The sequence below is a fragment of the Ochotona curzoniae genome, unplaced genomic scaffold (assembly GCF_017591425.1).
Source record: "Ochotona curzoniae isolate NIBS_2020 unplaced genomic scaffold, NIBS_Ocur_1.0 contig_3190, whole genome shotgun sequence".
Taxonomy (NCBI): Eukaryota; Metazoa; Chordata; class Mammalia; order Lagomorpha; family Ochotonidae; genus Ochotona; species Ochotona curzoniae.
Genome location: NW_024465751.1, coordinates 19,229,034 through 19,373,212, shown reverse-complemented (window position 1 = coordinate 19,373,212; position 144,179 = coordinate 19,229,034).

The following is a 144,179-nucleotide window of genomic DNA, read 5'->3' as shown; positions in this document are numbered from 1 at the left end:
ATAGGCATGTATGAGAACTTCCCCTGTATCTCAGATTGGGAAAGTGGGACTGGAAAGATTTTTGCTGACAATGGTATTATGTTGCTGAGTACTACTAACGATAGGTTTATATGGTCCAAAGTATAGAACATTGATGAAAATATTTTTTTTGGAGGACAATGGTGAAACTTAATCTGATTTTCATATCTACCTTGGGGTAAACAAGTATGTTTGCTCTGATTGTGTTCTGGAAAGTGATCCAAATTAAGCATTATGATCACTTGGAAAAACAAGCAGAGGCAAATATTTTGATCACATCTCATTTTCAAAAGCTCGTGAATTATCAGATGTTTTGTAAGGCATTGACTACTGATTTCAGTCAGTGATTTTTAAAACACACATTAGTGAGCTTTGCACGAACCTATGAAACTCATTTTTCTTTAATTAAGAGAATGTGCATTTTAATCAATAGCACAAATCAGTCACCTATTCTACACTTCAGAATTAATGACATAATGCTTTAAGTAGTGGTTTATGCCATGCTCATCTTTATTTGATAGCTGCCATGCTGTTCCACTGGGATTAAGTCCAAGGTTAGGATAACTAGAAGAACAAAAATGTATTACCTTACCTTTTTCATCAGCGGGATTTTTGACTAATTTTTGAGAATTAAATGAATCAATGCATGTTTAAAGAAGCAGTAGAACATAACTTGAAATACAAGAAACAATAAAAATTAAACAGAAGCAATATTTTTAAAATCTTTTTTTGGATACAAAAGCAAAATGCAACCCAAGAAAATTACACACCCATTGAAATTGCAAAATTGTTGCATTTCAAAATATACCTTAAAATTAGAAGAAAAGGATTTATTAGGAGAAAATATTTACAAAACAAAGGGGCTTTAATGCTGTAGATAAAGCTTTCATCAGAAACAATGCATGAATGACTAATAAACATCTGAGAATAATTTCAGCACCTTTTGTTGTAAAGGATGTGTAATTTGAATCCTCAATCGTTTACTGCCTCATACCCATCAGAATATCCCTGATTGAAGACACTTGACCAAACTTGTGGTGGCTCGGGCGTAGTCACACATTGTTGTTGGGAATGTAAAGCAGCCCAACCACTTTAGAGAATTTTTTTTTCAACGTTAATAAAAGCAAATATCCACTGAAACTCTGTACCTAGGTGTTTGTAGCAACATTCTTCATAACAACAGAAACCTGGGATTAGCATGAATGCTAATCAACTGCTAACTGGAAACAATATAATCTTCACATAATGAAACACAAACCCCTAATGAAATGGAAAAGACTCCTATGGGGTACAGCATAGGTGAACCGAGCTATGTGAAATAATCCATCTAAGAGATTACATGTTGTACTTGTCTACTTATACGCAGTGTCCCCAAAGGCAAGTTTATAGTATCTAAAAGTAGGTTAGTGGTTTTCTCTGTCTGGTTGTAGAATAGGGATTAATTGTAAAAGGGCATGAGAGATACTACCGAGGAGATAAACACATCCTAGAACTGAGCCATAGTACTGGCTGTGGCATTAAAATAAAGACTGTCAAAATCAATTTAGATGCTTGAGATGGATAGATATTATGAAATATATGAAGGCATTTGCTTTGTAGTAAATTCCTCTTTTTGGATGGATTCAAAATTGTTTCTCATGCCTGTTCGAATCCGATGAATGTGGTTACATTTAAATGCACTGGTTGGTCATATCTATTCCGAAAAACTAAAATCCCAGTACTAATTTTTGAAATACTGGCATGATGTCAGAAGTAGAAAATCCCATCCCTGACCATATGTGACAGTTTTAGTTGAAATACATACACACTAAAAATATTGTCTAACATTACCTTCAGGCTGTGTGTATGAGGTATACTTGAGACATAAATGAATTCTATGCTTAGAATTAGGATCCACTCCTAAAATATTCTTTATTGTGGATATGCAAATATTCCAATCTGAAAATAAAACTAAAATATGAGGCTTTTTTGGTTCCAAATATTTCAGTATAAAATACTCAACCAGTAGTTTTTATGAATTTTTAATGACTTAATAGTGCTTTTGAGCTCTGATCAAATCATCCTACTTATTGATGAAGACCATCATTAGAGAAAATCAGGTGCTTCAAATTTCTCTAAGAGCTTAGGCTTAAATTTACATGTGTATGTGTTTATAAATATTCAAATTATCACATCTTTAAATAAAGGTACCTGAAAATTTCGAGAAAGATTAGGTTCTTGAGTTGTTACCTTTAGGTACTTCTAAAATAAATTACATTAAAATGATCCCATTAGAGGAACCATTGAGGACCTTAAGAGTATTGTTTGTGTTCACTTATCACTTGCCTTCAACTAGGGAAAGAGATCATTTCTTAATAGAAGGAAATTTGGAACAATTTATTTTACTACATACTGTACTAAAAGTCATGTTTCAGAAGGTTCTGAGAAACTTGAAACACCATGTATCTCATTGACTTTGTCTTTCAGTGCAATGAGTGACAATAGTAGCATTTTGGTACTGCATAATATTTTATACTGCTATAGACTGTACAGATATCAACTTGAGTATTATTTCTGAAGAGTAAATAACAGTGTTCAGTTGTCCAAATGACTTCTCTTGACTCCAGAAAAACAAATCTCCCTCACAATTTTAATGATTTTCATGAAGACAAATTGCGCAGAATATGTTTTGCGGGTGAGAAAAGAAACAAAATGGCAATAAAATCATTCAATTTACATCAAAGAAAAAGTGAGGCAAAAATATTGAATAACATACTTTTTTGGGGGGAAAATGTCTTGAAAGAGATGTCTCCTCTTTTCAGAAATATCCTCTTTACGTTTTTGGTGTGTGGTTTTGTGATTTGGTGGTATCCAAGTTTGACTTACTGTCAAGCTGCCAGTAATTACTGGGTTATTAAAAGTTTCACTTGCTCTTTGGGTTAGGGGGTTTCAGAAGAAGATTCAGTTGCAGGAGAGGGGTATATTGAGACACTAAATCTGGGAAACATGTGACTGAATGGCTTCATAGCTTTTGAAAAGTACATAAAGCATTCTTTAAATTCTCTTATTATGACAGATCTGCTGACATCCTTCAGGGCCCCTCATGCCAGAATCCAACAGCCCGGAACCCTCCTACAGCATCTGCCAGGAATCACGTCAAATTCTATCCAGAGAATGGGGAAACATATGAGTAGTATACTTCTGTAGCCAAGAGACAAAATACACTAAGGGCATAAATATAAATTTAGGAAATGCCTGAAGGGAAATACTCCTGTGCATCTCCTTAGGTATAGAAGAAGAATAGTATAAGATGATTTTATTGTTAGTAGCATTTCATCAATAAAGAAAGAAAGGAAAACCTTAGATTTAAGCAGACTAGCCACAGTTCATTTTAATTGAAAGAAAAAAATATCAAATCAACATAAAAGTAGTAGATCACAAAGAAAGTGAGTGATTGCATTGGTGTAAACCAGGTTTTGGAAGTGTTTTTTTTTTTTTTTTTCTTGCATTAAACCTGCATGTGCCATACTGTGTCTAACTGAAATCAAAAATAATTCCTGATGTATGCCCAAGTTGGTAAAGGTCAAAGACCTTGAGAAACTGATTTTAAATGGAAAATGTACATATTGTTTTATTCACTATTTATGCAGAGATGTTAGTGTTTCTTTAATTTTCAAAATTATAAAGATATGTCGTGCATGCATTAGTTTCCTATTGGACTATCAAACTATCTTATTGAGCTTCTGCTTTTCTTCTTTTTAGGAAATGTTTATGCCCCAATTACTTGATACTTGGAGCAAAACTTAACGAATATAGATTATTACTGAAATTAAAGAATATAAAATGTATTTTGCAAAAATTGAAACAATAAGTATCCATGATAGGTTGTGCTTTAATTCTGATGGTAATAACCAGCAGTCTTATCACAAGTCTCCTAAATGGTATCTTTTCAGCCAGGTTTAGTCTATAGATGAGATGAGTTTAACATGTGATGTTTGCTTTACCAAAGGTGCTTAGAGAACGAGGACTACCCTATATCACAGGTGGTGTCGAATTTATTTTGGTTTACGTGAGTCAACAGCCTCATTCCAATATGGTTCAAATGCCCATTTTCCCATCTATCTTCCCATTTTCTGCCAGTATGGATAAAAAACAAGGAACTAACGATGATCAAGAGATGGGAAAAATGGCAGTGAGTTCAGCATGCTATTTTCAAGATATACTTAACAGTTTCCGTTGGAATCCATCTTTGATTTGGAAGTAGAGATGTATAGTGCATTATATCTTCACATCTTGATATGATCGTTTCTGTTACACAGCTACTATATGTTCCATTAAATGAAAAGCCATAAAACAAAATCAACAACAGGAAGAAATGTAGAAAATTTACAACACCGTGAAGTTAAATAACATGCTACTGAATACTCAGTGTGTCACTTAAGAAATGAAAAAGGAAATAAAAAACCTTTTGAAACAAATGATGCTACTGTGTGACCTATGAGTTAGTGAGGTAATATTGTCCACACCTACAATGACAGGATACACGTAAATAGCAAAACGATGCAGTTATGATTGTTTATGAAGGACTATGCTATTGTAATAATATAGATGTAATCAGTAGGTGGGAAGTTTGGGGAAAGACAAGGGGAAATCCTGGAGCCTATGGAACTGTATCATAAAATTTAAAAATACATTATTTTTTTACACAATTGAGATAGGCCTGGACTTGCTATTGCTATTAGAGAAGGCATTTTGCAACTATTCCTTGTGGGCCTCATGTGATTTTTCTACTAGCTTCTACATGATTTTTCTATCACATACATTGCTTTGCTTGGTAAAGGACTGGGGTGTTTCTGAGATACGGTTGTACCTCAGCCTTCTCACATTCGGTTGAAGCTTTCTTGTAAGGTGTTCAGCCTCAGCTGTCAGAAACATACACACTCATGTTTCTGAGGTCCTATTAAATTCAGTTCATTTTGGTAGTGTTGGAGGCCATTACCACCATTATTCATTGATCTGCTTCTCCAGTGTTTTGTCTGAGCAACTTTTCTTCAGAGAAAATGGCTTTTTAAATTTTCTATTTTCAATCCTTTGTAGTGTGCCTATTGTATTTTACAAACATTTATTGAATTATTTTGATATGTAGTAAGAGGGACTTGTTTCTATATAATCACGGTCTGTTAACCTCTTTGTTCCTGTTGTCTTAATCTTGTCTGGAGTAAGAATGGGCATCAAAAAGCATTTGTTCAATACAGAGCGTCAGGTCAAAAATTAATTTGCCATCATAGGTTCCTCACGAATTAGAATACAACAGAGAGAGGTAATTATCTGTTAAATCAAGTTAATGAAAAATCAAGTATTTTTTTTTTCAGAATTTTGAGTTGAATGCTTCTAAGACTATGCTTTCATGTGAAATAGAAATTTATTGCTTTCACTCCATCCCAATGTTAGTGAGACAAAGCAGCGGCTCTAACTTTACCATCATAACAAATTATATTGTTGATCTAACAAGTTTTTATTGTTTCAGCAAGTATTTTTCAGTTATAGGATAGAAGTAGGTGATGACTTTTGTTTGATAGAACTCTAATGTAAAGAGTTATTTTCTCCCTCACTCTCCCCCACTTTCTCTCGCTCTTCTCTCCTTCTCTTCCTTTCTTGCTCCCTTCATTTCCTTCCCACTTCCCCTATCCCTTCTCCAACCTCTTACCCAACCTCTAAGCTTTCTTCCCTTCCCTTCCACTCTCTTTCTCTTTCTTTGCTTTTCTCTTTCTTTTTCCCTTTTATTATCTTTTCCCCCATTTTACCATTCATTAAATATTTATGTGGCAAGAAAAATGTCCTCAAGACAGCTGATAAATGAAGACAGGGAATATATAATCCATAAGACAGTGCTAGAAGTTAATTTTATTATCTCTGCTTTACAGGCATATAAACTCGGCGCAGATACATTTAGTAAACTTGAATTCATGGATAGTTGAGACAGAATCTTGATTAATGTCAGGCTTTATTTGCTTCTTAACTCACGTGCTCTTGAGTTTATTAGATTCACAATTCCCCGTGAAGACATGTAGGATTGATTTAAATTTCCCTCAAAGAGGGTGCTATCTAGTTTATATAGTCAACAATATTTCCTAGTTGGCAGCTTGGCATTTTCTTATCCTTACAGAAAATGTTATATATTTAATCTACAGAATTAACAGTTGCAGCTAGAATTTGAGTTCATTTCGGGCAGATACTACATTTGCACAAATACTTCTGAGTACATTCAGTTACGTATATGCTCTCCTATGTGCTATTGTCTGAGCAATTTGCTCTTTATTAATGCATAACAGTTCCCTCTAGCTCCAGAATGTGCTGTGTAAAATGAGAAGAAAATGTATGAAAGCCTCAACTAGTATTATTAATTTCAGAGATGAATTTAGCAGGAGAAAATGGCCTAAACTAATGGGTAGCACTTGTAGATTTGAGGATTGTTCATTAGCTTTCAAAAAATACAGGTATTTCTTGGACTGTATTTTACAAATAAATAGTTGTCAATTTGATTTAAGAACTTAATGTGTATGAGTGAACAGTTCTGAACTTGCATATTTCATGAATTACTGTAGGAGCACTGCTAACCTAGTGTGCTCATTTTAGGCATATGGGCTTTGATTTCAGTTGTCATGGGAATCACTTGCTTACATGTAAAACCTAAAGGAATTGCTGCTTTTTAGACCTTATAACAACAAAGAATGTGTTTGTAATGATTCAACTGACTAAATGTCTCCTAGGTATTTTTTGGCTGATTAATGTTAATATTCAAAGATATAGCTGATAAAATCTACAGGTCCCAGTTAACAAATAGATTGTTCGAATTCTTAGGTGATGAATTAACACTGTTTTAGATGAAAACATGAGAAAGCTGTACCTACATGAAGGAAAGTATAAAATATTGATGAGTACCAATAAAGATAGAAACTAATGACCTGAAATAGTCAACATTTTTTTCTTCCTTCTATCACCTAAACATTTTGGAAGATCTGCTTTTTAAGATTTTATTTGTGTTTGTTCTTACATTTCCTATAAATGAGATTAACCTTTTTTTTTTTTTTTTTGTTCTATGTGGTAGTATGATAGCAGCCGATAGTCTTGAGGTTCCAAAAATGATTTTCAAAAGTTCACAGAACTCCACAGTAGAAACACACTGTGCATGGATTTCAAGACTGTTTGTTCCAGATAAAGCTAACTTGGAAGCTCATTTTTCAACATGCTTTTTGGAGTAACCTCATATGTTTTTTCTTTATCTGTTTCAGTTCCAAATTTTAGGGAAGATATTATTGGCTGGATTTCATCACATCCCCATGCTTATACGTATCATCCTTGCCTGAGAGTTGAACTGTAAATATTAATTTTGTTACTGCACACATTGACCTGGGTCCAGGACACCTGCAGGCGGACGCTGGGGTGAAGACCTTTATTTTCCCAGATGTATGCAGAACAAGCATGTGTATCCATGTGTTACAACCAGGACTGACTCAACGCATTTCTCTTTTCTGAAACATTAATTTCCAGGCTTTTAACACTTTGCTTTGTGATAACGACCTTAAAAAATATGTTCTGTTAAGAAATGATTTATTTTACTTTTCTGTTGTACCACCCACACCCTGCTTCTTCTAGGACACTCACTCACATCTTATCCTATCATAACTGCTGCTATCTGAGATTTCCGGGGTTTATGCTTCCTTGTTGCAAACCCCAATCATTCACTCTCTTTCCCTTCCTGAAGTGTTTCAGTGTGGAATTAACATTTGCGTGTCTCTTAATCTGCTTTGCCACGTACTTGTGTTCTTTCTACTCAAACAGCATGATCTAAGTAAAATGCTTACATGCTGCCTTGAGATCGTTTTCCTGCAGGATCTGATTTATTCTCTTTCCGGAAACCGATTCTTTGTTTCCATGGTCTTAGAACTATCAGCAGTGGCTTTAGCAGGTGTGTGGCTGGTGGTTGCTTAGTGTCTGCCAGGTGCAATTGTAGCCAGCTGTAGTAAGAAGAGTCTGAAACAGATAGAGCTGGTAAATGGCAGCTGTATCATAAAAGATACATGGATATTTGTGCATATGTGTATGTGAAGCAGCGTGTGTATATACATATATATGTATGTAAATATATAGAGATGCATATATATATGTGAGATGACTTTAAAAGAGTAATGAAAATGTGTATTTTTAAACTCCATTTTTCCATTTTAAAGTACAATAGAATAAATGAATATATGTATGCGTATTTGTTGTGCTTACATACGTACATTAGCTTACTGCATATCAAATCAGTTGTACTAGAAGCATTTCCCAGATATCCTTCTCTATATGTGATAGGACAGACACCTGTCTACCATTTTACAAAGGCACACACTTTAGACTTTTCTGTTAAGTCATTAATCTAAGTGGCAGAGTTTGATTATGTAGTAACTGGACTTACTTTCCCCGAAGAAGGATGTTCTGACAGACCTGTTTGCTGTGTTCTGGATCAGTGCTCGCAGGGAACAAGTTTCTGGCCGTCCCTCTTCTCCCACTGGAACGACATCAACTGCTAGATAAATCTGTCAGTGGAAATTACTGTAGTTTCACAGAAACCTCGGAAAGTTTCTCTCATGAATATAGAACACCTTTAGTAGAGGCTTAAATCTCTATTTCTTAATAGTAATAGGAATTTTTTGAGAATAAGGATGCTTTGTAAATTGTGGGCCTTTAAAGTGGCAGCCCTCCATGAAGCTCTCATCCAGAAGCTATGCTGAAGCTGCGACACTAAACTTTCCTTTTTACAAAAGTCAGGACAAATCAAAATGTTTGCATTTTAATCCCCAAATGAGGCCTTCAATTTTACGTGAGCATTCTGGCTTATATAAGATAATTTTGTAAAAAAAAAAGAAATGCTTTTGTTTGGCAGCATTTATGTAATCAATTCCTGAAAGAGCTATCATTTTCATAATCTGTTCTACTCTGAATCTAACAAGGGTAAAAGTGAGTTAGAATTTCCGTTATAATTATGTGGATCAATAATTAGTTTAACATCATGTTCAGAAAAGAAATGCAAAGGCTTCCTTAGAGTGATAATGGACATAATTCATATGGAGGATAATCCTGCTAATAACCAAAGGAAAATACGAAGTGAAACATTGGCAGTAAAATGCTAGTAATTACCTGTTTTATGATCCAAGCAGTTCCTTTCTCTGATCACAGGAGAGCACTGTTCATCTACGGAACATTTTGTTTAAATGGAACAAACGAAACCTTTGTGATCCAGAAGAGGTTTGATGTGGCACATTATATAGCCCCTATGATCGAATCACAGCTGTAAAAAAGAAACAATCTTTTCATAGAAAAATGAATATGTGTGCGTGATTTGTAAGCTGTCGGTGTGCTGGTCTTGAAATCATTTGGCAGAGCTGCACATAAAAGAATCTTTCTCATATAGACACTGTTCTCTAAAAGCCCCAATAATGTGCCACATTCTTTTCCCATCAGAAAAAAAAAATTAAAATGTTATCGCATCATATTCTGTAGTTTGTTTCATTTAAGCACTAATCTCAGCTAAGGCTACACTCGTAAGACCATAAGTATTCAGCAAAGATGAGCATCTTTTTACAAGCTGTGAATCATCTCAGTGGGTGTAACATCTGGAAGATAACATCAAGATAGCAATTCAGATTTATTTGTTTGTTTTTGTGTTGAGATGTGTTTATTTGAAAGGCAGAGCTACAGAGAAGGGGGGAGAGTCTGGTGAGGGCGAAAGGCAGGAGAGAGCCTCTCCTGTCTGCTGCTTTACTTTTGAACTTGCTGAACAGCCAAGTTGAAGCTGGGCACCTGCAACTCCAGCAAGGTCTCCCATGTGAATGGCAGAGGCCCAGGAACTTGGTCCATTTCCGCTGCTTTGCCAGGAGCTATAGGAGGGAGCTAGCTTTTGCTTATACAGATTTTTGTGGTTGCAGGCAGCAGTCCAGCCCACAACGCCATTCCCGATAATCAGTTATTGCCAAGAATCATGAGATTTAGCAAAGATATATTTATTTCTCGTGTGGACAATTTGAAGAAATTTTATACTTCTCATAAGTCATGGATGAGGAGTATTACCCTTAAATCTCATTTATAACAATTATACAAATAAGTAATAGTGTGTCTAATGAATTTAATTTGTAGATAGCAAATAAATAGGGTTTACTTTGGATCTTACATTTGCCCTATCATTTTATTTGAAAGACAAAGCGACAGAAAAGGAGAGTGACAGAGAGAAATCTTTCATCTACTATTTCATTCCTCAAATGTCTGTGGTGTCTAGGGTAGGCCAGGCCAGGCTGACACCAGAAGCTTAGAACTCATCTGAGACTCTTCCCATATGAGCTACAAGGACCAAAGTACTTGAACTTTACCTGCTGCCTCTCAGTGTGCATTAGCAAGAAGTTGGATGTGAAGCAGAGGACCTGGATCGAAGCTCAGGCATTTTACTACCCAATAGGGACATCCAAGGCAGTGTCTTCATTGTTGTACCACATGCCTGCCCATGAACTTAGTGTGAATATCACTGATGATTAATTTCTATGTATGGCTTTCTTTAAGTACCATCATCACATTATGAACTTATTTTGGTTTTCAAAGGACAGTATGAATGTGTTCCATAAAATATGTAAAAGCTTTGACCCTTGTAAGTAGATTCCTTTATACTTATATTTTTCCATTTCAATTTTGTGCTTATTTCCAAAAGCACAGGGATAGAGATCTGTTAACAATCCAATATGGGATGAGCTACAGAGTAAAATATACTTTAGTTAACGCATATCATTATCCGTGAATTTTTTTAAAGAAAGAGCCCCCAAAGGGTAGTTGGCTGCTAATTTTAGATTCTGAGTTCTCTGAAATTGTTTTTTTTTATTTAAATAATGATTTTTCCATTATATCTTATGTGTGTCATATTTGCAATGTTAGTTAATTTCTTTTTTCTTTTTTTTTTTAAGATTTATTTATTTTTACTGCAAAGTCAGATATACAGAGAGGAGGAGAAACAGAAAGAGGAAGATCTTCTGTCCAATGATCTACTCCCCAAGTGACCAAAAAGGGCGGAGCTGAGCTGATCTAAAGCCAGGAGCCAGGAAATTCTTCTGCGTCTCCCACGCGGGTACAGGATGCCAAGGCTTTGGGCTGTGCTCCACTGCTTTCCCAGGCCACAAGCAGGAAGTGGAGCTGCTGGGATTAGAACCAGCACTCATATAGGATCCTCGAGTGCATTCAACGCGGAAATGTTAGCCACTAGGGCACCATGCCAGGCTCTCTTTTTTTCCTTGATTGCCAAATGTCAGATGTACTTACAATGTCATGCTGATCAGCAATCTGCAACTGCTTAATGAATATAGTGTTTCAGAACCCAGGAATTGAAAAGCTCATGAAACAAATTTAAAAATACAGAGATATTATCTTATTAAGCGATTCTTAATCAAGCATTTTGATTCTTATTGAATCAATAGCAAGGATGAAAATTGAAAAGAATGCTGTTAGAAAAGATACACCCAAATCAGATTTCTGAAATGGTCCAAGTTGCCTACTTGCTGCCATGATGGTATGTTAGTCGAAGGAAGCCTGAATCTTCAGCACACTGACTCCAAGCCCCAGACACGTTCCACCGTGCTCCCCGTCCTCTTTGCCATGGTCTTCTGACTTGAAGCTGGGAGAGTACATTTGGTGCTTGAGTCTTAGACATCTGTGTGAAGGCTTTATGCCTGAGAACTTCAAAATGCGTTTCTAGCATTTTCAGGTTCTGGGGTGTGCACAAAGGTTCATTAACTGTAATTTTTTGGAAACTACAAATTATACTAATAGTGACTAAAAACAATGATATATACTCACAGCTATTTCACCTTGTTATCCAGTCATCAAAGAATGATGTTGTTTCTTATGGTCATATAAACTTGAGATAATAATATAAGAATATTATTAAATGAAATCTCTCCTCTAGGGACTATCTGGGTTGTTAACTCTAAATCATGTGCATAATACTATCATGCTGATTAGGACTTTAAAATAATAAGAATGCATTTTAACCTTTTAAAACCATCTGTAGTCAAAGATTGTTTCACCTATAACGTTAAGAAAAAAAGACCCAAAGAAACTCACAACCTTCAAACTTGAAGAAAAATGAAAAACTACTATTAGATTATACTGATTATCACAAAACTGGGATTATGATACCATAAAAAGGTGTATATTAAAAGCACACTTGTGTAATATGTTCCAAGTCTTGCCAAAAAAATGAAGATGGACTTTTTTTGATATTCACTGAGTTGAGTCGGTTAAACAGGCTCCAACTCTTAAAATATAAATGGAGTTAGTTTTCCTTTGAAGTTTTCCACTGATGCTTAGATGTAGGCTGTGCATCTACTCCCAAAGCCCTTTTCACCACCAGTCTCAGGCTCTCTGCACAGAAAGTGTAGCGAGGAGGAAAACAAGAGAGTTTTGCAATTCTCAGTCTTGTTGAGCTCCTGCTCTTGACGGACAAATAGGAGCTCACCAAGTCCCATTTATGCAATCATATTTAATCTACAGAAAGATAAGAGCTCTTACCACCATCAAACATTGCTCTTCCATATTTGCATTTGACTGCTAAACAACAACAAAAAACAAGAGTTTTTCATGTTCTCTATCCATGTAATTGAAATCACATAGATGTCTATTTAACTTTTTGAGTTCCAAAGCACTTTCCTCATTAAACCCTACACCTGTGAACTGTGTCTAATTTGTCTTCGCATTGGCTCACAACAAAAAAGCACAAACTGTCTTTGTGATGGCAAGTGGATTTCTTAAACCTGTTCTCGAACTCTCCCTTCCTCTTTGCCTGACTGCCTCTCTTCTCCTCTTCCCTGCTTTCTTCCTTCTTTCATCGCCTTTATATAGCTCACTTACGGTTGTGAGGCATTCTGTGGAATAGCGGAACAATTTCTGAAATTACGGTTGTGGGAAAACTTAGACAAATTGCTTTATATTCTCTGATGCTCATTGTTTTCATCTATAATACATAATAAGAATAATACATAATAATAAATATATATAAATAATATAATACATAATAAATCTGTTTTTAAAGATTTCATGTGAATTTCCTGACAGGTAATAGTTACCTCAAAATGGATGGTTATTGTACTATTATTTTTCAGTACTTATAATATTTACATTCGTGTTATAGGTGGTCAAAGATAAGTAGGAATTTCTTGTGTAATCTTCTTGAAAAATATAGAAGTGCTTGTAGAGCATTCACAGTTGATGATACATTGGCACTGACCTTGCAGGCTTATTCAAGGTGAAACTAGGGCACAGTGGAGGTTTGTGTTGTCTTTGGTAGCTTTGTATATTTTACTTAGGAATGCAACATACCAGATCTCCTGCGTTAACCTTTTAGGTGAATCATGCACTTATTTCCAGAATGCTTTTCAGAGATGGGAAGAAAATAGCCTTCTAATCAGAGAACAATGCTTTTACAAATCTTTGCTGCAACTGTCATACTGGTCAACTGATATTTGGTAATTCTTAAATATCATAGAATATGTGTTTTCTGAGCATGGTATAGAGATGAACATCCACCTTCTTCATCTGAGAGGGATGGCAGCAATTTGAAGCATGAAGTGTATAACTGGAACAGTGATTTCAGATAACAGGGTTTCTATTTTAGATTCCTTTCTCAATAATGAATTTGACCTCTTGGAGTCTCTCAGGAAATGTTTAGTTAAGCTGCTTTAGAAAAGCTACATTTTATAGACTGAACTGAATGGTTAACGTAGATCAATTGTGCATTCACAGTACAGCTTTAAATTCTCACACAGGCTTTCATTGCAGAATTGCATTTTTAGGAAACAGGGAGCAAGCACATGATGCTACCTTCAAGAAAGCTGCAGAAGGTGCTGTTGTGTAACAAAAATTCTTCAATATGTACCATTCATGTTGGCTTTCCACTATTAAGAAGAATATCTCATCCATTCAGAAGTAATATTTCTTTAAGATTAAATAGGACTCATATGAAAGAAAATTAAGATAAATTGCTCTTAACATTTATTGGTGTTTCTTTATAGCTCATTCATGTGGAAGAGATATATCAAGAAATGGTAAAGAACATGTGAAGAGTATCCTAACACCATTTCACGTATATCCTAAGTATTTGCTAAGTGTTGTAAGACAACAGATATACTGTTTCATGTATTTTCATGTTGTGAACAGATACACACCATAGAAATCTTTCATTTGTTCATGAGGAGCTTGAACGTTCATTAACAACAGTACTTGCTGTTTTAACATCTGATTTATGATGATTTTGGAATTAGTTTGCTCTTCCAGACTGGGATTTTGGGAATTGTATTTTCCATATTTGTTTCTAGAATCATTCCTTTATTGGGTTTCATTTAAACTCATGTGCATTTGCTGATGTACACGGGAAAAAGCACGGTTCTCTAAGTCTTCAAAGCATGGAATAAATATAAGAAGTGTCTTTTTAATTTCATGATGTATAATGATTTTTTGAATAACTCACTCCTCTAGCAAACTATTCTTAGGAAAGCAAAAAAAAACCTAGGCAAATCCACAAGAAAAGACAGAATTTTTAAAAAACATATATTTTTAAAATTTCAATTGGAAGGCAAGTCACAGAGAGCAGAGACGGAGGGAGAGGATCTTCTGCTTCTTGATTCAGTCCCCAGATAGTCACAATGACCAGAACAGAGCTGAATTTTTTTTATATTAGCTTGGTAACTAATCTTCACTGCCCTTAACAGTTGAAAGCAAATAAAAGATATTTAAGGCATAAAAATTTGTCATGAGAATGTAAGGTATTTGTTATTTTTTAACTGTTGTTTTGATACAATCTAGTTGGTGCTCTCCCGTCCCTTCTGCCAAGTTCACTCTCTTCCCCTTTGTTCTCCCCTCTAGTTCCACAATGTGTGTCTTTGGAGAATTTTCCCAAGTCCATCATGTTGCTGCTGGAGTGTCTCCCAATCATGTAGGAGACTGTCATTTCATTGTGAGTTCATTCTTGTATCTTAGGGCCCCAATGGAGGTATAATTAATATTTGTTATTTTTAAATAGTTCATTCTGTACTTAATATTTAAGCACTATCCCAGATTAGGGATAAGTGGGAACTGTAGTAACAGTGTTTGTTGCCTTGTAGAATGGTCCTTTGGATGACCATGGGTTGACTAAATTCTTTTGCTTTTTTTGTTTGCAGTTTTAAAGAATGATTATGGAGTGTGCATGGAATCAAATAGCCATGAAAAACATATTAGCTGTCTGAAACAGCCCCAACTTTGTTCCTATGTATCCTGGAAAATACTCATGTGGAAATGTGGTTTGTCTACTTGTTACTTGTTGAATGTCATAGTTAATGATGAAATAAGTCTTTAATATAGAATGGAATGAATTTGTGAGAGGAAGGGAACTGAAGGAAGGATGGAGAAAAGGAGTGAACTACATCTTAGAATTGTACTTTTGAAATACATGAAAATTGGTCTCTTTGATATTAATAAGAATCAAATGCAAACAGGAGATGCCCAGAACAGCTAAAGGTTTGTCACTGTTTTCTCTTGAGGAAGCCTATAATTTAAGCATTTCCTATGAGTCATGTGCATGATATTTAATCCAGGGTGAATTGCCTTTTGAGGTTCCTTGGCTATAGTGCAAGTGGAGCCAGGGTAGTTAAAATTCTACTGATCCTGCTAAGTATTTTGAGCTCTAGGAGACTGGCTCAAATTGAATCCTGGACTTCTTTGTCTGTCTCTCCAAGTAATGACTACCTCCAAGCATAAATCTGAAACTTTGCTGTATATGAATGTGCTCTGTCTCACAGTATTCAGACAAGCTGGTAGCCAGTGCTCAGTGAACCAGATCCACAAACTCTATCTTCAAGTTCCTGTAATCCTGGGGTCAAAGCTAAATTTTTCTTTGTTTAATTTTCATCCATATTTATTTTAATCAAAAACTTAACCTTACTTACTATAAAAAATTCTGGACAAATACGTCAGGAGGTTTAAAATCTATTTTTTTTTTTTACTTAGTTGTCTTGACATTTTGTAGAAGAAGAAATGTGGTATCAGAGAAATCTCTCTGGGGAACAATGCCAGTGCTTATGCCTTTCCCACTGAAATAGATAGCCTGTTGTAACACAAAGAATAACAAGTAGTGAATGCTGCCAAAAATCTCTAGTTAGTAACATGGAGAGCTCCTTGGAAAGATACTAACTTCTCTGCAAAGGTGTGCATTTCCACACTTATATCGATGTTTATGTACGTGTGTGAATTCATGCATGCATAGGCATATGATGTTGCATGTGTGTGTATACATTAATACCAACATGTATGTACATATCTTGAATGTAATATAGTAGAATGCTTGCAGATTCATGCACAGTTTTTAGATGGAATGGTATTAGCAAAGAATCCACTGTGGAATTATCTGATGACTTCAACAGAGGTTGGGTCATATTTTGTTCTTTAACTAAACAACTGTCGCCAAGTAGACAGCTTATACATTTACCACTCTTGATTGGAGTTCTCAATGTTTTTACAGATATCTGCTTAGATACAAGCTGTTGTAACACTGTTAAATTTTTCATTTTACACCGACTTTTAGGTATTTCACAGACATTTAGTAAAATCCTCAAAATTCTATATTGACATGGTTGTAATTATAAAGTATGAATTAATGTTCATATCATTTGAATGATGGTTATGGTACCACTGATGTAGCAATTTTTGGACCCACTTCTGAAATCAAGAATAATTAGTTATAGAAGCCATATTTTTCTTATTACCACAGTATACGCCAATTATATGATAACTTTAATGAGATTATTTGGTCAAATTGGTTTTTTTTCTATGGGAACTGCATGCAAAGAGAAACAATGAACAGTTAACTGTTTTCTAAGAATAAAGTACTAGCATGCTGTACAATACATATTATTAAAAGAAAAAGAGCTCTGGTAGCTACTGTATATTTCCTAGGGATGAATAAATTTGTGCATTAAAAAATATTTATTGACTACTTGACCAAGAAGTAATACTGACAATTAAGTAGTCTCCAAAGAGCTTCCATTTGCTTTATTTCTTCCCTAATTTCAACTGTTTGAAAGTTGCACAAGACTATGTGTGCTGATTTACATAAAGGAGTTGCTATAGAAACCTTTGAGCATGATGCTAGCGACAACCAGCTAACTGTAACCTTTATCTTTATGAGAGCAATATCCCTTACAGGTTGTGAGAGTTGTGTGTCATTCATGTCCTCAAGGCATTTGCTGTATTATGAAGGTAGAATAGTTTAACCTTTAAATTAGTCTCTTATGAGAGATTTCTGTTTTTTGAGAAAATAAAAAAATTATGACTTCATCTTTATTTAGACTTTTTGAAAATACAACAGAAAGGCATTAATGTTTTAATGTTCCTTGGGAACTTAGCATATCTATAGTTTTTCTGTTTTCTGGCTTCCTCACTTGCATTTATTGAACACTGCCTTATTTTCTTTTCAATATCTTTATCATAAAAATAATGTAGAAAATTACATTACTGAACCTTGAGACAAAACATGTGAATATTCCCTTGTCCACATATCATTTTGTGTTTTATAATGATAATTTTTCATGTTAATGTGGTATTAGCACAGAGAGCAGATTCAGTGTCTTTTGCAGATACAATTCTCAGAATAGTAATTCTTTTTTTCTTCCCATCCTTCTCCACCCTCACCATCTCTTTCTGTTCCCTACCTTCCTTTTTTTCCTCTCCCCCTTCCCTCCTAAGTTTTTAATTTCTTAGATAACATATAACTATAGTAATAATTGATATCTTTTTCAGAGAGAAGGAAGACAGAGAAGTTAGGAATAGGAGAGACAGTGTATGACAAACCTATACCTAGCATCACATGGAGTAAGTTAACAGAGATTTCCATCACCGTGGAGTCACCCTACTGGCAACGTACTGCTGCACAGAGAGGGCAGACAAGTTTCCCTTGTCTAAGCCACTATTGTTTTAGTTCTCTTTCAAGTAGTCCAACTTATACCTTAACTTATGCATCCACATTAAGGCAAAAGACAACACTGTTGTTAGTAAACTATCCTCTCTATCTCATTCACCAGTTATCGTCTTTCTGAAGTGAATACACACACACAAATACACACGTGATTTTAAGCTTTCATTAGTCACACAATTCAGAAGCTAGAATTTTCTTATCTATTGTCATCATTCAGATTAAATGACAAACTTGAAAAAAAAAACCAATGGTCTTGTTACTAAAATACAAATTACAACCTCGCAATATAGATGTTTTATGTTCTTAATAAAAATGTTAATGTTAATAACATAAATAAGTATATTACAATCGTAAATTTTATTGTTGATGCGCAGAACCATTATCTCTGTTGCTTATACAAAGTTTTATCACGAGAACAGAGAATGCATTAATCAGCATGTTTTTATACTAGCTTTCTAAGTTATTTTCCGCTAACAGAATAAAAATAGCAAGATTAGAATTAAAATCCTTTAATTCTTAGTTCATGGTCTTTTATAATTAGAGAAAGAAATTTGCTTTGGGGGATATTTAGTTTTTTTCTACAGTTCTTAAATTCTGATGACTTTGCATGTTTATAGCTTTTATCAAATAATTTTTTTGAATTTAGTATTTTTAGGATCAATTAATAGATTATCATAACTCTCATTAGGACACGTTAAGTTTTTTTTTTTAAAGGTTTGTGCTGCAATTTAACTAAATTTTACTCATTCATCAAGTGCCCATGGAATACTAATAGTCTGATTCCTACAAATAAACATACATTTTTCAAGAATCATGGAACTACTTCCAAATTCTCCATTCTATATAAGAAATAACTTTAACAGATGGGAATAGCATAATTTGTCTCTTGTATTCTTGCCCAGTATTTTCAGCCAGTTTCCTTCTGACTCTTTAGATTTCAGAAATATCACAGTACTTATTCCTTAAAGATAAAATATTCTTCATGCTTTCACATCTTTGCACATGAACAGCACTCTCCATGTAACAGGGGTTCTAGGATCTCTGTATTCACGGTTTCCCCTGTTCTTGCAGGACTTCAATTTCCTCCTTGTCTCCACTTCTTCTTTTATCTATCTCTGTAGTCATTCTCACCAGTTTGTGTCATCTGTCTGCAGTAAATTTAAATTATATGACAATGATAGAATGAATCTTCCCTTTGCTGGCCACGAAAGCTAGGGCTGGGTTAAGGCAAAGCAGGAGCATAGAATTGCATCTGGGATTCACACAAGGGCGGCAGCGGCCTGAGCACGTAGGTTGTATCTACTGCTGCTGTAGAAGGCATGTAAGTGGGGATCCAGATTAGGGCAGTATTGAGATGGGATGTGAGAGTTACAGCCAGCAGTTTACCACACCAACCCCTTAGATTAATCACACCCCTACTATGGATTCACTTCTCCCTGGTAGCAACGTAAATCACGACAATGGAAATACACACAAAAAATGGGAAGCAAACATAATTTTGGTAACAAATAGTTTTATATATTATCAAAATAAGTGATCAAAAGTTCTGAATAATTGAGCTTTAGTTTGTAGTTACTAACCCAACATTATTAAGCAGATCCAATTAATTTTATATACTTAAAATTTTAATTTTCTTCCAGTCACATGTTCCAAGATAAATGAAGCTCCTTTAATGTTCACAAAAACAATTTTGATGACAATTGCTTAGCAAAACATCAGTGTTCTATATAACACAAATAGTAAATTTTATGCAAAATTATAATTGAATTATATATTACTGACAACTGATTCCCTTTGCTTCATTTTTTTAGATTTAATTATTTATTCATTTGTTCATTTATTGCAAAGTCAGATACACAGAAAGGAGAAGACAGAGAGGAAGATCTTCCATCTGATGGTTCACTTCCCAAGTGACTGCAATGGTGGGAGCTGCCTCTATCTGAAGTCAGGAGCCAGGAACTTCCTCTAAGTCTTCCATGTAGGGTCCCAAGGCTTTGGGCTGTCCTCAACTGCTTTCCCAGGCCACAAGCAGGGAGCTGGTTGGGAGGCAAGGCTGCCAGGATTAGTACTGACACCCATTTGGGATCCTGGTGTGTTCAAGACGAGGACATTAGCTGCTAGGCCACTGTGCTGGGCCCTTTTTAAAAGATTTTTGAATTTTATTGAAAAGACTGATTTACAAGAGAGGAGAAACAGAGAGAAAGATCCTCCATCTGCTTGTTCACTCCCCAAGTGGTTGCAAAGGCTGAAAGTGAGCCAAAATGAAGTCATATAGATTAACTGGGTAGTCCATGTGTGGGTGCTGGGTCCCAAAGCTTGGGCCTTCCTGTACTGCTTTCCCAGACCACAGGCTGGGAACTGAATGGGAAGTGGAGCAGCCAGAACATGAGCCAGAGCCTATGTAGGATCCCAGTGCATGCAAGGTGAGACTTTAGCCACTGGGCTATTGTGCTAGGCCTTACTTCTTATTTTTTTACAAAGATTACTTATCACAAGGATTGAAAAGTTCACTCATAGTTACTTCTCAGCCTTTTGGCTAAGATAAAGTTGTAGGTGCACTCACTAGACATTAAGTAAAGTGGAATATTTCCATTTACATGAGCACATTTTTTTTAATTTTTATAAAATTTTATTTTGACATTCTTTACATAGTTAATTAGGGTAAGAAGGTTCAAGGGCTACAGGAAAGTGGATAATACTAGTATGTTTTCCATATTGTTACCTTCATGTTTAAAGGGGGAGTATTTAAGGGAGAAGGCCCACCCAATTTCCCACCCTCCCCAGGTCCCGGATGTAGGGCATGCTCTGAGGTTCTTGCTCAAGTGGTTTTGATATTGCAACAGTTATGAATCGCTGTCAATCTTGCCACTCCAAGCACTATGAGGGCTTTGAAAAATCCACTGATTGACATAGTCCATCATAGCTGAGATGGTTGGTTGACTGTTCTGTCTTCTCTCTTTTCTTGGTTAGGGTTCTGAGTCCAGCATTTAGATTAGGAAGATCTCCAAAGAAACTTCTTGTGTGTGCTAACAAGTACAGGGCCTGAGCACATTTAAAATTTACCCAATACTATGTCAATTAATTCCATAATGTTGTATATTGATACTGAGGTTTTGTTGGGGCTTTTAACTGACCGGATCTTTACTCTGTTAGCCCTATCTTCAGACTAGAGAAGGTCTCCCCAAGAGGCCACTGAACTTTTCTGGACAATAAGACGCTGGACTTTATGCTAGATATGTGTTTGCAAGGAACAAATCTCAACTGAACTTGAACTGTGGTTATGCATCAAGGTGGAGGAATCCACCATGGGGGGAGGGGTATGGGAGGGGTGGGGGGAATCCCCAGTGCCTATAAAACTGTATCACATAATACAATGTTAACAACAATAAAAAAAAAAAAGTAAACACACTCTACTGTAGGACACTCATGAACTGTATGCTGTGCTACTAATGGAAGACGGACAATGACTCATTTCCAGGGTTAAAGATTTGTCCTCTTGCACTGAAGAAAAACTTATTGTGGCGTCATTCTAATGTCACAAGTAATCAAAATCATTTCTAAGTTTGAGGGAGGTCAAATGCGGTTTGTAGTGGGCAAACTACATTTGCTGAATCGAGCTTCTTAATCTAATTAGTTTAAAGGCTCTGTGCATACCTTATGACCTTTGGAACCATTATCTCTCCAGAAAGTTTTTGTTCCCCTAGACCTTTGTGAACTTTCTTCAGCATCTGACGAATTTAATAAATAAATCTACTCCAGTTTCATTTTTTTTAAATAAAAGTTTTAACAAAAATTTATTACTTAGGTTAAGGTGACAGCTAAACTGAAAAGCACCAGGCATTATGAAAATATCAAAATAACTCTAAAATTCATCATACAATGAAAAAACAGAAAAAGGAAAAGAACAAAAATTAAAATAAATTATTTCCAGTTTTTCTAAGCTTTGGAATTTCTTTAGTGCCAGGTTGATTTTTATAGAACCTGGACTTGCAACTATAAATAAAGCAGATATCAAATATATTATTTGAAATTTTTTTCAGTGCTTTCAGCCAGTGCTTCATGATTCATTCTAAAAGAGCTGTGAATTTATACTTTAGGCAGAATCATGTGATTTTTTTTTATAAAACAACTTTTTTTTAACTTTAAGAAGAATATTCCACGATAATTTGGAACTGTTGACATGTGTAATTTGTGAAGTAAAATCTCTGGTATTACGGCAGCATCACAGGAACTCCTCAAATAAGGAAATGATGTCATCGTATTTGGTTGGAATTGAGTGTATGTATGTGTATGTGCTCTACCTGCTCGGCGACCAGAAAAGTCCATCCAAACAGTAAATACGTTATCACGTGGCACATGTAGCTGTCATCCAGTGATTGAGTTATACATGTCAGTAGGCTTGGGAGTCAGAGTTTTGGTGTAACGGGTTAGGTGTCCACCTGTAATACAGTATCCCATTTCTGCACCAGCTTGAGTTCTGGCTATTGTACACTTCTTATGTAGCCCCTTGCTAAAGCATCTGAGGAAAGCTGTGGAAGATAGCCCAAGTGCTTAGGCTTCTGGATTTATGTAAGAGATCATGGTGACGTTTCCTGGCCCCAGGCTTTGACCTGGCCCAGCCATGAGTGTTGTGGCTATTTGGGAAATGAACCAATGGGTGGGAGATCTCTCTCCCTCTCGCTGTATGTTTGTGTCTCCCTCTGTGTAACTCTGCCTTTCAAATACATCTAACTCTCTCACTCTCTGTCTCTCTCTCTCTCTCTCCCTCTCTCTTTCTCTCTCTCACTCAAATATCTTGAAAACTAGAGCTGTTTAACAAGGCAAAGAAGTTGATATTAAAAGTAACCATACCATAGCCAGGAGGATATTGTATAAAAGGGAATGTGCCATTTCTCTTTCAGCTGTCCTACATGGCCTGCTTCTTAGCTGCTCTTGCAGGAGAAAGAAACCGGACCACAAAGCTGGAGAATTAGTCAGAGATGTCAGCCATCAGCAGGTGCTAGTGGAGAGGTTTCACAGTCACAATGAAATAATTACCCCAAAAATCCTTGTGCTTCTCCAGGACCTCTGGAGATAACCAGTGCGGAGTGGGTTAGGGCTATACCATGAAAATGAATAGTTACCCGCTTCTTAGCAACACGGAGTTAACTTCATCACTATCCATTGTGGGCTTTTACTAGCCTGCCAGTTATATTTCTCATGTTTTTAAAAGCCAGCAATAACTTGTTGCTGTTTTGGTTCTTGCTTTATGGAGTTAGATAAGCTGCAGATAAAAAGGAGTGGAGCAGAGATGTTGAAATGAAAAACCTTCAGGCTATGTTGTTTATCTTTGATCCTTTATCAAAGATAACGCAAAATGTTTACATAAGCAAAATGTTGCAAAAAGATGGAGAAACTGCTTGTATTTTGGGATAACAATTTGTACTTTGGTTTTTGGAGACAAATAGAAAAAAAGGAAATAAGACTACCTCAACCTAAAGAGCTTCTTCATGGCAACGGAATCATGTTTATGAAACAGTGGTTATTAAGTGGGATTTTGTAGGAGTTTAATATTCAAAGTTCATAAGAAATACTGAATAAGAAAAGCAAATAACCTGATTTTTAGAAAAGGTAAATGGCTTGAGTAGATATTTAAAAAATATACATAGATGAGTAAGGAAGAGATGTTAACATTTTCACCATTTTAATAACCAAAGCTACTCCAGACACTTCTCGTTATACACATTGGAATGCATATTATCAAAAATAAGCTAAATAAAAATGTTTGCAAGCACATACTATCTCTAATGTGAATGTGTGGAAAAATGTAAGTCCTAAACATCAATGCTAGAAATATAGGCTAATCATTTAGACAGTTTGGAGATGTATAAGGAAATTGATGTTGGATTCAGCCATTTCTTCTACTACCATGCCCACATAAAATACTCACCTGATAAAGACCTTTGTGTTAGCATATTAATTAAAACTTCAGATGCAACAGCCAACATATGGATATCCAAATGACTATTGATACACAAAGTAATGTAGAAATTACAGTATGTACACACAGTGGAATGTTATTCACTTTTCAGTAATGAGAGCTCATCATTTGCCACAACATGGATGAACCTGGAAAATGTAATGCTTGATAAAAGTAAGCCATATTTAGAGAGATCTCACTTACGTGTGAAATATTTTTTGAAAAAATTAAGTTAGTAAAAATAAAGTGAAACAGTGTTTATAGACTGGAGGAGAAATTAGAAATGTGGGTCACATAAGTATTCTTTTTGTGGTGATAATTCACCTATACTCTTAGCATTTTTAAAAAATGCAAAACATAACTGTAATTACCAAGTTAACAATAGATCTCTGGACTGTGTTCCTCTTATTTCATTGAATGTGGTTACTAGCTTCTATATTGGGTATTGAAAGACTTAAGACTTGGAGATGAATGAAGATAACATTTAATGGAATAGAAAGTTTATGACCAAAATCAGTAGTAGGAGTGAGAATGGCATTGGTGGATCAATTCAAGAGATATTTAAATAGCCAGGTATTGGGGTACAGTACGTAAGTTACTGCTTTGGACACCTGGTTAAATTACCTACTATTCGACACTTCCGATCCACTTTTCTACTACTGAGTCCGGAGGGTGGAAATGATGGCCAAGTGCTTAGTCTCCTGCCACCCATGTGGCAGATCTGGATGGGCTCACTGGTTACGTCATGGCTATTTTAGTATTTGAAGAATGAACTGGCCAGCAGAATAACCATTCTGTTTCATTCAAATAACCAACCCATCTTTTTTTTAAGATTTATTTGATATTATTACAAAGTCAGACATACAGAGAGGAGGAGAGACAGAGAGAAAGATGTTCCATCCAATGATTCACTCCCCAAGTGACCACAACGACCAGTGCTGCACCGATCCGAAGCCAGGAACCAGGAGCCTTTTCTGGGTCTCCCACACGGGTGCAGGGTCCCAAGGCTTTGGGCTGTCCTCGACTGCTTTCCCGGGCCACAGGCAGGGAGCTGGAAGGGAAGCGGGGCTGCCGGGATTAGAACTGGCACCCATATGGGATCTCGGGCATGCAAGGCGAGGACCTTAACCACTTGTGCCACCGCGCTGGGCCCACAAAGAACACTTCTTAAAGAAGATCGGCAAAACAAAATTTTAGTTAGACTAGCAAAGAAAAACTAAGTGAAATTAGAGATGAAAAAGAAAACATCCGAGGAAACTAGTAAGGTGTTCTCTTCTTGCTGGATGGATCCTTTGATCATGATGTGTCCTTCCTCATCTCTTTTAATATTTTTTGTTTTCATGTCAAAGTCAGCATTATGTGACATATGAATGACTACTCAAGCTCATTTTTTTTCTTTTCTATTAGGTGGAATTTTTTTCATCCTTTCACTTTCAGTTTCTGCACATCTTTATTGGTGAGATTTATCTCCTGTTGGAAACAGATAGGTTTTGCTTTTTGATCCAGTCTAATCTATGATGCTTTATTGATGTGTTTAAGTCATTTACATTCATAGTTAATATCGATAGGTAATAATTTGGTCTGTTCATTATTGCAATGGGTTGTCCATTGTTATTAGTTTTCTGCTGTTATTTTACTGGGATGTTCTTCACATTTTCCTTTGGTTTGGGTGGGTGCTATTCCTCTTCTCTGTCAAGAGAACATCTGTAAGTATCATTTGTAGAGCAGGTCTGGAAGAGGCTAATTCTTTGAATTTTTCTTTGCTGTGGAAGAATTTTATTTCACTTTCAAAGTCAAAGTAAAGGTTTGCTGGTTAAGTTATTCTCAGATGATAAATTTTTCCTTTTAGAATCTGGAATGAGAACACCATTCTGTTCTGGCTGCAGAGTTTTCTGTGAGAAGTCAGCTTTGAGTCTGATTGGGGGTTCTCTATTCGTCAACTGATTCTTTCATGTGCATATATTTGTGCAACCTTTTTAAAGATCTGTGCCCCTCTTGTACTTTGTTTTTCAATTCTTTCTCCAAATTATAGAACTTTTCCTTTATTATTTAATTGAGTACATTTTAAAAAAAGATTTATTTTTATTACAAAGTCAGATATACAGAGAGGAAGATCTCCATCTGATGATTCACTCCCCAAGTGAGCGCATCGGCCGGTACCACACAGATCCAAAGCCAGGAGGCAGGAACTTCCTCCAGGTCTCCCGCATGGGTGCAGGATCCCAAAGCTTTGGGATCCTTGACTGGATGGCATTGGAGCATCCTTGACTGATTTCTCAGGCCACAATCAGGTAGCTGGATGGGAAGTGGAGCTGCCAGAATTAGAACTGGTGCCCATATGGGATCCTGGAGTGCGTTCAAGGCGAGGAGTTTAGCCTCTAGGCCACACCGCCGGGCCCCTATTGAATACATTTTTAAACCCAGTTTCTCTTTCTGTGCCTGCTGGAACTCCCATAAGTTTTATAGTCAGGTTTTAATAGCTTCCCTCATTGAGTACTTTTCTTAGCTTAACTCAGTTCTTGTTCTGGATTTTTGATTGTTTCTCCATTTTGGTATAAATGTCTACCAATTCTGAGATTTTTTCTTTTCTTCTTCCTTGCTCTTTCTATAATTGAGGTTTTCCACTGAATTAGTATTGCTCCATTGTTTTTAATTTCTGTTATATCAGTTTTCATTTGATTCATTGCTACTATTTCCTGTATATCATATTTCTTAAATTCATTGAATTCCTGAATCTGTTTCTGATCTTTGAAAAAAAAAATGGTTTAAAGTTCTTTACCACCATTTTCTTGATATCTTTCTCAGTTAACTTTGAGGTTGACAAAGGCTTTTGCTCATTTAGGGGGAGGCCTGAGTAACATTCTCTATGCCTCTGTCTCTTCTTTTGCTCTTGGTCATTGCTGTTCTGTTTAGCAGATTCCCCTCCTTGCGGCCTGTTTCTAAGTTGTGTAGCCCACTGGTTAACAGGTTGATTTTACTGGTTTCATTCAGTACCCAGGTCTTCATTTGTGTTACGTGTGCCAATCTCTCCAGTAGGTTTCAGGCCAGGTCCTTTTGCTAGATTTGCACCATTGTCTCCATAGCCCCAGATCCTGGCTCACCACTTTCTACCCTCTGTGATCTTTGCTGTGGCTGCATTTTTGAGTGTATTGCCTTTCTTCCACTCCCATCTTGTGTAGTGCCTAGGACTGTGGAGACACCAGCTGTCCTAAATTACTGGGCTGTGAGCAGTTTTGGTCTTGCTGTATCCTGCTTGATATTTGGTCTGAATGCCAGTTGGACCTATTTTGGATAGAATCCATAGGATGCCAAATCAACACTATTGTCTCTGTGAGCATTGCAGTGCATTGAGCCAGAAGTGATTTTTCTTCAGGCTCAGTGCCTGTGCAGTCACCACTGTTCCTTCAGTCCCATATCTTTTTCATAATTACAAAAATTGTGACTGATGTGGCACTGGTGGAGATCTGGGCCATGCAATCCACCAAGTTGGGCTCTGCCACTCTACTTCAGCTGATGGTTGAGTTACACAAATCAGTAGGATGGGTAGTTCTAAACCTGTCTACCTACTGGGCTTCTGATGAGCTCCCCTTCCGTCCTGGGCACTGGTGGAGCTCTGATCCCTAATCACCAGACACCACTAGGGTATCTGGTCACAGCTCTGCTTGTTCTGTTGCTATCCCATGCCACCTGGTCTCTAGCTGTCCCTCTGATGTTGGCCTGTCCTATCCAAGTCCCAGGATCACGGCCTCTCTGTTTCATGCTAATGATTCTCTGTCTGCTTAAATATGTCCTTATCCTATTCCACCGTCATGATTCGCAGGGAAATTCTTGAAGAAGAAATTTTATAAGACACTAAGGATCAAAAATTCAGTGAAATAAAATGAATACTAGAATAGGAAAATCAGATTTGGTAATGATAATATTGGCTATATTGAGAACAGATATTTCCATGCTTCTAATTTTCATATCTATATATACTTAGAAAGTACATGAGTCGATATTATGGAGTCCGTGGTCTATATGAAATGATAAGATAAATGTACTAATTAGCCTGTCACATTTCACCTTCTCAACAAATCAAAATTACCATAGTGTTCATGCTTGGTGAGGTCAAATGACCTGCAATTAACTCACCGTGCTACGATAGGACCTAATTTTTTCCTTCTCAAAATATTTTGCTTTCCCTTTTGTGTTCCTCAATTTCCTGTCAAGATTCAGTCTCACAATTATCATTCTCTGTTATCACAAAATTTTATATCTGGTGCCTGAAAAAAATTCTGATAACATGAGAGAAGCTAGGGGGGAATAAGATCAGTAATACAGAGCTGAGCAGCAAAGGTTAAGGAAAATACATTTCTCAAGAATCATGCATCAGGGCTACTTATTCACTGCTCCAAGTTTAGAATGCAGTATGCAAGGCTGCACTTTTCAGCTTTACTCAGGTCACCATGGTCTGCTAGTGCTTCCCTTTTGAATAATGCATGTTTGGCCCAGAAAATAACCTTATCTGATGCTTAACATCTTTCATGTAGAAAAGTTTATAGCATTCAAGTCCAACTGAAGAACTTTTTAATAAATACTTTTCATTCTTTTTATGAATTGATATTTTAAAAACATGCATTGTAAAGGTGCAATTTTAGTAAATGAATGTGGAGATGCAAACTAAGTCAATTTCTTAGATACATTGTCCCAACTTTTGAGTTAAAGCACGCAATTTGGTGATACAATTTTTCAAAATGTATAGGTAAATTTTTTAGGGGATGTGAACTTTTTGTTCCTGCTGCTAAAAAATCAAAGCTTCCTGCCAGCTAAGGCCACTTCTACAGTAGGCTTTCAATGTCAAGACATTGATCAATGTTTCAATTAAATCACTCATTTAATTTGAAAGTGACCTTAAAGTAAAGAGCATATTAGGTATGACAGCCTGAACTACATGAACAATCATTTCAAGCTCCATAATTATGAAGTACATATCCTTATGCTACTGAATAAATATTGTGACATGAAAACATGGAATAATGTGTGAAGCCCATATCCAGATTCTGAAACCTAACCGTATTTCTTTTGTGTAGCCTTAAGTGCTATCTGCTTTCAAAGGTCTCCTTTTTCTCTAACTAGACTTAATTTTTTTCATTGCTCTGAACAGTAAACATTGGGAGAATTTTCTATTTATTTTATGAAATTAAGCATATTTTCCTTGAGGTAAAAGGTGGATGTCTAGTACTTTTGTGCACTCCCAAAGATTAAAGACACATGAAGGTATAATTATGTTTTGCTCATTAAGGGGAGTGCTATGACACCTAATTTCTATCTCAAACAATCATTGGTGCTCGATAAAGGATTCTATTTTGAAATAAAGGTGTGCATGTTTTTGGGGGGGAAGGAAGATAGGATTGATAAACAGGGAAAACTGCATCTCTCCTTCCATAGAATTGTGTATATTCCTTAATTCTGTGTTGTGCTACCACCTACCACTTTCCCTCTTCACAGAAACACACTCCTGGTGTGAATTACATTGCTCTTGAAAAACAATGCCTTATCTTTTTGTCTTTGCAGTGTTATTCTTAGTGGTTGGGATACTTTGACATCTATGTGGGAACATGTGCAGGCATGTAGGAGATGAATGAAACAGAAACTTTTATAAAAATAGGTAAATATATAGTGCTGACTTCATTTAAACACAGACACAAACCTAAGTGCTAACAGACACAATATAATTTGATTTTCACAACAATCTTATGACTTAGCTACTGCTTTAATTTCTTTTGGATAAATAAAAATAATGAGAGCAAAAATATTTTATTAATATGCCCAAAATCATACAGGCTGAAGTGGCAACACGCAAGCTAGCGCCTGTGTTAGAGACCAATCCTGGCAGAAGGCTTGTACTCAAAACAGGCTGCCTCCCTTGATGGTTAAGAAGCCTATTGAAGAAGACAAAACCTCTTAGTCATGTAGACAGTCATTCTGCTCTTTTGTTTCCTTTTCAGAGTTACAGTGTCAAACACGAAGTCATTCAAGTGTCATGGAATTAACAAAAATATATACATATATATTTAAGATTTATTTATTTTTATTGGAAAGTTACATTTACAGAGAGAAGGAGAGACAGAGGGGACCATCTTCCATCTGCTGATTCACTTCCCAAAAGACTGCAACAGCTGAAACTGAGCCAATCCAAAGCCAGGATCCAGGAGCTTCTTTTGGGTCTCCCACGCAGGTGCAAGATTCCAAAGCTTTGGGTTGTCTTTGATTGCTTTCCAAGGCCACAAGCAGGGAGTTGGATGAGAAGCGGCGCCACTTGGTTTAGAACCGGTGCCCATATAGGATCCCGGGGTTTGAAAGGGAAGGACTTTAGCCAGTAGTAGTCTACCACGTCGGGCCAAAATATCTTTCATAAGGTATGTCTACTTATTTATTGCTTCATCAGTAAGCAAACAATGAGGATATGCTTGTATAAAAAATAACAACTAACTATGCCCGCATAAGTATGTTCAGGCTATTTACTTATCGATCTATTGTGCAATGGAAATTTCTTTACAAAATTTTCAATAAAAGACCTATACATATAGAAGCCTTTTGCTTTGTTCTTAAAGCCGCCCTTCTCCCCCGTCCCCTCCACACCTTTGGCATTGTTTTTTTGCTTTTTCTGTGGTAAAAGTAGTTATTTTTCCCAGTGTTCTTGGGAGGTTGTTAGACAGCTAATACTCCATTCTTGGATTCCTCTAGGGACTAAAGATGGTGAAACTTACAACTCAAAATTAGATGATGAAGGGCACATTTTCTGCTTAGAGTTAGTTGTGCTTGTGGTTTTTCTTGATTGGTTGACAATGCCATGTTTTTATGACACATTTGTGCTTTTAAACAATTCTTGAGGGATAATTTACAATAAATCTACACATAGTGTGTGCATTTAATGTTTGTAACACGCAATACCTGTGTAGTTTTCCAATTTATTTAAATACTGCTTTTTCAAATGTGTATCTGTTTTTCAAAAATATTACATCAGTATGTGACACTTTTTGTATTTGTGTGTTAAGGGCATAATTTTTTTGGCTAATATTCCATAAGTGAATTCTTGGTAGTATTGGAGAATCTACATTTCATCGTCATTGAAGGTCTTAATATTAAAACATACCAAGGATAGAGCTTAATATATTCTGTAAGAAACCAAAATATCTTAGTGTAATTATAAATTTTACTTAAGTGATAGATGCAGACATGAGATGGTGTATACTATTAAAGAAAACTAATCTTGCTATTTTAAAGGCATCAATTTCCAGCTTTCTGTTTATTTTTATGCAGCTTCATTTAATGTTTTTAGTTAAACATGTACTTTTTTTTCATATTTTCCTTGGATTACCCAAAACACTTGAATATGGAACATTTGTTCATTTCATGGAGTACAGTGCAGTATTTTAACAAATGCACGCAATAGTTATGATAGAACTAGGCAATTAGGTTTTTATCTTTTTTATCACTTCTCTGTGTTTATAACTTACAGAATTTTAATCTGTAAAGTGCACTTTAACATCATACTCCTTTTCTCCTAATAATGTTAATGACATTATATATAGATGCTAATTTGTGTTTTGTAGTTGAGACATGTCTAAATCACTCCTCCACACCACCTGGCTTACTAGTTTAACTTGTTCATTATATGTAGATTTTATCTTAATAGCTTTCCTGGAAGGCACAATCTGTAGTTAGTTTTTTTTTTCAGTTGAAAATTAATAATATAGCACATCAGAGACATTAGTTACCTTTCAATTATTGCAATTATTTACTCTTATATTTAATTTTCCTTAATTATTTTCTTTATTTGCCATGTAATTAATATTTACAGACCCTCAAAGGATCATGACTCTTTTTTATTAGAAAATATGTTTAGAGACCAATTTCTTCCATTTTTCTAATCAAAGTGTCCACATTCCTTAATGAAGAATGCTATCTTGTTCCCAGCTTTTCATCTCACGCCAGCTCCTGTGTTTTTTCCATTTGTGTCTGAGTCTTGAATAGATTCCCATCACATTTCCCGTGAATATACCTTGGATCTCTGTCTTTGCCTACGTTGTTCAGGCTTCCTAAAATACTTTGACTCTTCCTGTTAGCTCATTATCTCTTACTTATTCTTAAAGCTCAGATCAAGTGATATTATATGAAGAAATATATCATTTCCTTAGAGTTAATCCTCACTCTTCTGGTAACATTATATGTTTTGCTAGCTTCACTTTTACAAATTAATTCCTAATACACATGGGGTTTACTTAAGTAAGGATCATGTCATTTCTTCACCTTTAAATATTTGGGAATAATACAATATTTCATATACTACATGTCACAATAATAAAATTTTTCATTTATTATTTAATCTATATCCTAGGAAATATATTATGCCAGGAAGTAGGTGTTTTTACCTCCCATAATTTACTAGTGCACAAAAACTTTTAGAGAAGCAGAGTATTCTTCCTGAACTCATTTGGTAGTGAATGATACACAAATTGAGCTCTTCTAAATTCATCATCTAACAAGAAATAACAGGTAACTTGTGGGTATTTCTTGACAAGATGTGGTATATGAAAATATGTAAATTGTAGATAGGTGTCAAGAACAGTAACTCTAAGATTAATCAGTGAAAATTACAAAGTTCTGGTTTATTTTGATATAAATCTATTAACATGAATATTTTGTATTCCAAGAAATTATTCATGATTCAAATTGAAATGCAAAGTGAATATCACTGAGGTTGGTTCTCAAGGCACAATGAACATCTTTGACATGTGACAGAATTGACTTGGCTGTCACTCTGCACTCAAGATGCGTCTGACCTTTGTGCACTGTAGTGGCCAAGGCCATCTCAAGAATTACACCCGCATTTTCCACCAACTGAGCAGGCATTTGACATCCACTATTCTAATTTCATGTATGAATCTCAAGACAGGCACTTCCCAACCTGATTTTACAATTAAAAATTACAATTTTGCTCCATTCAAGGAAATTTGAAATTAGGGATCATGATTTCCCTAAGAAGCTTTCTATCTTTTCTTCTTGCCTTTTAGTGATATTAACAGAAGATGGAAAGGACCACAAAATCTGTTTTCTGAAGAGTGAGCTATGGTTTTTATCCTCACCCTCCATTAATTGGTAGCAATAGGAGCAGTTTTTAAAGGAATTTCTAATTGTGTTTTTTATTAAATATTTTACCTTTTAACAGTTTGAGCAGCGTGCTATATTTGCACATTTAATGGGTTGTAGTGCAATATGTCAGCACACAGACAAGGTGCAAAAAATATGAAACCAAGTACACTAGCGTTTCCATCTCTTTTTCCTTTTCTTTGTGTTTGGACTTTATCAATTATTATAGTTTCTTATACAACATTTAATTAAAGATTGTGAGCTGTTGTTGTCAAACTAAGATGTGGAACAGAAGAATTTTATTTGAAATGTTTGTTACCTCTTAAGGTGACACAGGCACTTCTATCTCTAGTGCCTTAATCCATTTCAACCATTTGTAACCATTATTCCAAGCCTATATAGACCCTTTTTATAAAATACATTCACTTGGATTGAAAATAAACAGCCCAAAGATCATTGTGAATAAAACTACCAGCCACCCATATTTTAATCATTTGCTGCAAAGAATGAAGTTATTGCAGTTGTCAGCGAGGGCAGTTGTTACTATTATTGCCATTAAACATTTTTTTTTTTAATTTTGTTTGGAGAGACAGGGAAACAGAGGAAGAGAGATCTCCTATTATCTGGCGTACTTTCTCATTACACACAAAAATCTGGACTGCCCACATACAAAGCTGGTAGTCAGAATTCAAACTGGATCTTCCATTTGGGTTGCAGGAATGCGAAGACTTGAGCCATCTCTTCTGCCTCCTAGAGTTTTCATTGGCAGCAAGCTAGACCTGGGAGCTGGAACCAGGCTTCAAATTGAGGCATTGCGATATAGGACAAGGGCATCTTAAACAGTGTCTTAAATTTCCAGATCAAATGCTTGCCCATAACTTGACAACTATTGATCTAGATATAGTCTCACAATTGTATCCATTATAATACTGCATATTTTGTCAGGACGTGGCATATTAACAAAAATCAATTAAAAATTGTGATTCAGAGGGGATTCCTAATATAGTAAGCAACCAATTAGCTAAATAGAATGAGTCCATTTTATCTAAGAAATAAATAGCTGACATTTTATTTATAAACTAAAATGATAGTTGTGTATGGAGCTATTAAACCTATTAAGATGTATAATAATCTGAAAAGGAATATTTGAATATTAATCTCTGAGAATTTTACTAACCATGTTTTATTTCTTAAACATTTTATTGTAGCAGTATACAGACAATGGAATGCATATGAGTACAGAAAAATAATTTTTTTGTCCTCTGACCACATTCATAAACAGCACCCAAATTGAAGGTATCTTTAACATTGGATTGAGACTACTTCTCTTTTAGAATTGTTACAAAGAATAAAATAATGAAAAGACTTCCCCTTTGCTTTCAGTCCTTAGTGCACTGGTGCCTCTAAGACATGTGATACATGTTTGTACCAGTTATTCTGAAACAATCAGCATTTAGATGAAAGCTGTTAATGCTGAGGTTTTATTTTTGCAGCCTTGGAAATAAGCTGAGTGTATAGTTTTGATTTCTAATAGAACATCGTTGCTATGCTAGGACTTGTGTCAGTGAATTACCCTAGTTTCAACTATTTGGACTCAAACTGAATTAAACCACGGGCTTTCCTGGCTCCCCAGCTCTCTGAACATAACATGTGATTACTTGAACTCCATAAACACATGGGTCAATTAATTATAATAGATTTCCTTCCTTCTCTCTCTCTCTCTCTCTCTCTCTCTCTCTCCCTAGCGTATTTTTGCTGTTTCCTGGAGCATGCTGAGATTTGTAGCTTGTGAAGGAGGCTTGTGATGATGGCCCTGCTAAATATTGGATTTGGTGGTACAGGAAGCAGTGCACGGAGCTTCCCTTTTCCTTCTCTGTCCTTTCTCTGTTATTCTGGAATATATCACTGCATTTATTTTATTTCATTTTTAGCAGCAAGTTTATTGGGGAAAACTCACAACAAAAATATAGTTTACTTTTGTTCCATCACATAGCTGGAAGATGAACTATTGTACAGTTAATACTAGAACCTTGAAACTGAGATGCAATATATTAGTTAAAATTTGAGTGGATTAATCTCTTTCTCAGTCTCTGTGACATTATTTTAAAATAAAAAGTTAAAAGATATAATAGTGAATATGTACCAAGACTATTATTCAGGTTAGCAATGTATGCAATTGTTATCATATATAGAATATTATATTTAATCCTTATAGTATAGATTTTGGCTAGAAATTGCTACTGCTTTTTTTTTTTTACAAACAAAGGGAATGAACTTTTGAGCAGCTCAATATTTCCTGAGAAGCCTATAGTTAAAGAAAACAACCAAAAAAACATTTTAATTTATCCTATATTTGTGAGGAAATAAATATCTTAGCTAAATGTAGAATACAAGGACACATATCAGCTTTGCTGCTCATAAATCTGTCATTCTGTCAATCAGATGGGCAGTCTTGCCAATGGCCAATTTGATGCATAGGCATTTCAGTCATTGTGGGAGGGGTTGAGACAATGCTAAGCCTACAGCAGTGTTATTTAATGAAATTGATTTCTAAAATGCTGTCATACAGATTTATAATGGGATATAGCATTTTTCATAATGACATTTATGCTCAGAAAGTGGTAGTGAGGATTTCTTACAAATTATGATCTAACACTGCTCATATATTAATGAAATATTTCATTAAAATATATCATGGGGCCTGGCAAGATACCCTAGTGGCTAAACCCTGGCCTTCCATTAGCTGGAATCCCATATGGGCACCAGTTTGTGTCCTGGCTGCTGCACTTGCCAGCCAGCTCCCTGGTTGTGTCCTGGCAAAACAATTGAGGATGGCCCAAAGGCTTGGGACTCTGCACCTGCGTGGGAGGCACTCAAGAAGCTCCTTGCTTTGGATTTGCTTAGCTCTGGATGTTGTGGCCACTGGGAGAGTGAGCTAGTGAATGGAGGAACCCTCTCTCTGTCTTTCTCTCTGTGGATGTGCCTTTCCAAGGAAAATATATAAATCTTTATTTTATACATATATATACATATATATGCATCTAGATATAATTTCTTTAGAGACTGTTGAGTGCAGGAGTTTCAAAACTTTTAAAAAATGATTCATTTATTTATTTAAATTGGAAAGGCAGACATCTAGAGAGGAGGAGAAACAGAAAGGAAGATCTTCCATCTGATGATTCACTCCCCAAGTGGCAGCAACGGCTGAAGCTGCGCTGAGCAGAAGCCCGGAGCAAGGAGCCAGGAGTTTCTTTCAGGTCTCCGATGCAGGTACAAGGTCCCAAGCTATAGGGCTGTCCTCATCTGCTTTCCCACGCCACGTGCAGGGAGCTGGATAGGAAGTGGAGTGCCATGATTAGAACCGGTGCCCAAATGGGGCTTTGGCACATGCAAAGCAAGGACTTTAGCCATTATGCTATCACACTGGGCCCCAATTCAAAAAGTTTTAGAAGAAATTTTGAATATGGGAGGCTGTAAAATGATTCCTAATTTGAAGAATCAGTGAGTATGTAGACACCATTGTACCATTAGGTGTGTTAAAATGGAATGATTGCTATTGGTTTGTGTGAGAAATTTATTACTGGATATATACACAAGAACTATTTCATGGATGAAATAGCTGTTCTTGAATAAAATATCCCAACATGCATGAAAAAACAATACCTCTCATATGTATTGCCTGAAGCTGGATTCAACAGCTAAATTAGGTACAGAAGGTTTTCCAATTTTCTTATTTCTAGGATCTTAATTGGATGTGACATGATGTATGTGGAGTGATGAGTTTGATTGGTACTTAAGATCCACCATAAACATATCGATTTTGCAAAGCTGTATCATCCTTTAGCACGATGAAGAACGACTTAGTGATGAAGGCAGGTCTGGAATGGCAGAGCAGGGACATCATTCCTCCACACCGAGATACTCAAACATGATCTGTTTTGGTACTTACATTACTCCTAAGTCATAGCTGTAATCACCTTCATTTTAAATTGGGTGAAAATGAAACAAAAATGGTATATGGCCATGGCTACTTTAATAATCAAAATAGTGCTTGAGGTTCTTCACTGAGAAATAGAGAGATTGAAGCTCAAGCCTCGTGTCAGGGCACACTTGACAACATCTGGAGTTCTGACATTCTTTTTTCTCTTTATATAACGATCCTTTGGTATAGTGCGGCAGCTTCAGCACCTGCTGTCACATCTGAATTCTATCTTTTTGCTTTGAATATTTATTTAATTTATGTGAAAGGTAGCATTACAAAGGGAGAGGCAGAGAGAAATGCACTCCATCTGTTGGTTCACTCCCCAAGTAGCTGCAAAGTCCAGGGACAGGGCAGGCCAAACCCAGGAGCCAATAGCATTTTCTGGTATCTTACATGATTGCAGTCATACTGCACTGCTCTCCCAGGCCAGTAACAAGGAGCTAGGTTTGAAGGGGAGCAGGCTGTACTCTAATTGTAGGAGATGCTGTTTCTGTAGGTGACAGCTTCATCTGCTCTCCCACAGTGCCCACACCATGAATTCTATCAATAGAAAGTGCAAATAGGAAATGCAGAACATTCTACTCCTTTAAGGTTCTTTTAAGAACCGAATTAGACATTCAGTACACTTGATATTTGGTACACAATTCATTATTCAAAGTATAGAAACAATCTTGTCTAATTACAAGAGAAGGGTACTTGGGGAGGAGGAAGACCCCAGTGCCTAGTGAATTATGTCATAAAACAAAGTTTTTAAAAAGTTTATAAACATTTGAGGGCTTTCAAATGTTAAAAAAAGAAAATACAATTCCTTTAAAAAGTTGCAAGTGTTCTCATACATTTCTGAATCACTTCATATGGGAGAAATATTTGTAACACATTTTTTAGTCACTTCAAATTCTGCCTGGAGATGACCCTTTGGAAGTGGGTGTGATTATTTGTAAAATACTAAGGATTTAGAATTTAAGATAAGAGTTTCATTTAATATATTCTTTTCTTCAGTTTGCAACATTCTCTCTATGTGGTCTGAAAAACTTCGATTTATTTTTCCAAAAGTAGTTTTATTCTTTAAGTCATTCGTCAAATACCACAGGTACTTATTTGTTTTTTAGATTGATTGATTGATGATTGATTGATTGTTGGAAAATCAGATATACAGAAACAAGAAGAGACAGAGAAGAAGATCTTCTGTCTGATGATTCACTCTCCAAATGGCCACAATGGCTGGAGCTGAGGCAATCCAAAGACAGGAGCCAGGAGCTCTTTCCAGATCTCCTATGTGGGTACAGGGTCCTAAAACCTTGGGCCATCCTCAACTGCTTCCCAGGCGACAGTCAGGGAGCTGGATAGAAAGTGGGGCCACTGGGACTCAAACCATCACCCATATGGGACCCTGGGCATGCAAGGCAAGGACTTTAGTCAGTAGCCTACTATCCTGGGTCCCAGAGGTAGCTTCTTGTAAGGTGCAGAGATAGGTACTTAGGATATTATGAATAGTGCCTGGTAGTCAATTATTCAATTGGCTCAATTACTAAATCCTCACCTTGTAAGAGTTGGGATCACATATGAGAATTTCTTCAGGCTGCCCCACTTCCCATCCAACTCTCTGCTTAAGGCTTGGGAAACCAGCAGAGGACAGCCCAAAGCCTTGGGACCTAGTACCACATGGGAGATACAGGAGAGGTTCCAGGCTGCTGGCTTCAATCAGCTCAGCTCCAGCCATTGTGGCCACTTGGGGAGTGAACCGGTAGAAGGAAGATCTTTCTTTCTGTCCCTCCTTCTCTCCTCTCGGTAAATGGAACTGCTTTTCTAAGAAAAATAAATAAATCTTTTTCTTTTTTTAAGGATATTATGAATAATAATTGGGATTTCTACTCCTGGCAGGTTTAATTTCTAGTTGGGAAGAAAGACAGTAATTGTGATTTCTATTAAAATATTATTATAATAAATCATATGGTAAAAACATGTAATACATGTATTAACTAACATATTTTAGTATGTAAGTATGTAACTTATCTGAAATTATTGTTAGTATATGGTCTTTTGAACTTCAAAGTTTAGCAGAATTAGATGATTTTGAAGATATGTGAGATATCTTGGAGATGGAACACAAATCTAAAGGAAAAATTTATTTATGGTCATAGTTGTTCTACATAAGCTATATTTTTATATAATCTTAGTGTATTCTTTATATTGTTGAAGACTCAATCACTGCTTTTGATCCTTCTTATAATTATCTGCATTTATCACTAGTTTTATTCATAATATTTATTTAATTGTGATTTTACATAATAAACTTTCATTCTGAAATTTTTATTACTTTTTTCATGTGCACAGTTGTATATTTAGCAAATATTCTGTGACTACTGACAAAAGACTGTTGCTCACATTTAAATGAAATTGCATTTGATTACGTTCTATATTCTATCTATTAAAATTTTACTAGCATACTCAAAAACAACCATTATCAGTAAAGTCAATTTTTTTCCAATTTGGAGCTATCCAGTAGAAATGATATCTTTAACAAGCATTTTTTGTAAGCACTAGAATTACTGTCAAAGACTATTGTCAGTAATATTCAGAGCTGTACTTCAGTATGACAACTATGAATGTGTTTTTTGTTGTGCGTTGTGTATTTTATTGGTGTTTTTACATCTTAAATGCATTTTCCTTACCTGCCACTTGCAGTTTCCATGGTTACATGCTCATTCCATTTCTTTTTCTGTCTTTAAGAGCCCACACTGTTACACATGGAAACGGAAGCATAGAACCAGCAACTTAACCCTAAGGCTGCTTCTTTAGCGTTTCAACAAATCTTAATATATACTTAACTTTGTATCAGTGAATTTATTAACCTTATTAAATAACAGGCACTTGTACAGAAAGCTAGGAATTTTTCTCTTCATGTCTTCTTCACTCTGGAGTAAATGCTGTGACTGTGGCAGGGCCTTTATTCATGATCCAAGTTTTCAGTGTCTTTTTGTCAGGGAAAGAAATTCTTCTAAAATACTGAGATTTCTATAATTCTCCCACTTTCGAGTAAAAACTTAACATGATTGCTGTGTTAAATGCATTCTAACTTTGACCACCAATGTTCCCACGAATTTGGAATTAATATGCGGTAAACAACATCCTTGCTTTTGGGGTTAAAACAAATGGATGTACCGTAGATCTTGTGTAATCAAGGCTTGTAAATTACAACAAATGTGAGCTGGATTAGTACTAAACAATCACACTCAACAAGATGGTGATCAATGAGTGTTGTGAGCATTACAGGAAGCTCAAGAGAAGTACTGGGCTGGAAATATCCATTATAATTATACAAAAGCTTCTAGTTGCTGGATGGAACAGACTTATACTCGCTGTTATCAATACTTCCTGTTGTTCCTGATGTAAGTACAGTGGAGATCTGGAGAAAAGTACATTATGTTAATCATCTATGATGTTTACCAATGGGAAGTCATAGAAGCTGTTGGATCAAACCCACTGCCTATTGCCTTCATGCTTATTAATTATTCTATTTCTGGATGATTTGTTTATTTTTATTTGAACAACAGGTTTAGGGAGATAGGAGAGTGAAGAGAGATTTTTCTTCTGCTATTTCACTTCTCCAATGGCTACATTGACAGGAGTTGCACTGATCTGAACCCAGGAGCTAGAATGTTCCTCTGAATCTCAATAAGGGTGTAACGGACTAAGGACATGGGTCATCTTCAGCTTTTTCACAGCAGTGTCAGCATGGAAATGTATTGTCTGCGGAGCAACTGAGACTTGAACTGTTGACTATATGTGATCCCAGCGCTGCAGGTGGAGGTTTAGAATGCGACACCACATTGCTGGCCACAATTAATTTTTAAGTTAAAGATCGTATACACACCCACACACACTGCTTTCATAAGTTTGAGAGGAATGTGTATTACAAAAAGTATCCATGGAGAAAAGTACATTACGCTTTCTATCTTCAATTATCTTTCTATCTGGTTCTAATTCCATTTTCAGTGACTGAAGAAATCTTATCTGTGTATATGTGTATGCTTGGTGATATTGGATCAATTCAATATCTAATGATTACTTTTTGCTGATTCAAAATTTCCCATAGTTCTTACTTTGTTTGGGTATTCAAAGTGACATGCATCTCATAGTGCACATTTCTAATTATTTACCTGTGTTTCTTCTCATATGCAAAATGAACGTTATAATCCATGTCTTTCATGCCATATTTGGATGACCTAACAGGTGTCATGTGACTCAAAAACTGATCTTGGTGTTAACATATATTCACTATCTTGTACTTTTTTTATTTTATTTTAAATCTTTCCATTGTTCAAGACAAAAACCTGTTAAGCATTAACTCAGTTTTACTACTTCCTATAACCTATAAGATCCTTCAGTCTGTTTGGGTAGAAAGCATTTGGTCTTCTACTGTCAAATATAATCTTGTCCTTGGGTTTCATATAAATGTCTTAATAATGTTGAAGAAGTTTCCTTCTATTCTCAGGTTTCTGAGAGCTTCAATCATAAAAGGATTTGAAGTTTGTCAACTGTTATTTCTATAGCAATTGAGATGATTACGTTACATTCTTGCTAACTTTCTATGAATGGACTGCCTTACATTGACTAATCTGTCTCTGCATTCTTTTTATATATCCCACCTGATCATGATGCATATTCCCTTTTAAGATGTTCCTGTATTTAAATTGCTAGCATTTTGTTGAGGTTTTTGTTTTTGTTTTGTTTTTGTTTTTAAATAGCCATTCTCACTGGGGTGAGGTGAAACCACACTGCGGTTTTTATTTGCATTTCTCTAGTGGCTAGTGAACCTGAGCATATTTTCTTATGTCTGTTGCTCATTTGTATTTCATCATCCAAAGACTCCTGTAGTGTCCTTTGCCCATTTTACAACTGCATTATTTATTTTACTGTTACTGAATATCTTGAGCTCATTATAGATCCTGGATATTAATCCTCTGTCAGTTGTCTAATTTGTGAATATTTTCTCCCATTCTGTTGGCTTCCTCTTTAATGGTTTGTTTTGCAGTACAGAAGCTTCTTACCCTAATGTAATCCCATTTATTTATCTTTGATTGCCTGTGGTTTTTGTGTCTTTCTGAGAAATCTTTCTTTAGCAGAGTTTTGCATAATTTATCTTAAGTTTTCCTGTAATAATCTAAATCATGTCTTATATTTAGATGCCAAATTAATTTTCAGTTGATTTTTGTATAAGATGTAACTAGTGTCTTGTTTTACACATCTGCACATCTAGGTCTGATTTTCCTAACACCATTTATTGAAGAGATTGTCCTTTTTTTCCTGGATTGATTTCAGTTTGTCAAAAACTAATTGACAGATGTGTGAATTTCTAGGCTCTTTATTCTGTTCCATTCATCTGTATGTCCACTTTTGAGTCAGGCAGTTTTGACTACAACTGCCCTATAGTAGTTCTTGAGATCTGGTATTGTGATGACTTCGGCTTTATTTTTGTTGCCTAATATTGCTTAATGTATTTGAGGGCTCTTGTGTTTCTATTTAAATTTTAACATGTGTTTTTTTCTAGATATGAGAAAAATGCTATAGATGGTCTGATTTAGATCGACTTGACTATGTAAATGGCTTATATTATGCAAATTTTAATGATACTAATTTTACTGATCATGACCTTGGAAAACTTTTCACGTTTTTTGATGACTTTTCTATTTCTTTAATGTCTTGTAATTTTCCTTGTAGAAATCCCTCACATTTGGGTTAAACTTATTCCAAAGCATTTGAATTATAAATGGGACTGATCATACAAGTTCATTCTTTGTCATGGAATAACAGAAAAGCTATTGATTTTTTCTGTTGGTTTTATTTCCTACAACTTCACCAAAATCTGTTGGTAGTCTTTTGGCTCCAGTAGGTATGGAGAAGCAAGTCATCTGTGGACATACGAGTTGACTTCATCCTTTCATACTTGTATCCCTTTCACTTATTCTTACTTAATGTCTCTTGCTAAAATCTCCAGCTTGTGTTGAACATCAGTGATGAAAATGGACATCCTTATTTTGTTCCAAATCTTAGTAAGAATGCCTCTAACATTTTCCTATTTAATATAGTGTTAATTTTGTATTGGTCATATATTTGAGGAATGTTCCTTCAGTATCCAATCCACTTCAGTAGGAGGATTCTGAATACATGCTATTGTAATGGCAGCTATGTTGAATACTGGGACAATTGTATATTAGCTTGCAGAGATAAGAAGCAAGACCCCTACCTGTAATCCGATACAAAAATCAGCTCTACGTGAATCCAGGACCTAAATCTGCACCAAGAAACCATTAAACTATTAGAGGAAAATTGGAAAACACTCTGAGAAACAGACATTGGTAAAGACTTAGAAAAGTGGCCCAGAACATAGGAAGTCAAAGCTAAAATGGGATTATATCAATCTATGAAGTTTCTGTAAGCAAATAAATGATCATAGGAGGGAAAAAAAAACAGAAAGGGAGAAAATCTTCACTCACTACACAACCAATATGGGACTAATATCCAAGATTTACAAGAAGCTTCAGGAACCCAACAACAGCAATACAAACAATCCTATTCAGAAATGAGCAAAGGAAATGAGCAGGAATTTTTCATGACAAAATCAAAAAGAATTCAAGTGGTTAATAATAGTCATATAAAAAAAAGGATCAGTCTCCTTAGCTATTAAAGAAAAAGAAATAAAAACTACATTGATATTCTACCTAACTCTGGCATTAATATTTCATCAACATTTGATAGAAATGACCACTTCTGAAAGCATTTCATTTTGAACTTCTATTTGTTGGAAAGGTTTTGATCACAGATTCTGTCTTTGATTTGTCACACATTTTTAAAAAATATATTCATTCATTCATTCATTCATTGGAAAGCGGGAAGGAGAATGAGAATGAGAGCAAGTGAGAGAGATTTTCTGTCTTCTTTCTACCTTAATCTCCAAATGCCCACAACATCTGTGTGTGGGTCAGATAGAAGCCAGGAGCCAAAAGCACCGGTCATTACCTGCTGCCTCCAACTGTGTAGATTAGCTGGGAGATAGGAGGATGTGAAGGCAGGCATTCTGACATAAGATGCAGGTGCCACAAATGATGTCTTAATGTCAAATATGTACTTATACTTATTATAGGTATAAGAAGTTTATTATATTTCTTCTTAAGTTTAAGTAGTTGGCATTCATGAAAATTTGTACATTTCATCTAGGTCATCTAGTTTTGGGCAAACGTTTGTTTCTAATATTCTCTCAGTGAACTCTTTCTGTTTGAGTAGTAGTAAGTGTCACCTTTCATTTGTGGATCTAATTGAATCTGTTCATTTTACCTTCACTAATTGAACTAAATGCATATTTTTGTCTCTGTTGTTATTTTAGAAAAACATGATTTGGCTTTCTTGACTCTTACTGTTGTTTTCCTATTCATTATTTAATTTCTGTTTACATTCTCACAATTATGATTTTCTTTAATCTGCAAGTTTTGGTTTAGTATTTTCTTCCTTTTCTAATTTCTCAACGTGAAAAACTAAAAAAATTGACTTGAAGGTTTTTATTTCTCCCTTTAAATTTAACATTTATAGTCATAAATTACTCTCTAAGCACTGAATTTGCTATTAATTGTTTTTCTTTCTCTCCCTCTCAGGTTATTTTTTCAGTTTATAATTTTATCTTAGATGCACTGGTAGCTTGAATCTAAACAATGTAGTAATCATATATTTATAAAATCTCCTTTTTTTTCTTGTTAATTACTAACTTCATTTCATTGGTGAAGGCACAGACACTGCATGTTCTTGTTTTTCAATTTTTTTGTGTCTGTAGCCTATCTTGAGGTATATTCTGAGAACATTCCATGTACATTAGAGAAGGATGTGTATTTATTTGGATTTGGGGAATAGAGTGCCTTGCGTATGTGTATAGGTTCTGATGTGCTTATAATTTTCAAATGTTCTGTTTTCTTGGCCTTTTGAAGCCCTCTCTTTTATTGAAAAATTTTAAATTTCTACATACCTTGGACTGTTTCAAAGTTTGAATAAATATGGCTATAATATGTTCTAAACATTTTGGGGATGATGGGGTTGCATATGTTGAAATTTTACTGATTAACTCCTTTGTGACTCTTGATTCCTTTTTTTTTCCTCTTAAGAGCTTCTTGAACATTGTCAGGGACAAAATATTGCACTTTTGGAAACAGTAAACCATGTCATATTCTGAAAATTCTAGTAAGGAGATTTGATGTTAGAAAAAAATCTAATGAAATTATAACACATTTTCCCCTTGATAATTCTTTCTAAATGTAAAAATGTTTTCTTTTTAAGAAAAATAGTTTTCTAAGACTGATAGAAATGGAGAAAAGAAAAGAAAATCTGGAATATCCAGGCATTTATAATGAATGGTATCAAATTCAGTGTAGGGAAGTGTGACTGATATTTAATAACCTGGATTCAAGATGGATAAGAAATATTTTCAATAAGCTATATTTGGGTGGGGAGTATGTTTAGAAGAATGGTTAAAAATAAGAATTATAATTCATAGCGATAATTCTTATGTTTAGTCCTATGATTGTATGATGAAAGTAAGTTTAGGAAAAACTGAACATGCCAACATAATATTGTTGCCAGCAAAATTCTTAAACAAACATACCTAGAAACATATAAATTTTATTAATTATTTTGAACAAGTTTGGGTGATTAAATATATATGGAAGAATATCCATGGAATAATTTTAAGGAATTAAAATATTCTTTCTTAGCTGGAGTGTCTGTTACATGCATGAACAAAATCAGTCTCTGTATATTAAGCCCTAGGTTGTTTCCATGTTCACAGTAGGGTGAGTGCTCTTTCTTTTACTGCTGCCAAATTGTAATTTTTATACATATGATTGTTTTAAGCGTAGTCAAACTTGGCAGGCTCTCAACCATTTATAGTGCCTTGTTTACAAATCTACCAGGAACTGTGCCCAACTTCTTCCAGTCATAATTTAAAGCCTGGGTCTTTAAATACCCAACTACTGCTGAGTTTCAGAACTGTCTAATCTGAGATTCCCCACAGTGCATCTGAGTACTATCATGTAGAGGAGTCCAGTCCCTCTCTTGACCCTTCATTCCCTGAGGAGTTTCTTTGCCCTTCTCTTCCTGGATAACCTCTGGACAGTTTTATGCAGGAAGGACTTTCCCCACGTGCAGAATGTCAAAGTGTTGTCCAGATAATACTTTCATGCTTATATCTTTTCCTTAATTGGCCCAGACAATTCACATTCCCAATAGTATTTTCTCTAGACATATATGGCATACAGCCATACTTCCCTTAAAAATAAGAACAAAAACCAGAAAGCTCAAAATGAAAAGACCATTTGGGATTTTTGTGCACATACAACCTGTGTAGAAGTCCTGTCATAATAAAGAACCTGACACTTTTTAAGGGCTCAGAGATGGCCGGTGTCCTAGCTGTGCGTGGTGTATGTGGAAAGAGCAATACAAAATGACAGCGAGAGAACAGACTGTGTAAGGTCTAATATACCAGGGTAAAGTAATTACATTTCTTTCATGTGTTTCAGGAAGCCATTGAATTTTAATTCTAGTAATGACATAAAATAATGATATTGTATCTTTTAATGAGTTTAAGAAAAACATTTCATTTATTAGAAAGCAGAATTACTTAGGCACAGAAGTGTGGGAAAGAAAAAGGGGAGGAACAGTGAGAGAAGGAGGGACAGAGAGAAAGATCCATCTTTATCTGCTCTTTCACTCCGCAAGTGTCTGCAATGGCCAAGACTGAATCAAGCCAATGCCCGCAGCCTGGATCTCTAACTAGGTTGTCCACACGGTTGGCTGAGCCCCAAGTACTTGGACCATCTTCTATGCTTTCCTAGAAGCATTAGCCAGGAGCTGGATTGGAAATGGAGCAGTGAGTACTTAAACCTGCACTCAAATGGATTGCCAGCAGTGCAGATCATTGCTTAATCTGCTGCTATACAACACTGGCCATTAATGAAAACAAATTTAAAATGCTGAATATATCTATAACAATTATAGTGCAAAACTGAATTAAATAAAATATACTTAGAAAAATCATGATTATATTAGTTTGTGGGTCTTTTAAGTATCTTGGTGAGTCTAACTATTTTGAAAATAGGAGTGGATAGAAGTGTCAACATGGAATTAAAGCCAAGTATTAAATAAGCTGCAGTATTATTCAGAGGGGGCAGCAGGTAGCTAGAGTGATCATGTAGTCACACTTTTGGGACTTGAGATATTGAGCAGGTATCAGTGGGAAAGACAAAAACACCAGGTATGCTCAAACTGCAGAAACATCTGATTCTAAGTAAAGGTATTTTTCTCAATCTGAAAATGATGGGAAGTTAGTGAATATATTTTATAGGCATTGGCCTATAAAATCAGTGATTAATGAGTATTAATTTGGTGATGGCAAACTAGATGGCTTGAAGTAAACTTTGGAATAGTAAGGGATTTCTTCAGAAGTAAATTAGGCATGTTTAATAAAAACTGCCATCCTGTACAAGAAAAAGATAAGTGACACTTTAACTGCAGCAAAGATGGATTTGCTGCAAATCTTTCAAAAATTAATTTGAAAGAGTAATGTATAATCATTTTGTTTGGGGGGAATATCAACTAACAGAGCTCATAGTGATGTGAAAAAATCAAGCTTATGCCCATTCTGCAGAGAAGAGAGTTTTATTAACTTATTCTGAACCCTTTTTATTAAGTCAGTGTGCTAAACTTCAGACTCATCTTGTATTACTCAAAGCTGCTGAGTAATAATCGAGCAAGCCATGCAAAGGAGTGTTGTACAAGAGGAGGTCATAAACAGAATCACTGAGAGTAATGAGACTGTCCAGGAGACAGTCTTTTGGAAAAGTCATTATGGGGAATGAGAGGTAGAAGGAATTCACTGTCAATGTACGCTTGTTTGGAAACCAACCCTGCGGCCACTCATTAGAAATATTCTGCTTGAATCCAGTCAGGAATTTAACATTTCTGGCATACCATTTAGAGCATTAGCTCCATTTTTTCTTTCTTCTGATTTCTTCTTTCTGATGTGCACCTCTACTTTAGGAATTTTGGTGAATGCTAGCATCTCTCTCATTCTCCATTTTGAAGCCTTTCAAGAAAACTGCACATCATTCTCAACTTCGCTCCGTGTTCTTGCAGGACTTTGTTCTGGATCTACCAGTGAAGACAACTATAGACTAGATGTTGTGATGTTAATTTTTCGTGTCGACCTTGCAGAATTAAGGGTACAGAACTACCAAACAATTAGTTATGGGTATATCTGTGAGGGTGTTTTCATAGGAGATTAGTAGGTATGCTGGTGCTGGGAGTGGGAAAAATCCACTTTTGTGGGGGGAAGCATCATTCGATAATCCAAACAGGAAAAATAAAAAGCAGAGAGAAGGTTATACTTTCTCTCTTGTTCGTAGAGCTGGGACACTGCTTCACCTGCCTGAGATGAGACATCCAGACTCACTGTCTGTTTATACCAGCAGTCTCTTGGGTTACCAGACAGTTCAGCCTCTTAGCAGGCTCTTGGGTAGAACCCTTCCTTAACTTCTCTATCTTCTCCAGTGGTTGTTCCTTGCGATGCTTCACATTGTTTGTTTGTTTGTTTTTGTAACTCTTCAAAACTTTTTCTGCCAAGGTTAGTACTTTAACATTTCTTTTCCAGAGTGTTCTCCTGTATATTCTCTTTTAAGGGCATTTTTGATTGTGTATCTTTCCACCTGGAAAATCTAATTTAATCTCTTACTCTCACAATCTTCAGTTTAGTTGCACCCGCAAAGTCAATTTAAGTATCACAAGTTTTACAATGCTAGGATCTGGACATCCTTGACAGCCATTCATAAAATCCAAAATTAGGAAAAAGTATGCCTCAGGATCTTTGATATTCAGTGTAGTTCAAGTTCTAAAACCATGAAATGATGCTTGCAGTTTACACATGCAACCTAAACACAATCATACTTTTGTTTTATTGTCAGCTCAGTTTTTGTTGTTAGTATGATGATATATTTTGTACCAAGTTGGATTTTTTCAAATAACTTAATTTTTTCATTTTATTATTATTACTATTTTATGGTACAGTCCCAAAAGCTCCCTCCCCAAGTCCCCTCACCCCTGCCACACACACACTGATTTCCTCTCTAGTATTACAATGGGTAATGAATCGTCATGAACAGTCAAAAGTCCATCTCTACTATTGAAGTGTTTCCTGATATTATAGGCAGGGACAATGTCAGAGAGTCCAGGATCCTACTGTCAGGATATATTCAGCAGTTTCACGGGCAGTGCATCTTTGGTCTGGATGCAGAGAGACATACTATGTGTCTCCACATCTGCACATGTCAGTCTCTGCCTCACTTCCATTATAAATAAATATAAAGTCAGAAAACACAATCCACAGCAAGGAGAAAAACAGGTAATTTACATCCACATGAAGTTAAGTAACACGCAACAGAATGAACACTACGTTGCTGCAGTGATAAAAGAGAAAATCGGAAACGTTCTTTTAGAAATTGATGCTACTGCATGTCCCATGAAATGACAATAAAAGTAAGAATATCAATGCTCATGAGATGTAGCAAAAATAGTGTTGAAGGGGACATTTACAAAAATCAGGTACCTACAAACAATAGAAATGTCTCGTATGAGTGATCTATGAATCACAAGGACCTGTTGAAAAAAACACAAATGAGTAGGCATTGTGAAAAAATAAAATTCACAGCAAAAATCATTTTGACACCAAAAAACCTGCAAATTGGAACAAGAAAGAACCATTCCCTAAAAAGGTGAGCAAAACTACCTTTCAGTCATATTAACAATGAGCAGCACAAGAGAACAGCCACTTATATTTAGATATGAAAAAGAAATGGATACAGTTTTCATGACACTGTTGGCATAGGCACTAATAGAGATTCTAATTTTGTGTTGTCTAGGTATATTTAGAAGTGTCAGTGGGATTCTATATTCCTTCCTTAATTGAGATGAATTCTGTTGATTTTCTTTGATGCCTAGAACTCTGGTGTTTTTGTTTTCCTTTATTTTTTGTTTTTATTTTGTATTTTCTATGGAAGTTGTCTTATATTAGAATGAACAAATAATATGTCTTTTTTGGGATTGGCCCATGTCACTCAGCATAATGGTCTCCTGCTGGGCACATTTGGATACAAATGATAGAATTTCATTATTTTTAATAGCTGAGTAATATTCCGTAGAGTAGATGTGTCACTGTTTCTTACCCACTTTCTTTCAATGGCCACCTAGGTTATTTCCATCTTTTTGCAATTGTTGATTGTACTGCAATGAATACATGGGTACAAGTTGCTTTGTTTTGTGTATGTATCAGATCTTTGGATATATTTCTGGGAGTAGAGTTGCTGGATCATAGGGAAGGTCAGTTTTCATTTGCCTGAATATTCTCCATACTGACTTTCATACTTGCTGCACAAGCTTGCAATCTCACCAGCAGTGAGGTAAGGTTCCTTTTATCTCACATCCTCACCAGCAGGAGTTATTGGTAGTTTTTTCTGTGTGGGCCATGTTTACTGGAGTTGAGTGGAACCTCAGTGTTGTTTTTATTTGATTTTCCTTTATTGCTGGAGAGTTTGAACATTTTTTTCACAAGTCTGATAGCCGTTTAGATCTCTCCCTTTAAAAAGTGACTGCTCATTTCCTTTGCCCATTTCTTGACTGGTTTGTTTTATTGTTGTCCTGGTTTTCCTGGCATTCTTTGTATGTTCTGGCTCTTAGTCCTCTTGTCTGTTGTGTAGTGTGCTAAGATTGTTTCCCATTCTGTTGGTTGCATTTTACGTCGTTGAGTATTTCCGTTGCTGTGCAGAAGCTTCTTAATATAGTCTCATTTGTTGATTTTGGTCTTGTCTGCCTGTGCTTTTGATGATTTTTCTAGGAAATCTTTGCCTATACCTATGTCTTGTAGAGTATTTCCTACATTTTCTTCTAATCGCTTGATGGTTTATGGGTGCAGATTTAGATCCTTTATCCATTTAGAACTGATCTTTGTGTGTGGTAAAAGGTGTGGGTCATGTTTCTTCTGCGTGCTGCTATCCAATTGTCCCAATAGCATTTGTTGAAGAGATCTTCATTTTTCCTTGGGTTGTTTTCAGTTCTCTTGTTGAAGATTAGATGGCTGTACATTCTGATGCTTGTTGGCTCGATGCTGATGTTTCTGTTCTGCTCCACTGATGTTCCCCTCTGTTTCTGTACCAGTACCAGCGTGTTTTGGTGATTACCACCCTGTAGTATGTACTAAGGTCTGGGATTGTGATAGCTTCAGCCAAGTTCTTATTCAGGCTAGTTTTGGCTATTTGTGGTCTCTTGTATTTCCAGATGAACTTTTGTATCATTTTTTTCCAGCTCTGTGAAAAATATTCTTGGTATTCTGACTGAAATCATGTTGAATGTGTATATTGTTTTTGGCAATATGAACATTTTGATTCTATTGACTCTGCCCATCTGGGAACATGGTATATTTCTTTACTCTTTAAAGTCTTCTTCCATTTCTTTTTCAATGCTTAGTAATTTTTCTCATATAGATATTCTATATCTTTAGTTAGGTTTATTCCAAGGCATTTCAGTATCTTTTTTTTTCTTTAATTTTGAAAGGTACCATATTGATTAGGTCTTTTTCAGCCTTGGAGTTGTTTGCAACTAAACACAATAGCACTTTAGTTCTATTTCGGGTTCAATATTTGCTCTGTTAGTATGATGATATATTTGTACCAAGTCAGATTTTATCTGAATTTCTTTGCCTAAGGTGGTACTTTTGGGAAAAACCTACCTGAGTTTTGAAGCAAAGGAAATGCCTATGAAAAGGAAAGTAACATAAAAATTCACTTTGTATTGAGTGTGTATTTTCCCCACACTTAGTTTTATGCCAGTTGGAAAAAGCCATTCCATATGGAGAATTAGATTGAAAATATTGTCTATTCCACAGATAATTATTGAATTCCTTCCATGTTTCAGGCAATGATTAGGCACTGCTCTTAGAACTAGCTTTATGTGAAAAAATCAACATTTCTGGCCTTTAAAATACTTGCATTCTAATTACAGGAATGTGGAATGTCTTGGTATTCACTATTTTTGCAAGACAGCATGAGACTCAGGATATTGTTTAGGATAAAGAATAAAACAAGAGGACCCGGCAGCGTGGCATAGAGGCTAAAGTCCTCACCTTGAACACACCAGGATCCCATATAGGCACTGGTTCTTAATCCCGGCAGCTGCACTTCCCATCCAGTTCCCTGCTTGTGGCCTGGGAAAGCAGTAGAGGATGGCCCAAAGCCTTGGAACCCTGCACCTGTGTGGGATACCCAGAAGAAGTTCCTAGATCCTGGCTTTGGATCGGCATAGCATTGTCCGTTGCGGTCACTTGGGGAGTGAATCATCAGACAGAAGATCTTTCTCTCTGTCTCTCCTCCTCTCTGTATATCTGCCTTTCCAATAACTAAATCTGTAAAACAAATAGAATAAAAGAAGAAATAATTTAGTCACTACCAATTCTTCTCTGAGTTGATTTTCTCTCTTATATTCTAGAATCATCTTCTACACATGTAAATGTATTAACTACAGAACCTTTTAAAATTCTCTTTCACAGTGCAATATCAAAGCTTTGGATAGTATAGGTCTATAATGTCAGTCTCATCTACTGTATGAAAATATTACCTGATAAACTTGGTTTTCTTGGGGAGGTAAAAAAAAAATAAAGGCATTGAAAATCTGTAAAATTTTTGCTTGTGTTATCATTAGGAATAGTACTGGCCAGGTTCTGGCAATCTGTGCCTACTTCAGTCACTTTTGCATTGGACTTCTGTGCTTCAGGGAAAGGAGCTATTGCTCTTGTAGCTTGAATGTGAATAACTTTTGCTTCCAAGAATACAGTTTTTAGGGGTGTCAAAATGTTGTTTATATAAATTTGATGGAGTTGCAAGCCAATGATATTATAATGTGGACTCTCAGATGAATGTGAAATTAACTTTTCTCCAGACTTTTTCCAAAATTAATTCTTTAAAAAAAGATAAATATGATTGGATAGGGATTTGTCTGTTAAACCCAGAAACATTGAAACTCCAAAGATTTATATTAACTACTAATGGATTAATGTCCATTTTTGGTAAACTAAGGGAAGAAGTTTGATATTATGCTATTTGAGAGAAAGGCCTTTTTGAAAGTGACTGATTTGGAGTAGGTGGCTAAAGAGAGGATATGCTATCAGATAATAGTAGCTTTATATAGAGACACACACGTCTCTGCTTCCTGACTTGCCATGTGATCGTATCTGCCATCACGCAGTCTCTCCAAATGACTGAACCAAAGAGGCTGCCCAGCCTTATGTTTTGAATCTTTAAAATTTTAAGGAGAAATAAATCTTCCATCCTAGTACTTCTTTTAGGTTTTTAGTTTAAGTAACCAAAAGCTGACAAGTTATAATAAGTAATAAAGACAAGTAAAATATAAATACATGGATTTATCATTTTTGAGGAGGCAAAATTTCCTTAAAGTATATCCTTTTCATGTATAATATTGGTTTACAAATTCTATAGCAACTCATTTTTAATAGTCTAATTATCATGCATATTAGAATGTCAGTTGGGATATAAATTTCCTTTGAGGCCAAATTTCATTTAGCTAATGCAAATATTTGACAACCTCTTTTTAACATCCTGCAAGTTCAAATAAATTATCCTAGATGCTAGGTTAAAAATTTTGTAAATGTTTACAAGGGCTGGAAACCCAAGTAGATTTAATAAGTATCCAATACTGAAAAATAAATCCACTTTAACATAATAACTCTGAAGATTACATTACATTTGGCAATGTCTGTATTCATGGATAGTTCTATGAAAATACATAAAATAAGTTTTAATCTGTAATTTTCTATGTTCGGCAAGGCAAAACTGTAGGCTGGCTGAGCAAATTGAACTCTGGTGAATTAAGAGGTTGACCTTCTCTGGAGCATAATTTTGTTTGTTTGCTTTCTATAACATAATCATAGCTTAGATTCTCATATCCTTCATAGAAAACTTTCTGAGAGTCAGATGTCACAGTGCTGTTATTATAATGCCATGTTCAAGTGGTGTATTCATAGTTTTCTAAAAACTTATTTATATATTTATGTGTATTTATGTATGTATTTGAAAGCCAGAGTTGGAGAAAGAAAGGGAGAAACAGAGCAAGAGACCTTCCATGTTGCTGGCTCATTATCCAAAAAGCTGCGACAACTGGAACTTGCTCAGGCCAAAGTCAGGAACCAGGGACTCCTGTCAGGTCTCCCACGTGGGTGCAGAAGTCCATGGACTTGGTCCATCTTCCACAGGTTTCTCAGGAGCGTTTATCAGGGAATGGCATTGCAAGTGGAGCATCCAGGACTGGAACTCACACCCAAATGAGGTATCTGTGCTACAGGCCACAGCTTAACCTTCCATGCCAGAGTCAACTCCCATTTTCACAGTTTTAAGGTCTAGTTTTCTTAATATGATGTTTTCTAATTTTATCACTTGATTCAATAAATGGTGGATAGTGAAACAGGTCACCTCTTTGTGACCTGTATAACTACTTAAGAAGGTGCTGAAATAGAACATTTCTCTAACTCCACAGAAATTATAGCTCCCCTGAAGAGGAGGCAGAAACTCTACATGTAGTAGGTGCCTAGTTAATCTTTATATAGTGATAGAAATCAGTAGTTCTTTTGTTTATATTTCTGTAACAATGCCCTGAATACTGTAGTAGTGCATTTTCAAATATTTAATACCAGGAACAATGTTTCAGAAAATTCTGTAGTCTCAGGAGTAACTATAGATCTCTAATCTCTAGCAGAAGTTCTATCTTCATGTTTTATGAAAATGCCCTTTACCTAGTGGCATTTTCTTTACCGTTCCATTAGTACAACAAAGTATTCCATCTCTAAAGAATAAAATAAAAAGTAGAGTTAGAAAATCTGATTCATAAGTCTGTAGAATGTCTTCATTAGATCAACATCCTTGAAATAAAAGATTTATTTATCTTTATTTGAAAGATTGATTTACAGAAAGGAGAGGTAGAGACTGCAGTTCCATCCACTGGCTCACTCCTGCAATGGTCACAATGGCAAGAGCTGAGCCAGTTCAGAGCTGGCAGCCTGGTGCTTCCTCCAGGTCTTTTGTGTGGGTACAGGGAGCCTAGAGCTTGAACCATCCTCACCTGCTTTCCCAGGCTTTAAGCAGGGAGCTGGATCAGAAGTGAGGCAGCAGGGACATGAACTAGGGACCCTTAGGAGAAGAATTAGTCACTGCTCTGGCCCCAATCAACAATATTTTTTCCTAGCGCACTCTTGCCAAGACAGACAGGTCTGGGTTGAGTTCTAAAATTTCTGCTACTTACAGATGTTGATGTTATAGCAAAAGCAGTAGAATCAAGCTCAAATACTTTTGAATATGGAGAAGTATTATGTGGTATCAGCAAGGACCTCGCCTGCACAATAAGTCACATTTGTTTTGGCTCCTGTCCAAGACTATCAACCCTGATAGTCGGCTTCTTTCTCCAGCTATTTCTTACGGACTTTTAGTTCTTCACTAGGGTTCAATTGATCTCTTTAGAAATACTAATTTAAATTACTTAAATACTGCATTTCCTTGGAAGGATTTAAAATGGATGCTGTTAATTAATTACCTTTCTTTACTTAACACTTAGACACTAATTGAAGAGAAATGTTCTACATTTATTATTCAATCCAATATTAACAGCATTTTTTATGTCTTTTTTCTGTACCTATTACTTATGCTTGTTAAACTGCGGAAATGCTTAAATACTCATCTATTTCAAAGGCAGAAGAACAAGCAGGTAGGGATTGATCCTCTGTAAACTAGTTCACTTCTCAACTGCCTGCAACAGCCCAGGGAGTGCTGAATCAGGAATTACCTCATCAAATACTAGGGCTAATATGAAGTGTGCATTGCTTTTTCATATTTCAATGTAACTTAAATTTTAACATCTTCATTTCCATGTAACTTTGCCATTTGTATATCCATCTCACTAAATTATGTTATGCTTGTCTGAACTGGTCTTTGCAATAAATATACACCAACTCTATCACCATTACATGTAATATCACTTCGTTGCTTGTGTGATGTGACTAATTTCGTTTGAAGCAGTTAGATTTTCATCTTCCCTGTTTGTAATTTTGTAATTAAGTAATATATGGGGACCCAATGTAATGGCTCAATGGCTAAATATTCTAAATATTCACCATGCAAATATTAGGATACTATGGGCACTCTGCTGGCTGCTCTACTTCCCATCTACTTCCCTGCTTATTGCCTGGAAAAATAGCAGAGGATGGCCCAAAGCCTTGGGATCCTGCACCTGTCTGGAAGATCTGGAAGAAGCTCATGGCTTCTGACTTTGGATGGGGTCAGTTCCAGCTGTTGTGGCTACTTGGAGTGAAAATTAGTGGATGGAAACTCTTTTTCCAGTTTCTCCTTATCACCATAAATTTGATATGCCTTTCCAACAGAAATAAGTAAATCTTAAGTATACGAGAGAGAAAAGACAGTGATACACAGAACAACGGGTTCTTACATCAGCACTCTGATGCACTAGAAGTTTAAGGTTAGAGATTAATCAGTGAATGGATCTCTGTATTCTCATTCGCTTTCTCTGTATTTCTTTTTAAAATTTTTAGAAAAATTTCATACTAACAATAAATGGGACATCAGAAGCTGTAAGCCTCTTCTCAAGTGCTTCTAAAGCTGCTGTAGAAAATAAAAAGAAGGAATGATTTGGGGGGATACTTTTTTCTTGTTTTTAGATGTAATGTTGGAATTCTGACCTTTTAAAGTAATTGTACTGAATTTGTTGCTACATCTTTAATTCTATCCTTTGTAATGTGTTTGTAATTCTCAAATTTCCAAAATGTTTACTTCTGAAAGACATAGTTTTTTCCTGTTATTGTGATTAAACCTTTAATTACTGTAAACACTGTGATTTGAATTTACTTGTCACAGCTATCTATGCTCCTAGGTTTGGTAACTTTGAATAGAGAATAAGACACATCATGACATACAAAGTGTTATGCTGGACATAGGATTTTACAAGAATTTCTTCTGCTATCAAGCAGTTAATTGCTCTGTAGTATCATGGACAATAAAAGCAAGATGATTTAGAGCACTGTTAACATTTAGAATACAGATGAAGTTTCTTTAATAAATAGTAAGAATTTATATTACACAATGAGAAAGAACTGTGGAGAGACGGAGAGATATCAATAATAAGTATTAAGAGGGCAGGCAGAAAGCAAGCCTTCTTAATCAGGAGTTAGAAAGTCAATCCTTGTGAAATTGGGATAAGATGCCTGAGGACAGATAAGTGGCATAGAAAAGACCGAGTTGAGAAAGATGCTTTTGTAGATGCAACTTTTTAATTACAAACAGCTTCTAGGTTCTTTCACTAGTTCTCATGAATGCATTTATGTGCCCGCTTTCAGCTTACCTTGAGGCATGTGCAAATATGCCTAACACAAAGACAAGAATGTTGTTGACACTTCATTGACATGCCAAGCAAATAGGATTTCAATAAAAATAACTATTTAAACAGAGAATATTTATAATGTTGCTTCATAGACTATAGAAATCATTAGAAGTCATTGCTATCCAGTTTCAAGTCATAAATGGTTAATGTTATTGTTAAGCAAGAATAACTATTATCTCAAGATATATGGCCTGTAGATACCTATAGCTATAGATATATTTCATAGGGCATCAAACATGTAGCAACAAAAGAGCAAAAGCATAGTATCTTAGAAATATCATAAGGGGAGGAGGCTGGCATAATGTCTCAGTTGGTTAATCCTCTCCTTGCAAGGGCCAGCTTCTGACAGGGTTGAAGGTTGTATCCTGGATGTTCTGCTTCCCATCCAGCTTCCTGCTTATGGCCTGGGAAAGCAGTGGAGGATGGCCCAAAGCCTTGGCATTCTGCACTCACGTGGGAGACTAGAAAAAAGATTCAGATCAGCACAGCTGTAGCTGCTGTGGCCATTTAGGGAGTAAATTGGTGGATAGAATATTTTTCTCTCTGTATTTCCTTCTCTGTAAAGCTGCTTTTACACTAAAAGCAAATAAAACTTTAAGTAAAGAGAAATATAATAGGGGTGCTTAGTGAAGTAAATTGAAATTTCTAGGTATAATAAATAAACATAATAAAAATGACCCTAAGAGTGAATTTTAGAGAAAAGGATGGATTCAAGATTGGGGGACGGGCACACACCAAACATTCAGAAAACAATTAAAAGTGGAGTAAAATGCATACATACCTAAAGAGAAATTCATAAGCAAAATTTTAGAATGGGTAAGTAATATTGCATTCACAGCTGTCTGCTTCATTGATATCCCAAAGTCAACCAACAATTTTTGTGTTATTTAAGGACTAATCCATTCCAGCATTTTGGAAATAACTTGAGATTAAGATGTAATAATTATTCTGAACATTTTCTTATCGAGGCAAATTTGGTTTCAGCGTCTATTTGAGTAAGTACAATACAAAATTAAAGGTAAAAAGGTGGAAATATTTTCACACATGAAGTAGATTACTACTATTAATAGCTCTTCAATTCCCAAAGGTATTATGCTGGATGATATATCCAAGAGAGTCTACTTAGAAGGATATGAGGCTCTAGATTATACAGGATACTTTTGTCTGGAACACTAACTATAACAATAAGCCATAGAACTAGACAAAGTGAGACGAAACATTATTTGCTAATTCTATAACCTGCTTGGTATTTTCTTAAATATTTATTTATTTACTGAATATGTAAAGAGTTGGGGAGGGGAGATACAGAGAGAGAGAAAGAGAAAGAGTGAGTGAGTCAGAGATAGTGAGAGAGAGTGCATGAGAGAGATTGTTCGTCTACTGGTTTGCTCCCCAAATGGCCACAATGGCCACAGTTGAGCAAGTCTGCAGCAGGATCCCAGAGCTTTTCCAGTTTTTCCACATAAGTGCAAGGGGTCCAAGCTCTTATACCATTCTCTGCTGCTTTCCATTAGTGTAAATGGAGCACCTGGGTCTTAAATTTTCATCCATATGGGATGCTGAAACCATAGGTGGAAGATTAGCCTGCAAATCCTTGTCCCCCATTTGTTGTTTATTATATTCTAGGTTGGAATTTTTATTCTTTTTGAGTTACGTCTTTTTCTGTATTGCTTTTATTTTTGTGGTTTGTTTTCTTAACTGATTATAAGTTATCCTAGTCAACAAAATTAGTTATATCTGATTCCAATTAATACTTCAATAATTTAGTGTGGCCTTAACTGTCATAAATTTGGTAAAGTTTGGTTTGCAGATTGAAGTTTTAAAAAATAGAGCATGGGGCCTGGCACGATAGGCTAGCAGCTAAAGTCTTAGACTTGAATGCGCCAGGATCCCATATGGACACCGTTTCATATCCTGGCAGCCCAGCTTCCCATTTAGCTCCCTGTTTGTGTCCTGGGAAAGCAGTCGAGGATGGCCCAAAGCCTTGGGACCCTGCACCTGCATGAGAGACCCAGAAGAGACTCCTAGCTCCTGGCTTCGGATCAGCACAGCTCCGGCTGTTATGGTTGCTTGGGGAGTGAATAAGTGGACTGAAGATCTTTCTGTCTCTCCTCCTCTCTATATATCTGAATTCCAATGAAAATTTTTAAAAATGTTAAAAAAATAGAGCACCAATTTAGTATCCAATGTAACCTTTTTATCATATAGGAGATTCTCCTGATAATCTGCTTGCTTTGTAAAAGAGAAATGTTCTCTGATTTTAATGAGGTTGCATTAGAAATAATGTCATCTCACAATCTAATTTTAAGTAGGCGCAGAGTCCACTTTGAGGCTACATTGTATTGTTGAAGCATAAGACAGATGGTTTCAGGTTAGAATCATATTTTTATCTCTCTGCTTATTCATTGGAAAAATAAAACATTCTGATTTTCTAATTATAGCTACTGTCAAGTGCCATTAGTTCTTGCCATTCAATATTTAAAGTTTATCTCTGTGGTTTCCGAATCTTGGGATATAGAGAACTTCTTCAGTAGCAAATGAAACGTTAAAAACATGCATCACCTAAAATACTAATAAATAATTAATAAGAAGATAAATTGATGGAACCCACTCTTTTAGATGCTCATTTTAATACCCTGGTCTAGACATTGCATTTTATCTTATGCATTGTCTTTCAAGAAATCAGGGCTCCTGGAGAAGTTTTGTGGGATGCAGGGAGGCTGATCAGGGTGCAGGGAGGGGATGCCTGAGATGAGGGAAGTTCCCGGAGTGCTAGTCCTCCCCTGGGGTCTAGGGACTCTTCAAGGGAAGGGACCCTGGTCGGGAGAGCAGAGCTGGAGGAGACACTGCTGATTCGATGGAAGGGACCATCTGCCATCCCAAGGAAGAGCAGAGCTCCCTCGGAGGGTGCAATGTCCCAAACGCCCCTTCCCATGACAGCCGCTGGGGTGGGATCCATGTGAGGACATGGGGCCGAGACTCCCAGGTGTGACGGCCACTCTGCTTTGACCTCGCCGCAGCCAGTTTCTCAGAGACCTGGACAGCTGCAATAGTGACCCCCAGGGCTGTGGCCATCTGCTTTGTCCCTGCCTCTTGGACTGCCTCTCGGGGATGGTTCAGAGCGACAAGAACATCCTGTATAAAAGAACTGTGGTCCTGGGGACCCCTCTGGGCTTTAGGGTGTGAGTGGGAACTGGGGCCTCTGCTGGATAGATGGGATGTCCAAAGCTAGATCCACAGGTGGGAGGGAGCAGAGTCCAACCCAGGGAGCTGCAGGTATGTCTTGGGTACCACTAGGCTTGCAGCCCGATGGGAGCTAGTGGGTGAGTCCAGAGACCACCCCTCTTCCCCTGCTTCTGCTTAGCCTTGCATGGCAGTAACAATGGCATCTCCTTACACTGCCAGCTCCGTGGCTGTCCTGACGGAATGCAGGCAGGACAGACAGCAGACCACGTTCTTCCGGGAGTGGCAGTCCCTGTTGCAGCACTCGCTGCCCTTGGCCTCCCACCTGCTGAAGCCAGTGCAGCGCATCCTCCTACCTGCTGCTCCAACAATATTTAAATATTTACAAAATTCAGGAAATAATTCTCCACAAAGCTCTCACATAGTTTTATGTCTTTTCAGCAAGTCATTGTCTATTTATTACTACATTCTCTAGAATGCTAATATTGTCTTGCAAGATAGGGACAATCATTCTTTCTAGTAAGAAATCCACATGTTCTTAGTGTGTAGGCAGTAAAGCAATGTTCCTCCAGAAAAAAAGGGGCAAGCGTGCTTATTATCTTTTATAAAATATGCAAACTCTGTACGTTTGGCATTTTCCCCCACTGCCCTATTTCACATCACCGTGTGAGCACTTGGATTTAAGGCATCCGCACTGTTGATTCTCGCGCTGCTTCTGTGCCTGAATTTCTGATGCTGCTATGCTAAGACTGATACATATCACAAATATTCTATTTGGATTAGTTCTGAAATGATTTTTTTTTTCATTTGAACAAAAATGGTAGCAGATTTCGAGCTCTCTGGTCCTGATTTTGTGATAGAACTAATGAGCTTCACCTGAAATTCCATTTGGATTTTTTGAAAATAGCTTTTGTTTTATGAACAGTGCTAGGTTCCCAGTAAAAATACATGGAATGGAGATTTCTAATATTTCTTGCTTCTCTCAGACATAGCCTTCTAATTATGTAGGCTTATTAGATATTTTTACATCTGTCATAAATGTTTGTGTGATCACCAATTTTCAACTCATTTGAGTAAATTCCAAAGAGTGAAAATGGTGAAAAATATGGCAAAGATTATGTTTGCTGCTGTAAATAATTGTTCTGGTGCTTTGCAAAGTGACGGTGCCATTTTGCAATGACAAAGGCAATGTGTTAAGAGTTCCTGTTGCCTGGGTCCAGGTATTTTTGCATTGTCAGTGTTTTTGATATTTGAATGTTCTACAAGGCATTCAGTCACAACACATGTTGTTTTAACTTGTTGTTTAACACGTTTAACTCATTTGTACTATATGATTAGAACATGATTTGTTGTCACATTTACTATACCTATTTCCTTAAAAACTGTATATTATATTTGATTAAGTGTTCAGATCCTTTACACATGTTTAACTTGATCATTTATTTTCTTATGCATTTTAACATTTTCATAGACATTTTGGATTATTAAATATGTATTTTTTCCAAGATTTACTTTCAGACTAGGGGATTTGCATGTATTGATCTTATCTTTGAGTATGCACAATCAACTATTGAAAATAATCAGATTGTTTTGAGGGCCTGGTGCAATAGTCTAGTGACTAAAGTCTTTTCCTTGAACATGCCAGGTCCCATATGGGCACCGATTCTAATCCAAGCAGCTTCCCATCCAGCTCCCTACTTATGCTCTGGGAAAGTTGAGGATAGTTCAAAGCCTTGGGACTATAAGAATGAAGTGTATCGTGGATTTAAATACTCAGTACAAAATAAAAACATGAAAAATATTGTTTTTTTCTGTCAATTATATATTAAAATTTTTTAAATGGAGTGCTCAAAGATGGTGCCAGAGTTCCAAGTATCGCTTAGCCTTCCCTAAGTGTTTTAGAGGGAAGCGATGAATGTTTCTGTTTTAGTGTGTTGAGGAAGATCTGGATAGAATGTGTATCTGATGAATTCTTTTGATGTCACTATGTTTGAAAGAATTGATGGGATACTGGAGGGACAGGTGGAGGAGAGAAGAATGGGAGAATCCATAAGGCAGAGTTGATCTTAACTTGGGCCTGAGCATTCTTTTCTACTTCATTGTTGGAGTTATTGAACATCTGCTTTTAAATAAGAAAACATACTGCAAAATGATTACTTAATCCATTGTATATATTAGCTGATGAACTAAGACAAGGGACAAACATCTGAGGAGGCATATATATAAGACACATATATATTAGTTGATGAACTAAGACAAAGGACTAACACCTGACGAGAGAAAAAGTAACTTCAAAGTGTCTTCAGTTCAAACAGGTTAAATGTTTCATGGAGTCTAATTAGTGGTCCTGCTCTGCATAGAATCTGCATACATCAATTTCCAGGTTTATTTTGTATTCTACTATTCACTCCTGTATACTAAATCATACAAAGCACACATTGTAATTGCATATTTAAATATGTCTCAAGCTGGCAAGTTACAATAGATGAAATTAAGTTACATAAAAGGGTATATAGAGAAAGCTGACCTTATGAAGACAATGGCTCCCATAATTCTTGCTGATTCCGGCTTTATTGTGTGTCTAGGCTGGAGCAGAGCGGTCAGTCTTACTCAGCAGCTTCTTATGTAACAGTGTTTCCTTCCCCTGGTGCTGCACAGGAAAATCACTGAACAGTGTAAGTTGGTCACAGAGCTGCCTTTCCAAGGGGATTTTCTCCTTTTAATCATTTTATCTCCCTTTATTCATCACTGTATAGATGACACTACCATTTCTAATGCAGTTAGTCACTTAGCCACAAGACTGCGAAGTTCAATATTTACCTGCCCTGAAGCAATTTTAACATATAAAAACACTGTGTGTATTTTGGATACATAAATAATAGTAACAACTAAATATGAAATTAGTTTTTTTAACTTATTACCATCATAATTATTTCCTGTCAATTTTTAAGTGAAAAGAGTAAGTTGTATAATGTACTAAAACAATACACCTTATCAGTAGAAATGAACAGAATAGTGAAAAGCGAAAAAACTGAAGAGAAAATGCACAACAATAACTTACAGAAAGTACATATAACTAAAGTTGAAAACTCTAAAATAAATTTCCACAGTTATAAAATATGCTGTAGGTCACATTCAACCGATGTTTATAGGAATTTAGTACAGTCATCTACAAATGGAAAATTAGAATTTATAAAAAAATTATAAACTATTTTATATATATTTAGTAGGCTGAATGTGGGAGACTAGATAACCGTATACCAAGTCATTTTTCAGAAGTGAATGCGATCAAACTGCAGTTTCTTAAAAATTCTAAGGGACAGAAATAAAGGTTTAATAGATTACTTTTAGTCATTAGTATGAATCTCTAACCTGTACAGTTGTTGATTTTTTTGTGCAATCACTGAATATTTCAACCAAAGTATAAGAAGTTTGCTTCTGGGAGGCTCTTTCCAGTTTTTGTTTTGTTTTGTTTTTTAATGTGATATGGTTGACTATTGGCTTAGAAAATAAATTATAAATCATAAGAATGCTATGGATTTTTCAGCCCAGTTGGCTTTCAGGCTTTATTCCAAATGAAGTGGATTTGAAAGGTGTTAAAGGCAAAAACATCACAAAGACACAACCTCTTCATAAGGCTCAGCGGTGGTTTATGCTTCCTACCTTGTATTCTGTACTTTTAAATTTTAACCCCATGATGTTGCTTGGAGAAAAAAAGGACTGATTTTTATGAAGTAGTGGAATTATAATGATCCCTTTAAAATATTTACTAGGTTTTTATTCTTTCAACAGATTCCTTTTTCATTTTTGCTCTATTGGGACCTAAATATATCTGTACTGTATATGTGATATTTTTTCTTCATTTTAAATTTAATTTGTGCATAGAAATGTATAAGCATAGTATCTTAGGAATACGTAATATTGCAGAAATATTGTCTTTGTCACAAAACTCCTGTAAGGAAATTCTGTTTTGACTTTAATTCAGAGTTCTTTATATTTGATATATGATAAAACTTTTAAAATTTCATGAAGCAAATGAAATTCAGAGCCATTAATATGAGAATTCTAAAAACGTTTAGGGGATATATATATAGAAAGTATGCATGGAGTTCAAAATATGTTGCAGCAAAGTAACATGTCTTCTAATTTCATTTTCCGTATACTTTTTGTAGTACTTTCATATCTTTGACAGTGAAATTGAAAAGGCCCCTATGCAATACAGCAATTGACAGCATGTCTTTGGTGAACTAAAGTGTTGATGGTGAAGTGCAGTGAGCTTGGCTTTGGTGCTTCCACTCTCTTTCTACAGAGTTGTTTTGGGGGAGTCTATGAAGAAAAGCGTGCTCACCAGATGGAAATAGTAATCACATGTACTCCACCATAGTGTCATGAGGAAGCAATATAGATAAAGGAGTTGCCACTCAGAAATGATGGCGTGCTGAAGTCTTTCATGCTTTTTGTTTGTTTTTGTATCTTATCCCATTAGGTATCATTTTCAGAAAAAGGGGTCCAAACAACCCATTGGGTAATAATAGTTACATTTAGAAAACCCAAAGAAATCCGCTGTCTCTGGTGACACCCAAAAATCCACCTTAGCAAAAAGATACTAGAATTGTGAACAATCAATTTTCTTCTTTGTGTGATTTTTTTCTCTAGTTTTATTCAGAATAAAAACACACACAAAAAAACCCTTCTTTTAGTTTGAACAGGGTTTCTGTAGTGACTTCAATGAAAAATAAACCCAGTGTCATGAGAACCAAGGGAATTGAAGATAAATATTATGTTTCATAAAATGAAGTCACTTTTAAGAGTGATCTTGTAAGATCTAAAAATAGTGAGTTTTTCTTTAGTGAAACCCATGGGTTTTCTATAATCTTTGTAGAGAGTTTGACATTTCTGTCAAGACTTGATGTTGTTTTCAATAGATTTCCAAATTGAAAATCACCAAATATTCTACACATTTGATCTTTTCCATATCTAAAGCCTTTTTTTGTGAAATAAACATACAAAATGTGCAAGTGAGCCATGCTAAGAAAATATTTGCAGACTAATTGTAAAAATCTGTTGAATTGAATCATTATAGATAAATTCAAATAATCTGTTAAAGGTCAGTTTGAAATATGTCAAAATTTTGGGTGATTATGTGTAAAATACACCTCGGACTCTGTTGCTATTTTCTGCCTCATGCACAGCTTGCTGTTTCCCTAATATAAATCTATATACACATATGTACCTTGCTTCTATAGGGGACACTAGATTGAGAGTGGGAATAGAGAGGAGTAATGCAAGGAATGAATGCATTTAATCCTTTTGGCTTTCCTCCCAGACTACATAGTGTCAATAGCTGGTAATATTGATGTTTTCCATGGGGAACATTTATGTTTTGGGAGCACATGGTTCACTACAAAGCAATTTATTGAACGTTTTTACAAATAGACTGAGTTACCTAGCAATTCTTGCTTTCACAGTAGGGAATCCTCATGATTCCGTGGCTTGTGGTTAATCTGGCTTCTACAAGGTAAGGATGATGTCATTTCAAGGAATAAACATTGAAATCGTTGCTTTCTCAGGATGGGTCCCTTAAGCAGGTGGCAGGGGCCCACATGCCTGCGTTATATTGGGCTGCTTTGTCCAGGCCATTTACAAGAAGCTTGATTGGAAGTGGGGTAGCCAGGACTAGAACCATCGACCATATGGGATGTTAGTGTTGGCATCACAGATTGCAGCTTAACCTGCTGTGTCATAAAGCCAGTCTCATACAATCTTAACTATCAAAAATTAAGCCCCGTATACCAGATCAGCACTGTCATACAATGCTTTGCCATTGTTTCTGTGCATTTTAAAATTGTGACAACTGTAAATTGAATTATTTCTAATACTTGCTATTTGATTCAAGTTTGAAGGTTGATATTTTGTGCACCAAATTATACACATATTGATTAAAGTTTCCAACTCCTTGGCCATTTACAGCTAATAGAATTGTGTGGCTAAAATCATTTTTGGATACTCCTGTTCTTTCATTTGTCTGATGATCATATGTGCCCCCTTGTTTTTTTCTGTTTCATGTCTGTTGAATGAAAATGTAAGAATCATTGCTTGGGACGTTAAACTACTTTAAGAAGCTCCTATCTGTCTGTTTTCCTAAATGATGTTTTCCATGATCATGAATTTCTGTTACTCCATCACTGTTTTTAAATTTGCAACTGAATGGAATTTTTTGGTTGATTGCAATGTTAAGAATGTGCTTCCCCTTTAATATGTGCTCTACAAAATGCTACCTAGGATCCAGGAGGGAAGGGTCACCCCGGTTGTTCTGGACGCTGGCTGGAAGTGAACAGCATCCAGGTCGGTCAGCACCTGAGAAAGCCTTCCCTGCTGTGTGCAAGTCAATGAATGTGGACACATGCAGTGCTGTGTGCACTCAGGAACATTTTTTCTAGTAGGCTGTTGAACAGGATGTGTTCTTTAACTCTTTTGAGTCCAGTGTGTATAAGCTATGAAAGCATTTTAAAAATTCTTAAAATTATATCTTATGGCAATGTGAGATACTATTTCTATCACTGACACTGTAATTGCCTCAATTTGAGGGAAACATTATTGACAAAAAAAAATAGTGTTTCTCTACTTGAAAAGACATTCCTACCTAAGTTTCCCCTCAATTGTTCAATTATTTGTTCATATGTAAAATTAAAATATTACATGTGGGCTATTTTCTTGGGAGCTAAATTTACAGTCATTAATATTCACTGTGTCATCTATCATTTTAGAAGAAATGCATTTGAAGAGAACATAGGGCATAATCATTACCGTTTAATAAATATGAATGAGTGTGCAAATGCTTTGTAGTTACAGTTCCTGAAAAAGATCCAAGACTGGCAGCATCAACATCCCCTGTTGACTTGTTGACTTGTTGGAAATGCTCTACTGAGTCAGAAATTAGGGGGTGGCTGCCAGGAACGCATGTTCTACCAAGCCCTCCGGATGACTGTGTGCTCTCTACTGTTTTACAGTTTGCTATAATAAGGAAATAGAGAGAGCGGTGGTAAGTTTGAAAGAAAAAATAAGAAACTGATTCTGATTTCTATCATGGACTTAACAAGAACAATTCCATTGTGGGAAATGGGAAGACAATGTTTTCTGACGTGAATAGACTATAACTTCCAGATGTATGAAAAATGACAAGAATGAGCTTAAAACTATTGAATATGTTATTATTTTATTCAGAGTTGTCTGGTTTAATCATGAATATGCTGGACATTATCTTAGCATAATTTTCAAAATATTCCATATTATCCGTGGAGTAGAAGGAATACTTGGTTTATTGATTCTACTAAAGGTGGTTGGTGTCATTCAATTTTCATTGATACAGCTTGCAATTTTCTTTGCTCCTTAAATGTTTTTATTTGTAAATTGTCTCACCAAAGATGGCAACTCTGATTATTTCCAAACCACACCTATGAACCTTTGACAAACATGATTGCCAGGGAAAACTTAATTTGCTTGATACAATTATTTTTGGTAATTCTCCTGAAATTTTCAAATATATATATATATATATTTTAAATCACAGCCAAGATAAGTTTTGTTTCATTGCCTTCAGTAAAAATCTGTGTGTGATTATACAAAACATTTTTTCAATTTATTTAAAAATCATTATATTCATGCATTTAGTCAGTTTATAGTGTTTTCTTGGTCAGAATGAACACATAGGATTTTTCTGGTGAAATTCTTATTAACATATCAGTGTCCAAGTCATTAAGTTTGAATTTAGACTATAAAAAGTAAATAAATAAATACTTATTTCATTTTTGATTATGTGTGTCATCCAGATCTCTCTTTCCCAACAGTAAAGACCCTCATGGCTATTAATATACATTTACCCTTTGATTACTAATTCTAGGACCTTCCAACTACATTTCTATATTAAATTATGTCATATTGATATTAAATAAAAAGCAATATGAATATGCCCTAGAGAATATCAATAACAATTTATTAAAGTATAATTCATGTAGTTATGAATCCCTTTGAGTTGCACAATCTCCATCTTGGTAGAACAAATGGTTAGAAATAATGTCAGGTAAATGTTCCTTGCAAAGAGTAAATAGAACATTATCCTGGTTACAGCAAAAACATGAGTACGCTATAGACATGAATAGTCAAGGGGAAAATCATAAGTATTCAAATCAAAAAAGAAATTTGTCTTAAACTGAGCAAAATCTAAAGTGTTGATTTAATATTTCATAAGTTGTGGCAGCTAAATTACAAATAAACTGAATATATTTACACGTCTATCCCTTTTTCTCTTTCTGTTGCTTCCATTTCTTCCTCATTTACCTTATGTTATGAAAATGTAGCACTTTGTGAAGTTAGAATTATAAACAATGGAATTGAATTTCTGGCTTATCCAAAAGGTTTATTTATTTATTTGAAAGGCAGTGTGATGGACGGACAGACAGAGAAAGGTTTTTCACCCATTGGTTTGCTCCCCAAGTGGATGCAACAGGCAGGCTGGCTGGAGTGAAGGCAGGAGACAGTAATGTCATCTGACTCTTCCACATTGATAACAGGGATCCAAACTGAGCTACCATCTACTCCTATCGTTTATCTCTCTTTAGTAGCATTATTAAGAAGCAGAACAGGACGGACTCAAACTGGCACTCTGTTACGTGACATTTTTGGCATAAGCAATGATACAATTCACTATGTCTAAATTTGGGCCCTTGATTTGCAAATTTGGATTCACATGCAAGTTACTACACAAAATGGAGAATTTTAGTTGTCTTTTAATTTTTTCATTTGTTCATTGATTATCTACTATATTGCAGACCCTGTGTGTTCTACACACTAGTGGATACCTATTATCCCTAAAAAACAAAACAGGGCCTATTTCTAGAACAAGTAGGAGAACATATGTGAACGAGGAGGAGAATTATATCTGATATTTTAATAACCAGGTGCTCCACTGGCACTAATTTTTTCACCATAATGATCTAAAAATAATCATAAATCAAAATTAAAAGGTTAGAAAATTGGGATTCAGAGATTATACACTTTGTTAAGGAAATGCAAGTGTGTTGGTACAGGTAGAATATTACCAAGTTTTAGAATCTGAAATACATTGTTTCACTCTTGATAGATAATATGTAAATATGGTAAGTGGCATATGGATAATCTGCATATGGGTAAATGACAGAGGAAGACATACTTAAACTATATGGAAAAATCACAAGTAATTTAGCAAGAATGGAAAGAGATATGGTGAGAAAATTATTCTAGGAAAATGGTGACATATGTGAAGGTATGCTAGTTGTAGTGTCAGGACAGGAACAGAAGTTTTATTGGGATGTAAGAATCACATGGCTTAAAAAAAGGGACAGTATTGAGCAAGACCGAGGTCATCTAATGTCATAAGTTGCTCTGGCAAGAACCTCTTAATTTCAGTTTGCAGGTAAAGAAGTAGTAATATAGAGACATTGCAATTCAATTTCTTGGCGCTAATGAAAGTCAACAATGAAAATTTCTAAATCAGTTACTTTTAAACTTTTCTGAAATTATACACAGTTGTGGGAAACCTACCAGTGTGTGAGAGCACTTGGCAGAGGGAGGCAATCCAAAAAATGAGTGATAAAGAACATTTGAAAAATCTAGTCCATAGAAAGGTCATGCTCAGAGAACACCATCCTTAGATAGCTTCAGCTATGACATTACCGCGGGAGCTCATGCAGTGGGGAAGATGCTGTAATTGCTGCTTTGGACAACGCTCTAGGGGATCATTTAGAGATACTCAAGTAATAATGAGGACTTAGGAGATCATAATAGTATGCAGATGCTCAAGTAACAATGAGGACTTAAGAGAAGATCATAATAGTTTGCAAATTTTGCAGAACAAAAGAGTGAAGGATTATGAAGTGAAAAAATTATAATCTGCTATATAAACCTTATATTCAGGTTAACCTAGGAGGCAAGTGAAATTAGACCTAGGAGTTATCATATCCAGAAATGTTAAAAATATTATATAAATGGAATATGTCAACAAATCTTACATTGTTTTTCTTTATAAACAATGAAGACTTGGAGATGAATGATAGTGAGATCATAGAGCTACATGCCTGAAAGAATTCATACAGTGTTGAATCATCAGTTGATCATTACTTTTATCACTGTGGTTACAGCCACATTTTTCCTGTTCTGTCAATATGCCAAGCACAGCCTTGTCCATCTTTACCCACATTTTCATCACTTTTCAAGTCTTCCACATTGCTTAGTTAACATTCATTTAGCTCAATCAATGGGGGTGACACAAAGCTGAGGAAGAACCCCTAATATGTTATCATAAAGTATCACCATTGAGAAAGGTTTTGAAAAACATTAAGATGCAACCACAAATGCAAAATATGAAATGGTACCAAGAAATGATGAAAATTACACTATGGTTTAAGAAACAATATTATCTTAAGTATAAGATAAAGATGCAATTTAAAGTAATTAAAATTGAAATAAACCTAGACTTTTAAAATCAAAGACTCTAGTAAATTATTTTTTTTTAAAGATTTATTTTTATTATTTTTTCATTGGAAAGGCGGATATACAGAGAGGAGAGACAGAGAGGAAGATCTTCCATCCGATGATTCACTCCCCAAGTGAGCGCAACGGCCGATGCTATGCCGATCCGAAGCCAGGAGCCTCTTCCGGGTCTCCCACGCGGGTGCAGGTTCCCAAAGCTTTGGGCCGTCCTCGACTGCTTTCCCAGGCCACAAGCAGGGAGCTGGAAGGGAAGCGGGGCTGCCGGGATTAGAACCGGCGCCCATATGGGATCCCGGGGGTGCAAGGCGAGGACCTTTAACCACTTGCGCCACCGCGCCGGGCCCTCTAGTAAATTATTAACTGTAAAAATCGTGTATGGTAAGAATGAATTCAGTTTTTTTAATAAAACTATATGAAATGACAATTCCTCCATCATATCTCACCTTAAAGAATGCTCATCTGAAATATGCCCTGCAAGTTTTACATAAACTTACCTAGTTATGCCATAGAAATTAATTGAATGTCTACAATTTTCAAAACACAGAGAATACACCAGTGCCCTCATCTCTGATTTCTGTGTCTCAGCATGAAGGGAGATGCAGTGGAATAATAGTTGCCAGTCTGCACCCTGTTGTAATGGATGTAAGGAAAGCGACACATTCAGCAAGAGAAAATACGGGAGTACAAAACAGATGAAACCACTAAAAAGAAGGCTTACATTACATCATTGAATATATTATTGAGAGAGGGATCACATGAATTGTACATTGCTTTGAAGCTGAGTGGTATTTAGGCCAGCCCATGAATTTAAATGTGAAAGGGAGCTTAAGTCTCCACAAGTTCAAAATAACTACTTCTTAACACGATTCTACAGGAAGAACTGCTCCATCTCCAAACTCTAGACGCATTCCCAAGAATAGATTAGGCATCCTTTATTAAGTGTTCTGTGATGCCATTTCTAATTCTTAATTTCTGTGAAAATGGATTAACAATCCCTGCAGCATATTCCCAAAGAACGCGAGAGAGGTGATCAGTGAGTGGGTATCAGTGTGTATAGAGAGGCCTTTGAAGCCTATGACCTTCCAGATGGAAACAGTTTGAGTGGTTTACCACATCTGTGGGAAAATTTTGCCTGCTGTTCTCTAAAGCTGAAAAGGTGAAGTAGGTTTCTGCGGCTGGAAATGGCAAAGGAAGGGGCAGCTGTTGTTGCGACCGCCTGTGAGACTGATATCTCCTGTAGGTAAGGTTCAGTTTCCAGCGGCTCCATGTCACAGTCAGCTCCATGTTAATGATCTGGGGAAGGCAACAACAGAAAATGGCCCAAGAGTTCGGGCCTCTGCCCTCCACACGCACGTGGGAGAACCAGAAGTTCTTGACTCCTGACTTCAGCTTGGCTCAGCACTGGCCATTGCAGTCATTAGGGGAGTGATCTAGTGGATGGAAGATTTCTCTGTCTGTCTCCAACTGACTTTGAAAACCAATAAGTAAATCCATGAAAAAAGACAGAAAGGAAATAGGAAGGAAAAGTGAATGCAATTATAGAAAGAGTAGAAATGTACCTGGAAATTTTTGTCTTGGTTACTAAAACCATTAGTCTTTGTCCTAAATGAGATTGGCTTAAGGTTGTATTTCTACTGTGGATAAAAACAGAGAATTATAACAGAACAACCCAATTGGTTTTATAAGTCTACTTTTAATTTTGGGAAGTGGGACTGGTGCTATTGGACCTACATGTGTTTTAAGAAAGGGATGATATCAGAATAAATAGGGGTCCCTTAGAAGCACGGATAGAAGGAAATTTTGTGAAAAAGGTCAATCAACGAGATAATTTTAGGTGCTGACCTGGTGTGTCAGTGGCAAAATCCTTATCTTGCAAGCACTGGGATCTTACATGGGGGTCAATTCATGAAACAGCTGCTCCACTTACCATCCAGCTCCCTGCTTATGGCCTGGGAAAGCAATACAGGATGTCCCAAAGTCTTTGGACCCTGTACCTGTGCAGGAGACATAGAGGAGGTTCCTGGATCTTGGCTTTATATTGGTTCAGATCCGACCATTTTAGCCACTTGGGGAGTGAACCAGGAGACAGAAGCTCCTTTCTTGTCTCTGTAAATCTGCTCTTCCAATAAAAGAAGTGAATCTTTTAAAAAGAATAATGGAGGCAATTATTTATTTGGAAGACTTAGTAGTATTTGGAAATTTGTATCTCTTGAGTTTATGCTTAAATTACTGAATGGGTCAGTTCATGCAATTAAAAAGTAATTTGTTCTAAAATTTTATTTGGTATATCAATGTTTATTTGAGGATAGAAATCTTCTAGGAAATGTAAAATAGATTTGCTTCTTTGAATTATTAGAGAGAATACACAAAGTGATCTTGAATTTTGATTGGACAGCCACAATAATATAGCTGTGGAACAGCGTAATAATTCACAAAACTTGAATAACAGAAGTAATTAACAAGAGGACACAGGAGAGAATTTTATTCTGTAAAGTCAAGCGAAGTGAATAAGGAAATGTCACATACTGTAGCATGACAGTTGTGTGCTCTGCTTTAATTCAGGCTGTCCTGGTGCTGTGCACAATATAAATTAAAGTGTGGTGATGAAGGACTCAGAAGGTACAGTTGCATCTCCTGAGTTTGGTATGTGGATCAGTAATTAAATTATGACTAATTTTGGCCAAGATATTTAACATCACCATGTCAATGAATGCAATAATAATGACTTCAAAAAAACATTGGGAGGACTGAAATACTAAGAAATGAGAACATTTCTGATACCTACTGAGTACTGTGTATGAAATTACTATACATTCTCAATAGATGACCCAGTGCCTCATGATGCTTTATAAGATTATCAATTGCTGTTATGTAATTCCTCCATGTGTTGGAAAGGGGAATAGGGCAGTTAGTAAACACTTGTTGTCTAAGATTTTCCCTGAGTTTTGTGTATAATAGCTATTTTCTTAAAAGCACACAGAAACAGAAGGGGTATCTCTCATTGATCTGTTGTGATAAGATGGGCAGAATGAACAATAATTTTGAAAGGTGGCCTATCCACCTTCCTTTTCTGGAGATGTTTATGCGCTTTTCTTGTTATTGGACATTTTACATGTGGGAATTACTTGCTTTCCTATGAGTTACAATTTTCCATGGCATCTAAAATGCCATTTTACTCTAATTTGATCACTTTCTGTCTCAGTCCTCAGTAACTTTGGAATCCATATTTCCATAAATGCAATCAAATCATTCCTTCAGAATTCACCAGCCCTGGAGTCTAGCAGTACACAATCAACTTTGCTTTTTTAACCACTCAATCTTATTTAGCAAAACTTGATTAGATTTTATCATCCTACTCATTAAAGATTCCATCTGTTTAAAATTTCACTTCTGGTTAGAACAAAATTTCTTTCTTGATCTCTGCTTTCTTTCTGGTTCATTTGTTTTTGAGTTTTGTAACGCAAAATCAGTATCTATAACAAATTTTGGAGTTATTTTGGAATAAATATGATTTATTTCTCATTTTAGAGGAGGTAAATACATTTTTATTTATAAATCAAAATTGTGGACAGGTTGTCACCGTTGGCACAACAGTATTGGATGATAGCGAATCCAAAGGACATAGCAGCAGGGGTCAACAGATTTAGTAAGATATACAGATGAATACAAGGAATTTTTAAAATGTGATAGATATGTTTGATGTCTGTGGTGACAGTATCATAGGTACATATACACAGGATCATTATGATGTATTCACTTCTCAGCACAGTATTCAATCTTGATTTGAGATTATTCGTTCCTTGGAGGACTTGCATATTTCATTTTTCTCAGTGAACTTCTTGTGTTTAAGGTCCTGACCTACATGTTTTAAGAATTTTTTAATTTATTTATTTTGTTATGTTATGGGACAGTTCCATAGGCTCTAGGATTTCCCTTCCTCCCTTCCCAAACCCCTCCACCCCACTGATTTCCCCTATAGGATTGCAATAGTACAGTCCTGCACAAAATGTCGTTAAGTTCGTCATTCTGCTATGTAAGTGTATCCTGACAAATGAACGATACTGAAAGTACTCTGGCAGAATCAGCTCCCTTTCTTAGAGATTTATTTATTTTTTTTATTTGAAAGGCTTACATCACAGAGAGAGGAGGAGAGACAAAAGTATTCTTTCTGCTGGTTTACTCCCCAGTGGCCCAAATTATCAGAGGTGAGCTGAACAGAAGCTAGGAGCTTCTTATGGGTTTGCCACATGGATGTGGAGTTCCAAGAACTTGAGCTATTCACTGCTGTTTTCCCATGTCATAAGCAGAGAGCTGGATTGGAAGTGTGACAGTGGAGACATAAACTAGTACTTATCTGGGATGTTGGCATGACGTATACAGGATTAACTTGCTATGCCATCGCTCTGGCCCCTGGTTTACATCTTTTCCTTTAATTTTAATTTTTGTTATAATTTTTCATGATATTTTTGTAGGTTCTGGATTACTCCTTCCACCCTCCCATTCCCAGTTCTCCATTCCTCCCTATCACTGTTTCCTCCCATATTATTATAGTAGCATAGACCTTCAGGAACAGTCTCAAGTCCAATATTCGGATATTTAATTATAACATGGCACTATAGGTATAAGCAGTAGTAAAAAAAAATCTAGTATACATTCTTCAAGACATATTTAACAGTTTCATTCAGAGTCCTCCATTTATTCAGGAGTAGAGATGTGTACTGTAGTGTGTCTTCACTTCCTAATAATGGTTTCCATTACACAGTTCATCTATGAGAATAAATGTATAGGGCCCGGTGCGGTGGCGCAAGTGGTTAAAGGTCCTCGCCTTGCACGCCCGGCATCCCATATGGGTGCCGGTTCTAATCCCGGCAGCCCCGCTTCCCTTCCAGCTCCCTGCCTGTGGCCTGGGAAAGCAGTCGAGGACGGCCCAAAGCTTTGGGAACCTGCACCCGCGTGGGAGACCCGGAAGAGGCTCCTGGCTTCGGATCGGCATAGCATCGGCCCGTTGCTGCCACTTGGGGAGTGAATCATGGGACGGAAGATCTTCCTCTCTGTCTCTCCTCTCTGTATATTCGCCTTTCCAATAAAAAAATAATAAAAATAAATCTTAAAAAAAAAAGAGAATAAATGTATATAGTTGTTCATCTGTATATCTATTTGTTTTGTGTTTCTTATTAAGGTTGTCTTGTATCAGAAAGAATATATGGTGTTTGTCCTTCCGGAATTGGCTTATTTCATAAAACATAATGGTTTTCAGTTGGGACCATTTTGTTACACATGATAGAATTTCTTTCTTTTTAGTTGGCTGTATTATATTCCAAGGATAAAAGTACCAAAGTTTCTTTAGCCCTGGTTGTTCCCATGTCTTTGGCACTGTGGATTGTGTTGCTATAAATATAGAGATTCAGGTCTCTTTCTCATATGCAGATTTCACTTCAGTTGGGTATATTCCTGGGAGTGGGACAACTGGGCCATTCAGTAGATTAGTTTTCAGTTGTATGAGTACTCTGCATACTGACTTCCATGTTGGCAGCATGAATCTACACTTTCATAGACATTGGGGTATGAATTCTCAACAGCCAGTTATTAATAGGTTCCATTGTGTAGACAATAATCACTGGAGTTAGGTGGAAACTGTGGCATTCTCATTTTCATGTTCCTGATAGATAGGAAACATGATCATTTTTGCTTATGTCAGCCATTTGAATTTTTGCTTTTGAAAAATGTCTGTTTCCTTTGCTCATTTCTTAATTATTGTTTTTCTGCTGTTAAGTTTTTGAAGCTCTTTCTAAGTTCTGCATACTACTCCTCTATCTGTTGTTTAGTGTACCAAGATTTTCTCCCATTCTGCTGGTTGCCTCTTCACTTTGCTGACCATTTCTTTGCTGTACAGAAGCTTCTTCATTTGATGCAGTCCTATTTGTTTATTTTGGCTTTGCCTGCCGGTGCTTTGGTGACTTTTCTAAGAAGGTTTTGCCAATGCCTAGATCTTGGAGAGTGCTCCTATATTTTTCTCTAATAGTTTGATGATTTCTGAGTGAAGATTTATGTCCTTGATCCATTTTCAGTTGATTTTTTTTTTAATAAGGTGAAAAGTGAGGGTCTTATTTCTTACTTCTTCAAGCTTGGATCTAGTTTTTCCATCAGCATCTGTTGAAGAGACCAAACATATCCCGCTGGGTTATTTGCAGTTCTCTTGTCAAATATTGGTTGGGTGTACATGTTTGGGCTCCTTTCTGTGGTTTCTATTCTGTTACATTGATCTCTGTTTTTGTGCCGGACTGCTTTTATTAACACTGCCCTCTAGCATATCTTGTAAACTGAAATTGTAATTCCTTCAGCTTTATTTTTAGCCTATAAGATATCTTGGCTATTCACAATCTATTGTATTTGCAGATCAATTTTTATAACATCCTTTCCAGATCTAGAAGAATGTTGTGGTTTTTCACTGGGATCTCATTGAATAAGTAAATTACTTTCAGTAGTGTGGGTATTTGACTATGTTGATTCTATCAATCCAGGCACATGGTAAACGTCATTTTTTGGTATTTTCATCTATTTATTTTAAAATATTTTGTAATTTTCATCATATCTGGCTTTTACCTATTTGGTTAGGTTTATTCCAAGGTATTTTTGGTTTTTCTTCATTATTTTGGATGAGACAGTTCTTACAAGTTCTTCCAAAGTCATTTAGTTTCTTGTCTAAACTAAGGTATTACGAGAGAAATGCATCAGAAGAGCAGCTTTAATTTTTCTCTCCATTGCCTCTCTCTCTTAGTTTCCTTTTCTCTCTTTCTTTCTTTCTTTCTTTCTTTCTTTCTTTCTTTCTTTCTTTCTTTCTTTCTTTCTTTCTTTCTTTCTTTCTTTCTTTCTTTCTTTCTTTCTTTCTTTCTTCCTTCCTTCCTTCCTTCCTTCCTTCCTTCCTTCCTCCATCCATCCTTGCCTTCCTTTCTCTCTTTTTCTCTTTCACTCTTTCTTTTTCTTATTCTTTCTTTCTTAGTTCCAAGAAGGGTTCTAAATAATACATATGCATGTGTGAGAAAACATCTTGTTAAACATAAGAGACACATTTGAGAAATGTACAAGGGTGGTAGGATAAAATTGAAATTTGCCTGAAATTAGTATTATTGCAGGGCACATTAAACTCAGATTTGTTCAAAATGATGATGCATTTCTCATGTATGTCTTTATGTATCTTTGGTAGTTGTGAGATACTGAACAACTATCTGAAGTGTAATGATTATGGATTACACATGATTGAAAATACTACCTTCAAAGTAATATGTATCCTGGGATTATAAAGAAGTCTGTATGTGATCAAAGGTTCCCATAGGGCATTTAACTGGATCTGCAAGACTTCGTAAAAGCAAAAATGGTACAAGAGGAAATGATAGGAGATACAGAATTTTATCTTAGAAAAAATTCTTTTAATTATTGTATACAATTAAATAAAAAATTCTCAATATAGGGATTTGACACAAATAAGAAAAAGAAAGCATTTCTTCTCTGAAAGATGAAATGCCAGATGGTAAATGTCAGGGAAAGTGTTGATCATATCAAGTGGAGTATACTACAAGGAGAAGAGAATTGGAGGTTAATTTTAAGTAAGAGGAGGGTTAAAAATTGCCATTACCAGTCTGATATACTGAATGTTTATTCATAGAAACAGCACAGTTGTCTCACTTAGGGGAACTTGGGCCCAAGAAGAAGGTCCAGTATCATAACAAAGAAAGAAGTTTCTCTATGAACTAAATGCTGAGACACCTCAAGGCAAGTTTTATGCTCCCCATCTGGAACTGAGTAAATGTTGTAGATGCAAGTTGTTTGCAAGAAGAGGAAACACGAGAAGCAGTGAAGAAGGATGGAAACACGTACACCACTTCAAATGACGAAGCAGCACACTTTCTGTTTAGTTGTTCACTATGTTTTAAAGATTCCATACTCTGAATTGGTTTACAATGTATTGTAAGGTATTAGTAGTGCAAGTATAATATCTACACATAACATTTTTAAACAAGCATAAAGGCTTACTGTGATCGCCAACATCCCAATTGAGAAGTGTAGGAGAGCAAAGGTTTGAGTACAGAAACGCGATGGGGAACAGATGACCATGTCTGTGTCAAGCAGCTTTAATCTCATTCTCTAGCAACTGTGAGGACTTGGAAATTTCTTTCACTGCTCTAAAAACCTATTTTCCAATCTATAAAGTGGAAACAAATCGCTAAACTCCTACATCAATGGGCATTAAATTCATTGTAATCTACAGTAATTTAATTAGCTAAGGAAAATGTACTTAATAGTGAATATTTTAAAAGCAATTTATTCAATTAACTATGTAAAGAATGTCCAAAATAGAGAAAAAATGTTCTGACAAAAAAGTCATTTATTTGTTCTCTTGCTATTGACTTAACAATATAGTAAACCATTATTTTATCCCATTTGTTGTTTCTTTGACCTGCAAACTACTTTTTTTCTGTACACTATAGGGTTTTTTTTATTTTGATGTAACCTCACTCCATTTTTGCTTTTGTTGCCTGTCATTTTAGACACATATACAAAATATCAATGCCCTGGATGAAAATCATGCAGTTTCCCTTGTATTTGCTATAAGTATTTTCATATCTCCAGGTCTTATATTTATGTCTTTAATTCATTTAGTGTGTACTGTCAGATAATGCATTCCTCTGACTGTTTACCTGTAGAATTTTCAAGGAGACTATGCTCTCTTAGGTGGAAGAGCTAATTAGCACTGTGTAACATGGCTGATAAATTCAGAGTGTGTCTTAAGTCTTCTTACCATCAAATCATAATTATGTAATGTGTTGTACATGTTAATTAGATTTAATCATTCCACACGACATATCTTTCTATCATCTTGTGTACAGTAAGTGCATGCAGTTTAATCTGTTACTCTAAAAAGTCAAACAAAAGCACAAAAGACAGTCTGCCTTGAAAACAAAAGTGTGTGAAAAGCAATTGCTAATGTGAAGAAAGATACACTGTGAGGAATCGGAGCAGAATCTAATGATTTATCTTCCCAAGTATTCTAATGGCTGGGACAGGGTGAACTTGAAGCCAGGAGTTTTTGTCTGGTTTCCTGCATGAATGCAGTAATTCACACTTGCATTCTCTTCGGCTGTTTTCCCAGTCACATTAACAAGGAGCTAGAACGGAGATGAAATCTCCAGAACTTGAACCCATGCCTAGATGTGATGCTGGCATTGCAGGTAGCAGGTAAATGTACTATGCCACAATGTTGACTGCTTGAGAAATTATAGAAACTGATTTAAAAGTGGGAAAAACAATATATGACATGTTATATCATATAACATACATGATATGTTTTATCAGTTACTGTAGTAAAATGTGAAAAATACGTAAATGCATTGGGAGAGAAAACTTTAATTTTGAAAACTAACACATGAAAATAGTTTAGCTATACAATTAAGTGAGGAAAAATTATACATCTGTATAGATTATGATTGTTAGAGTGGTTCTAACTGTGCCTTATCATCTATTGTAATCTATCATCCATTTTCCAAGAATGAATCAAAGCAACATTTAAGTAGTATAGTTACCTTTTATACAATTATTCTATTTTATCAAATATTTTGTCATTTGATTATACAAAATGTTTTGAGAGTAGGATGCAGGAGAGGTATACTAGGTTTGTTTTTTTGTTTGTTTTGTTTTGTTTTTACTTGCCATGTGATCCTTACTTTGGAAATCAACCCATTTCCTGTTCCACACATTTCTGGTGGAATTGTAAATTACAGGATGTTCCTTCTCTATCAGGGATGTTTAACATGATCTAGGTTAGATAATCAAAATAGTCCACCTCCCCTTGGAAATTGAAAAACCAGGAAAATTTGGGAAAGGATAATGAAAATTACAGAGAAATTTTGATGATTTAGGCAGCCAAGCTTCTTATTTCTGTGGTGAGTTGTTCTGTTAGTGGGAATTCTGTGCCACCAGGGTTATTTTGGAGAAAGTTTGAGTCAATGATACAGAAGTAGACAGGCAATTTCTAGCCAAATTTGAATATTACTGAATACAGTAATCCCTGAAGCTCTTCCACCCAGAATTTCTCCCCTTTTTTGTCAATGAATTTCACTGTATTCTAATTTGTGTATTTTTGTATGTTTACTCTTTCAGTAGTAGATGAAAAAAAATCAACTAGTAACTTTGAAATTTTAATTTCCTAGAATTCCAAACATCAGATGTTTATTTTCTGCATTTTATCTTAATGATAATATGAATTGCATAATGAAGATGCACCAGACAGCCTGCTATTTTGCTAAAAAGTATTCTTATCTCTTCTAACACTTACTCCTGTATCCTAAGCAGCATTTATATTTTCTATGTTTTGGAAAATAGTCATTCTAACAGTGAGCTGATAACTCATTGTGGTATTTAGCACTTTCCTCAGGTAAGTGTTGACTATTTGAATTTTTTTAATATCTTAAAATCCTTTGTCTATTTCTTAGCTGGGTGTTTGTTCATCTTCCTTTTGTTCTATTTTAGAGTTTCTTACATATTCTGGATACTCATCTGCCAATAAATGAATAGATGGCATTTTGCTTTTTCACCATTCTCTTGTTTGTCTCTATTTTATTTTTCTTTCTTTCTTTCTTTCTTTTTTTTTTTTTTTTGCTGTGAAGACAGTTTTTAACTATATAGGATCTCATTAGCCTGGTTTTGCTCGTTTTTGGCAATGCAAGGTAATAAAACCATTGTATAAAATAATATGTATTTTCCTGAAAAGACCAAAAAAAATACTTCAATGTTATGACCTGACTCTATTTGCTGCTGGGAATATTCGCCAAGTAAATGAAATCCACATATGAAAAGGTTATCTGTATATCAGTTCTCATTGGAGTAGTATACACAACACTCAAAACATGAAATCCAAATTGTACATATTATCAAATAAAAAGGATGACAGAAGTAATGTGTATATACCCAGTATTATATTGATTAGCTATAAAAAGAAACAGTTATTTTTATGAAAATGAGTGGAAACGGAAACCATGTTGAGTAAATTCAGCCAGATGCAGATAGATAAATATTGTTTGCTCTCTCCCATATGTGAAAGTTATCAAATATTTGATCTAAACTTAGGACCATGAATCTACAAAGGTAAGGAGGAGGATAGAGGAAGATCAGGTAATGGATAACAAAATCAGTTGGACCTAATAAGTCCTGATACTCCATGGCAAAGTAGGATGATTCTATCCCATGGTAACATGTTTTATGTGTACTATATAAAACACTGAAAAGGAGGGACAGGTGAGGTAAGTTGAAAATCTAGGTGCCTAATTTGATTGGTTTACAATGCATATGCAGGTTGAAATACTGCACTCTGTTTTGTAAAAATGCATACTATATGAAAATTTAAAACTTCAAAAGCGAAATAATAAAAACAATTTAATTTGTTAATTTTATAACTTATTCTGAACTCAGTTTCTTGTGTTTATTGAGCACATGAGTTCATGCATCGCTCCTCGGTACAACACTAGTTTATTTTTATAGACTAAGAATGACAACATTTCCTGCTTTCCACTTTAACTCCTCTTGGGATAGGATGCAAAGTGAGCTCCACAGCCATTGAAGCCAACTGATGTCCATCTATTTTAAGGAACAGCTTTTGGGACACTGTTGACAATAATACATGGATGATACCTTTAGGTAATCGTGAAAGAACACCTTGTCAACTGATCAAATGACTTACCGAGCCAAGGGGATGAAAATAGGTTCACATAGAACAAGGTTTGAATCCTGTGAATAAAAGAAAAAGATTTATGGAAGTCATTTTTAGAATGTTTCCATATAGAACTTCACACAGCAAAGAGAAAAAAAAGCATGGAGAACATAACACCTTTTTTTCATGCTTTATTGGCAAGTGCTTCTCACTTGGGAGAGCTTCATTTCATTAAATGACTGTCAGAAAAGTAAAGGGTCTATATTATCACATTTTTCAGGAAGGTTAATCTGGTGCAACAGCTGTTAGCCTTTGTGTACTATCTGTAAATCTAACTCTTTCAAGGTACATTAGAAGACTTGATTTTGACTAACAGGATTTTATGGCAAGTGTAAACTAGATTACTGGCAATGCACACAAAGGAGCTCTGGTTTTAATCCGGTAATCATTTCTTTCAGGGGAATGTACGGAACTCAGGATTAACTCAGGATTATTGTACATTCTGTACTTTTTATAAAAGTATTAAAATTATATTATATTGAAAATATCTGTTTATCTGAAATGCAAACAAAAAGATGGCATATATGAGAGGAGAGAGGAGACACGAAGGGACAGATGGGAGTAATAAGGGAGGCGAGGAGAACGGAACACAGGTATGTCCTTTCCACTAATTTACTCTTCAAGTACCCGCAAAGTCAGGTCTCAGGCCAAGCTGACATCACAAACTAGAAATTCAGTCTGGTCCCGCGTGGGGGTGGCAGGGATCCAAACTCTCAAGTTATCACCTGCTGCCTCCTAGTGTACACATCAGTAGGAAGCTAAAATGGAGATCTAGACTCCATCCAGTATGGTATATGAGTGTCTCCAGTAGCATTTGCCCCAAACTTTCATCCTGATGAAGATGATTTTTGCATCCAAAGCTTATCCTGTGACTTACTATACATGGTACATAGCTTTGAATTACATGTCCCCCTTGATGAAATCTGGAGTGTATTATCTTTTTTCTACTCTCACTCTTCCTCCTCATTAGAATAGGTGTGCAAAGATTAGAGCATATGATTTTATGTATATTTTGGACTTTAACAAATCTTACATGGAACCTGGCATGTAGTATTTGAGAACTATTTTCTTAGTGACTGACAACCAACAGAGGCAAATCCATTCCTTCAATGACTGTGTCTTAGGCCAGTAATGGTCATTCCATGGGTGCATGCAACTACTATATAAAACTAGAACTGGATATAGGCAAGCCAGGGTTTGATTGTGTACATTTACATTTATTACTGATGGATCTGCTTCATACCATGTTTCTCAAACTGTGTTCCATATGAATTGAGACCCAAAAAGCAGTTTCTAAGTGCTGTTTCTGTTCGATATTGCCTTCATGAAAATTATGTAGAAATCATAAAAGCATCCTTGATAATTTTGATGTGTTTTACTGACACTCGTCTAATGTGTTGAAGTCACTATCTACCAAACTTTTTTGAATATAGATTATTTCTCCTCTCAAATATCTACTGTCATCCCACACTAACTTGGAGAAAACACTTCAAGTTACAGTGTTTGAAATATTTCAACATTCTAAGGACATTTATATGCATTTATTTTTTCTCCGTGTTTTTACATGTCCAATTGTTTAGCAATCTATTATTTAAGGATGCGGAGCTTAGAGAAAAAAATGCAATATTTAACATTCTACTTCATAAGAATTAAGATATCAATCTTTAAAATTTTAATTTGCTCTAATATAAACAGAACAGATTACATGTATTATATGGGTACAATTCTACAAAGACATCCTGCTTTACTGTCACTTTCCAATCCACTTTCTATTTCTCATACAGAAAAGCCATTGAATTAAGCAATTTTCTAAAGGATCTGGCATGAGTTTCAGTATGGTCTAAGATATCATCAAAATAGCAAAAAGTTTGGTTTTGTATTTTCTACCCATACTTTGGCAAAATTACCAGACAGGTATTTGAAAAGATAAATCAAAATTTGAGCTGCATGTGTTCTTTTCCATAAAATCTAAATGAGTGATTTTGTCATGTATCCAGTGAACGAAGACATCAGTATTTATTGATTATTCATTTTTCAGCAGTTATCCGTACCTCTTTCTCATGTACTTTATAGGTTCTCTTGTCTTTATGGAAAAACGTTTGCTGGGATAAATGAGCCACAGTTTTGGCATTACTTCAAGTGCATTCCTAAGAATTTCACAACCCTTTCTCTTGGCAGAGGTAAGAAACAGAAAACCGTTTAGATCACAGTAATTTGCTTTAAGTAAGAAACAGATTGATATATGACTTCATCATTTTATTTGTTTTTGAGTGTTTAACTGGCAAAGAACTTTTGAAATCACAAATTTTTCTAGACACACAAAGCTACATTTTGAGAGGGTCGTGACAATGTTGAGCTTCTGAGAGGTGGCAATGTCACTCTCTTTCTAAAACTCTGTTTATTGTTAGTTCATTTATTTCCTAATATTGGCAAATTACATTAGCACAAATTTTGAGATACAGCTCTCAACTATTTTGTACCCAATTAGAGAACTATATATTTGTAAGATTTGTTTTTATTTGAGAATCAGAGTTACAGAAAGAATAAGAGATAGAACCAGAGAAAGATCTCTTCCGTCTGTTGGTTCACTGCCCAGAGGCATTCAACTGCCAGAGCTGACCTGTGCCAAAATCAGGGATCAGAAACCTCCTCTGGGATTTTCACATGGGTATGGCATCCCAAGGATTTGAGTCATCCTCCACTGTTTTCCCACCTTTACCACCTTTACGTAGGAAGCTCAGTGAGAAGTGGAACAGCAGGTATTACCGAGCACCCACATGGGATGCCAGCACCACAAGTAGAGGCTTAGCCTACCACACCATGGCACCAGCCCCCATTTATTACAAGGAAAAGCAGATTTACAGAGAGGACAGAGAAAGGTTCTCATTCACTGGTTCATTCCCCAAATGGTGGCAATAGCCAGAGATGAAGGGATCTGAAGGCAGAGGCCAGGAGCCGCCTCCAGACCTCTAATGTGGGTGCAGGGTCTCGAGGTATTGGACCATCCTCTGCTGTTTTCCTAGGCCACAAGCAGGTGCTGGATGGAAAGTGGAGCAGCCAGGACATGAACTGGTACTTACATGGGATCCTGGAATTTACATGCCCAGGGCGTGAAGGGAGGTTCGGGGAGGGGAGAAATTGGCCAGCCATTTGAATCATTGCATGGGACCCAGAACTACATTTTTAAACTAGGAATCACAAGAGTCAAAGATGAATATAGACGCAGACATAACTTCGTCCTATTTATTTCTGTGTTACTCTCTGTTCTTCTATATTTCACCATGGAAGACCTTCCCTCCTCTCCCTCTTTTGTGGAAATGCTCTTTTCTTTTTTCTCTCTTCATTCTTAAAATATCACTAAAACTTTAAGAAAGATATAACTTCAAATATATCTTGTAATCCTTTACTGCTTTCTACTTTTTCATAATTTGACTTTGCAGTAGAGAAAGACAATCCCACAAAAAACACCTATTTTAGTGTTCACGTGTTAGTGACTAAATGACCCAAATCTGCATAGATTTTAGGTTATCAATAACATTGATAAACTAATGTATATTATTGGTGTTTGTCTGAAAAATAAATGCCACTGATAAATAAGAGAGATATTCTGTGTTGAACTAAGCCTTTGGAGATCTTAATTTTGACATTTCACAAATGGAAAGGATATTTATAGCAGCATTGACACATCAGGAATCAAAATTTAAGCACCAATTATGGAAACTAATGGAGACAGGAGTGCTGCTATAACAAAATGGTCACACACACCTATTTCCTAGTGTGATATCATTCCATCAGAGATTTTTTAACTTGTGTTTTGAAAGGAATTCAAGAAATCAAATTTCAGAATTAATTTGAAAGGAGATACCCTCATGACAGGACAATGCTGGGTTCACTGCTGAAAACTTTATCAAAAATTCACAACATCTTTCGAAAATATCCTCCCTTTGGTGCTCCCATGTCACCTTGGAAACAGCACTTTCATGCTTGCTTTCAAGTCCCCACTTTCTATAATGCATGAACTAGTACTGTATCATATTTTATTTGATATATTTATTGTCTTTGCAATACTGAGGACAGTAAAGATGAAGCAGGGAATCACAAATATATTCTGTGTTCTGGAGTGAATAAATGCCATCATGAATGATAAAATAATTGAATAAGAGATATTGTATAATTAATGTCATTTATTTTTAGGTATTTTTCAATATAATTCACCAGAGCCATAAAGTCAAATATTTTCTGATTCTCAATCACAGTAATTCCGTTTGAATAGTTACAAACAGAAGATTAGAAATTTTTGGTTTCAAAATTTTTCCAGATTTGGAACTCATTGTAAAGTCAAATATTAGTTGAACTAGAAGATACCAGAGGGAATTCATGTGCTGGACTATGGTATTCCACACTTTTATATATTCCTTCTAGATGGTCTTGTCTGGGATCTTGTTGGTCTGACTCTATCTCTCACTTCTTGACAAGAACAGTACTAGAGTACAGCTTTAAGGACATTTTCTTTCCTACCCTGCCCTCCCATACAGAAATCAAATTGTAATCCGGCAGGAAACATTTGCTTTCTTCTGAGACTTTCATTCTGATGTACATTCTACACCAGAGACTCATTACCTTAAGACAATACATCTACCACTTACTTGAATGGTGTGTGTGTGTGTGTGTGTGTGTGTGTGTGTGTGTGTGTGTGTATTGATGTCATTGGGAAAGATTGAAAGAAAAAAAGAGGAAAAATTACTCAAAATATTTTCATCATGCAAATTGTACTTCTGATCAGGTTAATCATTATTCACTTGATAGTCAAGCAGGTTGAGAGTCAACCAGATACCAGTGATTAGACAGAGACTCACATCTCTTAGTTCACACTCTAATGACTGTGGCCCAGGCCAGTCAAAAGCTGGGAGCTACACATTCATCCCAGGTCTTCCCTTGTTTGTGGCAGAGATTCAACTATTCGCTTCACCACCACTGCCTCCTGGGATCTGCATTAGCTGAAATTAGGAGCTGCAGCTGAGGATCTTAACTGATGTCTTAGCCACTAAGCCAAACTCTTGGCCATGTCTCTGCTGAGAGCAATAGGCAAGTTTATCTATCTTGGCTTCAATGGTGTAGCAATCATGGTTTTAGATCCTCTGAATTGAGAGTGTGGCTCATGCCATTTGTAACTAAGCTACCAAGATAGCAGAGCCACTTACTGTGCATCTACAGTCTTTTGCAAATGAGGCTAACAATGAAACCAGTTGCAACTTTACAGGCACTGATCTTATTCTCATGTGATTTCCCCTGGGAAGAAACGCTTGCCAGAATACTGGGGAAGCTGTGCCAAGTAGGTCTTTGAGACAGTGAATTCTAACAATAAAAAGGTAAACTGTGCTGTGTGCTACAGTGAATACTCCATACTTCTCAAGGAAGGACTTGTTGATTCAGCCAATGGCAATGCTCTCTGCAAAGTTTAGCTTCTTAACTCCTTGAAGATTGTCCACAATTCAGCCCTTTCCAGGATGACTCAGACCCAACAAATTAAAAGTGTAGAGGTATGAAAGTAAATTTTGTTGTCCCATGAAACGACTTAAGAGAGATGCACGCATATTTAGATGATTTGTTGAAAACAAAGGCATTATACTGTGAGAAATTTCTTTAAAAGTAGAAGAGAATCCTACATTAGTTGAAGGATGCTTTCAAAGGAGAATTTTTAATATATATATTATTAGAGAAAATATTTCATATATTTCATATGTTTTTTTCAATAAATATATTTATTTTAAATTTCAAAGTTATAGAAAGAAGACAAAGAGAGAGATATTCCATTTGCTGAATTGCTCTCCAGATGACTATAAGAGACGAGGCCAAAGCCAGGAACCAAGAACTTTTCTGTGTATACCATGTGAGTGGCAGAGGCCCAGGTACTTGACCGTCATCTGCTAATTTGCCAGGTCATCAGTTAGAAGCTGGATTAAAAGAGAGGAGCTTGGACACAAGCTGGCACCCATATAGGATGGAAAAATTCAGGCAGTAGCTTTACTTGCTATCCCAATGTGATGGGCCCTCATATATCCAGATATTTTTAAATTAAGATTCATTTTTTATTTATTTGGAAGGTTAAGTTATAGTGGAGGGCACACACACACACACACACACACACACACACACACACACCCACACACACAGATTGACCCATCTTCCATCTGCTGGTTTACCTTCCATTTTGCTGGGACCAGGCCAAGCCACAGCCAGGAGCCCAGAGCTTCTTTCAGGTCACTAATATAGATCCAGAGGCCCAAGCACTTGGACCATCTTCTGCTGCTTTTCCCAGGCCATATATATGGAACTGGATTGGAAGTAGAGCAGCCATGCCTTGAACTGGCACCCTTAAGGGATGCTGGCATCACAGACAATGTCTAAAATGGCACAACATCAATATAAAGTGTTAAAACATAATGATACTCCTCATCCTTCCCTCTGTTCCCCCGACTTCCACTCTTTCCTCTTCCTGTTTTCTTTTTAATTTTTGCAAATTTGATGATTGCTAATAGGTTTTTTTTAATTTCATGTTGAATTCTTTATTTTCTCAAGGGTTAAGCTGGTGGTTATAAAGTAAATCAAAGAAGCCATTTTCATGCAATTACAAAGGTGCTTAGATATTTGCAAAGGTCAGTGTTTTACTTTGTAATGGTATGTAAACATGGGAATTGGCTCATAACCATTTCATTTATTTTTTTTACAGTCTCTGATACTCATGCCTGTGAAGGTGTTCATTTACAAGTTATTTGAACTGAAGATAAATGTGAAGAAACTGTCAACACATGGGCTGGTGTTTACATGTGCAGAATCCAATCTAAGTACCCACATTACTGGATAGGACAGGCACAAATATGCCACGGTATTATGAAATTAAATATCCAAGCAGTCAGAGCATATTTTAATAGTTAAAGCTAGCTATAAAATATAAAACAGAAAGAGTGAAGCAGGAGATAAGGAGAAGAGCTGTGAAATTCAGATTATAAGAGATATTTTTAAAAAAATTTATATTTGATTATCATGGTGTAGAAATTTAATGTTTTATTAAGACACACAGTTTTATCTACTAAATTTCTAAAATAGTTTCTACAATATATTCAAATGATCATTTGAACCAATGTTGTCTTTAAACTTCCTATGGGTTAAAGCAATTTGATATTGTCAAATCGTTAACGTAGTTACGTTACCTTCAAATTCAGGGTACTTGCAATAAAATACAAACCCTGGGAACCGTGCTTATATTTTTCTTTTAGCAATTTTTTCCCTATGAATTTTGACTAAATTAGGAGACAGTCTTTGGCAAATAGATTGTGTTAACTCCGGGCTTCATACCAAATACTGTGTCTTTACGTAGTAATAAAACAAAACTTAAATCTGGCTCACAGGGGAATGGTGCTGATTTGGATAGATGGAATCTGGGAAGTCTGGCTGTCTTCACAGCCATGTGGCCTCTTGTTCTCCTCCCTTCTGGTTAGCCCCATCTCTGCATCGGGAACAGATCCCACCACTGTTTCGTGCCAGTTTCTTCTTGAATCCAGCTGGCCCTCACTCTGCTGCTGGCCTTGGCTCTTCCCTGTCCCCATGTGAGACTAAGTCGTCCATTTCCAGCAGAGCTAGCCTCATTTGCATTTTTGATTTCAGACCAGATTCAAAGTCTTACAAATAAACTTTTAAAAAATGGTATGGAAAAACACAATTGGGTGGAATATTTGAGGAATGTCCTATCGTCCATCAGTATTTGTTATGCATTGGTCACGAGACAGGAGGCAGTGGATGTTCTATCTTGCAGAAAAAAAAAAATTTTGCCTACCACTCTTTTTTCTTCATTAGGCTTTCTTTTCCTGGTGGTTGATATATCTGAGTGGGAGTAATTCTGGGCGCTTTTGGAGCTAGACTGCTGCCATGAAATACCTTTGCCAATTCAATGTATTTTGTTGAAATTTAAATGTATCACAAAGTGTCAGCCACCAGCCATTTCTGGAAAGTGGCTACAGTAGATTGAGTCCAAAGACATACTGAAGCCAAGTAAAAATGTGGCTAAGAGGTGCAGGAGGAGTCTCTCTCTGGCATCTGTTCCTTGGGAAGCAGGACTGTCTAATATTCAGCAGATAATGAAGCAATTTGAAATGAAAAGGCAAAGGAGTTACAGCAAAGACCCCTGTTTTAATTCTGTCATTGACATTGTTTAATAAAAAAAAAAATCAACTGTGGGTATCATCAGGGTCATGTTTTAACAGAATGTAATGGCCATGAAAATATAGTTGTTACCTTTCTATTTTAATGCCCATATAGATATAAATAAATCTTTCAGATTTACTATACAGCTCTAAGAAGCATGAAATATATATAGATCTGTATGTGTGTGTGTATAACTCTAAGAAGCACAGTGTGTATGTGTATATATATTAAATTATTCTGTTTACAGATATTGCAATTATTTATAAAGGCGATAGTTTTAGAACATATAGAGATTAAAAGAGGTTAAATATAATTTTCAATTTGTAAAAGGAGAGTATCTTTTGCCTTCCTTAATGCAAGGTTAAAAAAAAGCCAGTTTTCACCCTCTGTTTCTACCCAGATGGTTGCAAATGTAAGTCTGTTGTGAATGTGTTTAGTTTACTGAGCTGACAATGATAGCCTCAGATAGGTGTCGAATACATCAATTGAACGGTAGTCACTGCAGTATCTTCGAATACCTAGAGGTGATATTGAAACCACCAACCCAGGCAGAATCTCCATATTTTCTTGAGATAATTACTTATGGCCCTTTGTTGGTTATTTTTCACTTTGATTGAAAAAAAAAAAGAACCAAATTTTTAGGTATCCCACTTTTTAAAGCACACACATACAATATTAAAACAGGGATACACAGCACAGATGGTTGGATAGCGGGGCATGACATTAGTAATGCTTCATCATTAATACAAAAGTAGAAATACATTTTGTTCTTTGTGATTTGGTTAGTTTGGTTAGCTTTGTTTTGGATTGGCAGCAGCAGTTGGAGGATTACTGCTCTACTATATGGTTAGGATGTAATGACATACATCAGAGACCGGATTTCACTACACATCATAGGTGGAACACATAGGCTGCAAAGTGGGAAGACAAAACAAAACCTAATGACCTGTCTTCTCATGTGCTCTCTGAGCTTCATGTTTTGATGCGGTGCTCTCTCCTTCTCTCCCTATCCCCACTCCCTACCCCTCCCTGTCACCCTCTCCCTGGCAACCATAGCAAATGCCTTCTCTTTTCACTTGATGAAAATGTAACAATTCATAATTTGAAAATTCAGCTCCATGGCTACTTGACTCGGGGGGCCTTGAGTTCTCCAAAATAGACAAATGACAGGAAATCACAGATGGCTTACATGTGAATCACTATTGCTAAATTTAGAAGCTATTTGCTTGGTAAGTTCTTACGTATCACACTTAAAATTATAAGAAGTAAACTTACAGTATTATATTTAACATGCATTTCCTGAAGATGCTTCAGTGATCATGTCAGTAATAAAGACAGCGTTCAAAAACTTAATACATTTTACTGATAAACAGGCATTAATTTAATCCACAAAGATCTGATTTTTTTTCTTACCTTGGGCAAAGCAGAGCATTTGGCAGTAATATCCAGTGGAGAGTTAACTGTTCCCTTTCTACTGCTATTCACCACCTCTGGCGTGTAAACCTCTTATTAGAGCAATTCACTGCATCTGGGTTGTGATTTAAACCATAAGTTTACACACTTTGCTTCTGATAACCCCATGAATAATTGCTCTAGTTTGTCCCTTCCAAAGATCTGTGGGTAAAATAGTCCTTATTTATCCTTAAATGACTCTTTATTGGCATGTTAATTTTCCTGGAGATCTCTTGTTTTTCTTTTTGACTGTAGGAAAGATACTGAAGTACAACATTCCAGCTGACCCTTGAAGAGTCCTCGCCCAGGACCAAACGCCTCTTCAGTGCACTCCCAAGTAGAGCATGGCAGAACTAACCTGCACTTTCAGACCTGGATTTGACAATCCATTCCCATGGCACCACACCTTCTGAGACTCTGAATAGCGCATAATTTTTAAAACGTATTGGATATGGATATTATTGTTACTTCCCTTTTATGTATGAATAACCAAAGATTCTTGCTCATGGTCACAAAGCTACAGGATAAAAAATTTCATCCCAGAGTACACATTTATGCCTTCCTTGCAATGTCTTTATTAGTAACCCCTGTATCAAGTTAGACCTACAGGTTACCTGGGACTCACACACCCTTGGAAAGGCCTTAAAACCTACCCAAACATGTTTAAGATGAAAAAAAAAAAAAGACCTCTTGATAGTTCTATGTTTTCTTGTATGCAAGTGTAAGTATAGAAAAAGCTTGAATATGAAATAAAATAAGTTGGGCCTGGCATGGTGGCATAGAGGCTAAAGTTCTCACCTTGAATGTGCCAGGATCCCATATAGGCACCAGTTCTAATCCCAGCAACCCCGCTTCCCATCCAGCTCCTTGCTTGTGGCCTGGGAAAGTAGTTGAGGATGGCCCAAAGCCTTGGGATCCTGCACCTGCGTGGGAGACCTGGAGGAAGCTCCTGGCTTCCGGCCTCAGATCGGCACAGCATTGGCTGTTGCGGTCACTTGGGGAGTGAATCATTGGGCAGAAAATCTTTCTCTCTGTCTCTTCTCCTCTCTGTATATCTGACTTTGCAATAAAATAAATTTTTAAAAAATCTTTAAAAAAGAAATAAAATAAGTCACAGAGAACTGAAAGCTATTTTCTAAGGCTAGATACTAAACATAATATTAAAAGTATTATGGGCAAGAAGCCTAGAAAAATATGTGTCTTTCTGGATGCTCTAAGATTGATTGATTCATGATTATAAACCTTGCCTTGTAAGTGTGTTAAAGCATGTGCAGGGCAATATGTCACACAGAACTTGTATCATGATGTGAAAGTGACTCGAGAGCTGCATTAGAAGAAACAGCCTTAATCATTCACAACAATTTTGCATGAGTTATTGATAAATATATTCAGTAGTCTGAAGCTATTCCTATTTAATATTAATCAAAACTGCAGATGAATAAACTTTGTGCATCCATGTACATTTATGCTGTTACAAGCTCTTGAGCTGAAGAAAGCTTATGTGAGTCAGGGTCAGAAATAAAGGTTTTTCAAAGGTGTGACTTCACTGGGGTTGGATTCTACCCTTCACATTAGTGACTCCTATATTAAGTCAATTCATGTAAGAAGCTGTTAACTTCAATGTTCTTGTTCACCCTGTCATGTTAATTGAAATTTTGTATTTATTTCTTAACACTCTGCTCCAGTTAGATTTGAGTAGTTAGTTACTGAAATCATGTGGAAGACCCTATGCAGTGTTCTATGTGTGAGACTGAACTGAGGTTTCAGGTTCCTGGCTCTGTCTGGCTTAGACCTGTCTTTTGCAGTCATTTGGGGAACTTGCCAGTAAGTGGCAGATTTCTTTTTTTCTCTCTGTATGTTTCCATCACTCTGTTTTTCAAATCAATCAATCATTCAATAAATCTTACATAAGATATCCCTTTCTTTTACTGTTGAATTTAATCTTTAGTCATTAACGTTTTGATGGGTTTTTATTTGTATCACCTGAAATATTTTCTATATATATAACTTACTGTACATATTTAATGCTTTTAGATAATACAATTTGTCTTTTTTAAAGTCTTTAAAATAAATAAATCTTTATCTAAAGGTTTTCCTACAATAACTCTTCCACTGAATTTAATATATGCCTTTAATTTCATAATATTAGTTACTCTTACACTATTACAAATTCTGTTAAGCAATGAACAATGCAAATTAATATATTTTTTTTCTTTTTTCTCTCCACCCTGGTAGTATCAACATCAGATAATTTGAACCTGTGAGTGCCCTCTTGTCTGACATTGGAGTTTCTGTGTGTCAACTGCTGTTTGCTTGTTTGTTTTTCCTACAAATGCTGCCTTCAATTGATTTATCCCCGGGCATATTTTAAAATTTGGGCTTATGGGCTTACGCTCACTAGAGTATTAGCTGAGGGACTTATGATGGCTTGGGATAAGGATGTCTGCTTCTGAAGAGGATGTTAGTTGGTTTCTTGGCAGGGATCTTACTAGTGTGAATATCTTTGTGCTAACTTCACAGCCTCAGAGGATGAGGATACGGCATAGTGTCTATTCATTACCAACCATACATCAAGATAGAAATGGTTCTGAATTTCCATGTGAAAACTTTTTTCTCTGAAGTTCAGGTAAGCAGAAAAGCTCTCTTCCTTTCTCCTTTTTCTTAGCCTCTCTTTTTACTAATAATATAATTTCTCTGATTTACTTCCCAACCACACTAGTGTAAAACAAAATCCCTAATATTTCAGACTAGCAAATGACCCTTGAGTGACCACATCTTCAGAATTACTTTATATACATATATATATACATAAAGTAATATATATATTAATGCATTTATAGTAATGTATATATATATATACATCTTGCTCATGCTTTGTGGGCCTGCCTTTTGAGTGTGAGCATTAATACTCTGTTAGGGAGGTAAAATTAGAACACTTTTTAAACACAAGAGATCAATGATACAATAAAAGCTATTTTGACATTCCTATATAGATGTCTGCATGATTGATAACAATTCAGAAGTGTATTGGTACTTTAATCAGATAATGTGTAATTTGGGCACATAACAAATATTAAGCACAGACTCTTTCCTGTCTCTTGTCCTTTCTGCTTTCCCTTATCTGTGAGCTCTCTTCATGAACCGCAGCACCAATGCCAAGGCCAGAATTCCAGTCAGTGCAGATCTCTTCATAACACTGACACGATGGCAAAGCAAAGCATTTCCTTCTTTCCTTAGTACATCTCCAATCCAACAAAGAAACGAATCACCGAGTGTTATAATTCATTAACAGAACTTGTCTCATTCCTGTTAGGCAGTTAGACTAATGAGAATGGTAATAATGATGAGAAGAGTAATAATAAGTAATTTTTATTCTCACTGAGAATAGAAAAAAATCTCAATGAAATTTCAACTTGCTTTCATCAGATATTTAAATATTTGACATGTTAAAGTTGTAGCATAAGATCACAAACACTTTAAATGTTTTACAACATTTAGATATTCATTTTTAATAAAAGTGATATGTAAAGGGCCTTATGTAAGTCTATGTTACCTCCTTGTGTAAGAGTCTCAGCCGTCTCGACTTTACAAGCTGGAAATGTATGGTACAGTTGCACGGTGTGATTGGATTTTCTTTTTAATTGCTCTTTCACAGACTTCACAGAACCATGTAAGCTTTGAGAAAGAGGAATTATAAAAGAGAGTTTCAATGGAGTTGTACCTTCCACAAAAAGAAAAGGAGCAACATGGATAATGGGCGTATTCTCCGGGCTTCTTTGAGTTAATTGCCTACAGTCTTCTCTGGAGTAATATGTCTAGCTAAGGTTTTCAAAGGGTGAAAGTTGCTAGACTGTAGAGCCATTTAATAAAAACCTTTGACTGGCTTGTCAGATAGTCCACCTCCCCAAGGACAGAAAGCATAGTTTGCAACAATAAATAAATAAATAAATAAAAGCTCTCTCACCCTCAGAGAAAGAGAGAGGCAGGTTAATTGATCTTCATGTGAAACTTTCTGGATAACTAGACATAGAGAGATAATTAACCTTTCAGAAAAAAATGCAGAGATAATTCCTGCCTGCTTGAAATATCTCTGTGTTACGAAGCTGCATGTCCACAAAATGAACTAAAAACTATGGACTACAAATGCAAAGGTGAGCATTTTATCACTGCCTCATTACACCATGAATATTCTGGGTGTGGTTCTGGTACCTGAGATGCTATGGCATAACGGAGAACGTAGCTTACCCAAGTCAGTTTATAGTCCTGGCAAAGACCTATGGGAGGCCAATGAAAAGAGAGCTAACTTTACGGAGCCAAGGGACTTTAAACGGAAATAACCATATCCCTTTTCTCTGTAATTGGTCCCTTTGAGCCGAGCTCTGCCTGAAGCTGATACAATTTCAAAAGAAATCAGGCAACCAGTTGGGCTCTTTTTAAGTGATCTGAGGGGTAGGGTGGGGTAAGGACTGGGAGCATATTCCCTGTAGGTTTTCCTGTCATTGAGGAAGGATCTGTGTTTTGCTCAAGGGAAATCTTGGATTCTACCTAAATCTTCTATTTTTACATTTTAGTATTGTCCTGTGTCTGCTTACAGTCTGACTGTATGAATATGTGAGTAATAACTTTGAAGCCTAATGCTTCACTGTTAATTCTTATAAGTGAGATTTCCAAATATACTCTCTCTCTTTCTCTGTCATCTACTATTTAAGATAAATTTCTTGGTTTCTATCTCTATGTTTTAGAATATCATAAATAATAACCTAAAGTAGACTCATTCAGTTACTGTACATTTTCATGCAGTTTTAATCCAGTGTTTAGTTTTTACGAGCCATTGAAGAATTTAATTAGAAAAAAACATGTTTTGAAGAAATGAAATTAAGAGCAAAAGCATAAAATAAATCTATGGGATACAGTTTGCGCTGATCTTTTTTGATGAGATGTATCTACTGCAGGAAACAAATAGGTGGGTTTTTGTTTTTAATCCAGTCTACTAATCAATGACATTTGATCTATGAGTTTAATCTATTTACATTCAGGGTTAATATAAATAGGTGGTAATTTGTTCCTGAATTTTACCAATATGTTGTTCACTCAATGAGTCTTGTGTTGTTATTTGACTGGAAGGTTTTTCACATTTGCCTTTGGTTATGATGGGTATCATTTGTACGGCAGGTTTGAAAGAGGCATATTCTTTTTTTTTTTTTTAATTTATTTATTTTTATAGCAAGGTCAGATATACAGAGAGGAGAAGAGACAGAGAGGAAGATCTTCTGTCTGATGATTCACTCCCCAAGTGAGCGCAAGCCAGGAACCAGGAACTTCCTCCAGGCCTCCCATGTGGCTGAAGTGTCTCAAGGCTTTGGGCAATTCTCAACTGCTTTCCCAGGCCACAAGCAGGGAGCTGGATGAGAAGCCGAAATTGCCGGGATTAGAACTGGCACCCATATGGGATCCTGGTGGGTTCAAGGCTAGGACTTTAGCTGCTAGGTCATCGCGCCAGGCCTGGAAGAGGCATATTTTTTAAAATTTTCCTTTATTGTGGAAGAATTTTATTGCATTTTCAAAGACAAAGGAAAGCTTTGGTGGGTATGTTATTCTGGGCTGTCAATTTTTTACTTTAGAATCTGGAGTATGTCCCTCCATTCTCTCTGGCCTGGAGAGTTTTTTGTGATAGTTCAGCTATTAATTTGATTGCCATTCCTCTATATGTCAATTGATTTCCTTTTTTCATGTACACATTTAAGGATCTTTTCCTTATGTTGGATTGACGAGAGCTTGATTGGTGAAGATTCCTTTTGGTCAATCCTGTTGGGAGTTCTGTATCCCTCCTGCATGTTGCTTACTAATTCTTTCTCCAAATTAGGGAATTTTTTTTATTATTTCATTAATTACATTTTTAAACCCAGCTTCTCTTTCTGCACCTTCTTATATTATATTTGGTCTTTTAATAATGTCTCTTAATTCTTGAACTTTTTTGTTTGTTTGTTTGACCCAGCTCTGCTTCCAGCTTTTTGATTGTTTCCCATTGTGACAAGAATTATCTTCCAATTCTGAGATTGTTTCTTCTGCCTTCTTGGTTCTATAATTGAGACTTTCCAATGAATTTTTAACTTGCACTGTAGCATCCCTCAGTTCCAATAGTTCGGCTTGATTTTGTTTCAGTGTTGCTATCAGCTGTGTGTCATATACCTTAAAGTTCTGCATGTGCTTGTCATTGTTAATAAGAAGCTTTATAATGAGTTTTCTGAATTCTCTATCCCCCAGTTTCTCAATGTATTCCTCAGTTAAGTCTGAGGTAGATAAAGGCTTTTGCTCCTTTGCAGGGGAGTCTTCAGTAATATTCATTGTGCCTGTGTCTCTTCTTTTGTTCTTGGTCATTGTACTTCTGTTTAGCAGATTTTTCTCCTTTGGGCAGGTTTCCAAGCTGTGTCACCCACAGGTCTACAGTTTGATTTTACTTATTGCAGTTGGTACATGGTTTTTGTTTGCAATCACTTGTGCCACTCCTTCCAACGAGTCACAGATCTGGGTTCTTATGTTAGACTTCCACTGTGGTCTCTATAGGCCAGCTCTGGGTTCAGTACTTTACCTGTTGTGATCCCATGCTGTTGCACCACTGTCTGTACAACACTTCTCCCTCTTCTAGTTTGCACAGTTCCCAGGATTAGGTAGACACAAGTTTCCTGAATAGCTAGGTTGTCAGTGCTGATCTTGCCAGAACCTGCTGGCCATTAGGTCTGAGGGTCACATGGACTTATTTTGAGTTCTAAGATGACAAAATCAATATTATTTTCAATGTGGGTCCGGTGTAATGCACTGAGCTGGAAGTGAGCTAATACTCAGCTCAGTACATGCACAACTCACTGTTATCCTTGTAGTCTCTAATCCTTTGCTACACTGTGCAAAATGTTGCTGATGTGCAACTTGTGGAGTTCTTAATCTGCTAGTCATTAGGTCTGCATACTACTGGACCTGTTTTAGGTGGAACCTAAAGAATGCCACGTTGTTGCAATTCACTGAGCCTGAAATGAGTTTGCTTCCAGCTTAATGCATGCCCAGTCCTGTCCCATAGTCATTGCCTCCCTACACAAGATGACACCTGATTTGGCTCTAGTGGGGTTTGGGGCTGTGAAATCCACCCTGTTTCCACACTTCCTGTTTGGGATTTGCTGTTCTATCTCTACTCCTGATCAAATGAAACAAAACAGCAGCATGGGCAGTTCTTTGTCTGGGGTCACTTCCTGAGTTTCCAGTGAACTTCCTGTCTCACCTGGTTGCTGTTGGAGTTCTGGTCACAGGTGGAGCTCAGATCACCACTTGCTGAACGCTGCTGGTGTATTGGGTCACTGCAGCACCACACCATCACCTCTGCTGCTTTCCTATGCCCATAAGTCTCCAGGTACCTATCTGCCATTGCACTGTCCTCTCCTATCTCCTGGGATGTACCCTCTCTGCCTCATACTGGCTAATGTTTCTCCATTTGTTTGTATGTGTCCTCACCCTATTCTACCTTGATTCTCCAATTTTCATTTTTCTAAGATTTATTTGAAAGACAGATATTACAGAGAGAGAGAGAGAGATAGGAAAAGACAAAAGAGACAGAGATGCTCCATCTGCTGGTTCACCCCCTAAATGGCCATAGCAGCCAAGCTGGCCAAATATAAGCCAGGAACTTTTTATGGGTCTCCCATGTAGTTGTATCAGCCCGAGTACTTTGATCATCTTCCACTGCCTTCTGAGGCACATTAGCAGGGAGCTGGATGGAAATCAGAGCATCCAGGACTTGAACCTTGTATATATGAGACGCTGGCTTTGCAGACAGTGACATTATCTGCTGTGCCACAACGCTGGCCCAATCCAGGTTCAATTTCTGCTTTTTTTTTTTTTTTAAATTATTCTTTTCTTTCCTGTCTTGCCATCTTTTGGTATGATGGTTTGGAGTCTTCTAATTCCAGCATTTCTGAAGTGCAATCTGGGTAATCCTCTAAATTTATAAAGGAGGTGCTTTCCCCTTTAGTTTTACAGAATTTTATCATTCTACATTTTTATCCATTAAGTTCCACTAATAAGCCTTAGTATGGTGCTGTTATTTCTCATTTATTCATTGAGATCTCGTTGTCAATTTTCCAAAACCTTCTCTTCATTGAGGCAGCTGTCCATTACAGATTGTATCTCAACTGGGCTTCCTTGTCCTCTTGGTGTACACTGGTATGGTCTTATATTGGTGATAAAAATGAATCCAAAAGAATGTCCTTAGAAGGGGAGCACATATATGGGTCAATATATATAGTACTGCATACATTGAATAAGAGAGCAAAAAAAGACTGATAGAAGCTATCTTTTTAATTGCATGTCTTATGAGATCTCTTCTTCCTCACCATTCTTTCTATCACACTTCTATTTCACTGCTGTTCCAACACAGACTGCTCTCCAAACCTAGAAGCTGTAGCAAAGCTGAAAATCCCTGAATATAAAAAGAACATTACAGAAGCATATTTTTTCAACTATTTTTCTTTTTTGCTTACACTCATCTTTTTATACTTGAGGGGGAAGGCCAATAAATGGATTAACCATTAACTCAGGTTTTAAAATAAACATTGGAAAGGCAGAGTGATAAAGAAGGAGAATCCATGAGAGAGGGAATACAAGAAGGGGATGGGGAGAAAGGGGGAAAAAGAGGGAAGTGGGAGAGAGAGTAGAGAGAGAAGTAGGAACAGGGGGGTAGACTACGCAAGAGAGGGAGAGAAAGAGAAAGACCTTGTAAAAAGAAGCGTTTGTTACACAGAAATTCAGAACATAAGATTCAATGAGCAATTCTGTCATAGATCATAGACAACGGGAGTTACCTCAAGAGATGATCTGGGAATTAAAAACAAACTAAAAGTTGTCCTACTTGTACAAAAATTGTATCGTGACTTTTTGCTGCTGGAGAGAAAGTACTGCGGTTGTGGTGACCACAACTATGTTGTATAGTGAAAGTTTTAGCCTGACAAGTATTACTCCGCCTGCCCCTTTTAAAGGAAAGTCTAGATATCAGCTTCTTAAATAGTAGTTTAATAGAATTGTGTTTGTTTTATATTGGCAGCTCAAAAGTGAGGAAAAGGACAAAAGTTCTAGACAGAATATGTGTTAGTCAATACCTAAGTAATGTGTCAGGACAGAAAAAAATCAAAACATTGATTATTTAAATAAATACTAGCTCATTTTGCTGTTTAATTAACCAGAAGCAAGCAGTCCAGTCCAGATGTGAAAATTCCATATGTAGGAAGCATCCCTTTTCCTTTCAGTCTATGATTTCTTGCCTGGGTTTTATATGTACAGCACAAATCGACTTTCCAGGGCCAATTCTGAGGAAAGTATTAAGAGTGAGCAGGAGCAAAGGACACTGTTTGCTTTTATTTGTGTTTTAGTTTTTTAATTGAAAGTTACAATTCAAGCTGATGGGATGATTCACTTGCATAATCCTCCCCTTGCAAGTGTTGGGATCCCATTTGAGTACCAGATCATACCGCAGCTACTCCACTTCCCATCCAGCTCCCTGCTTGTGGCCTGGGAAAGCATGGAGAATTTCTTTGGGACCCTGCACCCACGCGGGAGACCCGGAAGAAGCTCCTACCTCCTGGCTTCTAATTGGTTCAGCTCCAGCCATTGGGGCCATTTGGGGAATATACCAGCATATGGAAGATCTTTGTCTCTTCTTCTCTTTGTAATGCTGTCTATCCAATAAAAATAAATACATCTCTTTTTAAAAAATTAAAATTTGATGTATTTATGCTGTGAAACATATTGTTCTGATGTATATAATATTGCTCTGTGGTTTGGCAAAATCATTAATGTTTTTCATTGAGGGAAAGAGAGAAGTCTTTCATTTGTTTGTTTTCTTTCCCCATTGAATGTAACAGCCAGGGAGTGGACCAGGCTGTAGCCAAGAGCCAAGAGCTTCATCCAGGCCTTATGCAAGGATAGCAGGGGGCCCAACCTTTTGGGTCACCTTCTGCCATTTTTCCATGCCACTATCAGTGAGCTGGATGGGAAGTGGAACATCCAGGATAAGACTGGCAACCATGTGGCATGCCAGCAGGGCAGATGACTGCTCTACTCATTAAGTACTAAGCCAACTCCCTCACATTTTTCTTTTCAAAAGTGTTATTGAGAGGTGTTATTAAAAATATCACTTAAATTTCTCTAGTTAGAACATAATTCTAGACTTCAGGTTTCCACACTAAGAAAGGATGGAAGAGTAAACCCTGGGATCACCAACTATTTTTCTCCAGCAGGAAGCACTTGCGGAATGACATGTAAAAGGCACATTATTAGAAAAACAATTAAATAAATTTAAAATATATTACATGTAAGGAATTTTGTCTGACACAGCAAATACCTTACTTTATATTGTTACTAGATGAGCAGCGAAGGGAGAGAGAAGGGGAGCACCTCTGGAGAGAAAGCCGGGAGGTGGGGTGCCTCTTGAAAGGGGAAGGAGAGACACCAAAGGTTTGAGGAAGGGTCTTGGGATTTTAAGCATTCCTAACCCCTCCTTGTTGGGTGGGGAACCTTCAGGTAAGATGTTCCCCACTGATAGTCTCTTATCAGTTAGGAAATGGGTGGGCAATGCTGGTGCCACCCAGCTTAGGGTGTGCCAACACCTCAGCAGGCCTGGATGGTCTCAATGTGATCATCTTAATATTGCAATCCTAAACTAAATGAGTAAGAGATTCAAATATCTGAAATAATACACAGAAAAAAGAATAGTATATAATGGTACATAGCCTGACTTTGAACTCAAAAAGATCAAAGAAAAAAAATATCATTTTTTTGTGTTCCTTCCTTCTTGTCCCAATTTTTTGTTAAGCAATCTTCAATCTTCTATATTTAAATCTTTGGTCTTTAGCCAGTCATTAAGCACTTCTTTCTTAAAAAGTCCCATAAGATTATTGATAGAAAGTATCCATTCAGTGGAAGTGATAATGAAGTGAATTTCAATAAAACAAAAACAAAGTGGGGTAAACATTTAGCCTACTGATACCTTTGTATTGGATTACCTGGTTTCAATTCCTGGTTCCACCTTCTGACTCCAGCATGCTGCTAGTGCAGACTCTGGAAGCAAAGATGAAAGCTTCGTAATGAGATCAACACCATTCAAGGTGGAAGACCTGGAGTTGTTAATGTTGTACATTGGGGGCATACCTAGTGTCAAGAATACTGCAGAATCTGGCTGGTTTGTTTCTTTCACAGGAAATTGAGCAATCACACCTAAGCCAGAAAAGTAAAAGCAAAATTTTTTTATTAGAAAAAAAAAAAAAGAAAAGCAAGAGTAGGACCTCAACAGCATGCCATGTGTGAGTGGTTTCTATTTTGTTTTGACAGGGTTTGTTAATAGTTTGTTAATAGTATGTTACTGTTTGTGTAGATTATTCATCTAATTTCTGGGAAGGGGAAGTGACTTTCAGTAACTAGGAATTCATTCCTTTAGTCTACTTTGGTATGTTGCCATGGCAATTTAAAACAGGCATGAGTGAGATTATTTCATTAAATAATCTAATTCATTACAATGGGGATATAATGTGACTGGAGGTCAGGTGGTGATTGCTCAGGACACTGTCTTCCATCCAGAGTTTGTAAGTCTCTAGTCTGATTTCTGTTATCATGTAGTCCTTGAAAGAACTTGGTTCACTCTCTAGATTCTACTAGGGGAGTGCAGGAAGAATTACTTGGGCTTGCTATATTTCTTTCATATTAAATTTCCCCATTCCTGGTCTAGGCCCAAGCTCAGCCTTGGCCACTGCAGGCAATTGAACGTTGTTTCAGTATATAAGAGAGTCTCTTTCTTTCTCTTTCTCTGCTTTTCAAAAATAAACAAACAAACTCATAAAGAAGGAAACATCACTGAAAGTTAAACAGTAAATGTCTCTTTAGCTGACGGTTTGATGCATTACTAACAGGCAACCATTCAACTGGCACATATTGGTTATAATTTTAAGGATCTCTACAAGTCCATTTATTTTTCTATTTTTTACAAGTCCATTTATAAGAGAGTTATTCACAAAGATGTAAAACAGAAATACCATAATTATACATAAACAAATGAAGGAAATTAATTAGTTCTCAGAGTAGAAGCTACTAAGATCCATGGATGTTGAATTAGTCCAAATGTCAACTTCAGATTTTTAAGATAGTAGCTATGCTGTCTTCAAAGTGATTGAAACTGAGGTACATTTCAAAGTCAAACGCTAATTAATTTTTCTGGTAATTGACATTCGTATAAGAGTGACAATGGTCCAATGCTTAGGTTGCAGAAAATTTAGAATTTTACGAGAAAAATTGTAGGAAAGAATTTCCAGTTCAGTCCACACGTGTTGTACTCCTCTCTGAATGACAAGTCTCCAAATTTCCCTGTTAAAGTGTCTTCCTTTCATTGAGTTAATGACAATGTGACCTTAAAATACTTTCCCCTCTGATTTTTCCTATCAAACCTTAACATTAAAGGCAAATAACTTTTCATCCCTCCTATGAAAAGATTTATTTATCTTGGATTCTAGTATGGATTTGTGTTTGTTTGTCTTTTTCAGATATGTAAAATGTTTTGAAAAAACTGTTTTTTAAAGCATCTGAATGACTTTTGGCTTAGACATTAAATGAATTAAAATTAACATTTGGGAATCAGAGAATTTAAAAAGTAGTTTGAGTAACTGAAGACAAATCTAGATAATAATTTCTAACTTGAGTTATAGTTTTGAGAATTGGAAAAGAGCAACTGATACAATTTCAACATGAAAAGAACTGAGAAGGGAAACAAAAATGCACAATCAATTGCAGAAGTGAGAACAAAAACCTGTGTCCTTAAAAGAATTTGAGAAAATTCATTCTAGAAATTGACAAATATAAATTAATAATTATACACTTTCAAAGATACATGGCTATAGTTTATATTAAAGTATAATTGAACAAGTTAGTGATAATAGCTTCTGATTCTGAAATGTTCTGCCTTATTCATGCTTTTGGGATTGGGGACTATATAGATATGTAAAGATGGGGCATTGGTACCAGGTAAAGAAGTTGTAAAGAGTTTCCTGATAAATGTTCATTAATTTTCTAGAGTTTAACATTACCATGCTTCTGTGTCATTACAAACCAACCTATGTCTTTTTGTGGATTCAACAAATGCCATCAGTCTTTGATAAATATTCATAGTCATTGGGATTGGGGCGAGGTAGCAGTTGCACATACTTACCTTTACATTCTTAGTTCTAGGCAGGATTTATCAAAGAAATTATTGCTTAATGTATAAATATGCAATATCTAGCAATCAGAAGTCAGTCATGAATTATGTAAAGCTCTGATCAGTTAACTCTCTCTTGTCTGTTTTCACTGACACTTTGCAAGAACTAGAGGATGGACACATGAATATTTTGAGGATAAAAGCAACAAGTTTATCAAGCCATCAAATGTAATTTATATGCAGGAATACACTAGGTTGATATCTGGTTAATTTACACTGGACCTGTAGAGCTCTGGTGTAATTGCCATCTTTAGCAGGTCTTGGATCCTTGCTAACAAATGACTTATTCTGGGACCTGGGCAAACAGAAAAACAGGTAAATGGGGAAACTGGCTTCATTCTCTCTCTCTCTCTGTCTATCTCTATCTCTCTCTCTCTCAGATTTATCTATTATTTTTATTTTAAAAGCATATTTTGCAGGGGGAAGGAGAAACAGAGAGAGAAAAAAAACTTCCATCTGCTGGTCACTCCCCAAATGGCCATGATGACCAGAGACAAGTGAATCTGAAGCCAGGAGCCAGGAGCCTCTCCTAGGTCTTCCTTGCTTTCCCAAGTCATAAGCAAGTATTGGAAATGGGATAGCCAGGACATGAACTGGTGCCCACATAGGATGCTAGCACTTTGCAGATGGAAGATTAGCTTGTTGAGCCAACATACCAGGTCCATGAGAAAGTAGGTCTTGTAGGAATAGTGGAGACAAGGCCAACCCAATCACACAGGTATTTCAAAATCATTTGGTCATATTGCTTACACTAACATTCAATCTGCTACAGGAAATTATATGGTCAAATCACTAATGAAAGAGCAGAGAAATATATTCCACTTCCTTAGTTATGAACAACAAATCACATGGTAAAGGATGTAGCTATAAGTAAGCAAAAAACAAAAACAAACCTGTGATCAATAAAACAAGCTACTGAATAATCAACTAGAACAACTAAGCTGTATGTCCTGCTTTTTCAATTGGGATATGTTAGAAATGGCATCCATTCAAATATTCCCGGCCAAATACCTTTTTGAACATCACTATTTTATCACTAAATTTTATTTGCCACTATGTAAAGTCTCAGGAATATATTATTGAAATAGTCTTCAAAATGTTACCATTTGGATATTTTCCCCAAATAAGGTACTCCAAGTGGCATCAAAATTATATATATATATATATATATATATATATACACATACATATATCCAATAAAATATATATCCTATGTATACTGACTTTTATATATTATTACATATATACAATATATGTATATAAATTTATAAATATACACATCCTATAATATACAAAAATAGGATAAAAAGATACATTCACTATAATCTAAACATTGAAATCTATGCAAAGGGCTACCAAATAACTTACAAGAATTCACACGTCACAAAATCCTATCATGCATTTCAGAATGTTTTTTAAATTTTAGTTCCATTTTCAATAAACTTTCACAGTACCCATATAAGTATCACATCATTTGGGCTGAAATTTTCTGAAACATTTTAAAATATTTTCTTAGTTGAGAGAGAGGAAATTTTCATCTACTGGCTCATTTCCCAAATAGCTTCTGGGGCTGGACCAGAGGGAAGCTTGGAGCAGGGAGCTAGATGGATAACTAAGCAGCAGAGAGACCCAACGGTTTGAGCCACTCTTTGTTGCGTGCAATGGTGCATTTGAAAAGGAAGCCTATCTGGACTGGAACCATCATGTGAACCCAAGTACTTGCTTTTGGGATATGGGCATTCCAACTAACCTCCCAGCTGCTAGACGAAATGCCTGCCTTTGAAGAAATTTTAAAAGAAATTACTGTATAAGCACCAGCACAGCATGATGCCAAATGAAGCACTTATTTCTGGCTTTTATAGGACAGTCCCAATTATATTCCAGGAAATCAGTATTTCACAGTGTAAGTGATGTGTTCTTTGTTATATAGAGTTTGAAGTTTATAGAATAACTTGAATTCAGGCAATTTGCAACTACAGCTCATTATTACATAAAACCTCTCCATAGCTTCATAATTCCCCTCCTTATTTACATGTCCCTGGAATAACTGATCTCACCCACTCCTGAACACCTTGATCCATTATTAATTGATTAAGAGCTACCCTACAAACTGCTGGAAAGTTTTGAAACTGATTGATAATGTCAGTGCTCCATAAAATTTCATTCAACAAGGAATGTACCCTGGAGGAAAACAGAATCACGATTCTGGCTAGTTACAGATGAAAAAGGTGAAGAGAGCAGTGTGCTGAAATGAGTGGCAATTCTTGGCTATAATCATAGCGAAGGAGAAACCAAAGTTGAAAAAATTGCTCTCCTGATGTTTTTCAATGCTGGTATGGGAGGCCAAGTGGGTGGGTCATGCAAGAAAAGTTAATTGCCTAGGAGGCTTGCAACAAAAGAACAAGCCATAGGGAAATCATGAGTTGGAAACCAACTATAAATTTTCAGACAAGAAATTAGTGAATGATAATAAAGTCAAATGCAGGAGAAAAAAATAACCCTGTGAAATTCTGTAAGAATTATACCGAAGACATGGAATGTTTCTAATACAAACCTTTAATTCATAAACCTATTTGTGTGATAACAAACATCCCAGTAGCTAAAATGAGGCTACTGTTGTTTGGACAATAAGCTCTGTAGACAAAGGGGCTGTTAGATTTTCTGGAGTGAAAGCAAAAATCACAGAATATTAGAATTTTGGAGAATGCAGTACAGAAATCATAATTTGAATTACTAATCAAAATAAATTATATGCAACAGTCCTGGAAGGTGAGGGATGATGGCAAAATATTTTCTTACACGTGTGTTAGAACTTTAATGGACTTTCTGAGAAAAAAATCCTTAAGGTTAATTCTTCCTTCCAAAAACCTAAATTAATTATTATATATATATCCTATAATATTTGAATATATCTTGCCTTTGAAAACCTTTCAATGTCTCTGACTCTAAAAAACAGAAGCACATGTTTTGTTAGGCTAGTAAATTTTCTATCTGTAAAAATGAACCCTGTGCCCAACGTGATGGCCTAGTGGCTAAAGTTCCCACTTTCAACTCGCCAAGATCCCACATGGGCACATGTTCTAAACCCAGAAGCCACAGTTCCCCGACTGTGACCTGGGAAAGCAGTGGAGGACAGCCCAAAGTCTTGAGACCCTGCACCTGAGTGCAAGACCCGGAAATAGCTCCTGGCTTTTGATAGGCTTATTTCACAGGGCATGGTGATAAGATAATAAAATGTACAGACTACAACTACATGGGGGCACAGGATATAATGGATATCCATGAAGTTTACATATACATTGTCTATAATTCCTATTGTATATAAACATATATTAATTAATATATTATAATACATTTTAAAATGAATAAATTCAAAATCATCTATCATAACTCAAATTTGAATACCATGCATAAGATAAGGTTTTGTAGTTAGATGTTTGGTCTTTGAACTTCAAGTCAAATGACCCTGTACTATGAAGATTCATATAATATTTTTATCAGAAAGAAATGTCTCATATAGGTATTAAATTTAAAAATCATAGCTGATCATATTGAGGAATTAAAAAATATATGCTACAGAAAATTTAAATTGAAACATTGAGAACTATTTAGATGATTTGTTTATTCACTTGAAAGACAGAGTGATTGAGAGAAAAAAAAGAGCTTGCATGCACTGGTTCTTTTCCCAAATGGCCACAATAGCCGTGTGTGGGCTTGGCCAAACTTCAGAACCAGGAGCTAGATTTGATCTGGTTCTTCCACATGGGTCAGGGTTAGTATCCGGGATGTCTTCCATGCCAATCCATGTTCTTTAGCAGCTTCTGCATAGGCAGTGAAGGCAGGACTCACTCAGGTACTCTAACAGAGTGATGCTCGATTCATGCACACTGGCTTGAGGCGTCACAACACCAGCTAAACAGGTTAGTATTCTAGTTAACACACGAGGAAAGGCAGCCTAATGATGTGATGTGCTTGTTCATTATATCATGAACAGAGGTCACTACAGGGAAGGGCAATTCCATATGAGGAAATAAATATATTCATTGTACCAAATTTGATGGGTGTCACTTTGTGCTAATAGCCCTAGGTTTTATCGCCAATATCAGTGATTGTCAACGCACCTTCCCCTCCAGCTGTCTACTTTATGATAAAAGTGATAAGCATTAAAATAAATGAAAAGAAAAAATAAAAATAATGAAAACAAGTGAATAGTATAGCTTCAGATTCTGTTTAAAGGCTATGAAGACAACTAAAGCAAATAAAACCTATTAGGGCATGTAATGGAGTTAAAGAGAATTTTGATGTAATTTCTTTTAACAAGTAAATGCTGTATGCTACACAAAGCTGTGTGGAAGAGCAGCAGGTGTGGGATGTTTCAGTCACTGGTTGGGATGCCATCACCCAGGTGAGTGTGCTGAATCACAATTGGTGCTAATGTGCACCCTAAGAAACAGCAGATGATCACTCAAGTATTTGAGGCCTTGCCACTTACACTGGAGATCCAGATTGAGTTCTGGACTGTTAAAATTAGCTTTAAAAAGTCCTGGGTACTGTAGACACCTGGAGAGTGAGCCAGCATACAGGAGATGTCTTTACCTGCTTTTATTTCAATCATATAGTGTTTGTCTGGCAGTGGGAAGCAGCTGCAGCTTTCGTCCAGATAAGCTGCATTGAATGTGACCAGCAATAAGAGCTGTGTGTCCCCTGGTCTCAGCTTCTTTGTGTTCATGGTTAGAACCCTCAGAACAATTAACACACTCTATTTTTCTTTCCCTTTTCAATTTCAAAACCTATCAATTATTTCTAGACCTTTCCATTTAATATTTCAGATCACGGTTGACCTCCAAGCAAATGAAACATTGGAAAGCAAGCTGTATAAAGGGACCAATGTCCATTCAGAGGTCCCAGAATCCAGTCCAGGCCTTTTCAACCAGAGGTCTAATAACACGTTGACAAAAACCTTTTGAGACATCACAATTTAAACAAAAAGTAGAACATTGTTTATATTTCCCTGCAGTCATGTAATGACAGTGTTTTCAGTGAGAATCACCATTCTGATTTGTCAGAAATCAGCCACAGGTGGTTACATGCAGCAGGATTGTTTCCAACAGGTAGAAAGCAGCCTTGGGGACTAGAGAATGCACTGCTGACAAGCATTGACTCTCCCTCTTAAATTACTTCTGCAAAATATCAAAATATTCCAGGTCCAACACATATTTTATATAAGCTTTTCACCTAAATAAGTCTTTTTTTTCCTACTGATTGGTATGATGAGACTCAAGCAGAAATATAGATCCAGAAGTTATAAAGTTATATGCTATGATTTGTTAATTTTGCATAGGCTTTGTATACTTCTGTTCATTTCACAATATTTTGTACCGAAATACACTTCTATGTTCCACATTCTTTTCGTGTTTGTTTGTATTTATTGTATGCTGGATTTACTCCCAAACCATAAGTTTTTCCTCAACTTCTTTTGGGATATCTTTTTCTTCTTTGAAACTTCCTCTTGTGGTTTATCAATAATTTGTTCCTTTTAAATATGGATGATATTAATGGTAGGGGAAGCTTATTAGTGAGATAATCCAACCATGAGCTCGTGACATAAATCATACACTTGGTGGCTTTTCGTATAAACATGTCTACGGCAGCTTCACAAGCTTTTTTTTTTTTAAAAGAAGAAGTATTTATATAAACAGAACAGGTACAATTCCAAGAAGAAAATGAAAATCTTCTCACTCTCCCTCTCCCTCCTTCCTTGTTTTTTTTTTTTTTAAATTTTTGCCAAGACTTAATTTGAGTTCACTCTATTACCATAGACTTAATCCACTACTAGCCATCATATTCAATTGGTAACAAGGAAAACATGATCTTTGTTTTCTGTTGCATCTATATTGTTTAAAAGAAAATAGGACATTTTCTTACGGCTGAGTGATATTGCACAGTGTATGTTCATGATCTCTTTATCCAGTAATCAGTTGATGGGCAGCAGGATTGATTCTGCATCTTAGCTATTATGAATCAGCTTTTATTTAAAAAAAATGGGAACTAAATGGTTATCCCATAGGTTGATTTAATTTTGTTTGGGTAAATTTTAAGCATCAGATAGTTGGGTCATATGTTAGATATATTTTTAGATCTCTGAGGAATCTCCTTACTGTCTTTCATAATAATTGTACCAATCTACAATCTAACAAAGGTTAGGTAACCTTTTCTCCAATATGCTCACCAGGATTTATTGTTCATTTTTTTTTTCATTTGGATGATTTCCCTGATAGCTAGAAATTGTGAATATTCATTCATGGATTTGTTTTCATTTGTATTTCATCCTTTAAAATTGCCTGTTTATTTCTTATTTTAAATTTTTACTAGAAGTTCTTGAAACTGCTCTTATTCTCCATTTCCACTATTTTTTTTCTAAATTTTTCATTCCCGGATCCTTATCTGCACCAGGAGTTTTTAAACCAAACACCCCACCGACTTGGTTACTTTTTAAGTGGAGGACAAACAGCAGGCCAGACATGGTTTCCTGTCCACTGCCTAGCTCTTCCAGCCTGCCAGCCCCATTCCTGCAGGCCAGCTGTCCTGCTCAGCTTCTCTTCCTGTCCTCCCTCACCGGTGGTTGACTGACTTTATACAACTGTAAACTACCCCACCTCAAGATTCGAAATAATGAGAATTATTACCCTCTTTTAAAAAAATTAGAAATTTACATATACGGAGAGGAGGAGAGACAGAAAGGAAGATCTTCTATCTGTTGATTCAGTCCCCAAGCAGCCGCAACGGCCAGAACTGTGCAGATCAGAAGCCAGGAGCCCAGAGCCTCTCCCAAGTCTCCCACACAGGTGCAAGATCCCAAGGTTTTTGGGCTGTCCTCAACTGCTTTCCCAGGGAGCTGGATGGGAGGCAGAGCTTTTGAGAGTAGAACCAGCATCCATATCAGTATCCCAGGTGGGCAAGCTGAGGACTTTAGCTGCTAGGCCACCATGCCAGGCCCCTATTCCCTTCTTTTTAAAGGATTTTTTTTATTGTTGTTATTGTTAAATGCTTGCTTTGAATTTTTGAATTTTACGGTACAATTTCATAGAGACCGAGATTTCCACGCCCAAAATTGTACCCCCTGACAGACTGATTTATTTCACTAAGCATAATGGTTTCAGGTTGGGACCATTTGCGTGCAAATGGTAGAATTTCATTCTTTTTAATGGCTGAGTATTATTTCATGGAATAAATGTGCCACAGTTTCCTTTTCTTTTCTTTCTTAATGATATAATTCCATAGGCTCTAGGATTTCTCTTACCCCCTCCCCAAATTTCCTTCTCTTCCACGGATTTCCCTATATTACAACAATAGCATAGTCCTTCATAAACAGTCACAAGTCCATAATCCTTCCACTTCAGTTTATCATGACATTGTAGCTATGTATATTGATAAAAAAAAAACCCAGCATCATATTGTCATGATACATTCAACAGTTTCATTGGGTGTTGATCTTCGATTTGGAAACAGAAATATACACTTCATTGTATCTTCAAATCTGTATGTAATAGTCTCTATTACAAAGTTACTATACATTCCATGAGCCAACATATTAGCTCCCAGCTATCAATTTAAAAACTGGGCCTGTATCTTTCTGGACCCCATTATTCAGAATCTTTTGAAGTATAACTTAAAATTATAAAATTCCATGGCTTTTATTGCTCACTATAACTGCCATTCAGTTACCTGATATTGCAGATTCGTGAACGTGATTGAGTTTGTGCACAGAAGTGATTATGTTGATTTCTAGCATATGATGACTTCATTTTAATATTTATCTAAATATTGAGTATTGTGTCCAAAACATAAAGATACATGAGAAGCAATAAAATTGCTGAGTTAATATCAATCTTTTTTCTATTGTTTAGTACCCTGTTATTTTTGAATGCAAATTTGAATGTCATGTCAAATGGTAATGGAAACCTTGTTTGAAGGGTAGGTATCTATAATAGAAAAAAAGCTAAGTGGTCAATTAATGTCTAATTTGGCTATGTTTTAAGAGCCTAGTATCTCCTGCTTTTGATTATTACCTTTGATTTAACAAATTCAAAATATGCAAGGCAATCAATTACTTTTTAACACAATTAGAAACATATTGGCAATTCTTTCTCGTGGTGTCTATTCCATATTCCCTTAAAATATTTAATTAACAACATGTGTTGACATATAAAACTTGTATTAGTTATATAAATCTATTTCCATATTTACTGATTGTTTTCATCACCATGTTTTTTTTTTTTTGCCTCAGTAAGGTTATGTGGGTCTTCATTATTGATAAATTGCCAATCTATAAGTTGATATTAAGATAAGACACACCTCACTCATGTTTTAACAATGCTTCATGTAACATTGAAAGGTGTGAAACATGAGCTTCTCCAACATTATGTAGAGAATGTTTAAAATAATTTTGACATTACTGTTCTATAACATAATTCTTTAGTTACTGCTAACTTGGGTAACAGATCGCTGTGGATTAACTACATATCTAAATATATGCAACATCTGTTATTTAATAACATTTATTAGTTTAGAATAGCTTAATCAGTTGTCTTATCTAATTTAATGTGTTCTAAATAAAGGTAACACAATTACATGTCCGTCTTTCTCAACAGCTTTGTAGTTTCCTGTAACGGAACTGCACAAGTGATTTTCTTCCATTAACATGGCATGTGTGTGGCTTCCTGATTTTGGTCATATAAACTTTCGGTTAAATCTTGGTGAAATGGATAAATGTGTATGTGTTGTATTTGTGTATTGTCTTCATATACTTTTATATATTATATCATAAGCTATACTCTTCTGAAAAGAAGAGGGAATATATGTTTGAGGGGGAGGAGACAATGAGTGAGATATCACTGGATTCATCTGATCGTACAGGCATTCAACTCCGGTCTTTCTCATATTGAAGTTCTCCACTTGGTCCTTTAGCCTGCTAAACTTTGTAATTGTGTTAGTTAGGTCTGAAATAGTTATAAGAATAGTGTAGCATCCACATTATTTTATGGAAATTTTTAATACAAAATAATCTTACCTTTGCCCATGTTTTCTGGAAGGTGATCTATGTTCGATAAAACATTACACCCCTTGCTTTATTTTTCAAAGACAGAAAAACTCCTAAACTATATAGAAAGTTCAGTGAATTACCCTGAATTCAAGAAAGAGACAAAATATTTGTATGGCCACGACAAAGAATCATTGGGACTTATTTATTTCTTTAAGCAGAGAATCCAAAAAGCAAAGAATTCATATGTGTTCTTGAAAACTATTTGTAATTTTTTGTGGTAAAAAAAAAACCTATAATGAGACTACTTCATATGTCCCTTCATTTGGTTATAAAAGATTTCCATTAGCAAGGCAAGTATGCCTGAACTAAATTACATAGAAACAATGCATAAAAGGCTTCAGAGAGTACATTTCCAACTCAATAATTCCCAGGCAGGTTTCACTACCATGACCCATAGTCAGTACCCTAGCAGCATTTCACTCAGCTTGATTGTTGCTAAGCAACAATTACAGGATAGGGGGTAAGCTTCTAAAATCACTTACACACTAATTATAAGGCAGCAACACTAGAATAATGCAAGTTTTAATAATGAAGGGTATTATGTATGTTGTCACAGTATGCCTTTTTTTTTTAACCCAAGAAAAGAAAGACCCACATGCTACAAGTCACGGGAAGTGACATTTCATTAGAATTTGAAGGTGCCAAGGGAGTAGATTTTAAGAGAAACAAGTAGTTGTTTTATACCTATCTTTCCATTTCTCCAGGTTTTATTTCCTAATTGCTATTGACTTTACATTCTTTGAGCTACTGAAGCTAACAATAGTATAAGTAGGTGTTAAGGTTCCTAGTTAAGAAATTGCCCAAGTGTTTTAATTATTGCTTGATTGTTAAAGACTTTTAGATATAAGGGAATTAAATACCATTAAATCAAAAGAAATTAAAGACCAAATTTTGTTCTCTATATTTAGAAATCTTTATTAGAACTCAACCTTTTTTTTTTTTCAGGAAAGCAACATTCTAAAATTGGAGAGAATCTGCATCCATATCTTTCACTATGCTTACAGTATTTTAAATGTTAGCTTACCAATTTTTTTCCTGTTGTTTAGCAACATGCAGATAAAATGGACTCTGTAAAACTGAAAGTGATGTGCTGATGGAATCATGAGATTCTTTTTTTGTTTATAGTAGAAAAAGCCAGTCTGTTGATTGTGCACCGTTGGATCTCAATCATTCAAGCCTTTGATCTAAGTTACTTTAGCTGACCACTGATCCACCAACAAAACCACTCAATTGTTATATTGGAAATCAATAGTGCTCTAAACTCTTTTGAAAATCTGATAAGCACTCTTGGAAAAAGATTAAATTCTAATGAGTCTGACTCCAAGATCTGATACTTGCTATGTATGTAATTGTGACTCAGTACTTCCTTGCTTCCTAGTCTTTGTTTAGTAATTTATAAAGAGATAAAGGACAGTAATCTGTTTCAAAGTATCAATAAGTATGACCAAAATACACACACACACACACACACACACACACACACACACACACGATGAATCACTACTCCATGAAGAAGAAGGGAATTATTTCATTTACAGGAAAATTAATAGCACCGGATGATGGAGACATTAAGCTAAATGATATAGATTAGACTCAGAAAGAGAAATATTACATATTCCCTAATGTGGAAGCTAAAACATTATGTTGGCCCAAATATATAATTGTGATTGAAACAAGGATTGAGAAGGATGGGTCAAGGGAATAGGTGCAGTATCATAACGGGTACCAAACAGTGGAAAATAAGGAGTAGGTTCTTTGAAAACAGAAAATCCCTCATTTGAAATTGATAGCATACTTTTAAAAGATTTATTTGCTTTTATTTGAAAATTAGATTTTTACAGACAGAATAGGAGCGGCAGAGAGAGAGGTTTTCCATCTACTGACTTACTGCTTAAATAATGGTTGCATTGGCGTGACCTGAGCTGATCTGAAGCCAGGAATGAGAGAATCCTCTAAATCTCCCATGTGGGCACAGAAGCTCAAGGATCTGAGCCATCTTCCACTGTCTTCCTAGGCCACAAGAAGAGAAGCCGGATCAAACGTGGAGTGGCTAGCACAAGAAATAGTGTCCATATGGGATGCCCAAGAACCTTTAGCCCATTGTTAAAATATCCTTCTGTTTATTAATAAAACTTTGGAAAACAGAGCTAATAAATTTAATAAGTATTCAAATTCTAGCATTGGTTTTGTGACAGCCTCTAAAACACCAATCAGTAGCTTCTTTCATGTGTGTTGTTATCAGAAAAATAAGTAGTGGCTGAAAGTCAAATAATTGTCCATAGTTCTATCTCAACCTTGAAAAGCCTGTATAAATTTAGGTAACCAGTTGTCATAACTTCAGCTCAAACACTTCAGTTACAATGAAAGTATGAATCTTACTAACTGACAAATTTCTTACACTGTGTATTTTATTTGTTGCTTTCTCATATCACTCAAAGTGATATGATGGATATAGTCAGGTTTTGTGGAAATGATGCCACTCTCAGTATCATTCAAAATGGATGTGAGTTCTGCTGTCCTTAGTCATGGACTTAAGACAGATGGAACTTGGGTACATTCTCACAATTTTATTATAGAAAATGTTGCAAAATCATTGCTCAGATTTTTTTAAGAACTGTACAAACTCAAAAATTCTTGTAGTTGAGAGCTATTTTTTTAAATTTGGAAATAAGTGAGGCGTTAAACTAAACCGTGAAGAACTTGACCTCTTGTGAACAATTGGAATAAAAATTTCCTCTAGAACTGAGACAGAAATAATAAAAATTATAAAAAAGTTGAAATCCTGCTTTTTTAACAGAATTATGCAATTGAAGATGAATATGCTAAGTGAAATACACCAGTCCAGCAAAGAAAATTTTATCTTGTTTTCTTTTACTGCTAGTAAACAAATAATACATACAGTAAAAAATGTGTTTGAGTGAAATTGACACTTTGGTAGGGGTCTTACCTATATTCTTAAGGAACAGTAGTTTTTCCATACACTCTTTTTTTGAATACTTTATTTAGTAGAAGATTAAGTTTGTGACTATGAATTAAATTGAAAGTATGTCATTGCAAACATTTAAAGAAAAATAAGAAAGGGAGGATGTAAGTGAGAGAGGGTAGGCTAGGGTGGGAAGTATCATTATGTGCCTAGAAGTGCATAGCATACTTTGGTTTCTCTTCAGATTGTATAAATCTTAGATTCCATATATGAAATACACGGAATTGATTCCTTCTATCTAAATAAAAAATTGAAAATCTTGCAGGATTCTACAGTTATAATAATCAGGTTTTTAAATTCCCTTTTAGAGAAACTAGATATGTAGGTCATATACGTTTGAAAAGCATATACATACACATGTTTATATATCCATGTGAGTGTCTTTGTGCTTATCCATGTGCATTTTTACACAAGGTTAGTGCTTACTCTGGAGACCCTTTGCTTGCTATGGCCAAGCCAGGCCTCTCAGTTTTCACAGAAGCAGTTACTTATCAATCATCACTAATAGTCTCAATTCCAAGAACTCTAGATCAAGGAACTGGATGCAGTGTCCCAGCAAGTAGAAAGCTGTATGGGCGACTGAAAAACTTTTCATAGGAACCTCAAAATTTCTGCTGCCGACTCCTCTGTCCCTTCCACACAACCTGTTAGAGAACAACCTGTTTCTCTTCTTTTTACCAGTGGAAGGATAGGGTCACACAGTGAAAATGATCAATGGGAATCAAATAAACTCTGGAATGAAGTAGTAAAAGCCATTACTATACCCTAACAAGAAGCAAGAGGCAATCTATAGGGGAAGCTCAGTGGTGTAGCGAGTGTAGTAGTGGTGCCAGAATCACGTATTGGCACCAGCTCATGTCCGGGCTCATGTTCGGGCTGCTTCACTTCCAGTTCAGCTCCCTGCTGTGGTCTAGTAAAACTGTGGAGGGTAACCCAAGTTCTTGGGCCCCCGCACCAACATGGGAGATCTGGAAGAAGCTCCAGGCTCCTTCTGATTGGCACAGCTCTGGTTATTTTGGCCATTCGGGGAGCCAAAGGATGGGAGATACCTCTCTCTGTCTCTACTTGTCTCTGTATAAAATCTACCTTTCTGTTTAAGAAAAAGAAGCAATGTTCACATGTGTTTTATCATGGCAAAACAATGACTGTGTGTATACATAATCATAGAAATATATTAACGCTATGCTTTCATTTTGTCTCATTAAATTGTGTTTCCAATGCAACACTATTTATAGTGGGACTGTCAGGATTATTGGATCATGAGGTCTCTCTCCTGATGAATGGATTAATCAAGTGATGAATGAATTAGTAAATTAATGGGATGTTGTACAAAGGAGCCCCTCATCCTGGCATTGTGGTACTCTTGCTAAACCATCATGTTTTAGGACTAGCCTCTCGTATCAGAGGGCTTTTTCACAGACCTGCCTGGCTGTTACACTTCAAATCCAGCTTCCTTCTCATGTGCGGAAGAAGGCAGCAATAGATGGTCTAAGTATTTAGGATCCTGCCACTCACATGTGAGATCCAGAGGTGCTATAGGTTCCTGGATTGTGCCTGTATAAATCCCAACCATGTGGCCATTTGGGGGTGTACACAGCAGATAAAAGCACTCTCTCCTGTCACCCCCTTTCCTTCCCTCCTTCTTTGTTACTTTACCTTGCAAATAAATAAAAAATATATATCTTTAAATAACTGACAAAACAAAACAAAAAAATCTTCCCAGAACACAGTGTCATCTGGACTTTGCAGCCTTGAGGACTGTGAGGTAATTATATGTCATAAATTCCCAGTCTCAGATGTTTTAATGACTACAAATAGACTAAGACAAATGAACTTTGTGAATCAAGCTCATGAGTTTGAACATCCTGAAGGAAAACCCGGTTAAATGCACACACTTGAAGTTGCTATCAGCTATCCAGCGGCTTAAGCTTAACAAAGTACATGGGGATCTGTGTTTGTCATTGTAAACATGTTATTTGTATTTAATCTGATTCACTTAGGGAAATAAAGCTGTAAATAGAGAAGTATCAATATCTGAAAAAGAGACATTGTATAAATAAAGGTGAAGAAAGAACACAAAGTAACAGTCTGAAGTTGAATCTTGGGGAATTGTTAAGAAAAAAGAATAAATTGCTGAAAAATAAAAAGTTATCACATTCCAATGTGTAAGAGTTATATATTTTTAGTTGAAAGTCAGATTTACAGCGTGAAAGACACAAAGAATGAGAAATCTTCCATCCACTGGTTCACTTAAAAAATAGCCACAGTGACTGGTGCTGAACTGATCTAAAGCCAGCAGCCAGAAGCATTTTCTGGGTCCCCACATACTTTCAGGAGCCCAAGGACTTAAGCCTTCCTCTGCTGTTTTCCTAGCTGTTTTCCTAGCATATCAGCAGGCAGCTGGACTGAAGTCAAACAGTTGGGACTAGAACCAGTGTCCATACCTGATGTGGGAACTACAGGTGGAGGGCTGTCCTCTATATTATTAATTATTCATATTCATTCATGAATTTAGAAAATAATGAGTTATATATCAGTCAACAATTCATTTAAATATTTTACTGTGAGAATATCACACATATCACAGCTTTGGAGAGTTCCTGTGTATTTTCCAACTGTGTATATTAACAATGATGAAGATGGTCATCAATTAGTGCCACTTCATTTTACTGTTTATGTTGTCTCAACCTTGAAAAATCACAAAAACAAGAGGAAATTGCACATACATTTTTTCCTTTGCAGAGGCAAGTTAAAATTGGAATCCCAATGAACATACTGTAAAGAATATATTTTGTGGAAATGAGGTAAAAAGAAAGGAAGGAAGTTGGAAACTGTCAAGTCCTCAGGACATATATAGATTTTTCCTTAGACACAATAGTCTTACAATGTCTCTCTAATAACCTTTTGATTACCAAATAAGGTTTATGGATTTGTGCCGTTACATTGAAGAGGAGATCATTCTTGTCTGAGTAATACAACTAATCTCACAGAAACAGAAAAATTGAAGCAATCACAACATCAATTAACAAAAAAAACAACAAACTCCATTCAAGCTAATTTCAAGCTTAGGAGATGAAGCCAAATGAAAATAGATTGTGCCATAAAAGAAATACACATAAAATACCACCACAAAACAAGAAAATTGAAGCCCACACTGAGGGTTAGAATCAGTTGTCACCATTTTCACACATGTACAAATGCATGTTGTCAAATGCTATTGATTTGCTTTAGAGTTTAAATATTTTAAGTACTTCAGCTCTACTTAAAAATGAAAGAAGATATGTCTCAGTCACAGATACTATATTTTAGGTGTTTCCTGATAGGGAAATAAAATGCAAGTCAAACCGCTAATTTCAGAGATATACTAATTTAATCATAGGTGTCTGGTGTATAGTGATAAATTCTAAACTACAGAGTTCTCTTTTTCTTTAGTCTTATAACTGTCTACTTGTCTTCAAGGCTACATAAAAATCTCAAGACTTGGGACATTAAAAAAAATATTATTAGCTCTTTTAAGTCCAGCCTGTAATGAGATAAAACATATTCCATCACTATCAGTATAAGGAAAGTAGGTTCTCTTTAATGTATTTTTTTTTCTTCTCTCTCTCTCTCTCTCTCTCTCTTTCTCTCTCTCTCCCTGGCAGCAGTATATCTGGTTGAGCATCATTTTGTGCTTTCATCTATTCTGGCCTGGGAAATCAAGTGACTGACATGGTGCAAAGCAAATGTTAAAAAAAAAAAAAAAACTAAAACAAAAACAGAGCAACATGTCTCTAGGGTTGGTGCAAGATTTAGATATTTTTAAACAAAAAAATCTGATTTCTTTCAAGTTACTGAATAAATATAACTGATGTTATCAGTCTGGTAGCTCAACATTCACTTCATACTGTTCAAGTTATGTTGGTCCTAAGATGCAGTGCAACTATTTAGAGGTAGATCTTGTCTTATTCATTTTTCAATATCTGTGCCTAATAAATTATGTGACATGACATACATAGATAAATATATTTGTCAAACAAAACTTAATTAAAATGAAGGCTCAATAACAAAACTGATATATTTTAGTATGTTGTTATAGATAGGACACAAAGCAAATTGTTTAAATGTTGGATTCCTTTTGTTTCAGCTTGGTACTAGATTATCAATATAATTGATCCAAAATGTAATAATATCTTGGTGTGAGTGTATTAGCTCCCCCAATAAGGATATTTGTAATTCATTATGAATATAATTTCAGTGAATCAAAGAATGTTTTCTCTTTTTCCTTAATCTTTATATGCCTGGTTAATCTTGCTGGAAATGTGCAATTTTTATATTTTTGGAAAAGTGACACAATATTTATTATTAATTTTGAGGCTTGTTTAGAGAATTTTCCCCAAATTCTGTTAGGTGAGCTTCACTATTCTGTCTTAAGATAACTAATCCAAAAATATGAAAATTCTGCTGTATGACCTTATTTTAAAAATGTATATTTACTAGATAGAGAGACAGAGACAGAGAGAGACGCTGTAATAGAAGTGTTGAGATGCTTAGTAATATAATTCCAAGCTAGAAGGACATTAAGATTGAGCTATATCTGTGCCATTAGAAAATTTTGCAAATACGAATCTTGGATTCAGAAACTTAGAGAAAACAAAGTTAATCTCCCTGCATTTTCTATATGCTAAGTTTAATTTGCACAGAGAGTTGAAAATAATTGTTGAAGATTTGTGGGGGCTGGTTGCAGAGAAATGCAGTCAGGAGAGATATTAATGAAAATGTATAAGGGTTTATTTGAACTTTAGAAATGAGTTTTAATGTCCTAATTCTGCCCTATATAGGTGCAGATGATAACAATGGGTTGCATTAAGGTATGTCAAGAAATCTTTGAAAAAATGCTTATTAAGAAAAGCGATGTATGATTTTAAAATGTACTGAACCAAAATAAACCTATTTTAGTTCCATTTTTTACAAACAAAAATATTCTTATATGTTCAAAGCTGTTAAAATGCATTATTCTCACAAAAATATAAGTTGATGAAATGATGGATATATTAGAGTGATTAGATATCTCTCCAATGTATACACACATATCAAAACATCAGTTAAAACTCATAAATATAAGCAAACATTATCTCAATTAAAATGATACACTTTGCAACTTCTAGAATATATTCTAGAACCCATATAACCCATTTATGTATTTTAAAACACTTTTCATTGCTCTAAATACATAAATGCTTTCAAAAATAACCGTGGAGAATTAGTCCATTATTTACTTTATAATATCACTGACTTTATTATAATTGGTGACATAAGTAACCTGTGCATATTTTCTTACCATCAGAAATGTCTCCCTATTTTTTTTATTATTTTATTTTTTTTAACATTGTTTTATGTGACACATTTCCATAGGTACTGGGATTCCTCCCAATGTCTCCTTAATTTAAGCAGCCACATTTCAAGTAAACACTTAGGACACAGAAAATAAGAAATTTGCTGATCATAGAATCTAAATTTATAAATGTGAAGGTACTTTATATTCCTAATGTGAATGAAAATATGTTATATGTATGTGCAAATATATATACATATATATGTGTAACTATATATATAATGTGAAAGGAAATATATATTAGAAAAATATGTATGAGATTCAAAATAAACTGTACCAGCAGAAATTTATCTTTTCAGTTTCATTATTCTATGAGCTTTTGAAATGTTTTTATAGTGCTGTTGGCCCATTCTTTGTGCATTTAAACAATGAAAAGAAATAATTTATGGATTTTTGTTTTTCTAGGGGACTTACGATATAAACTTCAAGTCCCCTAAAGCACAGGTGAAAAGCAGTCTGCACAGAAATTTCACTCAATTAGTAATGATATGATGCATTAAAAATAAAACTCATTTACTATTTACCAAATATTGATAAAATAATCCTTTTCAGAAAAGTTTTCACCAAATATGATGCACACGAGACACTATTATTGTCAAGCAAGGTTTAATAAGTGGAAGAAATGAATGGAAAGTCTTAGGGTCACCCCTGTTACATTTAGAAATTACTGCAGAGAATTCTGGACAGAAATCTAATTGTCTGAGTTGCAGATTTTCTTTTAGTAACCCTGCCCTAGTTTCTTTTAATAGAGAATACCCTATCCATGTTATTTAAGGTGTCACATATTAATTGGTTATGAAAAATGCTCAGTGACTTGTCTGCAACCTGACGATTGTCTAGCATGGCAAGCATAGCCCTGGTCTACTTGCTGCAGTCAATTAAAATCTGTATCTCCTGAGCAGTGTCCAGGTAAAGACCCAAGATGATAGCTCATCATTAGCTCACATCCTAAGGACACAAAAACATTCCAGGAAAGACTGAGATTTCAGCACCAGAAGCATTGTTGATAAGGCTTTAAAAAATAGCCAGAAAGTCTTAGTTTTAAGATCGAAAATGGCATCACTAGTAACACAAGAGAACAAATCCTTGAAAGCAGAATGAAAGTAACGGTTGGTGTCACGTTTGATAGCACATGCTAAGTACTAGTTGGTGCAATAAGAATCCCTTATCATTTTAGAACAGAAATAACATGCCAGGGTTAAGATTATTAGGTCAAATTATGCTTAGCTTCCAGCTTCCTTTTAGAGGCATATCTGAAAGTTTACTAGTGAAAATGTAAATCTTTTAGCAAGACTTACTCCCATGGTAATGTTGAATCAGAAAGAGCAAATATTATAATCATTCTCTACAGGATAGTTTAACAGCATCTTAGGAAAGAATAAGGAAAATTATCCCTTAATTAAAATGTAAATGCATTACGTTCCAATCAAGCTCTTACTATAATGTATGGGAGCTTTTGTCCAGACTAAATCTCCATGAAATTAAGGCACTAAGAAAAACATTATCACTCACCCCAGAATAACATATCCTTTAACACATGAGCTAAACTTTTCTGCTTTTTTCTTTTTAAGTATACATATATGTTTGTATTTACATATGTTATCTTTATACTTATATACTTAAATGTCGATGTACTTACATAAATACACATTTTTGCTCCCTCCTCATCTCCCCCTTCTTGTTTCTGATTTTCACAATGACACACCTCCACTCCACTCACAATCACAGGCTCAGCACATTATCAGGTAAAGATAATTAACACTCAGCAAGTAGAAAAAAGAAATCCTACTATTTCTCAAGAGTGCAAAGCCCCAAAACAATAACCAAATCTCTGGATGTGAGTCTCACCCATAGGGACACACTTCCTGGTATACTCTGTGTGGTAGTTGTCACAAATCAGGAAAAACATACAGTATCCTTGCTCCTGGAACTGGCTTATTTTACTAATCATAATAATTCTAAGCTGATCCAATTTGTTACAAAAGACAACAATTCTTTTTTTACAGCTGAGCAGTTAGCGGTATGTATCTCTCTACCACATATTCTTTATCCAGTCATCTTTTCATAGTCATCTGGATTGATTTCACATCTTAGCCCTTGAAGGCAAAATTTCTGTACTGGGGATAAACATAGTGGTATGGATACCTCTCTTGTATGCTGATTTTATTTCTTCTGGCTGAATTCCCAGGAGTGGGTCAACTGGGCTGTATGGCTGATCTAGTTCCAGATGTCTGAGCAATCTCCATGCTACTCTCTCCCATAATGGTTGCACATGTTCACATCAGCTCCATCAGTGGGAGAGAGCTTCTTCCCGCCACCCCCCCCCCAGCATCCTTGCTAGCATTTATTGTTTTTTTGATTTTTTGATGATAGGCATCCATCAAATGAGGGGGAACCTTATTGTGTTTTCTATTTGCATTTCCCTGATTGCTATTGAACCTGAACATTTTTTCCATACGTCTGTTGACACTTGACTAGCATCACTTCAGAAATGTGTGTTCACTACCTAGTCAATTTCTTATTTGGACTGTTTTAGTATTGTTGTTTCTTAACATGTTATAGGTTTAGGATATTAAGCCTCTGTCAGTTTCATAGTTTGCAAATACTAATATTAAAGAGTGCTAAATAAAATGTACTCCATGGACTCGTTAAAAATGTAATTGTAAAATATACAAATTACTACCCTGGCATTTCTTGCATCCTGATATCAGGGTCACCTCTATTTCCCTTCACAATCAAACACCCTTTTTTGTTTGATGTTATTGCTACAACTTTTCATGATACAATTTCGTAGGAATAGAGATTACTCCCTCTCCCTCGTCTTCCATCTTATCCATTTTCGCCTCACATAACTTCCCCCATATTATCACACTAGTATAGCCCTTCAGTAGCAGTTACAAATCAAGACTTATTTAATTGATGCACGGAGAGTCCTCTTTTTATGTAGGATTAGAGATGTGTACTGCAATATTCACTTCCCAGTTTGCTAGTTTCCACTGTACAGTTCAATCATGAGAATATATGTATATACTTGTTTACTTATATACTTAACTGTTTTGTCCTTTTTGCAGAAAGTTTGCCTTATGTCAGAGGGAACATATGATGCGTGTCCTTTCTGGACTGGTTTATTTCACTGAGCATAAAATGGTCTCTGGTTGGGACCACTTTGCTGCAAATGGTAGAATTTGATTCTCTTAATGGCTGCGGAGTAATCCCTGCAACAGATGCACTACAATTTCTTTTCCCATTCCTGTCAGTGGGCACCTGGTTAATTTCAATGCTTTGCTATGGTATATTGAATTGCTATAAATATACGATACAGGTCACTTTCTAACGTGCAAATCTTACTTTCTTTAATTATATAACCAGGAGGAATGGCAGGATGTGCATCTACAGAGGAAGCTATTCTGAATAAAGTAGCTAGAGAAACTTCCCCAGTGAAGCGGTGAGATTTAAACAGATATTTATTTATCATGAAAAGGAATCTCATCAATTAGTTCAAGAAAATTTAAAGTGCTGCACTTTGTGAAGATTGTCACAACCCCACAGAAATGCAGTAAAATCTGGATATTCTATTTGCATCTGGCTCTCTGGAAGCTGTTGATGCTTGCTTTGTTTGGCAGTGTCTGGATTCAAGTAATAGCTTCACTCAGCATTTTGACTTCTGGCTAGTGTGCTCCTAGTGGACAACAGGTGATGGTTCAAGTACCAGGTCCCTGCCACTCCCATGAAAAATGCAGATTGGGTTCTTCCCTCCAGACCTTCCTCCTAGTCCATCCCTGTCTGTTACGGATATTTGACAAGTGTAACACAAGAGAACAGATCTCTCTGTATCTTTGTCTCCTATTCTACTCTTTACTTTTTCCTTAAATAAACAAAATAAATCTCAAAAAAGAATAAAAATACATATCACTGACACTTTAGTTCTGTGAATGAGGAAAATAAGAACACAAAAACAGTTGTCTAGTTAAAACACAGACTGTTTTACTGGTGGATTTTTATTCTTATAATAACAAATTAAGTATTGGTTTAAAGAATAGATTAGCAATATTTTATAACACAATATGTTGGTTAAAATAAAAACAGATACGAACTGAGTGTGAAGATAGTCTATTGATTATAAAATTTGACCCTAATGAAGTGAAAGAAAATATTTCTCAAAGTATATTTCAAAGTATGTATTTTTTAAATTTGCAAAATATTATATTTGGGGAATTTCTACATATAATTATTGTTTTTCTCATTAATATTACCATTTCTGAAAATTCTTTAAGAAGTCAATATGTCACAAAAGCTTCAAAACAATAAATAATATATATTCATCCAAACGAATGAAATGTTCCGATTTTGTGTTCGTGGTGATAGCATAATTACCTCTCTTTCCCTGATATGTGAATCCCATCATATCTGTTACCGGCTTTCCTGATTCTTGCATATGATTCTGGGTTAGCTGTGGTGTAAAATTGTCATATTTACTAACTTTAAAACTCCTAAGTTATGATTGTCAGATTATCTCTATAATGTTCATTATTACATCAGAGCAGTTATAGAAACTTTTTCATCTTTATAATATAATATTATAAATATAATTTATTTTTATAAATTTATAATTTATAATATATTTGTCAACATTATAACACAAAGAATACACATTTCTTTCATATGGTATCACAAATAAACCCTGTGGATAAGAAGGATAAAGGACTCACAAGATGTGCATTCGGCACAGTGAATAAAACACTGCTTAGAATGACAGTATCTCGTTTAAGAATGTCTGAGTTTGAATCCTGCTTCAGATTCTGTTCATGTTCACCCTGTAGCCATACAGTAACGACCCAAGTTAGTGGATTCCTGCTACTTTGTGAGAGTCCTGAACTGAATCCATGCTCCTAGCTTTATCTTGCCCTAGCTCCAGCTTCTTCTTCAGCATTTGAGGAATGAAGGAGAACATGTGAGACCTTAGTCTGTTTGTATGTCTATCTCTGTATGTGTCTCAATGTCTTTGAAATAATTAAAAATAACTTTAGAAAGGAATTAGAACCACACACCAGTAGGTGATGAAATTAAGCCATAAAAAATTCACTTGACAGAAATTAAACAGCTAAAGAAAGAAAAAAAAGGAGGAAGAAAAAGGAGTGATTAAAAACGAGATAAATAATCGTAAATGATAATGTTCCTAATTTAAAGCATCAAAATACATGAAGCAAAAAAAAAGTACAGAATGATTAAATTAAACAAATAGTCTACAATTATAGCAGGGTGTTTCAATGCCTCTCCCAAAGTCATAGAACAAATAGACAGAAAATCGGTATGAATACCAAGGATTTGAACAAAGTTATCAATCAACTCAGCCTGACATTTTGCAGAATACAGATTATAAATTCTTTTGAAGTACACATGACCTCAAAGATAGATCATATAATAAAACACAGAGGAAATCTTAATAAATATAAAATGAATCAAGGCAGTAGAAGTATACTCTCTGTCAAGAAAATAATTGAATTACAAATCAAAAGGTGTTTTCTTATATAAGAGTGATTTATGGACAACCCTCAAATATTTAGAAACCAAATCTACTACATGTAATTAACCCTCAGAACACAAAAAAGAAACCAACACAGAGTTGCAAACGGAATGAAAATGAAAATAAATGCCAAAATTCTTCAGGCAGCTCTAGTGTAGGAATTTACAGACAATTTAAATGAATGAGTTTCTTATGTTGGGAAAAAAAAAAAAAGAACTGCTCAAATCAATAACCTCAGTTTTCATCTTATCGAATGACACTTGGTAATGGAAGATCAAATTAACCTCAAAGCAAGTAGGAGGAAGGAAATACTAAAGAATACAGCAGATGGCAAAGCCATATGCAAGGAGCAAATAGGAAATATAAATTAAAAAAAAAACAATTAAAAAAATGAGACCTAGAATTGTTATTTTTCAAATCAGTAACATTATTCAACATCTAAGTAACATAATCACAAAAGAATTAATGCAGGAACGCAGGCAAATGGGCCTCAAATTCTGCTGATGTTAAAAGAAGTTAAGAGCTTTTTCACTTGAAATTTTTGCAAAAAATATTTTACAGAAATATTTTTATAAGAGTTATTTATTTAGAAGGCACAGAGGGAGTGAAAAAAAAATTATCCTTTATTTGACTACTCATGGGCTAGCAAGACTAGGGCTGTATCAGTGCAAAGACCAGACTCATGTTTCCATGTTGGTTGTTGGAATCCAATCACATTTCCACCACCAGCTGATTCTCACAGTGTTCATTAGCAGGAAATGTGGTTCCAAGTCAAGGAGTTGGGTCTAGTACTCAGAAATCTGATGGTATTTAGGCACCCCAAGTGATGTCTAATCATTGTGCCAAGCACATTCCTGACCCCAGCTCATTTCTTGAAAGGCATAACCTAAGAACCTCACTTGAAAAAACAGAACATTCTCTCAGCCCTCTATGCATAAAAGGAAATACACGAGAGTTGACAATGTTTTCACCAAGCGTACTCCAGGCCAAATACTATTACTAGTGGTTTCATTCAAACTTTAAAGAAATAGGATCAGTTCCAATTAGAAAATTGAAATGCATTATTTGAGGCCAGCAGAGACAATATGAGGTTTTAATTTAGAAATTAGTAAAACAACAAAAAATATAGAAAAGCATTTCTCAGAGATACATATGCAAAACAAAAAAATTTGGGCAAATTAACCGTTTATTTAATTCATCAGGACCAAGTAAGATTAGTTCTGCACTGCCAGATTGATATAGCTGAAGATTAGTCAAAGTAATTTGTCATATTAGCAATTTGTAAAGTAACAATCATTCTGTCATCTTATAAATGAAAAAAAACTGACAAAATCAAATATCTATCCTTCATAACACAGTGAAACAAACTAAGCAAACCTTCAGTCAACAGCATCTTTATTGATAAAGATAATATTTACCCCTACAACATTAAGAATATTTTGAGGAGAAAATAAATGCTTTTTCTAAGAAGTAAAAAAAAAAAAAAGGCAAGAAAGAGAAAAAGTCCATTATTATTTCTACTTAACACTGAATTCTCTGTACTCTCCAATAAAGGGAAAAAAGATATTCATGTGTGAAAGGAAAAACATTAAACCATAAAATTTATTCCCTAAATAAAAGATCCTATCTTCACAATTCTACAACCTACCAAAAAGCTATTGGTATTATATGACATTTTCATAAGATTGTAAACTACAGTATTAATAGAAATAAATTGATTATATATCTCTATATACTAGCAAGGAATAATTGCAAACAGAGTATAATTTAATACTATTTAAAATACAGCAGAAAATATAAAATATTTAGATGTAAATTTGACAAAATACATATCACTTGAATAACTGAAATTACAAACATTGCTGAAGGAACTTAGAAAACAACTGAGAATGTAAAGGTGTACGCATGAGTCAAGATTTTAATTTTTAAGATTTTAACATTTTTAAGATGCAAAAAAGCGACAAGTATCTAATTGTTTACTCCCAAATGCCTGTGGCACCCATGATTGGGTCAGATTAAATTCAGGAGGCAAGAACTGCATACATGACTTCCATTTGGGTAGAAAAGAACCAAGTCATTGAGACATAACTTGATACTTAGTGGAGTGCCCGTTAATAGAAAATTCGATTGAAAGTGGAGGACCCAGCTTCTGTCAGGTACTCCAATATGGAATGAGTGGTCCCAAGCTCTGATTTAACCACTGAGCCAAGCTGTTGTTCCTCAATTCAAAATATTTTAAGCAAAATCATATCCTGCTTTCTTGTAGAAACTGACACCACTCTTTTGTATGAAAATATAAAGTATAACCAGAAGGAAAATAAAACAAAGAGCTTGGACGGCTGGAACTACTTTTACTCAAAATGCAAATGAATACACATAAAGAAAAATTTTAACAATAAACAGAATTTGAAATATAAACAAAGTAAGGAAAAACTTCACTTTGATTCTACTAAGAGAATAAAAAGACAAGCCACATGCTATGAGAAATGATTTACATGAATATGTAAGTCACTGACAGTTTATTTACAATTCCACTATTTAAATTTCCTCAGACTTACTATAAAAAAACAAATCAGTACAAGTTGGACAAAATACATGAGCAAAACCTTCATCAAATAAAGTACTCAAGTGGGAAACAAACAAAAATGAGATGTTTGTGGTTATCAAGAACATGATAATCAAAGCAACAATGAGATGTCACTATAAATCTAGTATAATTCCTCAGACTGATGGTGTCAGGTGTTTTTGTAATGTCTAATGTGGAAAAATGTGTAATGTGGAATATTTGGAAAATGGTCTAACAGTTCCTAGAAATGAAGTTACACACACGTATATAATACCCTCTACACATTTCACTCCCATATATTTGCTGAAGAGAAATGAAAGCAAATATACTTGAGATGGCTACTTAAAAAGATCACAACCTAAAAATCCATTAACAAGTGAACAGAAGTCAACAGCACCTTGTATTTGTTTATACCATGGAACACTGTTTAACAAAGAACTTGGCAATTGATACGTGGTAAAAGTAAGATCCTCAAAATAATTTTTCTGAGTAAAAGTAACAAGTCAAAATGATAAATTTCATTCACACAATGTCTAGAAAATCTAAGCCAATCAATACCAGCAGTAAACCAGTCAGTTGTTTGTGTAGGAGTAAGGGCAGATAGCAAGGGGCTGGTGTTCATCATTTTGATTTTGGTGCTAATTTCATGGGTTTTTATATGTGTTAAAACTAATGGATTTTATATTTTAAATATTTACAGAATGTTTGTCTATTATTCCTGAATCAATCTACTGCACATATGCAACAGATACAATATAATATGTGATAGTTATAATTTAGTTTTTCAAAATACCTACTGAAAAATATCGAGGTAAAATAATCAATGAACAGGGATTTATTATTTCCACAATCTAATATGCGGAATCCAAATTATATAGAGTAATATTGTCCTCTATTGATATATTCATAAAGTTGAACACTTAGTATATAGTCAATTTATGTAGATAATTTATTCACTTTAATAAATATAGTTAATTTATTCACTTTAATCTTGTGAACTATTGGTTATTTATCTTGAGAAATATTATATATATGAAAATGTGCTTATAAAATGTAGATTGGTAGGCTACTTTTTATTTGGAAAATATAAAAATATAATGTACATGCTGTAGTAAGAACTATTATTAATACAAATGTAATGGGACAGACAGATACTCTAACCCAAGATAAATATTTAAACATATACATGTTAAAAATCATTTGTTGTGCAGACATTATGATTATTAGAGCTAAATTGTAGTAGGAACAGGATCCTTGACCTGAATTAAGATGCTGGTAATTTGACAAGAGCTTAAGTAAACTGCAGTTGAAGTAGCTAATGATAGGATACATTTTGAACAGAGAGCAATGGCGATCCGCTGAATAAAGCGATGAAAGGCGCATATAAAGTATTGGCCATCGCTTTCAAATTTTGAGGTTTAGGCAAATTTTAGAAAAACTGTTGAACTTCATCCTAGGTCTGTAAAAATTGATGGGTAGGACAGAAAATAAATATTTTGTAAGTTGTCATGTGCCTCATACTTACAAGTCGCTGATAAGGTATTATTTATTGCTATGCATCTAGCCTGGACTTACAAATCCAGTGATGGAACTTCCTGTGAGATAACATATTCCTAATTTCAAACTGTGTATAGGCTTAACTGAAACTTTCAATGTATTTCCCATTAATAACTCTTAATTTAGTTGACCTTGAATATAGTTATACTTACATTCAAGCTGGACAAATTGATACCATTTTTTTAATCTAATTACAATTTGTTTTAAACTAACTTAATTTAAAATTCCATACATTTTAAATCATATCAGGGGGCCCAGGGGTTTTTGCCATGAGTCGGTGGGGGTAGACCTGGGGCCTCGCATCCAGGCAGGTGAAACAAGACTGGGGACTTCCCTACAAGCATGATTCATGAATTAATCAGGGAAGGGTGTAAAGAGATGTGTGGAAGGAAAACAACAGAGGGAATATGTTGCAGGTAAGGAATGACTCTGAGAGACTCCCATCGACAAGGCCACTGTACTTGCAGGTAAGTGGTGGCGCCAAGACCAAGAAGTTTGGAGGGTGGAAGCAACAGGACTTTTATGGATCAAACAGATGAACCAGTCCACCTGGGAGTTTTCAGCTAGGTTAGTTAGAATGGACCACAGCCGAACATTACTTTCCAGTGCATACTAAAGCTAGGGCTGGAGGCCTGGCTGGCAGGGCTGGATCTTAGTAGCCACAAGTGAGAATCAGAATACGTGATGGATAATGTTAGGCTTGGGCCAACACACAACAAACCAGGTCCAGGGAAAGATTCTGTGGATCTGTGGGCTCACCCCTGTAGAACTGCAATTTCTGCTAGTTTATTCAAGAACTGGGTATGACCATAGAACTCGCAGACACTCATGGGTATTGGGGTTGGGAACAGGACAGGCTGGTCCAGGCTACAGCACCCACAGGTGCACCAAAGAATAGGGTGTGGGGTGGCCAGGCTGCATTATCCACCAGCTTACATAAAAGCCAGAAAGGAGAGGGCAGACTATGCCCCACAAAGGCCAACTACTCACCAGCACGTGTGAGATCTGGGTCTGGGAGTAGGTCTGGTAGGGGAAATTGGGAAGCTCTCCAGTGGACTGTAGTTCCCACAGGTGAGCATCTGATTTAGTCCTGGTGTTAGGCCAGACAAGGTAGCTCCACTCATTGGCAAGTGTGTGGGTTGGTTCTGCAGAGGGATGGAGCTAGCCAGGCCAAATAAACCTTATCTATGGCATGTTCTGGAGCCAGGCTGGAATACAGTTCATGTCAGGTTAGGCTATCACACCTGCTGGTTAGGTTATCACATCTACCAGTTTGCATGAAAGTCTGGGATGGGATCAGTCTGGGCAGGGCTAGGCTGTAGCATTTGCCAGTGGCAGTTGAAATTGGGGTCGAGCTGGGACAGGTCAGGCTGCAGCATCCAATGGCAAAGACTGACAGGGGATGGGCTATGTTGAGCTGGGTCAGAGCAACCTCTGGCATATGCATGATCTGTAGAAGGCGACAGGCCTAGTTAATGAGCTAGGGAGAAGCCCTGGCTAGGTTGTAGTTCCCACTGGTGAGTGCAAAAGCCACAATGGGGGAGGCATTATGGGCTGCACATCCACTGCAGTACTCCTCATCATGGGTGTGGACTGGGTCTGGAGTGTGCCAGACTGGGCTAGACTTTAGCACCCACTGGTGTTCATGTGAGCCAGGGCTGATGTTGGGCTGGGCTGGGTTTTTGCACCTGCTGAAACATGCGAGAACTGTGTCTGGATGTGGGCAGGATGTGGGCAAGTTGTGGCTGTGCAAGTCGTGGCTGGGTAAGTGTGGATGTGGGCAAGTTTTGGCACCCACAATAAGAACCAAAATGGGTGTGAGCCAGGCAAGGTCACTGCTCCTCCCAGGATAGGAGGTGGCCTGGACTGTCAGGCCAGTCCAAGGATCTACCTCCTTTGTCAGAATGCAGTTCCTGCAGGTAAGCACAAGTACCAAGGCAAGGAACAGCCCAGACCATGTCAGGTTATAGTATCCGCCAAAATACCTGTGGTTCAGGTCTGGGGATGAACCAGTCTAGGCCAGTTCATAATACCAATGGCAGATCTGAGAACAAGGACAGGCTGCAGGACAGGCTAAATCAGGCGGCAACACCAGCCAGTTCACATTAGGCCTGGTCTGGTCTGGGCAGTGGCATCTACCAGTATGAGCAGGAACTTGGTGCACACTGGATTAGGCCAGGCTATAGCACCTGACAGCTAAAGCAGAGGTGAAGCAGGCATATGAGACTTGGGCCACAGCACTCACCAATGCATGTGAAACCCGGGAGCAGGACAATGCAAGCCCAGTATGGGGGGTGGGGTGGGCATGAGGATCTCTCCTGCTGGGCCATTGCTCCCACTGGTGAGTGTGAGTACTGGAACCATGAGCAGACCAGACTAGGCAGGGCTACAACACCTGTTGACCTTCATGAGAGCTGGGTTAGGGAAACAACCAGACTGGGCTAACCAGCTGTATCCACTGGGGCAGGCATAAGTGAGAGTAAGTGAAGGCTGTTGGACTTTGCTGTAGCATTAGCTGGAAATGCTGGCAATCATGTTAGGCAAGACTGCAGAACCACCAGATGAGTGCAAGAGCTGGGGCTGGGAGTGGGCCCAGTAAGGAAACTGCAGGCACCTCTCCAGTGGGCTGTAGGACAGACTGGAACAGTCTGCTGCACATACTGGCAAGCAAAGGAACCAGGGCTATGAGAAGGCCTGGTAGGGGTAACTGGAGATCAGTCCAGCTAGGCTGCAGTTCTTGCTAAGTGTGAGGTTTGAGTGTGTGGTGGGCAAGGTTGGGCTGAGCCACAGAATCCATTGTTTTACCTAAGAGATGGTGTTGGAGATAGAACTGACCCAGCAATTACAACTGCCAGAGTGTGTGTAGGTTGACATGAGTAATAGACTATGCTGCAACCTGTGCTGACAAACACACAAGTGTCACCTCTTGGATTGCCACAGACTCAGAACTCCAACCATGGAGAAAATCATAGGATGTGTATTCTAAACGTAGTGTGCCTATTTCAGAACTGGGCCTCCTCAGTGGCTAAGATGGAGCAGTGGGCTGCACATGGAGGATATGACAGTCCATTGGGGCTGGCAGAGGACATCTGGTACCATAGTAGAGGAAGGAGGACAGAACAAATTGCTCCAATGCCCTAACCAAATGCTGACTGCAAATATCTGGGTGAATGAAGATTCTAGAATAATTGTGTAAACAAATGGATCTTGGAAGGATTTCCTTATCCTTGGATCGGCAAGATCAACAGCATTTCAGAACAGTCAAAACCACTCAAGTGGAACTGTGGGAACATGCCCGACATCAGGAACCCTGGATGGCATCGGGTGGCTGTTTCCCATCGTTGTGTACTGAGACGGCAGGGAGGCTGGGTGGAGCGTCTCCCCTAATTTACTACCTTCTCTCAGATGCAGGAGGAAAAGGGGGAAGATTTGGAAACAATAGTTTCACCACACTCCTTGATACGTCCCACCCTGGTCACTATGTAAATGTAATCAAATATAAAAAAATAAAATTATTTTAAAAATAACGTAAATCTTATTTCATGATTCTGCTTAAAACTCTCCAATAGCTTGAATTAAAACTTTCAGAGGCCTCCACAGGGCCTGCAAAGATCCTAGTTTTGTCTATGACTTCATCTCTCCCATATTCTCTCTGTCCCACTCTGACAACTCCACTGACAAACTTGCTTTTCTCAGAGCTTGCAATTGATACTCCTAGCTTAGGGCCTCTTCCTGTGCTGTGGCCCTTCTCTCAGACAAAATGGAGGCTGCTGCAATGGCTTTCTGTTGCACCAGAAATGAACTCATTATCAGAAATGCAGCAGGTTAAAACAATACCCATTTATTTTCCTATAGTTCTATAGGTCAGAGTTTGGTAGCATATGGCCAGAGCATTTCACTCCTACATTGAGTGTTCACCCACCAGGATACATGTGCATAGCAACCAACAGTGTGTTCAAGAATGTTTAGAATTATATTAATCATGGCAACACCAAATTTGCAAGAAACCTAAATTATATCCATTGACTGTAGAATGGATGAACTAATAATGCTGCATATTGTATGATGGAATGTCAGAAAGCAAAGCAAATGATTACACATTAACCCTATAGAATGACATGAATATATATAAACAGTATAATGTTTAGTGAAACAAATTTTTTTTAATTAATTTTATTTTCATTTGAAAGGGGTAGTTGCAGAGGGGAGGGACACACACACACAAAAAGATCTTTTGTCTATTGTTTCAATCCCCAAATAGCCAGAGCAGCCAGGGCTGAAAAGATCCAAAGCCAGGAGTAAGCAGTTTCTTGCAGGTCTCTCATGGGCATAGAGGCCCAAGAACTTGAGCCATTCTCTGTTGCTTTCCTTGTCCATAAGCAGGGAACTAGATTGAAAGTGGAGCAGCTAGGACTTAAATTGGCATCCATTTGGGATGGTGACTCCAAAGGCAAAGGCTTAGCCCACTATGCCTCGGAGCTAGCAGCAGATTTTCTTAAATTCATTGAACACTATACAACATATGTCCTTATGAGTTTATCTTAAGTTGGATAAATATAGATAATGACAGTTTATAAAATTTAATTTGCATATTGAGTTGAAAGCACCGTCAAAATAGCTCACAAAGAAATATACTACTGTGTATGACAAAAATTTTATTTCAGTGATGAACTCAATTTTTATTGTTGTTTTTACCAGTAGGTGCCAGTCTCAGCTCACAAAACTAAGATGAAAGTCATTGCCTATCGGTAAATTCTAGTAGAGGGATTTTTGTTTAAAAAAGAGAAGTGTCGAATAACATAGATTTATGTAAAGAGAAAAGCAATTAATGAAACTTGAAGGCAGAATACAATAGAAGCTGCTGTACAGGCATACAACTGCAAATAAGATTAATCACTTCTTTGTGATATTTTATCTTGATATAAGGAAATACTGTCCTCATAAGAAAGCTGAGAAGGAAAACAAAAACATAATGTATAGGAGGTACATGCTGAAGTGATTCCTTTGCCTGTCTTAACTCTTGTTTTCCTGCTGTTTTGGTTGTTGATTTGATAGAGAATAAAATGTATGATACATTAAAATCAAGAGAATTGAATTTTTTGTGCTAAATTAGAATAGATTTAAGATTTTGAATTGGATGCTAAGAGGCCCAGTGGAGCCTTGTCAGTGCAGTGGCTCTTGTCAGATGAAAGCCCAGTGTATCTGCATGGTCTTTCAGGATTTTGAGAGATTTTTTAGTCATCTCTGTGAGCAAATCAAGTGCCATTCACTCTTAGGAAAGATAGCCTTGTACATAGGATAACAAACTCATCATAGATGTGATTTAAGATATCTTTATTAAATAATTATTTCAAGAAAAAATTTTAATATTTAGATTATTACTGCTCTGTGTGCACATAACAATGTTTAAAATCTTATGCAGTATTTCTATCATCTTACAACATTTTAAACTGAAGAAATGGGCCAGAGTTGTGGTCTGTTGATAAGTTGCTACCTGCAGCACTGGTGCCAACCTGAGTCCTGGCTGCTCTGCTTCCAATCCAGCTCTCTACCGGGAAGTCTCAAGAAAACGACAGAGCAAAGATTTCAGATCTCCAACCCTCCTGTCGCCATTTGGAAAGTGAACCGGGAAATAGAAGATGTGTCTGTCTTTCTCACTGTTTTTCTCTCTGTCTCTTCCTCTATTTGTGTAAATATTTCAAATAAATTCTTAAGAAAACTTAAGAAGATTATGCAGAATTAAAACTTAAAGCTCTACAATCAGAGCTTCTTTGCTTCAGGATAAAAATAAAAGCATTCTGTATATTGATGCGTGGGGAATACTCAGGGAGAATATCCATACACAGGTGTGATAAAATCTTGGACAAAATACTGGCACCTAAGTTCATAACAGTAAATCTGTAGCTTGCCAAAACAGCTTTCCTTGAGGAAGAGTAAAAGCTGATATCTCCTTCCAGTGCATCTGAGAGGAGCTGACCAGAGGGCATATCCACATTAAATTCATCGATCTTAAAGAAAATGAGCCCAACCACAGGGTCTTTTCTGTGTGATACAAAGTAGAGACGGTTCAGGCTGGTAAGATATCATACAAAAATAAATATATGCAAAATTGTTCTAGTGATTTTCTCTTATCACTAATATTTAAAGGTAAAATAGAACTTAGAAGAAAATATGATGTTTTTTGGTCTTGTAAATGTCACCAAAACTTCCCTGAAATAATGAAGTCCAGTATCTGTTACCTCAGCACTCTACCCATCAATGATTTGTTATACAACTGCAACAGGATATGCCACCCTTGCACAGAAAGAAAAGCAGAAAACACCTTCCAAAAAAATAAGATTGAAGCAAAGCAAATGAAAATGTTTCCAATAAACAATATGCAACCACTGGCCCGTGATGTTCTTTAAAAACAAGGATATCACACATTTTCCCTAATCTGTAATAATTAATACACAGAATACAAACAATGTCATCTGGATGAGCGAGATTGACATCCTGGGATTTGATTATCATTTACAATATTTGTCTATCTGCCTGATGAATTATAGGTTCTATTTTATTTTTAACTTGATGTGCACTAATACCCTTACCTAATGGAGTGTGAAGCCTTTGATTTTGAAATGAAGTGAAAATATTCCATCGCAAAAATTAAGGAGAAAAAAGAAAGAAAGAAAGAAGGAGGAGGTGGGTGGAGAATTTAGGCAAAAAGGAGGGTACGGTGGGAAGTATCACTGTGCTTTTAAGCTTATATAGTGAATTATATGAACTTCGTTCACTTTATCTAAATAAAAAAAATAAAGAAGTACAGTACCCTCCAACTAAACATTTTAGGCTGAAAAAGGAATAGAAGCCACAAATACTAACATTGTGGAATACAAACTCTAGGGGTCCCCTGATCATTGTAGGCCTGCAATATGTTTGTAGAACTCCTGAAAAAAAAAGTAAGTCTGTATGAAACAACTAAAACTCAGAACTCAATCATATTTACTTATTCGTGTTTGCTTGTTTCCTGGGTACTGCAAAATTACCCCAAATGCTTCTTGTGTCCTGGGCCACATCAAAATGTCAGGAGGGACGCGCCCTATCTCTGTCTTTTGGGAAGAGTCAATGCCTGTCTCTTCCAGCTTCTCCAGATTGCTGGCATGCGTATGCTAGGGGACCCCCTAATTCTCACTTGACCTTTGCTTTAACCTTTGTTTCAACTTCTTGTGTTGATGGATGCTGGGAGTGGCCATCAGTTCACTTGCCTTGGTATCAAAGGTTTGTGCTCATCAGTTGCTTTTTGATAGTGATCTCTAGTCATTTAATTAAATTAGTTGAATTGATAAGGCTAATTCAGAGGAATTTAAGAAAATACTGCTTTTTCCTGAACAATTAAGTTTTCTTCTTTGAGGAGTAGTGAGACATTTTACTGAATTTGAAGTAATGGTTAAAATTTTTAAATCTTATTTGTTTTTAGAGAAATACCATATAGTAGGAGGTTAGATAATTTAACACCCAAATTTAGTCCAAATGATATTACACATTCAGTAAAACTAAGTAACCTATTTGTATTGTTATAAAAATTTAATTAAATGTCATGAAACCAGAGTAGTGCTTCCCTATCCTATTCGCATTCTAAACCTTAACATAGGCATTCAGCCAAGATATTGCTGAACTCTTTTTATATTTATAACACAGATAACACTCACATGGTCTCAGAACTCACGGATCTTGCCACTCCTGCTAGAGCACAGATATGTAAACTATAGCAGGTCTTCTGGATGCTATAGTTCTCTTTGATGGGGAAACCCTGTCTTCTAGATGATCAAACAAAAAGTGTTAAAAAGAACTTGAGGGTAGAAAAAAATATACATCGACTTCATTTAAACTACTATTGTTGTTATATGTTGTTGAATCTAATCCTTTGCTAACTGACACATTCTTAGGTGCCATTAGCTGTACAATTGTTGCATTGATGAAACTCCAAGAAAAGTTTGTTCTTAAGCAAACTTGCCAAAATCATTAAAAGTTTGGCAGTATCAACAGATAGTTAAGCATAAAAAGTTATTTCAAAGTATTGTATTCATAAAATCAAATTTTAATCCTTAAAATCATTATCCATTCTTTGAATACCTTACAAAGTTGTGATTTTACTGCCACTGCAAGTCAACAGTTTGCCTTGATCATTTGATTTCTTCCAACTTCAAATGTAACTTTCATCATATAAACCACTAGTCAGCAGTTACTCTCATGGCTTGATGGCATGCTTCATGGTGAAATTGTTATTGTGCAGAAAGAATTTTAATTCATATGGTGAGATGGTAGGAGGACTTGATAAGAATAATAATTTCATGTATCAGTTGTGAATTACAGCTGCTTTGGTTAAAAGATAGTTTGTCCACATGAATGTAAAAATAACTTAAATCTGTCATGAAAATTCATTTCCATGATAATTTCTTGATCCCTCATCTAATTGTCTTTCAATCCAATTTTGCCTGTTGCTCGAGTTCACAAACGTGTTACTCAGAAAAATTAATATCCACATCTGTTCTAAATATAGATGTATCCCTTATATAAGCTGGACATTTTTATCCTACATTTCCAAGAACCAATCTTTCAGTTCAAAGCAAAATGGAGAGTTTTACTGAGTTTCAACTAAAAGATGAAAGTTCAATTTTGCTCACATCCTTATCCTTATCAAGTTCCAGATTCGTTAGATTCTCTTTGCACACAGACCAGTCGCAGTGGCGAGTGGGGCATTTTATTTGAACTTGTTTGTACAGACTGCAGCTGTTCTGGGCTGTTGATTTTTTGATTGATCTTGGTTCATCTCCATGGTTGCACTAAAAGGAGGTTGCATGGTAATGTTAATCTGCCCTCCAGGGCCAGATTGGAAACGTTTCAGTCACGGATTTAGCAATATGTATTCTAAGTGAAAAAGTCATCGGATTTTTATAGCAGATTTTTAAATGCTATGAAATGTGTCTGTGGTGATCAACATCGAGAATTATGGTGACCTTGTTCAGATGTGTATGAACTAAAAACTGAATGCTTTTGAAATTATATATTGTATTTTATATTTATATGAATTTATATGTGATTTGTTTTTTTGGAATTATTCCAGTATTTGGGCATCATTTAAGATATCTTTGAAAGTTACTGAAGTATATTTATGCTGTAGGCAGATACCTCGCTAAGAGCAAGTTGTGTTGGGGTTGATGATATGCCACAGTGGGGAAAGCCACCACCTGCTGCACCAGTTTCACATCTGGGAGCTGATTTGAGTTCTGACTGATCTATTTCAGATCCAGCTTCCTGCTAATATGCCTGGGAGGGCAGTGGAAGATGGCCCGAGTGTTTGGGCCCCTGCACCTGTGTGGGAGACCTTGATGAAACTCTTGACTCTTAGCATTGCCTGGCCCAACTTTGACTGTAGCACCCATCTGGGGAGGGAGTCAGAAGATGGAAGATGTCTGTCCCTCTTCTCTTTGTCACTCAGCCTTAAAATACTAAAATCTTTTTTTTTTTTTTAAATAGGTTGTGCTTAAACACTTTATTCAGAAAGTACTAAAGAACTTTAAAAATATTTTCCCATTATATATTATTCAAAGTTTTAAAAATATGCTTTAGACTATTTAACATCTTAAATAGCTGAAATGTGGCATATCAAAAATAAGAAAATTAATACTATGAAAAATGGAATACTATATTTTGATGTGTTTCAAATTAATTTAAAAACAGCAGGTATTTGACCACTTGAGCACTGTAATTTCTTCAATTATGAATGTGAATTAGTTGTCTTCAGAAAGATGTTTGTATTTCAAGAAAAGATTTATAACTGAAATTTACAGGATTAAGGTATTCCCATATAGACAGTAAAGATTTTATTTGTGAGGGCATCTTTTGTGTGTCTTTGGAAAAGACTGGCATTTTCACCGTCCCACTTCCATTCTTTTCGACCTAGCCACCCTGTAATATCTGGGTAATATCTGCCCACTTTGGGAGAGCGCGATTATCTTTTACTTAGTCCACTTAAGTGGGCAGATATTACCCAGATATTACAGGGTGGCTCGGTAGAAAAGAATGGAAGTGGGAAGGCAAATTTTCTTTCTCTTTGAGGCTGGGACCCTCTTATTTTCCTGCTGTTTAACACTGGAACTCTAGATGTTTTTGGTCTCTGGGATTTGCCTCAGTGGTTCCCCAATTTGTCAGACCATCTTCCTGGGATTGCGAGTTACTGAACACTTGTTTCTTTCCAAGATGTTCAGGTTTGGATTCAGGTTTTGGTTTTCTGAGTTCACGGTGTTGAGATGTACTATTGTGGAATTTTTAAGCTCCAAAAATTGTGTGTGTACATATATTTCCTATTGGTCTGTCTTCAGGAGAATTCTGAATACTACAGCATCTCAGAGATGTCAATTTTGGCAGCAGTATTCAAATTAGAGACAATCCACAATTTTACTTATGGAAAGAGTTATGGGACTATATTTTGCTACTCTTCCATTTTTAGTAATTTAAATTCCAGCTAACCAAAATAAATGAGTTCAGAAAAGCCTAGTGCTTTCATGTTGCCGGAAGTGAGCTCATGTCTAGCATTTAATTCTGAGCCTTTGCTTACACAAACTATTGTCCTGCTATTTTGGCTCAATGGGAATTGGCAAACATGAATTTCATCCAAATCGCATAGTTAGCTTCGGTTAGTTTGTACTGTAAAAGTAACTCATTCCTTAGGATTTGTGAAAAGTAACAAATAACAGAGTGTTCAATTAATCTAGACTTTGGATTTTGATGGCATTATATCAAAATAACATCAATTAACATCGGGATTCATTTTTCAGTTTGTATTTTTTGGTTGCATTTTTTTCACTACCCATCTGTCAAACATTGGGAAATAAAACAGACAGGGAGAGGGATTCTGTAGAAGCAAACAGATCTGCAACCGGCATAAACATGATCTTTGCTTATATATTACTAAGAAAATATGTTCATTCTTTTTGAGCAGGATTAATTGAAACATTTATGTTCATAGATTAACAATTTTAAATGATAGTTT